This window comes from Sturnira hondurensis, unplaced genomic scaffold (assembly GCF_014824575.4).
Source record: "Sturnira hondurensis isolate 20B ecotype Veracruz unplaced genomic scaffold, ASM1482457v3 Scaffold0004474, whole genome shotgun sequence".
Lineage (NCBI taxonomy): Eukaryota > Metazoa > Chordata > Mammalia > Chiroptera > Phyllostomidae > Sturnira > Sturnira hondurensis.
In genome coordinates, this window is record NW_028077105.1 from 6450183 (window position 1) to 6594361 (window position 144179).

Here is a 144179-nt window from a genome sequence, read left to right on the forward strand (position 1 = left end):
ACAACCTGAATAAATGTGACCATGGCAATTTTCTCCATAACTCTTCACCGCTTCGAACTCCAAGCACTGACTGCATGCTGAAGAGAGAGAGCTAGTTACTTCCTTCCTTCTGGGTTGTTCCTTACAAGATAACTACACTCATTTTATGGTGTGTGAAGTTTATATTTTTCCACATGTCTAGTTCTCCCTGCCCTAACATCTGAAGAAAGAAGTATGCATTAATAATAACTGTGCCCCCAACAAGAACAATGAACTAATTTTAATGTGTGTGCAGGAGAGAGAAAAGGAATGAGAGAGAGGTGACTTACTTCATTCAATTTCACGCAAACTCATTTCCTCTCTTCACATGATATTCCCGCTGTGACCTTAACATGGACTTTGTATAGGTCCCATCGCCACACAACCAATGTCAGCATATAGCCACCTTCTGGGAACTCAGTAACCACATAAAGTTTTAGAAATTTGTATCAAGAAACAGTCCAAAGATCTTTAGCAAACTTGTTTTGTATGTTTTTTTTGTTTATCTGTATTTAATAAAAATACTGTCAACAGAGTTGCTTGATAGGAGATGTAAAACGTTTCCAAAACATGCTTATGGTATTACTAATTTCTTCCTTCGCAGTTGAGAGAATATCCTGTTGTCTTAGCTCTTATATAAATTGAAAAGCAATTTTCTTCTTGTTTCCTCAAAATAAAGAAAAGTTACTGTAAAGGTTAAATGGGAAAATTCATGTAACATGTCTGCAGCACTCGATAAATTATTATTATCATCATTATTTTTATTATGGCTTTGCTCCTAAGGCTAGCAATACGTCTCCTTTCATATTCTCCTTCTAACAATTATTCTTCATTCTTTTTGTGTCTCAAGCTCACTGTTGGAATTGGTCTCGTAAAACATTAACTTGGAAGAAGAAGGAGTCCAGAGGGAGAGGACGTACAGTGAACTCGGTGACATTGTCCCCAAGTTTAGGGCTCCCTACAGACTCCCGTCTGGCCCTGCTTCTGTGCTTTCACTATTATGGATAGTTTTACTCCTAAGGCTAATTGCATAATCGCTTGGGGTTTTGATAGATTCTGTTTGAGCAAACTCTCCTGTAAGAGAGGTGGCAGCAGTTATCTGGTCAATTTTAGCAATGACGGTCCATCTAATTATTTGGTTTACAATTCAGTCCTTTGCTTAATTATTTAAGTAAGGTAAAAGATGCCTTTTAAAAATCAAATTGCATTTATGTAAGGCTAGGTTAATTAATCTTTCATTTCTAGTGTGAATTTTTAAATGTGGAACTTCCCAAAAAAGTTGAGGCTAGAGGAAGATTTAGACATGTGAGGAGATAAAATCTTGCAGCATGAGAAATAAACACACATTTTTCTTCTCTACTCTAGTATTGATTACAGAGTTTCCATGTTCTGTTTGACACTAATTTCCAGACTGTGTTTTATTGTTCTTGCCAGTTTCCATATGGAAAAAATAATTGCTAATTATTCCACTTTTTCATTTAAGGGAAACTGTTTTCATTATGTATTATGCCTAGTAATAATTGTAAAGACTTCCATTAAGATTTTGGATAATTAAAATTATATATATATACTTCTAATTTTTGTTTTTCTTTAAATTATAGTACAGATTTCTTTAAATTTTTCCAAAACCACATGTGGAATATTAGAATCAAGTAGGGTTGACTGTGCCATCTTTCTTTGCATGGAGTAAATTTATATTCAGTTTTGACTCTGGTTGCTCATTTCAACTAAGCACTTAGACTTTTCTTTAAACTGACAACCATAGAAGGAAAAACTGGCAGAAGCACGCGTGGTTAAATGCCAAATCAAATGCCAGAACGGTAAAATCCAGGGAGTCGTACGCGTGGAGGGAGCACCACGGTATTCACAAGGTCTTCTTCCTCTCTACTCTTCCTCCCAAAACGTTCCTGTAAGTTAAAACTTGATGTAACCAAGTACCGGTAGTGAACAGGAGACACCCAAAAGAATAACTGTGAAGAGGAGGAAGAAGAAAGAGCCAGACATTGTTGTTAATTGTGCCAGGCAACCAAACTTGCTTGTATCTATTTAAAAAGTGTAACCTTGAACAGTTCACTCCTCTCCAGGACTCCCTTTCCTCATCCGCAAGCTGGGAGCAGGGACTAAGCCTCCTCTCCAGGCTGACATTCCTGGGACCAACTTGACATATTTTACCGCCCCTCCTTTCTTCTCCCATAAGCAGTGACCACTTCAGTGGCTTCATCCCCTTAGAAGTGAAATTTGTCAAATTGTTGAGGACGTGGTTATTTTTCATAGAGATGTCTTTGATAAAGAGCACAGTGAATGACAGGGCCTACTGCTCTCATCAATACCCCGGCAGCTTGGCCGGGGTGGCTCGGTTAGTTGGAGCACCATCCTGGGCATGAAAAGATCGCAGGTTTGGTGTCCAGGCATGTGTGGGAGGAAGCCTGACCCTGTTTCTCTGTCACATCCATGTCTCTCTCTCTCTCTCTCTGCCCCCTCCCTTTCTTCTCTCTAAAAACCAACAAATGTATATTTTAAAAATACCCAAACAACTTTATACACATGACTTTATCATAATACAGGCTGAGTACTAATACAAATCCATTTTTTCCTACCATATTATTCATACCCATCACGGCTCCTTATAAAGGCAAATTCTAAAAAATTATCATTAGTGATTAAAGGAAGTATTATTGTCCCCAGACTTCATTTACATTGAGTTTTATTTCAAAACATAGCTTACAGATAGTACCAAAATGTAGATTTTCGCACAGAGAAATCAGTTTGCTCGTTGTTTTCGTATGGGAGAACCTACCAGTGGTTTTCAATGCCAACTGGCACTCAGTTTCGAAGTCGCTTCAAGAACCCAGGTAAGCCCATTTCAGTTTCCTGCTGATAAAAATCCATGTGCTATGGCCTCGCCTTTATCCATGCCACCATTGGCATTAGTGTCCTCTGTTACTAAAATTTTACTGTGACATTGGGTTAATAGTGGATCATAGCATCGTGTTCATGTGGCAAAATCAGCCCTACTGAAAAAATATTTCATGATGATGATCTGGTGACTTTAAATTTTTTGAAACTGGTGATGAGGTGAGAGCTAGAGAAAGTATTCAGTTAAAAATTCTTTAAAGGAAAGAACCCGAAGTTCTATTTTTGGCTTTTCTGCCACTGACTCATAGCAAACTAACTTGAACCAGTCACCTATCCACACAAGAGGCACAGTAAATAGAGGAGAAAGTGAGAAAATGCTTCAGCTTTCCTATTTTAATGTAGGAGACCTGCTGAGATCACTTATATAAATATTTCTCTTTGAGCTCCCTGGAAGACAGGGACTTTATAAATATTTAGTATTATTGTTTCGCCTTAGGTACAAGTAGACAGAAAATTATGGTACTATCATATTTATGTAAGAAGTTACTTATTTCAGGCAACTGTTTCATACCAAACAACTTTGCATTGGCTTGTTTCTGTGTGCTGGGCTTTGTCTGCCCCATTCCCCCTCTTGCAGCTGAAGAGTTTGGAAATATAAATAAACCAAGGTGAGGAAGCGCAGCAGGGGCGCAGTCACACTGACTGATCTGAAGCTGTGTATCGGAACGGGTGAAGATTCAAAATAAACATTACATTCAGAATTCCTGATTGAAAAGTGTGAGAAAATTACTCATTTTAAGAATGGATAATTTGCTTGAATGTTCTGAACTTAAGTAGAACCTTACTGAGTATCCAGTTTGGCCAGTTCTGTCTCTGTTTTGGATGCATGTAAAGAGAAGAGATCTAAAAAAACACATTGTAACTGAAATGTTTAGAGTTGCTCTGTTTGTTTCAAGTAAAATCTTATGAAACGAATTCACCTGTTTCATTGCAAATTCTTGTCCAAAAAGCTGTCCCTCCAAGGCTGTAATGGAACTAGGTTCTGGAATGAATTCCTCAGAATACACATAAGGGTTATTATTAGATGGTGGAATTCCAGGTGATTCTTTTTTTAGTTTACTTTCTTATTCATCCTTTTTTTGGCATTACCTGACCTTTTTCTTTAAATAAAAATAATGTTGTTTTAAAAAATAAATTAGAAACCCCTTACCAATGATCTCATTCTTCTGTTTGCCTTATACCCCAAGCTTTTAATGGATCAACACTTTCTTCCTGCTTTCCTTGTATAGTCATTAATCTCCAAATTGGGAGACCGAGACCTCCACTCAATTGAGTAGGGAGTTGGTTTTGATCTAGAGAACTTAGGCAACTTATAAAGCACCCTTAGATAAAATTTTCTCTTTTGTTCCTTTACTGTGGTAATTCAAACCAAAGCACAGCAGGTCCCCTGAGTATAAATTATGTTAATAATATTCTGTTTGTTGACCAATTGCAAAATGATTACATAATTTCAATATTTCTTGAGCACTCAGGGTGTTTTAGATGCAGTGCCAGTCATAGATAAACAAAAGACAATTCCTCCATTCTCAATAACCTGATCTCACTTAAAGAAAGAATAAATGCCATTATGACTTCCTCTTTTGCATATTTATGTATCATCTTCTTTATTATTTTTTCTTCATATGAATGGAGAGAAGAATACTCAATCATATTTTGAATCCATGCTTTCCCCCCCATAATCCAACTTTGTTAAGAGGTCTCTACCAGGAGGATCAGAAAATGCCTTTGCTCTTCCTGCAACTATTTATTAAGCCCCTCCTGCATGCTGGCCCGAATTCTCAGTAGGGTGTTGAAAACAGGGAACCTGAAGCTGCCTCTGACCCAAAGAGGTTCCTGAAGAAAAACAAGTGCACAGACACTGAAGTGTTAGGGGGCCAGCATGAGGTCCACAGGACCATTCCATGGGCACCACGGCTGGGGGTGGGAAGGGAGATGGGAAAATACCACAAAGGGGAGAAAGGGCAGTCTTGGCCGAGTTTGCAGTCTGAAAAGGTGCTGGCGGGCTGTGATGTGAATGACACAGCAGGGCTCTCTTTTGAGAATTCCCGAGGTAGTTGTCATGTGTCCAGAGGGCGATGGGTGGATGGCATAAGAGTGATGGAAGGGGAAACTAGAACAGTAAACGAAGGTAATTCTAGATGTGAATTTGGAGTTTGCAGAATGAACTCCGGAAGCCGGCATAGCCATGTGTTCCAGGTTCCTCTGTGATAAGAATGAAAGTAGGGTCACAACACAGGACGTTTGCCTTTGATCACCCTGGAGTAACTTAACTCTCCGGAGATACTGGCCAGTGTGGGGAGTGTGCCTCACACAGTAGCAAGAACAGTTCTTCTTGGCGTCCACGGCCGCTGTTAGAAACGTGTGAGAGAGGTGGGAGGAGCCAGATGATCTGATCCAAATGCCTTTATTTGCTGCTGGGCTTACAGGCAGGCTGAGTCTGGACCAACTGCAGCCCTGGGGCAAGGCAAGAATGAGATTTTGAGAGAAAAAGTGGGGGGTTTGTGGGGGTAGAGAGGGGTTAGTCTCTTGTTCTTCTGGTTTAGCCTCAGAGTTTCGGGATGTGAGCCAGGACAATGGGTTGGGTAAAGGGCCAGGCTGTTCCCCAGTACAGGGTACAGTAAGGTCAAGTCTGACCACTGGCCATTACGGCTGGAGTGAGATATCTATTGTGCAAGGTGGGAGTTTCAATTAAGTGGCCGGCTGTCAAGAGATTGGGATAACTGAGTCATGGGCAGTCCAGCAGGCTGGGACACTGGCCTGACCCTTTCATTCATTTTGCTTCTCTCTCTGTATATACTCTCTTCTTCCTGGTTGGAGCCAGCCAGCAGTAGCTAAGCTCCTGGTATTTGCAGACAGTTTTAAAGTGGTAGCTCTTGGGTTGCTGCAACTGATCCTGCTGCCTTCATGTCCACTCAATTGGCCCTGCAGTTGCTGATAGTTCATACTCTCAATGTCAAAGTTCTATTAAGGCATCCCAAACTCTTTTTTCTTGCCTTTCCCTGAGGTTTTAACATCACTTCTCTCTGATGTTGGCCTTTTGTCATTGGCTAAAATTGTGGACCCAAACCCCCCTCTCCTTGGGTAAGTCCCTTCCTGGGTCACTCCTTGAGCTCCCTGCCTGGTAAGCAGACCCACTTGATGGCTGCCTTCCAGACTCTGTCAAATATGTCTGAACCTTTGGGAGCTTTGATACATGTTGATAACTTTGGAAAAGTTATGGGCAAAGAAATGGGAAGAGAAAACAGGAACAAGAACAAAGTTAGCTGAAACATGTCTTGAAGAGAGAGAATAAGAAATACAGGTGGCTCGTGCAGAGCCTCTGAATCCAGAGTAAATAGTACATATTTATAGTATTCCTCTTACCTAGAAGAGTACTATACTCATTCCACACTTACCCGTAGTTTTTCATTTATCCTCTCATGTTATTTTTCCATTTTGTATTGTTTGTATAAGGATTACACACCTTACAAGCTTTTTTTTTTTTTGGAAACATGGCAGAGTATAAGTAAGTCAATAAAGAAGGCAATTTGCAGTTGCCACGTTGAGTAATTAGCCTTCTGAAGACAGAGGTGATGTGGTCAAAGGCAGAGGCAAAATACCTTTTGATAAACGTGCTTATGACCAGAACTTGAAATAGCAGGAAAGGAAGACTTCAAATTAAAATCTAACTGCCAAATGGTTCTTGAATTCTCACTTACTCTACTTACTGATGACAAAGTAGTTTGGGGCCCTGGCTGCTGTAACTCAGTGGATTGAGCACGGGTCTGTGAAGCAGGGGGTCAGGGGTTCGAATCCCAGTCAGGGCACATGCCTGGGTTGCAGGCCAGGTCCCCGGTGGGGGACCCACGAGAGGCAACCGCACACTGATGTTTCTCTCCTACTCTTTCTCCTTCCCTTCTTCTCTCTCTAAAACTAAATAAATAAATATTTAAAAAATATTTTTTAAAGTAGTTTGGCAGAACTGTCCCCTCAAAACCAAACCAATCCAAACTCAGCCCATGCAGTAGGCAAGTCTCAGGGTCAAGAACAAGACTTCCCCAGACTCGGGGCCCCAGTGGGGTTAAAGGGTGAGAGAAATGCCCTGGAGGGGAACCGCATCTCTCTGTGAGGTAGGGTCTTTGCTGGCTTCACTGGCTCCAGGAAATAGACAGCAAGGGATAGAAAGATGTTATGGAAGGGGACTTTCTCTCACTTTCCCTCCGCAAAACCCAGGATCATCTCTTTCTCACACTCAACTTCTCCTATCCTGTCCTAGGCTAAACTTGCCGTCTAATGAATTCTCATTCTTTGTGGGCCCCACTCCCCCAGCAAGTGCCCACACCCTACCCGCAGGATCGCCTCGTCCTTTCCCTCTTTTCTCTACAGAACACCCCTCGTGTTCCTTGCCACCAAATCCAGACCTGCCAGACCCAGTCAGGGGGCAGGGCGGCAGGTGGCTGGGCGGGAAGGGCGGGCCAGGGCCAGGGCCAGAGTCATCCGGATAACGGCCCCACAGGCGGGGTTGGGAGCGCGGGTCTTGCCCCTCCCGGCGGGCGGCGGGGCGGTCCCAGGCTCGCTCTCCCCACGCCGCCCCTCGTTCCTCCTCCTCCCTCCACCAGTCAGCAGGGGCCCAGGTGCCTGCGGGCAGGAGGCCGGGAGGATGCACGGCTGGTTGCTGCTGCTGCTGCTGTGGGCGCTGCTCCCCCGGGCGGCGGCGGGGGGCTCGGGCCACACCTTCCCGCACCGCGCGCTCCTGGACTCGGAGGGCAAGTACTGGCTGAGCTGGAGCCTGCGGGGCAACCGGCTCGCCTTCCGCCTCGAGGTGCGCACCGCCGGCTACGTGGGCTTCGGCTTCTCGCCCACCGGGGCCATGGCTGCGGCCGACATCGTCGTGGGCGGGGTGGCCCAGGGGCGACCCTACCTCCAGGTAAGCGCGTCCCCTGCCGGAGCACACCCTGCCGGTCCCGTTCCTACCCCGGGGTAGGCGCGAGTGGAGGGCCCCCCGGGCCCCCCTGCTGTCTCTTTGGCCGAGGCTGGACGCCTTCCCCCGGCGCAGCCCCGCTCCCGCTCCCGCTTGCGGTCAGCTCCGCAACCCCGGGCTTCTAGAAGCCAGCCGTCCGGCTCCCCGCCCGCGTCGCCCGGCTCAGAGTTTTCGCCCCGGAACCTGAGCGCGGCGACTCCAGGCAGAGTTGCGTCTGTGCGTACTTTTCCGTCTCCAGCGCCCCACTTAACTGACCCCCCTCGTACACACCTGCCGCTCATTCCCTTCATCCCTGGTGGGAAAGGAGAGGGACCCAGGCTTCGGGTCCCTAACTGACCGCTCTCAGGGTTGGATGGGCCAGAGAGTTTTAGGCATTTTGCTGACTTGCTGCCTCGTGTCAGGGACTCTGAGATAGTCAGGGCTCTTTGGGAACCCCTATGCGCTGGGCTGGTTTAAGCTACTTCTTCAGATGAAGGTAACTCTCCAAGAATCCTTTAGGACCTTTGCTATTCTCAGAGCCGCTAGGAAACTGCATTCAAGGATCTGCAAAACCTAGACTCAGGCAACACCCCTTATGAAGTTGCAAAACTTGTCTCATACTTTAGTAGCTAACGAAGCTAATTTGACAGCTGGCAGTTGTTTTGAAAGAGCTAGCGACGTTGCCCGTTCTTAGATGTCTTTACGACTAGGAGAAAAGACTCGTGAGGCAACGAGAATGATTAAGTAGTTAAGTGTTCTGAACATCTCGGTTTTTGATCTTGACCAACAGTTAGACGCTTTTCCACGATGACATAGCAGCGTATTTACTTACCAAAGTTTATCCAACTGCCCTTTGCTAAAAGTCTCTTGATTCAGATGAAGACTCCTAGTTGTTTTGGTATTGTGTCAGGCTTTGGTGATATTAAAATCAATGTACCCCATAGATTTCAAAGTGCATTTCTCTGTAATTTTATTCCTGGCTTCTGGGTTTGATTTCTACAACGTTCTGACTGAGATGCCATCAAATCTGAACCCTAATTCTGGCACCAACCTACGCACGTTGGCCGGAAATAAAGAAAATGACAGCAATCAAAACTTCAGAACCACTCTGTTCTCTACTTTTCCCCATAAATTAATCCTTCCCTCCCAAACGAAGTACTCTACAGCTCCAGTAAAATAAAGTTTTATGAGGATAACAGTCTGTTGAAGTCACTGACATATAAATTTTCTCCTGGTGCAGCATCTCAGACATTACATTTGTAAACCACAAATTCAACCCCAAACACAGCCCTCATTAGCTCTCTTAACTTTCCTGTGATACCAAGTAGACAATACCTTATATGAATAACTATTTGAACCAAATCTTTTTGTCTGGCTTTTGTTTGTTTAGGGTGGGGAAAGTAGTATGCCCTGTGACTATCCCTGCATGTTCTATTGAAGGGAACATGAGAATCTTACTAGGTTAATATCACAAAACAGTTAATAACACAACTTACTAGGTTAAGTTGCCATCAAAGATAACTTGACATTGTTTCCCCCCCAAAGAGTAGCATTTCTAGAAAACCCACTCAATTTGATATCAAATGAAAGGCCAAGAGTAGAATCCAGTTTCAACATGCCATAATGGGCCCAACACAAGCATAGACTTTGTTAAATAAAGAAGGTTTTCACACTGCTGGTGGTTCTTTATAAAGATTGCATAAGAATTAATTAAGTGCTATTTAGGTTGATTTTGAACCATAGAACTTTTCTTAAAATAATTAGTAGATACATATCACTATGAGATAAACCTTATAATGGACACTTTTCTAGAATAATTAATGAGCAAGAAATAGGATTATTTTCTTCCACTTTTATTCCTAAAGAAAAATCCTTATTTTCACATATGAAGATAGCCATTTTCTTAGTTGGCTGACTGCCTTTACTACGTAATTTCCTTAAACATTCTAATCATTTTAGGTCATATAAGATACAATAAAATTATGGTAATTAGCTTCAAAGATGATTTATTAAAAGCCTCTAATAAAATTCAAGACACCAAAGGCTGAAAATACAAAGAAATGTGTCAGATCCAGCTCATTCATCCAAGCTGGGTGATTTCATTTGCCAAGAGTTAATGCTAAATCTTCTCTCTAGAAATTATTTGAGAGTCTTCATGCAGTGGTGTGATAAGGGTATTCTCAGCAAGTGTACCCAAAGATAAATAGAGTCCCTAACCATAGTACATGCAGTGTCAATTGTAGACTTTGGATTCTGTGTAATTTTACTTCCAGGGAGAACAGACTTTACATGAACCAAGAGAACAAAGGCATCAGCGTCTGGGGCTTCTTTGAATGTGCAGCAGCCCTTGATACCAGAGAAAGTCCTGGGCTGCATGATAACAACCTACGCTGACTTCCCAGGCACTGCCCCCTGTGACTTTTTCCCATTATTTGATTTCCTCCTCTCTTAATTAAGTTTTACAGACTTGACTTTTAGGGGTTTTTTTCTTCTTGTATTACTCTGAATTATATTTGTCTGATCAAACCCTTCTCTTCAGTGGGATGTTACCTGCTGAATAACTGTGTACAAATAAGTCTCAACCAACCACGTGGAAAACCGTTGGCTAAATAGACGTTGCAAACCCAAATACCTATATAGGACAAGCAGCCTGTGCAAAAGAGGGTTGGGGCTGGGGTGGGCAAGCAGGATGTCATGGAACAGAAAGTAGAGGGGACTGAGGAAACCAGAGTTTTTGCAAGTGATTTACTGTTATGTGGGGATACACATCAAGTATTACCAGATTTTTCTATCTTGTTTTGTTTTGTTCTGTTTTTGAGACAAGATGGAAATTTAATTGTGTGTGTGCAGTAAAATCCTCTGATTGCCAAGTACTGGCCACAATTCAAGTTTGTTCAAAGCACCACGTATACACACATGATTTCACTTCAGATAGACCCTAGGGACAGCTTCATCTGGGACCAAGAGGGGAAAAAAGCTAATGTTAATAAAGTGTCACCCCCAATTATGAGAATCCGTGAAAGTCAGAGAGGTGGGTTCCATGTCTTCTCAGGTCAGATTTATTCTGTGCCGTGAACATTCCGTCAGTGTCAGAAGGGACCTAGCCCATTGTTTTCGTTATCTACTGTGTAACGAACCACTCCTCAATATAGTGGCTTAATCCAAGGACAGCACATATTTTGCTCACAAATCTGCATTTTGATCAGGGCTTAGTGAAGACACCTCTTCTCCGTTCCACCTGGCGTCAGCCCCAAGGGGAGTGGTTGGAATCGTCTGGCAGCTCGACTGGCAGTCAGTGCTGGCTGTTGGTGGGGAGTTCCGCTGGTCCTGCGGTGGGGGTGTGGCCTCTGCGTGTAGCTTCTGGGCTTCCTCACAGCAAAGTGACTGGGTCCCAAGAGTGAACATCCAGAGATGTCTCTGTGGAACTGTAGAACCTTTTTAAAACCTAGCCTTTGAGTCATGTAATGTGTCTTCTGCTGTAGTCACAGTCCCCCTGGATTTAAGACGGAACATCACATTGTAAGAAGGTCACATGGGAATGAACTATATCAGGCTGGTCATCTTTGGAAGAAACATTCTACCATAGCCATATTTACAGTCTTGCCACCGTCTCCTTTTGAACTTGGTACCTGTCTAGATGCATCCACTCTCTCCTGACACTGCTGAGATTTGGAGGCAGTGTTTGCTTATTCACCTTCTTTCCTTCCTCTCTCTCTCTGGTACATGTACACACACACACACACTAATTGTAAGAAGTTAATGAAAAGTTGATTTCTCCATTGTCCTCCTATTCCATACTCCTTCCCCTCCTCCCCCATCTCAAAAGGAGTTCGGACTTTCTACAACCCACAGTGTTCAGTGGTTGCCAACTGTCCAATGAGTCAACCTCCAGAGGGCAATGTGGCGTTAACTTGTCAGTTGGTGGAATGGAAAACGCTTACAGGGCAAAAGACTTACTATTCCCAGAGAAGAGGTATTATGGGAATTTTCTCTGCCCATTTTGTAGCCCTCTGACGCTGTTTAGAGATATTTTCTGAAATGGTATGTAATCAGGTACCACCAACATGGAGAAGGAAAGAGAGAAATGTGGTTTTGAAGCCAAGCCTGTCTCGGTATACTGTATGAGGAACGTTGCTCTGCAGAGACTTACTTACCCTTGGGGAAGCGGTGCCCTGCGCTCTGCGGGAGGGTGCTGCTGAGTCACTTTCTACACTGTCTTTCACAGAATTGCCAGGGATGGGGAAGGAAAGCAGTCCTGCCTCTGGCGTCAGCTTTTGAGAACTTCACCATTTTTTTTCTCAATGAATTAACTCAAGCTCTTTTCCTGGAGGGATCGTGTCCTTTCCTTGTACTTTGCCCCTTTTTGACACAGAGCAGTCCCGCCCCCACCAGAGCCGCTTAGCAACTGGGAGTTCCCATTTGAAGCAAGTGGTCTGGGGTGATGAATGCGCAGTTTGTGCAAGTTAGAGAAGAGGGAAGTATTGTCGGATGTGCTGTTGAATGTGCACAAAAATTGATTCACTCTTCCTTTGGGGGTGTAAATCATTAGTGAATGGGGGCCATAATATGTGTCATCATTTGTTACAGCCTTGCTTGTTGGCTGTCTCTAAACCTGAAGCGTTTCTGTGATGAGAAGTGAGTCTTCAGCAGCAGGGTGATTGCTGCCCGGCTGCTTGCTGAGGAGCTGGGGAAGTGCTTGGAACTGATTTGAAATCACAGAAAACAGTGAGCATTCTTTGTGGTTAATGATGTGCTTCTTTCAAGTGCATCCCAGCCAACGGCAACAAAGAAATGTTTGGAAAGCAAATTGAAAAGCTGTAAGAGGAAGATGAAGAGAGTGTGCAACCCTGACACAGCTCAGCTGGGGCTTTGTTAAGATATATTTATAAGTCTTTGGACAATGCCCCTCCCCATAACCAGATGACAAAGGGACTTCTCCAAGCTTCATGCTTGGGTGTTAGTAGTAGGGACACATGGCCAGTGTGATGCTCAATACACAGTGATAGTCTTCCGTGTGTGGTTCTCCCTGGCAGGGCAGGTGATTTCATAATGACAGTCTGAGGAAACCGCAGACCTAGGAGCCATGGGAACAATGTACCTGAACTGACCAACAGAGTTCAAGGCTTCAGGCAACCAATGGCAATTTCTGAATTCTTGAAAGGAAAGGCAAGATTCTACTTCAAAGAAAGTGAATGGTATTTTATTGAATTGTCATTTGTGATAGAGCCATTGTAAAATAAAGTCGCTGGTGAAAGAAATAAATTTATTATATATAATCTTGTTTCTGGAAATGTTTGATCCATATGTTTACAAAAACTATGCATACGGATGCTCACAGTGCTGCTTATTGTAACTTCAAAAAGTAAGTAATGCAAAACTCTAAAAAAATATTTCTTGAGGAATCTTCTTCCAAATCTATGTCTTTTTAACTTGTAAAATTCTAGAGCAGATAAAAAAACTCAACTCCTAAGGACAGCACACAGTACATCAGTAGAGAACTTTGCAAAATAATTACAAATAGATCATTTTTGTTAACTATAAGACTGGGATTATATATCTGAGTACTACACAAATAATGAATGGACCAAACTTAATTTACAACTGAGGTCTTCTTATTAATCTTATGTGCACACATGCTTATGAGAAAGTCTTTAAACACTTCTTGTTTTTACAGGTTCATTGTCGATATTTTATGTCTTTGCTTGCTGCTTCTCACTCCTTTCCCATTTTAAAGATGAGGGAACTAAGTTTTGAGTAGCTGCTACATAAATGGCTTGTTGCCTTTCTGAGTCCCAGTTTGATGTTCTTTCGTCCGCAAGCAAGCTGTAGTTTACAAAAATCATACGCATTTTCTTCCTTAGTCGTGAAAGAACATGTATAATAAAATACAGTTTAAGAGACTGATAAAATGAAATCATTGTATTTTGACTACTTTTGTTTCACTATTAATGTCATCGGTGTATATTTCTAGGATATAATTTTTCATTCTCTGGGTCCTTAATATAACCAACCATACATTATGGTAACTCCTTAAAGTGTGTAATTCTCACAATAGCCCAGTAATGTCAATCTTACTTCTCCCATTTTGTAGATGTATTATCCTGAGACTTTAGATCACACAGCCTCGGAATCTTTTCTGACTTTGACTATTTTTGTAAAGTGCTCCCCTATAGACAGAGCATGTTGGCATGTTCATGCATTCATTCCGTCAGTATTTATTGAAGGTTTATCAAACAGTTCTAGATGCTGGGAACATAGTACTGAGTGAGATGAGGTATGGATATTATGGAGCTCATATTTTGGTGGGGGTAAACAAAGAAATAAATGAACAAGAAAAATATCAGAAAATGATCAGCGCTATGCCAAGAAATAAAAGGGGATGATGTGCTGAGGGGCTGTGTGGCTTTTTCAGATTAGGATGCTTATAATCAAACTATGAAGGAAGATAATTTATCTCAAGTTTTGAAGGTTGTTTTCAAGATTAGCCATAGTGTTTACAATGAAAAATATTATATACTATGATGAATATTATCTGGTATGGGCATCAAAGAACTCTCTAGACCTTGAATATAGGGAGGTGCCTACCTGGAGGAAGTGTAATTAGTGCTTTTTCAAATGTGTCTGAACCTCATGAGCACTCTCCTCCATTTCTGTGGCATTGTTGCACAGATGTTCAGTGGGTTCAACTACAGTCTTCCAAGCTTTAATCTAGAGACTTGGTGATTTTATAGAAGTTTCTTAATACTAGGTGGGAATGTTTTTCTCTTATATTCTCTGTTCTTTCTCATTTTCAATAATCTTATAGAGCTCAAGGATTCTGAGAAGCTAGATCAACAAAACCACATATGTCTGGGGAAGATTTCCATCTTTTGGATAATTTTTAAACTAAAACCTTTGAATCTTGGTTTCGTAGATAAAATTTAATTGCTACCTTCCTCCTCTCCCACCCCTGGCAAAGTCTGTGCACTGAAATGTACTCCTACAATGAAACTCACGGTAGATAAAACCATGTGGAAACTCGGCCTCCCGGTACTTTGGATGCCTTTGGTCAAGACCAAGGATTCATGCTGTGGCAGGGTGCAGGCCAGTGATGGGCAGGTGGGGCTGATGGAGAGCTGAGAACTGGGAAAGATGGTTCCCTGTCACATGCTCCGAAATTTTTCTGCACATTAGAGTCACTTGGGTGTCTTTCAAAATCTTTAATGTCCAGAAAATCCTTTGTCTCCCTCCCCCACACCAATTAAATCACAGCCTCTGCAGGGGGATGGTGGACAAAAACATTAATATAGTTTTTAGTTTTCCTGGTGATTTTTATGTGCAGGCAAGTTCAGGAAACACTGACCCTGTGTGGTAAGACCCTTTGATAGGAATATGGTGATTCTTTTGTGATCCACATAGAGAAGCTTGGAAGATTCCAGGCACAGGGCATAGGGATGCAAAGCAGGTCTCTGTACAAAGAAATTTACACAAACCATTTGATGTTTGAAGCAAGAGGTAGCATTTGGTATTTAGGATTATTTTGCAAAAACAAAAATAAAGTGGTTTCCCTAGAATGGAAACAATCATGAGGTGAGTTTAATGAGTTAGTTGATAAGTCTATGTATTTTCTTAAATTTACATATTGAAACAAGACCAGCAATGGAAGAACTGGGTAGTGATATATTTCGAAATACGCGAAGCCAGACATCTCTGTCCTCCTCCAAGCCCTCTGCCAAACCGACACACCTTTATTCGGTCTGTACTGGCTGAGGTATTTCTAAGCAACAGGAATATTTGCCCACACAGAGCCTAAAATATGTTACATGTGATAGCAGAGCATCAGTGGACCATTAATAAAGAAATGTCCCAGATAATTCTCAGCCTGTATTTAAGCCAAGAAAAGTGTTCTCTAAAATCTTTTAACAGTTACTGTTAAAAGACAGTTAATTAACAGTTGCTTTAATTAGAATTAACAGTAAGAGAGTGGGCTCCTTTTGTATTTGATTAAACCCTCCTCAAGCGTTATATAAATGCACAGCCTTTCCTTTCCCTCTGCTCTTTTCCAAGGTTACTTATAAGCCCCACAGTGTGAAATACCCCACAGCTATTACTGCAGATGGGAGAAGGAGCAAAAGTAGCAGAAGAGGTGAATAGTCTTTTTTTTTTACAAGTTCATGGCTGTGCTGGGGCTGCCACATCTTCCTGAGGTACCAGGAGCAAGTCCATATGTTACCTGCTGGACACCTGCTGAGCAGTCGGGAGCAGGAAGTCATGGTGGAAATCCCAGCCATGCTTGCTGTTTATTCATGGAGTCACCCTGGGCAAACTCCTTAACCTCTCTAAGTGGCAGTTTCCTTTATGAAAAAGGAATCATATCTAATGCCTGGGTGGTGTTGTTGTTGTTTTTATCCTGCCTCTCTGGCGCACGTTAGTTAGTTATTTATTAAGTATAGTTGACATTCAATGTTATGTTAGTTTCCGGTATACAACATAGTGACTGAACATATATGCCTTATGATGTGATCAACATTGATGTCGTAGCCATCGATCACCAAAGTTATTACAATAAAATGTTGCCTGTGCTGTTCCAGCTACACAATAAATAAGTCATGGGCAGGTAACGCAATGCAATGCATGGGGCTTTTGTGAGGAATAAATAAAACAGGCATGTAAAACTCTTAGCGCAATATGTGACACATTCAAAGTACTCCATAAATACAAGATGTCATGAATCAATTTCTTAATGAAATATCGTGAAAAGATTACATGGAGATGTATGTTCCAGCTTCTGAATGCAGGAAAAGGTTTCTGTTAAATGTCTAGAGGGAGGTGATTGACAGACATTTTTTTAAAATATTTTATTTATTTATTTTCAGAGAGAGGAGAAGGGAAGGAGAAAGGGAGAGAAATATCTATGTGTGGTTGCCTCTTATGGGTCCCCCACTGGGACTGGCCTGCAACCCAGGCATGTGCCCTGACTGGGAAACGAACCGCGATCCTTTGCTTCACAGGCCTGCAGTCAATCCACTTAGCTACACCAGCCAGGGCTGACAGACATTTTTGACAAAATTTGAGGACAAACTTTAAGCAGGTGGTTTGTGAACACTTTGCAGTCCTTAATGATTAGAGGCCAGCACAGTTTTAATAATCATAGATTTTACTGACAAGACTTTATTTTCTTTTGAATTGAATTCATTGGGCCAGTAAGTTGGGAATCAAGTAAATGGTGCATCTGAATGATAGTAAGTAATTATCAGGGTTTTGCATAATGTCTTTGCATAAAAGATGGACTAGTAAAGTTGAATTAGTTATAATCATAGATTTTTAAACATGCAAACTCAAAATATGTTGATAACAAACTGGCTATGTTAGACTGCAGAATGACTGAGAACTCAAAAGACAGTAAAAGACAGTGATATATTAAAATAATGAAAGGAAACTGGAAGTTAAAAATTTAATGAGAACATAAATTAAGTTAAACATTTGTTTAAAAAATTAGATGTGTGCACAAGAAGTCCAATTAAATTGGACTTAATTGGAGTTCATATGAACAAGATGTAAGTATTGATTCGTTTTATGCTCAGTGGATGTGCTTGCTAAACAGACAAATACAGTATTAACCTATACACTCTACTGTTTCTATGAAGGATATTGATATAGTGCTCTGTACTAGGCTAATCACACCAGAAGATACCTTCTAGAACAATGTTTTCAAAGAATGTGTGGGTGAACTGGAGCTGTCAATGGGGGGTTACAAAGACGGTTGAACTCTCTGGAAATTGGGTACCTGAGTTATGGGAACAACTGGCAACATTGCACCTGGAGAAAGAACAAGTGGAAAAGTCACGATGATTGTCTTTGAACAAGTGGGCTGTCTTCCTTGAGAAACATGTATTAGATGTTACCTATCAGGCTCCAAAAGGACAAAAAGGACCCAATTAATATACATTAAAGGGTATTTCTGACAAGCAGAAGTATTAAACTTAACTGATTTGTTTTTGTGAGGCTGTAAATGTATGAGCTTTGTCACTGGAGGCATTAAATACTGTGATCATCTCTTAAGAAATCCTCCTCTGGTGGGAGCTAGGATTTAGGTATCTTCGGGTTGTGTTCCAACTTGAGTATGATGCTAAAAATAATCTTACCCCACAGTCATGCTTTTCGGTTATTCAAGAAATTAACAGAAGGGAAAACATTAGCAACTATGAAGCTGTCTTGGTTTTTTAACCTGCCCCACTCTAGCTGGAGCCACTGGGACCACTGTCCGTCTCCCAGGCCACCCCTCTTCTTCTTTCTCAGTGTTCTCCGCACTGTAGCCACAGAAGTACACACTCATGTTTATATAATTTTTGCATGTCAGTTGGAATACACCACTTGCTGCTTAAAGCTTGAATGACTTTTATTTAAGCCTAGTATTCAAATTCCCTGTACTGACATGCAAGGTGTTTTAACACCTGGGCCTCATCTGGTCCCCGTTCGCTGCATTTGCCCATCCTGAGTACTGTAGTTCAGGCACACCGGCTTTTGTTTGCTCATCAGATTGGATGTGCATCCCCAATTCAGGGGATTGAACACTTCAATCCCCACTTCAGGCTCTTTCCAATAGCTGCTCTGTCTTCCCGGCATCTATTTTTTGTTTGTTTATTTGTTTTTGTTTGTTTGTGGCTGGCTTCTACTTGTAGCTGGTTCCACAGAATGAGTAAGTGTCACTGCCTCAGCGGTGCCTTTCTGACCCTTCAGCCCGAAGGCCCTCCGCTGCCTCTCTGTTGTCTCCATTTTGTTTTCCTATAAGCACTTAACATCTGAACAGTTTGGGTTATATTATTATTTCAATTTAAAAATTGTCTGCACCCTCTCCCAACTAAACTATCCGTTTTATTATAGTGGGGACTATGTCTACTATCCTGGGCAATCACGTGTCTTCGGCTTTACAAAAGGGGCTGAGAAATAGTAGTGACTCCACACAATGTGTTGGAAGAAGGAAGAGGAAGGAGGGAGGGGAGATGGAGGGAGGGACGGAGTGAGGAAGAAAGGCACTTTCTTCCCCAAATGTATTCTTTGCATAAACTGATCGCAGAGAATTAAGAGAAGTCGTTGAAAATTTAGGACAAAGGTAAAATGACATCTTATTTCAATGGCAAGATCTGAAGTTGCTTTTTTCACTAAAGTTCATGGTTAAAGAATCAAAATTTTAATTTTACCCCGTGTCTCTGATAATTCTATAATTTTAGCAAGATATTAAATTATAATAAAATTAAGATGAGAATCTTAATATTATTATTATTAAATATGTGTATTTTCGGAAGGTGGAACTTACGGAACAGATTGCTCAGGGGGGCCTCTCAATGGAATGCAAGCTAGCAGGGTTCATATTTCGGTATCTGGTAGCTATTTAACAGATCCCTTATTAGACCTACAATTCCGGTTTTATCTGAAGTGGTTTCCAGAAGGCAGGCCCCTTCTGTTTTGACATTTTGTTCAAATTTCTAAGATTTGTGAAGAAATAACTTATTAAAATCAGCTTGTCTTGGAATTCTGAAAACTATGTTTATCTAGTTCACTTATACAATTTTATGATTTTTTAGGATCAAAGATTCCCTTTAACACCAAAATATTTATTATGTCACTGTCAATATTATTTAACCACCATAACAGTTATTATAGAAATTGATATTACAAACAAATGTTTGAAGGAACCAGGCTTTTGAGTTGTGCAAAAAGAAGAAAAACTACAAGCACCTGTTGGAGAAAGTGATGACAGATGGCAACATTTTTCTCAAGTTTTTTTCCTGCAGCTGTGCTTACATTCAGGTCTCCCGGCTGAGCCAGAGTTTATTCATATCTTTTATTACACTCAGAGTTTTCACTTTATCCTGTTTAACACAGCAGCGTCGAAGCTCTCTTCTGTTACAGAGATTTTATTCAAGAGAGAAACAAAACTGACAATGAGTGAGAACCAATTTAACATCTGTGCAATCACGTTTTTTAGCAAGAGGTCACAGCGATCTTGTAGAATCTAGACGCCGGCTTTGGGGGTGTGTTATCTTCGCTGGACCCCGGCAGCCAGTTCCAGCGCTTTCATGGGAAATACCAACCGTTGCTCGTGCTGACTTCACTGTTGCCACACAGCATTTTGAAACCTTAATGATGTATTTCATAATTTTTTCAAAGCATAAAATGTTCAAAAGAAAAAATATCCTGTGAGAACATGTTTCAGGAGTACTACTATGTTTCATGACACAACTGCAGAATACTGGCAACTTTATTGCTGGAGTCTAATTACTAACTCAGACTTTCAAGGCTAATAGGTAATATTTTACCCTTGAAAAACATAAACAAATCAAAAACATAATTATGATGATAATCCACGGTAAAAAAATGATCTCAATGACAATTCATATTGAAGCTGATCTTAATGCAGATGTTTGTGTTAGAATGATTGACATTCACATAAAGCCGTTGATCTAGGGTAACTTCACACTCCACTTTACAGAACCTTAAAACTGAGTAGTGCGGAGAAGAATGCTTCTGGGTATCAGCTTTTATATTTACATAATTAGGACATCTGCATATTTTTAAACTCTTACAAAATCTCTACAGCTCTCCGAGTTCTCCTCAGTGCTCTTGCCTTTACAGAGTCCATTTTTAATGAGACTTAATTGGAGCCCACTTTTATTTATCAGTATATTGTTATATTTATAAAATACACAGTACATTTGATACACATATCATTTAATTAGATTTGTGTAATGGCTGACTGCACCATGACAAGAGTGCACTGTGATCAAATTCCTATCTTTAACTTTAAAAGTCCTAGAGTATCAAGCACTGTAGGTAGTTAGCTGAGGAAAGGCCCTTGGATTTAACGTAGAGCAGCATTGGGGCCCATTTGCTCACTGGGGCTGGCAGTGAGGATGAGATAAGGGATGCCATCTGGTTCTAATTCTAAAGGTGAAAATCAGTAAAAATGATCTGGGGAATTTTCTTAAATATCTCATCACTGCTACAGTACAGTTTTGTGAATATAAATTTCTAGGTGATGTTACTGGTATTCCACCTCTTTGTTGGTCGATGCTTTACTGTCAGTTTCATTCTCCGGTCCCCTGCTTCCTGCTCCCCCAGTATGATAGTTACAAAATAACTATTCCATTGAATTACCCACTTTAGTTACATTTATCCCTTTGTCACACTGTCAGGAAACTCTTAAACCCACAGAACATACTTTTTTTAGGTTTAGCTAATCTGCATGAAGGATTTTTAAGACTGACAGGCGCTTGAGTGACTCTTCTCTTTCTCCCTCTTTTTCCTCCTTCCCTGCCCTCCCTCCCTTCTTTCTAGTGGGGACGAAAAGAACCCTTCCTTCTCCTCTTTCTCCAAGCAAGAATAGTTGAATGCTAGTTTTTTGTTTTTTGTTTTTTGCATGGAAGGGTTCTTTTTCTCTCCTCTTGCCTCATTTAATTGTTCTCTTAGGGTTTGCCAATAATCCATTTTTATTGTATAACATTGATAGCATGAAGACTATATTTGATTATAGACCATGTAGTTTTATTAATGCAGGCTGAAGGTAGGAAACACATAAGGAACTACTAGGAAAAGTTTTGCTCCCACCAAGTTAAATCATGATTATACCACAAAGATGTGAATATTGGGTTCCTATTTTTTTTCATTTAGATTTAGCAAAATGAAAGCAGGATGCTCCTTTTAAAATTACATATATTTAATGAGCCTCTGCTCTGTGCAGGTCATTCTGTTAGGCACTGAGGATATAAATTACATTAGAAAACATTCACAAGCATGGTTTTGACATGAGAAAACATTCTAAACATGTTTTTTCTCTCTTAGAACTGTTTTTTTCTTTCCTTTAAAGTAAGTTAGGGAATGCCCTCCTGGTATGAAAGGCTTTCAAAGAGCATTTGCATGCATAAACTTTTTTTTTCTAAATGTGATGTCAGTTTCACAAGATTCATGTCCATTTAGGGGCTAAAAGGTTGTAACAACATCCCCAGAGTTCAGTGCCAGATGTGTTTGCATGGCAGATCATGCAGACCCACATTCATCCTAGCATCTGGTTAAACACATTCCATGTCAGATCTTTACCATATGTAAATGTAGTTGAGAGCAAGTGAGAAAATAATCGGTCTCCCTCTTTTTGTTCTATTTATAATGTAAACAGCTATTCCGAGGTTACAAATTTATAACTGGATTAACAGTGTCAGGTTACGGCGCGGTGGAGAAGATAATGCTGTGTCTAGAATATATTGCCTGCTACATGGAATGCAGGTACAGGAATAAGGATCCAGAGAGGGAATGGTCACTTCCAGTGGGAATGACCGAAGAAGACTACATAGAGGAGGGAGGGTCTGGAAGAGAAGAAAGTGTTTCAATGGATGGCGTTAGTTGAGAGTCCATCTCAGTGGGGTGAGGAGAACGGGAGATAGATAGAGAGGAACAAAATGAACAGAAGCAATATGAACAAGAGTTGGGGAAAGGCAGAGTATTTAGGGGGGATAATAGAGATCCTGTGGTAAGATTCATTGATAGACATCCTGGAAAACCAGGCTAGGCTAAATTTTAGGTAAATGTGAATCTAAATTATAAGACTTTGTACTATAAACCATTGAATTTGATGTATTCGCACACCGAGAATGATTTTGAAGAGAGAACTTGACAGAAATAAGTAGGAGGTAGTCTGAACTGATATAGGAGAAGTTGTAATAGAGAAGAAACAAAAGGTGGGTTATTTTTCAAAGGAAGATATGATAGGAGCAGACACTGTCTGTGGAGTTGAGAGTTTTGAATTTGGATGGCTGGGAGAATGGCAGTGTAAGCCAAGAACATCAAGGAAACTAGTCTCACAGATTAAAGGTAAAGATAATTTTTTGATATATTGCATTTGATTTGGCAATAAGACTTGCAAATGAAAGTATCCAATAGGCTTTTGAATATGTGATGCTGAATAAAGGTGCTGGTTAGAAACTCTTGGAGTAGATGAGATTCCAGAATGAAGAAATACGAAGACAGAGGAGGACGTGTCAAGAGATAACTCTGATGTTCCCGCTAGAGGATGGGAGTGACAGAGAGCAGCTATCTGAGGCAGCAGCCAACAGTAGAACCTCCTGGAAGTGAGGAATATAGGCGTCCTTGCCTTGTACCCAGGACCGACTTCAGAGGGGAAGAATTCAGTCTTTTGTTGTTAAGTATGATGTTAGCTGTAAGGTTTTTCTAGATACCCTTTGTAGGTTTAAGACAGTACTTTTGTATTGCTAGTGTACTGAGAGATTTTACCATGAATGTGTGTTTCCAATGGTTTTTCTGATTTATCAAGATGATTGTATGGTTTTTTAGGCTTTGATACAATGAAGTACATTGATTAATTTTCTATTGTTCAACTAACTCTGCATGGTCTTGATATATTATCTTTTTTATGTTGCTGGGTTTTATTTGCTAATGTATATTATTAAGATTTGCATGGAGGCCCATGAGGGAGAGTAATCTGTAAATTTTCTTGCAATGTCTTTGATTTGGTATCAGGGTAATATTAGCATCAAAACACGAAAAGATGGGCGGTGCCCTTTCCTTTCTTCCTTCCTTCCTGGAAGGGTTTGTGAAGGGTTGGCATTGTCTCTTCCTTCGAGATTTGGTACAATCCCCAGTGAAAGCACCTAGGCTTAGAATATTCTATGTAGGAAGGCTTTTAGCTGTGAATAGATTAGAGGGCTATTCAGAGTATCTGGTTTTCTGAATAAGTTGGTGGTTTGTGTCTTTCCAAAAGATCGAGAGCTTCTCATCTAAATTATCCAAGTTTTATGTATCAAGGCATACATAATATTAACCTTTAGACGTCTGTAGGATCTATTTTAAATTCATCTTCCATTTCATTTACATCTATTTGTTTTCTGCTCGTCCCATTTTCTTTGTGTTGACTTTCTCTTTTTAGGCTTTCTTTTAGGTTGAGTTATATTCTATGGTTTCATAAATTAGATATTATTTAGGATAGAAAGAAAGCAAGATGTGAGCTCTCACAATTACAGCTGAAATTCCTTCAATTAAGTTGCAATCTATGATCATAAACTGAGGGCTGGGAAGTGTTGCTATTTGTCCAGAGAAGGTTTAGGACATTTGTCTTGGGGTGTCTCCTGAGAAAACAGCAAGAGAGTAACATGGATTTCCATGCACTAATAAGGGCCTGGCTGAAGTAGACATGTAACCAACTAATAATACTACTTGGATAGCTAATCTGAAGGTATGTTTCCAAATAGGCCTTAACACTTGAAAAAATGTGAAAAAAATTGCAATGGAATTACAGTAGTGATTAGGATGTTTTGCATTTCAACTTTAGTTTTAATCAGATGCATTCATGTTTCCCCTCGTGAACATTGAAGATATCAGCTCTTTTATACAATCCCGTCTTGCTAGGAGACTAGACTGTGGCATGACTGGCTGCTGTCTTTCTGAATAGTGAGCCCTCGGTGTTTGACACACAGCAGATGAACTCAAGGGTTTTTAGTTAAGACCGGAGTGAAGCTTCTCCCATTTTCTTTTTCAGAACTAAGTTATCTGAAAAGTCAGAAAAAGTAGAATAGCTGGAAGGAATTGGTATTGGTGAATGGAAATAGAACAAATGGAAAATTGGCAAACCAGCTGGATATGTTGTGAGACTAATGGCTTTAGAAACATGTTTACAAGATGAGGATAATTATTGTACTCTTTGAACTGATTACATTTTGTATTGTGTTCTTTTTGTTTGCAAAAACTGATTGCTTGATTCATGTGCTCACGTTTCATTGCATGAAGCTAAACCCCTCACTGCCCATAGGCACTGTTATTTTGTTTACATATTGAAAATCTATGTAATTAAAAGTGGGAAAATCACTGTTTCATAGGAATAGTCACAATCATAGTCGTCACTGTTTCACATAGTCGTCATCTGAACGACTTTCACAATCACAACTGGTTCTCAAACCTTTTTTTGACAAACCCCAACTTTAGCAGTAGCAACAGTAACATTTTATGTGAACTTGACAAAAATATTCTCCAGAGGCCGAAAAGTGAACTCACTCATGGTTTTCCAGAAGTGAGCACCATGGTGTAGGACAGACAGCCTCGGGTCAAATACTGGCTTTCCTACTGCTTACCAGCTGTGCGGCCTGGGCAAGATGCTTAGTGTTGCAGTGTCTTCGTCTGTGAAATAGTTTATCTTGTAGACTTGATATGAATGCGAAATGAATCGGTACCTGTGAAATGCTTACAGTGGGCCTGGTGCATAGCATGTTTCCAATTAAGTTGCAGTTACTGGAATGAAAAAGTTACTTTGGCTTGGAGCATTGCCAGTAACTCGGGGTTTGAACAATGTCTAGATCTGGGACCCTGAATGCAAATCCACACACACTTGGTAAGTACCTTAAAAAGGTACTAGGAATAAAAAGTCCAAATACCACCCATTGGAGTGTGACATTTATTGATGACTTAAGGAATTTTTTCTTGTATTTTTTTCTCTTCCAAGCATAGCAATATTTTCTTCAAATGTAATTTTTTACTATTAGTGTCAGTGTGTATGGTCTAAATCAACTGTTTGTGATTACTGAAAAACCAGTATAAGTAAGGCAAAATTTATGTCCATGAGTGATAATAATTAACAATGTGATTTTTGTAACTGACAACATAGTGAGCTAATGGTAAAAGCATAAAGAAATCTTTTGGAAAAAAGCTATGTTTTAGAATGGAAAGAAATAGCATTGAATGGACACTAACCGTGATAGGCATTTGCCCCTTATATGCTATCTCATTTATTTAGGGGAGAGCTGGGGGTCAGCTCCTAGTCATGTGATTCCAAAGCTCAGGCCTTCTCTATTGCATCTGTCTGCCTCCCAGAAGTGATCTGTACCCCACTGATTAAGTTTAGTACAAAAGTTATAGCTGATCCACAAAAATGAAACTTCTCTAATCTTTTAATGCTTTTTAATTCAGGTAGTTTCATTTATTTTTTATTGCATTTCATTTTAATAAGGGTATGCCTTTAAAGCTTGCACTAAAACAACCCATCATCTTAAGGGTGGGTTTCCTTTTTAAGTGCAGAAGAGACAGTATCTGTGGAAATTGTGGGAAAAGTGCTGACCTTGGGGCTGGTTCTTGTTTGGCCACAAATTAGTTACTTCATTTTGGGGCAAGCAATTTCACATGTAGAATTTCTTATTTTTATTTGCATAATAAATAAAAAGTACTCAGTGATCTGAAACACTCCATCTCTTTCGATGCTCTACAGTATTATACATCCACACCACCTTTTCTTGAAGAGCCAGAATTTCAAAGACAGGCCAGTTTCCCAGGCAATTGATTCCCTAGCTAGGATCCTCCAGCCCCTTAGAAATTTTCAGGACTTAAAAAATGACTACAGATATAGAATTTTGTGATAAGCAAACCCAGAATCAGTTTTTAAAGGTCCTGTATATACTCTCTGTTTTTTTATTTTCTGTTATTTTGTTGTCATTCACTTAATCTAAATTCTTTTCCTTCTGAATTTAGAATATTCTGACTTGTCTTTCCATATTTCCCACAGGATTATTTTACAAATGCGAATAGAGATTTGAAAAAAGATGCCCAGCAAGATTACCACCTGGAGTATGCCATGGAAAATAGCACACACACAGTGATTGAATTCACCCGGGAACTACATACATGTGACATGAATGACAAGACTATAACGGTAAAGAGAAGAAGTTGTACATTTACAGTTGTGAAATCCCTTACAGAATAAAAGGAACAAATATTTGATAACAAAGTCACAGAATCTTTTGGGGAATATTCTTGAATTCTCTTTACAAGCCACACACACAAAATCTAAGACTATAAGTACCAATAAAGGCAGTTTTTGTGTGAATCTGAAATTTTCAGGGGCTGTTTAAAGTGTGTGTGATTTGATTTACAAAAGCTTTTAAGCTGCTTCTCTATGATGTTTGAAAATAGATAATAGATAATGATAGGAAGACATGTATTACAGGAGAGAGAAGTATGATAGTAAATATAAATTCATCAGATTTGTAACTGATGCATCTTAGTAAACTCCTAAGATCAAGATGAATAGTAAACTCATTAAAATTGCCTATCAACATATTATAAAAGATTTCTCATTGTCAAAACTCGTATAAAAAGTTATTCTTCATGCAGATGCAGACTTAATATTTAGAGACTTTATAATTCATGTGGTACTTTGGAAGTTTCCACAAATTTCTTAGATCAGTTTCATTTTGTGTAGACCAGTAAAATTATCTCTTTTATTTAGTGTATCAAAGCTTTAAAAATAGGAATATAAAAATCTAAAGCTGTTTTGATTGACATTCATCTTAAAGAGTAAAAGAGGAAGAAAAAAACACATGCAAAGACATGGATCATTTTTATGTAACCTACAGTGCAATTATATTTTAATTAGAGTAATAATTATAGTCATTTGACTTATTAAGAAAGAATATAGCTTTTAAAATAAGTAGCTTTTGCTTTATTGTCTATTCCCAAAGTTCTTATTACAGAGGTGGGGCAGAGACACCTTTATCTGTAGGAGGAGTGGGCCGTTTATTTACCCCCCAGCAAACCCTCCCCCATGCCCCCCACTTTGGGGTAATCTCTGTTAATTGCTGAGTGGGAGCCAGTCTCACCTGACAATGCTTCTCCTAGTTGGGATACAGCAGTTCATCTGATTTGTAGCTCATTCACATTAGTAAGCTTCCAAAATCAACATGAAGAGCAGACCCATTCCTTAGAAAGTCCCAGGATTCATAAATGACTATCAGATAAATTCAAGGTTAATATACATACTCATAGCATTAGAAGTTCCTCCTGTGTTTGCATTTTATGTAAATTCATACAAGTGACTTTTCGTTGACCTGGAAACTAATTTTAATTGCCATCTCATTTATTCATTTTCCTAAATGAATGGACATTTAGGAAATGGACATTTCCCTAAAATGTCCATGCTGTTAAAACAGGTTTTAATTTTCCAAAATCCCTGCTGCTTAACAAGAATATTTGCTTGGTAACTACCAGTTGCTGGTTTGCAGGGTTAGCATGACGATGATTTGCACTTTTAGCATGCACGAACTTTTAGCTGGTGTCCTTCACACTGTTTTGGAACACATGGTCTTGCCTGCTGACAGATAACTCTTTCCTCACCTGCCTTCCCACCCCCCAAATACTTGTCTATTTGGGTACTTAATGATTCAGTGAGATTTGCACAATAAATGTCAGCAAGCCTATTAAGAATCCCAAATGTTATTATTCTCTTTCCTTCACGTCAATATCTTGCTTTAAATAGAGTTCTTTAAACTCAACTTTGTAGTAAGGGAAGCGCCCTCCTGGGACATAACTGTGCCCATGTCTGACCCCAGGAGAGCACTGTGCGAGTGATCTGGGCCTATCACAGTGAGGATGTTGGAGAAGATGGTCCCAAGTATCACGATTCCAACCGTGGCACCAAGAGTCTGCGGTTATTGAATCCTGAGAAAACCGATGGGTTGTCTACATCCACACCATACTTTGACCTGGTAAATCAAGACGTAAGTTTTTTCAGGTTTTATTACGATAGGGGTGAGCTTATTGAAAGTATATAAGAGTTTTTACTTGTTGTATTTAATTGCCTGTCAAAAGGATGTGACTTTGTGTTCATGTCCCCTTTTTATTAAGACAGGTCCTCATCCCAAAGAAAGGTACAGTATATTGGTGCCAGATGTTTAAGATTCCTGTGTTCCAGGAAAAGCATCATGTAATACAGGTATGTGACTCACTCATGGGCTAACCTGAATTAGTATGAATGGAGGAGAAATTGGTGTTCTTAAAATGAAGATGATAAAAAATATAGAGAGATGATTTTCCATTCTTTGAAACTTATTTAGAGAACAAAGAACTGACCGATCTGACACACATTGTCTTAAGCATCATTGACTTTAGGGAGAAAGCCGGGATTGCACCCAGGGTTTTGCATTTTCTCTCCTGATTTCACACATTAAATGTAAAAGTTTGAACCTCTAGTTATTTCTTGGACAACACTTCTACAGTTGGAATTTTGGAATTGCAATTTAAATGTTTATGTACTGATAAATTATATCCAAGAAGGTTAAGTTCCCCACCAAAATTGTTTGAGAACATATGCTTCATTGAAAATACTGAGTATTCTCATAAAAATAATAGTTACAGTATTATGAAAACTAAGAAAAAATTAGTGAATTTCTGAAGAATTTACAAAATACGGACTTATGTAGCAAACAAGCCCAGTTTGCCTGTGGCATGTACTTCCCTCCCACTCTCTCAGGGATAGGTCTCCCCAAACTTTTGCCTCTAGTTAGTGAATGAACAAGTATTTTTAAACACTTACAGATCCTTGGCTTTGTGCCAGAAATTGCTTGGTAGTTTCAGTGGCTGAAGGTATCCATTGTCTTAACCTGTAGTGGGATTATGGGAGTCAGAACTAAGACACAGAGAAGAATAAGACAGAATGAAATAGTGCTCATCAAATACTGGAAACCAGGCATCGCCAACTCTTTGTCAGCCCTCAGACTGTGCAATGAAACAGTGTGGATGTGAGAAAACAGCATACTTATAGGTTCTGGAATTTAGAGGAAAATATGTGGGTTTGATTCGCAGGTCAGCTCTTTAATTAACTGTGCATCTCAGGTAAGCTGCTCTGTGGTTCACGCTCACTGCAGGCCCTGAGTGCCCCGTCTGTAAAAGGCGGTCAGTCGTAGCACCCTGGCTACCAACCTCAACGCGTTCTGGCAGAGATGGAAACACTGAGCACATTCTGTGAAGTGACTTAAATTTGTTAATTTCTAATAGATTTGTCCACTGGCACAGATCTGCTTTTCATTTACAGAATGATTCATAACTTATTAGAGAGTTAAGGGCAGCAGGTTAAGAAAATGTTTGTTGAGTTAGTAAGTTGTCCTAAATATTTGTGGAACATTTTGGTGATCAGAAGACACCAGCAATAGGACTACACATGCGTCCTTTACCTCCGTGCAATGGAACTTTCTACTTCCCGCACGTGAAAAGGGAATGCAAGGCCTACCTTTCCGTATTGATACAGTGCTTATGTCCTTATACGCAGGAAAAGCTTTTCTCAGGAAGAGCATGTTAGAATTATATACGCTGTGAGTCATATATTATTGTGTGCCATTTGCAGTAAATTTCACTGGAACCTGTTTTAAGGGACATATATAAAACCAGGTTCAGAAATAAAAATGAATGTTTCCCAAAATAGGTCCTTGATTCATATTTTGGCAAATGTTAATTGATGGGACGCAAAGTCCTCAATCACTTACCCTAATGCATTTATAGTCTTGTCATTATTAATGCTAACAATAAAATGGAATGAAATAAAAGTAATTTCCTACACTTAAGGGAGGGCAGTGCATATCCTGACCCTCCACGTAGGCCTTTTGCTTGGTACCTCACCCAAGAATTCTTTGCTAGATTTCCCATCACAAGAACATCCTGGTATTTAGAATTAAGAACTTTGGGGTCTACGTTACTGTCTTCACTGTGTACCGAGAGGGATCTCAGTGACCGGAAAGGCTTTGGAACGTTTTTGCCGTGTCTGATGGTCTATAAAAGGATGAAAGTTCTTTACTCCAGAGAAGGGGACATGAGGGAAGGGCAGCAGGTTGGAAATGAGCTTTTGTTTTTGGTGGGGCAGAGGGTCGGTGGCTAGACTTTATAATTCTATTATTATTTAAGAATACCACTTATAAAAAATTTCTGAGCTTGTTGTTAAATCCTAAAATATTTTCAAGTTCATTAAATATTATGAAACATTTAACTTGAAAATGAATTCCAATAGGATAATATATAATAAGAACAAGAAAGTTTTGGGAGAAAAAGAAATCAAAACAGGTTATGTAACGTCTGAGTTTTAATTCGCAGCTTACGGGAGTTTACAGTAATTTAAATAAATTTTTACAGTAGAATTCATAGATCTAGAACATTTTTTTAGATTTTACTCATTTATTTTAGAGAAACTTAATAGAGATGATTTTTTAAAATGTAAGAAAAGTACCTGTGTTTTTTTTTTCATAGAATCAAAGAGACTCCTACGCTGTGAGAAGCCATTAGCTAAATGCTTCTCCTATTCCTTAGTTTATGTCCCACAGATCGCTGCATCAGAGAGCCACAGGCCTTCTCTGCACCAAATGGTGCTTTCTCAGAATAAGGAATTTGGCCTCTACGTTGTATGTCATTTGCAGCGAATTTTAAGAGCCTATTGATTATAGTAGTTTTGTGACAAATCAACTGCATTGTCTCCACTCTATTTCAAACAAAGAAAAAGTGTGTAAAAATTTAAATGTTAACAGTACTAGCTAACATACACTTTGTTCTTGTAATAGCTCCAAAGGTAGATAAAAAAATTGTTGGCTTGATCATGAATATATTTAATGGAATGCCTAAAATTCAAAATATTAATTACGTTTTTAACTTAAATTTTAATCATGTAATCATAAAAATATTTACTACTCAAAGTACTACATATGGTAAATAATTTCTAAAATTATAAAATAACAGGTAAATACTTTCATCTGCTGTATAGATGGGCTTATGATAAAATTATTGGTGGTTCCAATTCACTTGTGATTCTAGTGCATTGATTTGTGTTGTGATCTTTGCAAAAATATTTAAAAGTGTGACTTGAAAATGTTTGTATCATCAGATGATAGTGCATTACATGTGCAGACAGACATGGAGACTGTGAAAAAGAAGATTCTTGGTAATTTATATTCAAAGCACGCTTCTCGTATGAGGTCATCTCTCTGTCTTGAGACCCTCTGTCTAGCCCACCTCTTCACTTTTAAACATGACCCTAGTTATGCTTTGCCAAATATGTGCCTTTACTCTAAATTTAAAATTTGGGGGTGGGGAAGGCATTCTTTCAACTATCTTAGTCATTGGTAATATCATTATCACCTACCAGTAATGATGGGATACACTCTGCCAGAAGCTGGGGTTATCAATTGGTTTAACACACTCCTTTGAGGATAATTGTCAGGAAATTCTCAAAGATAATATACCTCACTTATCTGTTTAACCTTGATGTGTCATTCTATTTAATAAATAGTTGTTGATGGCCCATTATGTTAAAAAGAGGAAAAAAGAAAATAGCCAGACCGAATCATCATTTCTTAGTCATCTCTTCCTAAGGGACTGGCTTCCTGACAGGGACACTGAGCTTCATGGTATCGAGTTCTGTGCTCCGAAGGGCCAGGTTTGAATCTTTTCTTTCCATTACTAGTTGTTTATCTGTGGGAAAGTTTAATGTCATCCACAGCTTAACTTTGCTATTCAAATGGAGATGGTACCTTCTTTGTCTGACTGTTTGTGCTGAAGATTAAATGTCAGTTTTTTACAAAAATTGTTAACACTTTGCACAGTATCTGACACAGAAAACTCTTAATAAGCCCAACTGCTATTGTTAGGCCATTTGTTTTCCATGTTGAATTCTGATGACTTTTCATTGAAAACTGCCTTTTAGACAGGAGGCCCCCCAAAGAATAGAGCATTATGCTAAAAGGTTGACCATTGCCGAGTTTTGAGAGAGGCTTATTTTTATTGTGACCTCAGGGAAATGAGTTACTTTCCTGTACCTCAGTTTTTCTCATCTGGAAAATGGGCATAATAGTTCTTACCTAACAGGGTTCTTATAACTATTAAGTGAGTAACAGGAGTTTAATATTTGTAAGTATTTAAAACAGGGCCTGGCACACAGTATTTGTTAAATAGAATAATCAAATAAAATTATGTAAGTCAATGGCAATCCACAGTTGTTGATCTGTTGATCATCTTGTTAGGTCTCTTGGTCGCTGAGGAATTCCAAACCAGCCCACACTTTGGAGACAGAGTTTCAGATAAAACTATGCATGTCACTCATTTCATTTAGGGAGACCTTCCTGAAATAGTCATTCAAAAGTTGATTTTTCTGCCCTAGACACATAGCGGGAACGTGTGAGTTTATATACGCTGTTAAGTGGACATTGCAGCCCAGCTGCGTTTCTTTGTGATGTTCATGCCACCCTCCCTCCCCTCTATTCTTTTTGCTGAAAGGACACCATTCAATGCAGAATTTTAGCACTGACACATTCTGAAATGTCAAGTATGACAGGGAGCTTCTATTTCTGAAAATGTGTGAGATTTCAGGGTTAAACTTAGTTGTGGGAATTCTTACTTTTAACTACATGGTTTAGAATTATTTCTTTTTTGTTAATATAGTCTTCCTTTTTCTTCCCCTGAGATATTTCAAAGTATATTTTAATTAAAGTGATTTTCCCCCCAATGGAACTAGCTTTTTGGTTTGTCATCAGAATGCATCTCCACAGTCTCTTCTCTTTAGGTCTCATTCTCTTTTCATATGTTCACCTTCTGTTTCACCTTATTAAGTGGCAGGCTAGTAGGTATTTGCTCTCAACGGTGGACTGAATGATTGGTTTGAATTTTTACCCATTTCCATTCTAATGGTGTAGACTTTTTCTGTCTTACTGAGATTTTCTATTTATCTTTTACTGATTTAGTATTTCCTAAAGGCAAAATCTATGGAGCTTTAGGCAGATTTATTTGGTATTTGAAAGAAGTCAATTTTCAAGGAAGGCCTCATGTGAAAATACTTTTCATTCCTTTTAGATATTTTGTAACATTTTTGGTTCTTTTTTTCTGGCTTTAAAACTTTTTCTTTGTATATTTAAAAAGTGTGCATTCCAATAATTAAAATCATTTTAACAAAAAAATGGGACTCTGATTAGACTGTGTTTTGCAGCCTGCGGGACACCTTGGACCAGCTTGGTGCTACTCTAGATTTCACTGTTGTCCCACCCGGCTTCTTCCTTCACCGACGTGCAAGTTCTTCTCCTTCCCATCCAGCTAGAGAGGCAGGTGGGAAAGGCAGGTGCGGCCTTCATTGTCAATAGTTCTGATGTGAAAAGGGACAGCACAGTCATTTAAACTGATCCAGCCTCTTTGCAGCTGACAAAGTTAAACAGCTAAAAGAAGTAAAATAAGAAGGTGATGCTTGTGGAATGTACAGTGAGTATTGGCAGTGCGGGACTCATTATAATTCTCCCGCTTGCTTCTCCTGTTCAATCATTTCTTTGGAAGGTAGTGGATTTTTCTCTTGTGTTTCTGTCTTCTTCAGTTTCGACTAACCGAATTTCTTAATCTTGGCCATATCGGTTTTATCAGACATGGTTGCTGAGGAAGCCGAGGGAGGTGCATGAATGAGAAAAGAGTCCAGTCTGCTCTGCGACCACTGCCTAATCTTTTGGTTAAGTTCTTTTTTTAAAAAAATATTTTATTTATTTATCTTTAGAGGGGAAGGGAAGGAGAGGAGAGAAATATCAATGTATGGTTGTTTCTCGTGAGTCCCCTGATGGGAACTGGCCAGCAACTCAGGCATGTGCCCTGACTGGGAATCGAACCGCGATCGAGTGGTTCGCAGGCACGCATTCAATCCACTAAGCTACACCAGGCAGGGCATGGAGATAATTTACATCTTTATAATAGTGAGACCTTTTATCCAAGAGCATAGTATCTTCATTTATTCAGGTCCTTTTTTTGTGTAATTCATTAATGTAATGTAACTCTATTTTAAAATAAATGCTTACCCCATTTATTATTTATTATTTAAGCTCAACCCACTGAGCTACACCAGCCAGGGCTGGTTAAGTTCTTAATACCAGTGTATTACCACTGGCCCCTGCGATTTCCTATTCATTGGCAAAATGAATGAGCCTTGTCTTCTAGGGAAAGTTGTGCTATAAATTCAAAACAATCCTCTTCTTTGGGAATTTGCCATCCATAATCCATAACACCAAAATAAATATATCCTTATATCCAAGCATGTATTAAATTTGTATATGTTTTATCTACTAGAGAAGAGATGAAAATACTTGACATTTACATGGCTGATACTGTAACTTTGGTCAGACATGTTGGTAGGAACACTGCCCCTAACAGTAAGTTGGCTCAAATTAGCACATTTGAGTAAAGACTGTTGTTGACTTGGATGGCTCATTGTTGCAAAGCTCTTTTTCCATCCTCTTGGGTTACATCTCTTTCACAGAAACACTGGAGATTGTCTAGCTACTTGGGTGTTCTCAATAGCAACTACAAGGTAATTGAACTCATTTTGAAAGCATGTCTTTTCATAGAAGTGATTTATTGTTAACTGTCACTAATTAGCTTTCTGACCCTAGAGAAAGCACTTAACCTCTTGCTGGTTCTCATATTCCTTGCCAGTAAAATAAAGGAATTGCGCCAGATGATTTCAGCTGGCTCTTTTTACTTCTAAATTTCTATGACTTGCTGAAAAGTAGAAGTGAAATATGTGTGGGGATTTGAGTGTCCTGTAGTCTTGAGTTTTGACGTGCTTGCTTCTCAGTGTCCCTGGGTGTGGCAGGGTGGGACGCTTAGGACCCCACAGCATCCCTTGAGGTTAAAAGGCCCCCTTCTTTAGTGTCTTGGGCATGGACTTTCTTACCATATGTTCTGTGGCTACATTTCCTCTGTAAATGGGAATACTACTACTAATAATAATATGTGTCTCAAATGGTAGCTGTCATTATTAAGTGAGATAGTATCTGTAGAGTTCTATGTGGCATGGATTATTAGATAGCTCAATAAGTGCTAGCTATATTCCCAACTTACATTGGTTTCATGTATCTCTAAATCTTGAAAATAGTCTAAATTATATAAATAACACAACATAAATTATTAATAAATAACATAAATTTATCTCTAATTAACATAAGTTTAAGTAAATAGATAAATAACCTAAATCTTGGAAATACCCTCATTTTTATAAAGAATAGAGTGCCAGAGTGAGCAAGGCTTGTAGGTTGGTGCAGGGTCCTGGGTGGGCTGTGGAGGGCGGTCAGAGTTGTATGTAACTCTGCTCTTCATTAGTTCGGTGACCTCAGGCCAACTACATTCTCAGAGTTTGTGTCTTCACTTGTGAAGTAGGAAAAATAATTTCTAGTGAAGATGAAGTGAATAGAAGTGAAAACACCTGTTGCATAATAGGCTTGTAATTGCTTGTTTTCTTCTCTTGGTGGGGATTATAGAGATGGACGACTTAAACTTCTTCTAGCATTTTCTCATACTTTGAGAAGGACTGCACTGAAACCATGGTAGGCCGTAAGTCTCTATTTTATTTTGAAGAAAAGATTCCCTGGGAATTAGGTTTCATAGCTTGCTTCCATTGTTCTAAACCAAATGAAATTCAAGCTAATTTCCTCCTGTTCTTGTCTAAGTAAGGATAAAACCCAGCTGGTGACTATCGTCTGGAAAATATTCTTTTGCATTCCAATGTCAACCATTAGCCTTCCATTCTATGGCCTTAAATAATGCCATTTTCAATAGACATGGAAATATGTTTACTTATTTTGTTCTTTTACACTGAACTCTCTCCCCACTTTAGCATATATTTTAAAGTAGTCCAAAAGGTTGCATGGAAAAATTGAAAAGCACTAGTACATTTACTAATAATTATTAGCTGTAAAAATTGGTAAATAGTTTAATTAACATCACTTTTAATAAAAGAGTGCTAAGACATTTATCTTGAATTCTAGATATTAATGGCATAGTAGCATTAAGAAGTGTGGTAATATTAAGATATGAACGACTTTTCCTTTCATACAGGGAAATAGATAGGTATAATAAAATACTTAACTATTTTTTGCTACTTTAATATATTATCTTGTTAGATTTTCACAGCCTCCCACTAGGTAAGTTGAATTACCACTACTTTCTGGACGAACACACTGAGGTATGGCATGAATAAGTGACTTGCTTAATGTTACAAATATTATGTGAAGCAGAGCTGAGAGTGAATACTGCTTAGCAGAACTGGTGGACCTTTCTCTATACAATTTCTGCTACCTCAGGTTGTGTGATTTTTCTAGATGTACATGCTACAAGGAAAAGTCTTTTGGGTGAGAAATGTCTGGCAGCTCACATGCAGCCCCCGGCCCTTTGGTGATGCCCCCAGAACCCACAATACTTGTGTGTCCTGCAGAATCAGTGCGGAGACCAAGGACTACATGAGCAGATCCTTCTAGAACCGTCCCGAGACAAAGTCCTGAGGTGCTGGGAATTAACTTCAACCCTGCCAGAGGGCATTTGAGCACCCAGAGGCCTGCTATTTTTGCTCTGGGAGTTTGGAAATGCTTAATAACAGGGGGTGGCACAAGCAGAGTTCCATTCGTAATTTAGGAAAGCATTTAAATAGGATAAGAATTAGGATGATTGAGTAAAACATGCATATGGCTACAAAATGTTAAATCTCAGAAATGATGTGGAGAAGGAAGGAGCTGGAAATAATTTCAGTGGCAAGAAGGTAGCCTGCTAATCCTATTGAACATGTCTGGTAGCATAAGGACCATTGGAAACAATCCCTTTAGCCTCTGTTTAAACTGAGTTACAGCCCTCTTTAGAGTTAAGTGAAAATAATGATAATGACCTGTTTTGCTCCCCTTCATTATAACAGTGTATAAAAAGGACTTGTGAGAAGAAATACTAACATTTGTATTTGGAAGTTAACTTTTGGCAAAATTCCTATAGAAAAGTGCCCTAAAAACAAGGACCATGTTGTTGGAAAGGATGCTGGAAGTGTTGGCATCTCAGAGTGGCCTAAGGACCAGACTGGGAGTGTGGGTTCTGGTCCTGCCCTAACCCCTGGTCCACCAGGAATGCGTGTGGTTGCTCAGTCCATCTCAGGAGACCGAATTCAGTTCTTGCTGATAACACAGTTCAAGACGACAAATCTGTGAACCTGAGAGTTGTTCTAAGTGAGCTTCAACCCTTAAAATTCCAAGATTTTAGTTAAATATTAGAACTGACAAAACTGGAAATTTATATAGTAAATGTGTAAATTTGATAACATTTAAAAAATAAACTACAATAAAAGGCTTTCCTAAAAATTGTAAAAGAAATGAAGATAATCTTTGTGTGTGCTCCCATAGGATATAATGTGCCAATTTTATTTTTATATCTGTTTTCAATATTTAAATTATACCTTTATTAAAACAAGATGACATTTATTGTTTCCTTTTTGATGCAACAATGAAATATTTAATAGTTTTTATGAATGGATATTTTAGTAACTGGTAGAAAAAATATATATAGTGGAAACTCACTTTTAATAAATAAGATATTTACCGCTCTAATTTGTAAAACTCATAAATCAAAGGATAGTTTTATACAACACTAGTCAAGTTATAAAAGGCTGCACAGTTGTAATTGTTACAATAGCAAGCTTCTCTTGATGCATTTAAAATGAATGTACTTCTATATAAAAATTCAAATTATATATGAATTTAACCATATATCTATTTTATAAAGAAAAGTATTACACTCACAAGTCAATAGCATTATAGTTAAGTCTTGCTTCTTTGAGTCACTGTTACTTTCCTTAACTCCTAGCCTAGGGCACACACTGGAATCATCTGAAAAAAACCTCGAGGTTTGGTGTCAAAGCCCCTTTGCTGGTGTTGGTTGTTGCTGTCTTTTGGAAAAGTTCTCTGAGTGATTTTAATACAGGCTCCCTGATTCAGAATCACTGTTTTATACTTACTAAAATTTCCAGGAGACTGTTTGTAAGTTATATTTCATAGCACCTCATAAAACATCCTTTATAGTAAGTATCATAAATACACATTTTTGAGTAATACACTGTTTGACTAATGTAAAAATTGAACACACACTGAACATCGACTACAAGATACACTGTTAGGTGTCTGAACTTGAAGAAGATTTGAGCAGTTTACGGTCCTGAGATGGTTTATTCCATGATGCATTGCATATTTCTTTGTGGAAGTGGAGAAGCGAAAAACACCAGCTGTTTTCCTGGAGCTGCAGCTGACTTTCGTTATAAAATTTCAACATGAACTAATGCAGATATAAGGGACATTTTCTTTTATGAAGGGAAAAAGATTTATGTCCTGGTGAAATACATACATCAAAGTTAACTCTATACATCACTGTTTATAATGTAATGGACCCATTTTAGAAATTGTATACTAAAGGCCACCTTGATCACTTTAAATGCATTCCTTTCCCAATAAAGAGGGATCTTGTCACTACTGAAATCTCACTGAATTGCTCTGTGTGGAATTTTAAATATTAAGTGGAGGCAAGACCATGTAAATAACTGTTAATAAGTACTGTATGCAGATGTTGCTTATAGCCTCTCAGCCTTTAGCTTAATGTAAGGAAGTCCTGAGAATACAGGCAAGGCACTTGGTTTGTGATTTTTCAGAAAGCATATGTGTACTTGGTACACTGTGTACTCGTAGCTTAAGTAGCTGGAAATACCCCTTCCCACTGCCTCGGAATCACAACGAAGAATGAATTAGTGAGTGTCCAGTGAGTGCCTGCTCTGGACAGCACTCAGTGCTATGTCTTTTGTCAGATATAAGGCAATGTAAGTTGTAGCTTCTTTCCTCCGAGGAACCCCCATAGATGGGGAGAAGGGGTGCACATGTGAATGAGGCAAACACTGGTGTCAACGCATATCGTACGGGCAAAAAAGAAAGGAGACAGCAGCGAATGGCAGTCCTGTGCCACGTGGGAAGAATAACTTGGGGGAAATACAACGAGGTGGTATTTCCATGGTAGACCCACATGGTGAGGACGGCTAGGAGGCAAACTCTCTCTTTATATGCTTAAATGCCAAAGTAAAATCACAGGGTAAGACTACATTTACTGAGAGCCCTGTGCAGTTTGTGCACCATCAGCCAATTGAATTAAATTTACAGGAAAACCCAGGAAGTAGGTAGTATTACTCTCATTTTACGCATGAGGATGCTGAAGCCTGAGGAGGTTAAGTAACTTGCCCAATACTGATCTTTTTGTTTGTTTGTTTGTTTCTCTGTATTTCCCTGAGGAAGATAGTGTATTCTAAAAATAAGCGTGAATGACCACCTTTGCTGGTTTAACCTCAAACTAAGACTTTTATGTCTATGGAAAAACACAGAAAAATAAGAATTGAGATTCATCGTTAAAGTCCTGAATTATTACATATTGGTTTGTGCGGAAGCTCCATCTGGTTCCACATGTGGCAAACAATACTTGATGTCACGACCAGCATCTGCTCGTGCTAGAGCCCACCAGCAGCTGCTGGCTGAACTTTAAATCCATAGTCTAGTTATGTCACATTAGACTGCGGAATCCCTGCAGTGACTTGTTGTCAGGGTAACTGCGTTTTTTGATCAGAGAATGCCTTATCCATCCCAAAGCCCCTAGTGTGAAATCCTGAAAGGGACTGCAGACTGCAGCCTCTGGTACCTAAACGGGGTCACTGATTTTATCCTGAATGATACCATTGTGTCGCTTTACCCCCGGACATGAATTTACCAGTTTTGCTTAATGGTGACACTCTGACAAGTTGCGTCATACTCTCCGGAATAGAAATCAAGGCTACCTCTTAATTGCACACATGTGCAGAAAACCATTTAGTTCTTTAAAGAAAAGCTGCAGGCAGCTCCGCCAAGGAGGAGGACTGCTGGCCTTGCAGTTCTTGAGGAAGTGACTAGAGCTCTAGTCACTTCGAGTGACTTAACTGTAGTTTGTTGGATGTCCAGTCCCATTATCAGTGTCAGTCACATTTTCTTAATAGTTTAAATGTATTTGATGCGTGTGGGGTTCTTTGTAGAAGAGGTTTGTATCATTTCGGTTTTTTGTTTTTTTGAAACTTGGGTCTAATAAGATCTATCTCAAAAGATTATTTATTTACCACCATTATGGCCCAAGATTTGAAAAAGAATACTGTTTAAAACCACCCTCTAAAGATGTATGCTTCTTGTAAATACAAAAAAAAATTCCTTAGGTTTTCTAAAGTCATCTTCAGTAATGAAATTGCTTTCTGCATAATAGCTGACTTTTAACTCCATGGTTTCAGGGCAAAATCAGTTCTTTTGGACAGAAGCGGAATGCAGGTTTCTCATCACAACAATGGGCACATTCAATGACAGGTCATAATATTGATTGCTGTGATCTTGGCATCAGTACATACCTGCATAAAGTGGAAAGAACAGTTCCTTTCTTAAGATTACTCTGAAAATGCTTTAAAAATATTAAATTGTAAAAAGCAATATTTGTCGATTGCTCACTCTGTACGTGCTTTACCCACTACTGGTGCCGTTTTGCAGGTGGGGAAATGGAAGCTCAGAACAACTCTTCTTTCCTAGTGCCACAGAGTGTTAAGTATTACAAAACCCCGAAACCTGTATGGTTTTGTTGACCGGTGGCACTCCAATAAACCCCGTAAAGAATATCACTTACCTAGTCCAGCAGTGGGGACCGGCACCGTTTAACTTCCACGAGACTAAGTTGGGAGAGCCCTGTCTTCCTGGTTTCTCAGAGCAGGTTTCAACCCCAGTGTCCTCATCTACAGCCTGTATGACCTTGGGGGTCATATATAGAACCTGGAATCTCCATTTTCTTATTGGTAAAATGGAGATGCTATCTATTCTACTCATAGGTTACTGTGAAAATTATTTGAAAATGGTTATAAAGTACCTGAGGCATGGTAGATGTGAAATATTATGATTCTGCAGTAAGTTTTATTCTTTACTCTGACATTCTCAACCTTCTGTTTGCTTTGGTCAATGGTCTCTTTCACGGTTACAGAAAATTAAGGTTACTACACATAACTGCCTTTCTTATCCAGTTCGTTAATTGAAACTAGGATTCAAATCTAGGTCATAAATCCCAAATTGATATTAATTGAATCTCTCTTTCAACATATAAAATATAAAACAATATCAAGGCAAAAGTTTACCCAAGATTTATATCCCTTTCTATTCTGTCATCTTTAAATAAGCTATAATAAAAGAATTTTTAGAGTTTTTGAAAAAGCTCTTAATTATGTACATGTAATTATCTAGTAATTTAGAGCAGTTATGAAACTCACTTTGATTTCATTCACTTTTTTGAGACATTCAAAAGAGTAAAACACTGAGATATATTTGTTTATATCCAACTGGATTTTATATGATGTATTGTCATTTTACAACTTAAATTTACTATTTTTACTGCCTTAGCCTTTTTATTTTTGTACTCACTATTAAGATAAAACTTAGTTTTTGTTGAGAGCTGGCCTGCCAAATCCATCTTACTTGTCATGTAAGACAAGCTCTCACTGCAAAAAGTCACAATTGAATTAAATTTACAAGGTTAGAGAACTAAGTTTTTTTTAATGATAAACAGAAAATGTCAGTACTCTTGAGTAATATTGTTTATTCATGTAGCAAATAAACTTTTCCAATACATTGGTCTCCCTGAGCTCTCAGCTCTCTCTCCTTTCCTGAGGGGAAATCCCAAGTTCCACCTGGGTTGCCCCTTCCCGTGCAACAACCTGGAAACTTTCTCCAGGTGGTAAACTGAGGAAATCATAGGGTTGATCTCATCCGTTTCTCATTTCTCAGAGAAATCTCTAAGATATGTTTACTTTCCTTTTTTTGCTCCATGTCCACTGTCTTTGGACACTGCTTAACATCATTACGCATTAAAGAAGCACAAATTAAAACCACATTAAATTGGGATACCACTTATATGAAGAGCTATATGAAAATTAAAAGGTTTGCAAGATGTGGAGTAACTGAAACTTTAATACACTGTGGATGGAAATATAAAGTGATGCCACCACTTTGAAAAACCATTGGGAAGTTTTTAAAAAAATTAAACATACACTACCATGTATTTCAGCAATTTTTATCATTTTTTATGTATCCAAGAGTATTGAAAGTATATGTCCATACAGAGACTTGTAAATAAGAGTATTCATAACCACTTTATTGGTAATAGCCAAAAAAAATAGAAAGAACACAAATGTCTATTAATAGGTGAATGGACAGACACACAATGGGACACAGCATAGCAATGAAAAATAATAAAATAGTGATACATAAAATTAATATGGATTAATCAGAAAATAATTATGTTAAATGAAACTAGCCAGACAAAGAAAATTGTATGTAATAACGATTTCATTTTTTAAATAAAATTCTAGAAAATGTAAGTAATCTATAGTGGAAAGAAGCTATTGAGTGGTTTCCTGGGAATGATAATGGCTCAAGGAGAGAAGACAATGAGAGATTTCCAAGGGGCACAGTGAAACGTTTGTGGGTAATGGAGATATATATATATATATATATATATAAAGAGAGAGAGAGAGAGGGAGAGAGAGGTTCATTATCTTGATTTTTGTTATGGTTTTATGAGTATGTATATATGTCAAAACACCAAATTTTATATTTTAAAAATATGCAGTTTTTTAGTGTATGTCAATTATACCTTAATAAAAGTGAAAAAAAGTTGTCTTGGAGAAGTTTGAGGTCAGAATGATATTTTCACATTCATTAATTCTCCCATAAGTTGCATTTAATATTATGTCCACCTCGTAGAGTGTTAAATTTCAATTATTTTTATTTGTAGAAATTATATTCTGTTTTGCTGAGTTAATCTTCCTATTTCTTGCTCATCTTTCCAACTCCATCTTTTAAACATTTATAATATATACATAGTTATTTTCTATTTTATTTTGATAATTCCAATCACTTGAGTCCTTGGGAATCTGAATATGTTGTGTGTAGTCTCTTGTTTCCCCAAGAGTTTGTTAAATTTTACCGAGCTAGCCTATTTTATGGGAATCACAGCATGCTGGACTGAGGATGCCTCTCCTAGGAAGTGTTAAATTTTATGTGCTTTTTCCAGAAGCCAGGGGAGCTAACCTATGAGGGATTCCTTACTTTCTTTATTTGGGATTTCCCCAAACATTCAGGGCTATACATTCAAATGCTACTTTCACATGAGGGTGGACCTATGTTCTCACATTTCCAGGAAGAGTGGTATTATTTTTCTTCTACCCGTGTCTTCGTCAGCTGGGCTACCATAACAAAATGCCGTAGACTGGTAAACAACAGAACTCTATTTTGTCCAGTTCTGGAGGCCCGGAAGGCGAGATCACGGTGCTGGTCAGACAGGTTTCATTCTGAGGCCTTGTCTCTTGGCTTGTAGGGGGCTGCCATTTCATTGTGTGCCTGTATCACCTCTTCTCTGGGTGAAAATGTGGGCAGGGAGAACAAGCTGTCTGGTTTCTTGTTAGGGCGCTAATCCCATCATGAGGGCCCCGTTCTCATGACCCCATCTAACTTTAGTTACCTCTCAAAGGCCGTATCTCCAATGCTGACACATCAGAAATCCAGGCTTCAGTATATGAGTTGGGGGGTCATGAACACTCAGTCCACAGCAACCTGGAACTCTGGCAGAGACAAATAGGTTTTTTTCATTCACTGCCTCTGCTAGCAGTTATATTTTTTCAGTCCCCCTCTTCACTGGAGTTGTATTGACTTGGAGGGTCCAGGTTCCATATCTGAATGAAGGGTGCAGGGGAAGTGGTGTGTGTCAGACTCCGTCTACCCCATCGCTGAGTTACCCTGCCCTTGTGACTCTTCCTGCGGACTCCGGGATTGTAGTGGATACACATTCTCACAGGAGCCGTGGTGTCTGGTTTTTGCTTATCACTTTGATTTCAATTTTATATTCTTGTAATTTTAATTCTGAAGAGTTCTTCTTAATTTCTTACTGAACTTATCAATACGCTTCAAGGCATATTTATTTTAAGTTTTGAGAATCTAGTTGCTTTCCAAGTAAGGGATGTTCAGAACATCGAGCTATCCTTGTAGTGATAGTTCAGGTTCTGATAGATCAGTTCAGTTTTGCCACATTCCGAAATGAGAAGTCTGGAATGCTGTGATAAAGGCTCAGAAAATGTATAGTCTTGGTAATTTGGTGGTAATGGGGGGGGAGGTGGATTCTGTGACAGACTTGCTGAAAGCACGGCAAGCAGGCCAGGAAGTGAGTTTCTCTTGAGGCAAAAGAACTATTGGGTTTTGATGGAAGGAATGGCATGATTCAGGATAGAGTTCCAGATTCAGAAGATTAGAACCAAGGTGTTAGCCTGGACACACTAGGACACTGTATGTGAGAGGGAAAGGCAGCCCCAACTGGAAGAGTGGCCTTGGGAGTAAGGAGAGAATGCACACAGGTTGGTTGCAGAGGTAGAAATTCGAGCAGTTGGCAAAACATTTGATATTGGGGGTTAGGACTTTAATAAAAATCCAAAAGAAGAGATGGTTCACGGGGTAGACAAGATGATGAAGCCTCTTTTGGAACTATTATTATAACTTAATTTATCAGGTCTTTTTATGTTTCTTCTTTCACCTGCCAAGAAAGGAGATTGGCTGTATTTTGAAAACTGCAGATTTCTCTTTGGATGTCTATGCTGGCTGAAAATTAGGCAGTTGAGATTGGGTATAGCTTTTATCTGATGGAGAAAAATCTAGCACAACTCACTCAGGCTTTATATGTTTCCTTTATATGTAGATCCCTTTTTATCGTGATTTCTATGACTGCAGACCTGAGAACATTTAAATTCTGACAAAAAGTATTAATTACAAAAGTTATTTTAGGTTTAATTTAAAGGAGATGGCCTGGTTGGTGTAGCTCAGTGGATTGAGCGCGGGCCTGCGAACCACACGATCGCGATTCGATTCCCAGTCAGGGCACATGCCTGGGTTGCAGGCCTGTCCCCGGTTCCTGGCAGGGGACGCACGAGAGGCAACCATACATTGGTATTTCTCTCCCTCTCTCCGTCCCTTCCCCTCTAAAGATAAATAAAAATAAATAAAATATTTTTTAAAAATAAAGGAGGTGGCTGACATATTTAGAAAAAAACAAAACATTAAACTTGTTGAGACTAATGACCCTTGAGATTGTCCTTGAGACCCCCATCCATGTATGAGTTTGGCAGCTGAGGTCACCACTGAGTCCCTAGTGGGGACAGAGAAAGGTGCTGGATTACTGAGGGCAAAGAGGAATACCAAAGTAAGAATGACAAGGTGTTAATTAGCTTTGTGTGGTTGATATCTGGCGTGTGCTCTTTTCTCTGGATGTGAACTTTTCAGATGGAATCAAAAGCAAACAACCCCAAACTTTAATAACATGTTTGCTTTGCTCCCCAGAAACCTCCATCTAGAGAAGAGTTACTTGTTCAAATGGCTGGAAGGCAGCAGGAGACATAAGGGCTTAGAAAGGTGAATTAGGTGTGAACCTACTTATTAACCTAAGCAAAGGCTTCCTTGAAGGGAGTTATCTACCTAGAGTGAGACCCACTCACAGGAGACCAGTGTTTAACTCAGCCATAGCCCGAAACAGAGTCCAGTTTGTTTTCCCCTTTTCATGCAATTGCCTTATAAATGAGCTCTTCTTTTTGTGGAGGCCTCATGCTGAAATACACAGATAATGAGAGAAATGGAGAGGAGCCAGAATTAGAAAAGCCACCCACTGGTATTCATGTATTTGTTTAACTTTCCCGAAGTATAAAATACAGTATTTCTTTCTTATACTTTGAGTTTGTTGGGGTTACGTTGGTTAATAAATCATCTGTGCATCGTATTGGGTGTCCACCAGCCCAAGTCACGTCTCTTTCCATCACCATTTCCCCCTGTTTACTCTCTCCTTCCTCCCCCTTCTCCCTGTCCCTCCAGTAATGACCTTACTGCTGTTTTACCGCTGTCTGTCTAGGAGGGGTTTTTTTTTGGAGGGGGGATGCATAATCCCTTCACCTTTTTCACCCAGCCCTGCAGCCCTCCTCCCCTCTGACAGCTGTCAGTCTGTTCTCTGAATCTATGAGTCTGTTTCTATTTTGTTTGTTGATTTTGTTCACTAGATTCTACATATAAGTGAAATCATAGGGTATTTATCTTTCTCTGACTGACTTATTTCACTTAGCATAATAAAAATATAGTATTTCTTAATTGCAATAACTGTTAGTTGTAAGTTCTGTGCCATCAGGCACAGAATTTTTCATGTCTTTATCATTTCTTTTCCAAGAAGAGGGCAAAACTCCGTAAAAAACACCAGTGACTCTTTGAAACAGCACTATGATATTAAAGTACCAAGCTATTTGGGCCCTTATTCCAATTCTTTTTCTAACCATGCTGTTCCCCTTCGCACTTCATTGCAGCCTGTATAGATAAGAGAGGAAGACAAGCGCAGTGGCCCAGATAATGGGACTGAAGCAGGTGAGCCTTAGGTGCAAATTCAAGCCTGCTACTCGGCAGCTCTGTTTGTTAAATGTACTGAACTCTGCCTCCGTTTCCTTGTCTGTAAGAAGAAGGCAATGATGCCTTTCTCAGGAGTGTGTGAAGGTGACATGAAACTAAATGTGATAATATGTGTAATGGCCTCAGTACATGTAAACGCAAATGGTAGCTATCATCGATATACCATAACACCTATACATTTTCCAAGGGACTCGTCTTTCTTGATACTTAAGTCCCCCGACAGTTTTGCCCTTTTGGCCTTGGGTCTTCAGCCTTGGGGACAGTCCCCAGCAGTGGTGCTTAAAGAATGTTTGTTGAATGAATAACTCAAATCTAGATTTAAATCAACAATGGTGAGTTGTAAACAATGTTCAGAAATTCTATCTTAACCCCAGGACAAATGAACTTGGAACTTGTGGCACTGTGGATTGTGTATCTAATTTAAGGGATGAACTGAAGAGTTCTGTGTGCTACTTGGAGACACTTATTAAACAACTAGAAAATTCAATGAAGTACATTATGATTTGAAGACCTGGCTTTATTACCAGCTCCAAAGTATAGCTATGTTGCATCTTAGAGAACAACATTCAACATCAGCTTATCCTATTTTCATTAAAGGATAAAACAGAATATACTTTAAATTTAAAGAGCAATGAATTCTAGACCCCTGGATAAAGCCAATAGAATTCTGCATGAGGCAATGTTATAAATTTGTATTGCTTACAATTAGTAGATCTAATCTTTAAACTATGTCTGAAGGAATAAAAATGCCATGCCATGATTATTTCCGTTCTCTTAGAAGAAAAAAAAGATAGCCCATTTATTAAATTTCTTCAGGAAACATAATTCTTAAATTATGGTGAATAAATGCTAAAATGATATGCTTTTTTAAAAACTGCCAAAATTATTGTGATAAATTATATATAAACACAGGCACTAGAAGTTTCAGAATGTGAAACACAAGTTTTAAAAAGTTAGTTTTAAAATACGCAGAAATAAATTGGCCATTTGTGTATGTAAATGGTATTGGACTAAATGAAAAACTTTTGTTTCTTTCCCCTAATTTGGGGCTGTGGGGTTTTATCGTGAAGATCATCTGTTAGTCATTGAGATCTATCCTTTCATGGATGGGAGTACTGGGCCTTTAAACCATAAAAAAGAAGAAGAAGAAGAAGCCCATACACAACACAACAACAATAAAAGCAGACTAGCAACTCCAACTTCAAAGGAGACCAAAAAGAAAAAAAAAACAACCCAGAGAGCTAGAAATGTTTGATGCAGGACCAAGTGAAGGCCTCGGTGTCACGGCATCACTGAGTCACTGCCGGGACACTCCAGGCGGGAGCTGCCCCTGCTCTGGGGAGAAGGCACACGTGGTGACATCTGCCACTGCGCTGTGAGGTCTTCAGAGCCAGTTTGGGGAAGAAAATGTTTAAAATAATTCTAAGGGCTTAAAAAATTCAAAGGGTATCATTGAGTTTTCAGAATGACAGTGTGTTGTTCTCGAAACCTAGTCCCAAATCCATCTTGGTCAAGTATTGCTCTAAGTAACAAGTTTTAATTCCGAATACTATGAGAGAAATTAGATTATGTTGCACTGTAGAGGGAACTACAAATTTTCAAAGGCATTTGGAGACTCTATTCTGAAATTAACTAGAATAGCATGACATAAATACAATACACATGCAACATCCTCGTGGGTGGGCAGCATGAGAACTAATATTTGGTGAATGTTTTGTATATAACTGTGCACTGTGTGGGGTTTTCCAATATCTTGTGGGATTTTCACAATCACATTGTGAAGTAGGAAATAGAGACTCATATATTTAGTTATCTTGTCAAGGCCAGTAAGCTAATAAGTGACAAAGCCAGAATTTTAAATAATGTATTTTAGAATTAGTATTTGTTCACTATAAAAAAATTCAAATACAGCCCTGGCTGGTGTAGCTCAGTGAATTGAATGCAGGCCTGCGAACCAAACATCCACGGTTTGGGCCCTGGCTGGTGTAGCTCAGTGGATTGAGCGTGGGCCTGCGAACCAGATGATCGCAGGTTCGATCATGTTCGATCATGTTCCAGTCAGGGCACATGCTTGGGTTGCAGGCCAGTTTCCAGCAGGGGTCAGTTCCCTGCAGGGGATGCACCAGAAGCAACCATACATTGATGTTTCCTTCCTCTCTCCTTCCCTTCCCCTCTAAAGATAAATAAATAAAATATTAAAAAAAAAAAAAAACATCCACGGTTTGATTCCCAGTCAGGGCACATGCCTGGGTTGTGGGCCAGTTCCCCGCAGGAGATGCATGAGAGGCAACCATACGTTGATATTTCTCTCCCTCTCTCCTTCCTTTCCCCTCTAAAGATAAATCAGTAAAATCTTTAAAAAAATTCAAATACAGACAGCCACTAAGTGAAAAGCAGTGAATCACTAACTTCTACCACTCACATTTCACTTCCCATAAACACCATTAGTAGTTTTTTATTTTTTTCTAAAATTTTTCTATATACATTTATATGCAGTCACATACCTATATGTCTATTGCTGTTCATTCCTTGTTTTGATCTTGAGAAACTAATGGGGTTACACTATTTTGACACTTTCTTTTATGTTTAGCGGGATCTCTTAGAAAATGTTCCACTTCAGTATGTATAGATCTATCTTATTATTTTAAGATTATGTAATTATATATGATTGAAATTTAGATGTCATTTAATCAGCAGCATTTCATTATTTCTAATACCAGTACATACTTTCTTTCTGTATTAGTTTGCTTAGGCTTCCATAACAAGACTGGGTGTCTTTCAACAACAGAAATTCCTTTCTCACCGTTCGGGAGTCTGGGAAGTCCAAGGTCAAGGTGCCAGCAAGACAGGTTTCATTCTGAGGTCTCTCCTTTTGGCTTGTAGATGACTGGGGCTTCAGTATATGAACTTGGGGTGGGCAGGGAGACACAGCATTCAGTCCATAACACTCTCCAGCATCGCCTGTTAAACCTTTACAACGTTGTCAACCTGATAAGTGAAAAAAATATGTCATTTCATTTCCATTTATTTAATTATTCGTATCTCTTAACATCTTTTTTCTCTGTAGTCTCTTTGCTATGAAATTTTTGTTCATGTGCTTTGCCCATTTTGACTATTGGGTTTTTTGGTTTGTGTTATCAGAATTTTTTTGTATTAAGGGTATTAGCTCTTTGTTTGACATAAAGGTTGCAAAGATTTTCTCCGTTGTTTCAATAATTTAGTGTTTATTTTTCTTAGCTCAGCTGAGTGTTGCTTCTAACTCTCTGTTAACTTGCAGTCCACTTCTCTAGGGCAGGAGGACGGTCACGTACAACGAGGTTGGAGTGTCCGTGCCTTTTTCTGTGCAGCTCTGTCTTGCCTGTCATTCTGAGGAATGGAACTATAGGAGTCCTCCTTTAAGGTGGTTCCCATTTTGGCAGTTTGTATTCTCCATGAAACGTGTTGGTTCCTGCTGCCTCTCTACCTTGCATAGGACTGGCAGCGATCCAGATATACTCACACCTTTGATGTATGTATTGTTGCATTAAAGAGCCCGTGTTGACCAATAAAACTGTTGGAGAACTTTTCTGAGCCATTTTTCTGCAGTCATATCTGTGGTATATGATCTTGAACTGTACGTACTTTTAATTCCACAAATTACTGGGTTTTGACATATAGGCTAATCTTAAAAAGAATACAGTTTTTCATTTAAAAACAGCTTACACCTGTAAAGATGTAAGCGATAGCATGTGGAAGACTAACCAGCAAGATCTAGCCTTGATATTATATTTTCCTAATTACAACACACACAAATAATAAAGGCTTTGAAGAAGTTTGCTTCATATAATGAATTGTCAGTAAGTGGTGAAACAATGAGTCGCTGCTCCAATTAAGGAGAAGAAAAGTCACGTATGAAATAATTACATCCAATAAAAATGATATGTGTGCTAAGTTATATATAACAGAGTATAGTTTTCAACTGTTTACTGTAAATTATGATGTGCTAGACACATTTTCTCCCTTATTTTTTTATAATGGCTTGAAAGTCGATTTGTACTTCTACCTTATAAATAAAAAAACTGAGTTTCAGTAAGGTTAGGCAATTTTGTCTCAGGTGCTAGCTAGCAAGCACCAGAAGTTGGATTCCAAACTGAGTCTTTGGCTTCAGGCTACCCCATAGTATTGACTCCTGAAAGAAGTTCTGAGAAATAGGCAATTGTGAGCCAAAATAATCAGAGAGGGTGTCCAGTGAAAACAAAGCCTGGGCTTTCAAGAATGAGTAGGATTGAAATAAGTGCAGTTGAATAAGGGGATGTGTGATGGAGAAAATGGTGCAGAAGAAATCATGGAGGTCACACTGAACGTGGTGTGTAAAGGGGAAGGGAACCCCATGACAGGAAATTGTGCATGTGCGGCTGTGCAGTTTACACTCAGCCAAGGACAGAGGGCCCTGCATCTCAGAAAGAGAAGTGTGGGCTTGATCAACTACAGAATGGGTGGTGTGGAGCCACTGAATGTGATCGGCCAGATTAACAAAGTGAAAAGTGCTCATTTGGGAAAATTGGCTGGAATATGGAGTGTTGTCCAGAAAGAAAGCACCTGAACATCCAAAAAGGTAGAGGACGGGAAAGTCCAAGGTTAAGGCCCCCGGTGTCAGGTGAAAGCTGCTTCCTCAGTGATGGCTGTCTTCTCACCACTCCTCACGTGGTAGAAGGGGTGAGGGAGCTCTCTGGGGTCTCTTCTATAAGGACACTAACCCCCTTTATGAGGGATCTACCTTCATGGGCTCCCAAAGGCCTCATCTTCTACTACCACCCCCTTGGGAGGTAGGATTCCAAGGGAAATTTTATTGGTGGAGAACACAAATGTTCAGTCCACAGCACCTGTGGAGAGCAGCACGTTGGGAGTTTGCCTCCTCTGACACAAGGACGTTGACACTCCATTTCCTCTCCTCTTCCCCAGGGGAATATACACCTTCTGGTACTTCTCTCTTCAAAGTGAGCCCAAGGTCAGGCCTCGGAGGAAAGTCACGGGTGTGAGTGCTTAGAAATGAGGCACCCCATACTTGGGTGACGGACACACAGAACAGGTTAAAGGGGCCTGCAGTGATCTTGGTGGAGTGCTGGTCCTGTCCCACTGTGACCCTGTCAGTAAGGATACAAGTGTGCCAGTGTGGTGGTTGGGGGCGCTGACTCCTGATCTGGGGCTACCAGAGGTCAGATTCGGGGCTCTGACACTCGGGTAATTTTCTTGACTGATGCAGGTTTTATTTTCTACATCTACAGAATGTATGAGGAACCTGTTATAGGTTCATAAGGTCATTTTGAGGACTGAAGTCTATAGAGAGACTAGAGTGTTGGAGACTGATGGAAAGGAAGAGCTGGTGGGATGTGACTTGCTGGATGGGGGTCATGTGGCTCAGCTGGTTAGTGGCACAGCTCGAAAGTGGTCTCCTGGCCTCCAGGTCTTTCTACCACTCCTTTCTGGCCATAGAGGGGTTAACTGAAAATTTCTTAGAGTAGCTAAGTGACCTCTAGTTTACTGAGTATCTCAGTTAGCTGAAAATTGCTATATGTATTAATATAGCCTCAGAAGCTACCTCAGAGTTTATTAATAACCTATCTAAAATTCAAAGAACAATAGATACACTAAACAGACTGTTAAAAACTTTCTTAAGTGTAATTTTCTGTTTTGTTTGTTTTTATATTCTTGAGGTATTTGGAAAAAGAACCTAATTAACTCCTATTTTGAAATAAATGAGTGTAAATCATAATGTTTTCTCATTCTCAGGGGTCCTTGTATATTCATGCAGAAAACGGCCTTCATACTACCTACCTATGTGGAATTTCTGGAATCAGTGAGCAAGGGAGAAAGGCGTTGTGTGTTTTATGGGGGGGGGGTGGTGATTTTCCCCTCCTATTGCTTTCCAAAGGCATTTAGTGAAGTAACTTGGTTATTAACTCACCCAGATCCAATTAAAATGGAAGAGTAAAACAAAAGCAAAGTAATTTTATAGGGCAAGTTCCCTAAGAAAAAATAAAGGATAATTTCAGGAAGCACATACATAAATGCACAAGCGTCTTGATGAATTGAGGCATAGTTGCTCATGTTTGGTTAATAATGAGAACTCTCGGTTGCACATAGCAGAAACCCAACCTGAATTAGCTTAGGAAATAGAAAGGAATGTACTGACTCACAAAATAAGAGGAGAAGTCGACTAACTAAGCCACAAAATGGTAGAGATGCAGCTGGTTTCAGGCATGACTTGCTGGGTTTTCAAACCCTGCCAGGTCTGTCTATTGTCTTTGGAATTTTTCTGTGTGCTGACTTGTATCTTACTATGCACTGGCTTCTACAATCTCCGGCTTCTAGGGGGTGATGTTCTGTTCTGTTCTGTTCTGTTCTGTTCTGTTCTGTTCTGTTTTCCACAGTTTGAAAATTCCAAGGAAAGATTGCTGTGTTGGGTACCGATCCCAGACCTGGTCTGTGGAGGCTGGCAGGGCATGCTCGTGGCTTGAGAAATGCTTCCCATAAAAATTCGGGGTTGCAGTAGGAGGTTATTTTTCCCCAGAATAAGTAACTCTCTCTCAGTTCTCCCTTTTTCTTCATTCCTTTTCTCCAACTCTCTCCCACTTGACCGTCACTTGCTGAGCTCCAGCCGCCTAGTCCATGCAGGCGGTGGCCCTTTGGCACCGCATCAGCAAGTCAGGTTTTGCTTGGAACCTGCCCTTTTTCAGAGTGGACTGCCTGTGGGACAGCCATTCTCTTACTCAGTTTGGTTACCTCTTATTAATTGGATACCCCTGTCCCACTATAATCACGTGAGCATATTGGCATGATCTTGCAGCCGGCTATATACACTGCTAGCTCTGGCTGAAATGCCCGCATAGGCAGCATCTCTTGACGAGCCAGCTGCTCTCTGGATAACCTCGGTCAGAGATGGTTTACTGGCTCGTACATGGGTAGCAACCTGTGCCTTGAACAAATGGATAAAAGCAAGGTGCCAGGAACAAGAACAGGCAGGAAGAACAGTGATGGGAATTTACAAAATTTCCAGCTCATTACAGAGCCCACCCATTACCTCTTTCATTTTGTTTTAATTTTAATGTATTGAACTGCAGGCTGTTTGCAGAGAGCTCTGTTCCACTCATGTTTTAACAAGCAATATCTTAAGTGGGTAAACGTGGAAAAATAAGTATAGGGAAACTGTTCATAGGACCTCTAATAGCCTCTTGTTTTTCTCACACTGAGCTATACTTAGACAAGTCAGGAAGGGCACTTCCCCATTTTTTACCCCACAAAAGAAAATCTAAAGCAAGATACACATATGTTCAGCTATAGATAATGAAACCTAGTCAACCTCAATCATGTAAGGGGGAGCATATATATTTGTGATAAGTTCATGTCACAGATAAATGGAGGGACATTTATGACCTAGGTATAAAATGTACAAGTCTGCAAATGGTTAATTTATGACCCCCAAATCAAGAGTGGTAGATGCATTAGCTTTCTATGGTACTATAATAAATAACCACAAGCTGGGTAGCTTGAAAGAGCAGAAATTTAATCTCTCACAGCTCTGGAGGCCTGAAGTCCAAAAATCAAGGGACCAGCAGGGCCATGCTCTCTCTGCAGGCTCAGGAAAGAATCCTTCTTTGTTTTTTCCAGCTTCTGGTGGTTTCTGGCATTCCTTGGCTTTTGGTAGCTTGATTCCAATATCTGCTTCTGTCTTCACATGGCCACATTCTCTTTCTATGTGACTAGATCTGAATGTCCCTCTACGTTTTTATGAAGATGCTAGTCATTGGATTTAGGACCCTCCCCGGGGCAGGATGACTTCATCTTTACTGATTCTCTCTGAAGAAGACCCTATTTCCAAATAAGGTCATATTCTGAGGTTCTGGGCATCATACATTTTGAAGAAGTACTGTTCAACCCAGCACAGGGGAATTAAGCAAAAAAAAAAAAAAATTTCTCTCAGTAACTTTTTTTGTTTAGGTAATTGGTGTTTGAAATGTCAGAGGATTGTGGATTCTTAAGTTTCCTGATGTGAAGGGCTCTCAGGAGAAGTCCTACTGGAACTGAGTCTGTTTCACAGTAGGTGCTGGTGAAGGGAGGGCGGGAGGTCAGCACGGCTTTGTCAAGGACCCCCGCCCCCAGCTCCAATCACAGAAAGATAACCTACATTTCTCTTAAGATTTTCTTACCTCCTGTTCTTAGTGCCTTGGCCTTTTGTTCTCAGTGCCGTGGCTCTAAGTTTGAAAGAATTCTGACACTTAGAAGTCTTGTTTTTGTTTTTGTTTTTGTTTTTAAATCTTATCCCTGTCTAATTCTGTCCCGACTGAAATAAGATGAAACTATGAAACCATATGAGATTCTTTGGACCATTGTGTTACTTTATAAAATTTTATGTGCTTAAAAAACTGAATATATAGAATAGGTTGCTAATGTTTAAGATTTTTCAACCATTTTCTCCTTTCCATGAAGTTCTACCCACAATGGCCCTTATGCAGCTAGAATAGATAGGTATTCATTCATCTCTCATTGAGATAGTTGAGTCATCTACTGAGAACTGATTCGGAGTATGCAAAGATTCTTACAGGTTTGCAATGAGAGCAAAGTGCTCCATTCCCTGGAAGTTGCGTCCTGCACCAAACAGGTTATGGCCATTCATAGCCAAGGAAAAGATGCAGAGCAAAGTAAAGAAAGACCAATGCATGGAGGCAAAAGGGTGAATCATGAATGTTGAGGTCTTGTACAAATGGTCATAAGAGCATCCCAAGTGGAGGATCAGAAGGGCAGATTATAGGGCCAATTCACAGCTGTGAGCATCTGGGTAAATTGTGAGGGTTTGGGGACTAAGTAAGTAGTTTAATGGGCCTCCTGGGAAAAGTGATGGGTGGAGTGACTGGAAAGGTGTGAAAGAACTAAAAGAGCAGGGAAGGGGGTGGAAAGAGAGTTTCAGAGGGCATGCAGCCCTGGGTGGTTATAAGTACAGGGTGGGACAGTGGGGTTGCTGAAGTGCAATGCAGGGTAGGTCAATGGAGTTGACACTATCAAGAGATTAGAGGTCAATGCATTTGAATTTGATGACTCAGACTTCTTGATGATGGCTTCAGAGAAAGGGGAACATTTATTCATTTTCATTCAATAACCATTTATTAAGCAGTCTGTATGTTGCAGAGACTACACTAGATACACCTGACCTGAAAAAAGAGGATAAGAGAAGATGACGGGTCACAGGGTACAGTATAAATATTTGGGGCTCTTCGCTTTCCAGGTGCAGTTTTATGGTCGATGGTAATTTCCACCTTGGTCTTGGCTATACTTAGCAACTCTTTTTTTCTTGTCTTTCATCTGTGTTTTGGTTCCTGGGCTGTTCCTTTACTATGCACCCACCTTCACAGATCACCTCCAACTGCCAAGCCATCCTTGCCTGGCATCTGTTCCGTATGAAGGCGAGTCTGTAAATCCCACTTTTGTGATGAAGAACACAATGATCAATAACATGCTTTAACATGTCATCGGGTGAGTGCATCATTGCCACCCACTTCCATATGCTCTGCTTTTTATTCCTTTGTATTTATGTCTTCTGCAATCATAGAGCCAGCCTAAAACAAAACTTAAATGTTCATTTCAATCTCAGAAACACCAACTCATCTATTTCTATACTTTATGTTGCCATGCCTTCTTTGACAATTTCTGTAAGTTTAATATTTTTTTGAGTAGAGGCAACCGCCTGGCACTGCCATTTGGTTGTGACAATAATGTGACATCTGCGAAGTGATTAAAAATAGGGTAGCCTCTTTAAGTGCTGCTTCTTGTGGCACTAATTCATTACAGCCTTATTTATCTCAGAAATGTTTTAATACACGAAAGTATAGCTATATTTTTGTTTCAAACACCCTAATGATGCAGAAAGAGAAGTCTTTTTCCCATGAACAGTTACTGGATACACAAGAAACAGTAGTGTTTGATGCTTGTGTTCAGCCAACAAGTAGCACGTGTCTGGAGCACTGGTGTGCCTCCTGTCCTGCCTCAGACACTGCTCTCCAGTCTCTGCCTCAGCATCACTTGGGCTAAAGAAGATCACAACACAGTATAGAACACAGGTGCCATGGCTGCCTCAGGTGTTTTGCGGGGCTGACGAGGAAGCAGAAGATAGCAACAGCCATCATTTGGGGATTGGTAGCAATGCGCTGCTATCCCTAGGCTGTAAGCGTGGCCGGAAGTTGGGTGGGATCTTCTGTCTTACTGGGGGGGGGGGGGGGGGGGGCGCAGGGNGGGGGGGGGGGGGGCGGCATGCTGTGAGCCAATGGCCCTGACCTACTCTGATCAAAGTGCCTCCATTCTCAGGAACTTGTACCCTACACTAAACAGGTTGTGTTTATCCACAGGAATAGTCTTGGTTTCTCACTTAATTATTCCACATGATTATCTTCAAAGTGCTTCTTGAGAAATTCACCCATTTGGGGGGAGTTTGATAACCCATATGTTTTCTCCTATATTAGTAGCCCCTTAATTCAGTTGCTAGCTTTACATATACTTCCCTGGCACTTCTCTCTGTTCGTTTGTCGCTTTCATCTCTTACATCCATTGTATTTTGCTAAGAAATTGCTTATTCCAAGTCTCCTTATCTTTTCCTGCAATCAGTGCCCAGGTGGACATGCATAAAGTTTTCTTATTGTGTCATGAATGTGTTTTTTTCTTAGGAAATCCTCGTTTTCTAGCACATGCCCTCATTTGCAATCTGTAGGTCAGATTACATTTTAATTTTCCCTGAAGCCCTCACCAGGTTTCAAGGAGAAAATTTGTTACTTGCTCTCTATTAAAAAGAGAGCTTTTTATGCTCTCTCTTTTTTAAAAAAAGCTTATTTTAAGACATTTGTTTGAAGCATCTTTTTTCTTTTTTATTGAGTTTATTGGGGTGACACTGGTTAACAAAATTACACAGGTTTCAAGTGCTCAGTTCTACAGTCATCTGTACACGGTATTGTACGTTCAACAATGCAAGTCAAGTCTCTTTCTGTGACCATTTATCCCCCATACACCTTCCTCCACCTCTCCCAACCCTTCTCCCCCAAGCAGTCACCACACTGTTGTCCATGTCCATGAGCTTTTTTCCTTTTTTTGTTCTATCCCTCCTTTTCCCTGCTGCACCCTCACCAAGAGCTATTAGCCTGCTCTCTATCTATGAACTTATCAGTATTCTGTTTGTTAGTTCATTTTGTTCATTAGATTCCACATGTGAGTGAAATCATATGGTATTTGTCTTTTTCTGACTGGCTTATTTCACTTAACATAGGGGATGTGCTCTCCACGTCCATCAATGCTGTCAAAAAGGGTAAAACTTTCTTCTTTTTTATAGCTGAGTCATTCCATTGTATAAATGTACCACAGCTCTTTCATTCACTCATCTGCTGATGGACACTTGGGCTGCTTCCAAATCTTGGTTATTGTAAATAATGCTGCAAAGAACATAGGGGTGCACGTATTTTTTTGAATCAGTGTTTTGGATTTCTTTGGATAAATTCCCAGAAGTGGAAGGAAGCGCCGGGTCATAAGGCAGTTTCATATTTAATTTTTGGAGGTATACTGCTTTCCATAGTGTCTGTACCAGTCTACATTCCCACCAACAGTGCATGAGGGTTCCCTTTTCTCTACATCCTTGCCAGCACTTGTTGTTTGTTGATTTATTGATGATAACCATTCTGACAGGTATGAGGTGATGTCTCATTGTGGTTTTAACTTGCATTCCTCTGATGATTAGCAATGTTGAGCATCTTTTCATGTATCTATCAGCCATATGTATGTTGTCTTTGGAGAAGTGTCTATTTGGGTCCTATGCGTCTTTTTAAGCGTCTTAATGGCAGGCACCACCTAGCCTCACATCTCTGCAAACACACTCTTAGCTCACTCTTGCTATGCCTAAATGAAGATCACTAGTTTCTGTAGCTGCCTTGGCAACACTCAGCTGTTTCAATCTAACAATTCCTTTCTAGGATCTACCTTGTAAAGCTCAGTATAACCTACAAGTTCCTTTTGAATTTATAACGCACTTAGCAAAAATCTCACATGTTCCTAAATACTTTACCTTGGATGTATTTGCAGTGCCCAGTGCCCCTTGGAGCACTGAGATACCCAAATTAATAAAATCTCACAAGAAAGCTCAAGCTACATGTGGAAAGTGAAATCTAATAGAAATCTTGGGTTTCATTTTTGTGTAACCATTGTATATTATGCAACCATCTTTGAATAATAACTGTAGTGATTTCCAAGCAAAATAGAATATAGTTTCTGCCTTCGGGGTGCACATTGTTTTAGAGACAAGACAAGTGCAGACAAAGCCAAGTGCAATGTCATTTCTGTGTATGTAATGTTAAAAATGTACAAGTGGTAAGTAAGGAATGCCTCACTGTGCAACTCAAAATAAAGCTGGATTTAGAAACTTGAATCCCTGGCTGCCTATTCATATCTCTACTCACTACATACCATTTCCATCTTCTGCTACTTAGATTTTACTATATTTTAAAGTGAAACTGTGTAGAAAATTTAAATGGAAAGCCATAGGAGAAAATAGCTGAAAACACTTCATCTTTCTATGCATGTCTGTGGCAGAGAACAAGCAAAGATTTCAAAATGCATTGCCTGTGTTTGAGTAAATAAGGCTAAAAGAAGAAGTGTGGGAGAGCCCTAAGACAGCTTAACTTTTGGAAATTTAGAGACACACTAGGGCTTCTTCATCTGATAAATAGAAGGTTCAAAGAACCATGCAACTGGTGGCAGCATCAATAACTCAACTAGGCTGAGTGCAAGGTTCATGCATTCGCTCTGGCTAGAAAGCTTTTTGGGATGTGAGGGTATGCTTAGCTCTCTCTGAGCTCCCTGGCTGATGTGGGAGAGTGTTCTGAAGGGAGCTCATGGAAGGGGCAGTGGAAGTAGTCCTGCTCCCATGGACCATGCTTTCACTTGAAGGACTAACTTCCCTGCTGATTCTATTTTCACTGCTTCCCCTTCCTAATTTTAGGGGTGTCAACAAGAGCACATCACTACAGTGTTTTCTCTCCCAAATTCTAATAGTCAAATTCTTAATAAAATTTCTTTTTAAATCCTAAGATAAAAATACTCATTGTTGATCCCTATTTTTTTGCTCAGCTCTGTGCTCAGCATTAAGAAGACAAACAGGTAAATAGACAGATGCTAGATGCTTGAGGCATCATCTCTCACCTTCAGTAGAGGTGCCTTGATTTTTTTTCTGTTTGGAAGTAAAAAACAAGGGAAGAGGAGCAAGGGAAAAGTAAAGCAGGCAAGCAAGTTTTGAAACATCTGTTATGCAGATTGGGAAGGGAAACAAGAGTAAATTTAAAAAAAAAAACGGATTGATAAAATCCTGTGATTCTTGGAGTCATTATCTCCTTTTTGCTGTTTCCATGGTCGTTGTCGTCATCGTTACAACAAATTATACTCGAGCCACACAACCTTTACATGACTGAGAAAACCATTTCTTTGAAAAACTGATCATCAGCTATGCTAGTCTCATGCTTGTGCCATGTGGTAGGCTGATTTAACTTATTGCCTCCTCTCTCTGCTCTGTGGGTGTTTAGGTGGAGCCGGTGATAGAGAGAGGCCACGAGAGTCTGGTCCATCACATCCTGCTCTATCAGTGCAGCAGCAACTTGAATGACAGCGTTCTGGACTATGGCCACGAGTGCTACCACCCCAACATGCCCGATGCATTCCACACCTGCGAGACCGTTGTGTTTGCCTGGGCCATCGGTGGAGAGGTGGGGCCAGTATCTACTGAGATGCAACAATGAACTGATCATGCTTTTCTCTGCGATTCCAATACTTATAAGTAAAACTACACATTATTTTTGATATGAGGGTGGCTTATTTTTCTTTCCAAGGAAAGAAAGTCTTTCCTTAATCCATTTTACCTTATTAGCTGTTGGTTAGTGGAGTTCCAGTATGTTGAAACCTCTTTCAGAATGGTTGGTTTTTGAGTGGAGTAGAGCTTTCAGGCACTTTCATAGGACACTGTCTCATAAAATTTTTCTGATTTAGGGTTTTTCCTATCCACCTCACGTTGGATTATCCCTCGGCACTCCATTAGATCCTCGTTATGTGCTTCTGGAAGTTCATTATGACAACCCAGCATATAAGGAAGGTGAGTTTGTTCTTCATATATTCTACCTATGAATTTAAAAAGTTTTGTAACTTCTGTCTTAGAGTCGAAATAAAATAGCACCGATTGTTAGAATAAAAATTTATGTTTATGATCCAAATTAGAATACTTTTTAGAGTAAAAGAGAGAACTGTTAATAATTACATTGGAACAAGAGTCATTACCAGCAGTGAACACAGCAAATGGGCCTTGTGGTCATTAATCTTAAACAAAGTTTGAGTACTACTTACCAGAAAGTAGAAGAATAGAGTCTTCCCTTTGTTATGTAAATTCATCCCAAATACAGTGTGCTTATAAACAGTTTCTAACTACACATCTGAAAAACTACCATTTATCACATTAGGAAATATTAAGCATTTTGTTGTGTGAAAGGAAAACCATAAATACACTCAACAAGCACTTAGAGACACTGCACCATATGAGGCTGAAATGAAAAGGGTACATACACTTGATTGCTGAGTTATGTAATATTCCAAACCCAATATGTTGAAAGATTTAATATGAAATCATCAACAGAAGCAACATAAAGCTATTGTTTTACATCAATTCATGCAATTGTTCAGCAAATATTGAACACCAACTATGTGCTGGGCCTGTGCTTAATGATATAATGCTTGTGCAAAACACCCTTGTTTACCCATGTGGAAATTATAGTTTTCCTACGGGAAAGAAAAACAATGGAATAATCACACCAATTAATATAAAATTGTGTATAATGTATGCTAACTGACCCAAAGGGCTAATTTGGTATTCACAGGTAGGTACGTCACCACTGCAGAAAGGAGTCTACTGATTTCGAAACTAATGGAGCAGATGTATGGAGTTTGGGATTCACATGCTCCCTCCTTATAAATGTGTCAAAACACAGAATGTGTCTTATTCATCTTTCATTCCACAATGCTTATTGTAGTGCTTTTCACATAATAAAGTCTCAATTAGTATTGACTGAATAACTGTCGAATGATTGGAAACATGGTGACAAACTATATAGAAAGTTAATTATTGATATTTTTCTCCATGGTTTCTCAACCAAGTGGTTGGTTTTCACCTCTGGGTAAATGTTATTGAACTTCACCAGTAAACCATATAAGACTTTTTGTTGAGTTCTTCTATACTCTAATGAATGACTTTAAGGTTTTCCTTCCTTTTAGATCATTGGAATAGATCAGCTAGACAATACAAACATTTCTCCTGTGAATGCAGACAATATGGCGACTCATCTTTTAATTCCCATTTGTGAAGCTGAGTGTTGTCTTCCATTAATCTTTGTTTGTATTCCTTTTCCTTGTGACAGCTTAGGGAAAATTAGTGAAACACTTCAACTGCACATAGGGATTGTTTTTTTTTAAGAATGTAAATTCACTTTTAATTATATATATACTCTTGTTCCAGGCTTAATAGATAACTCTGGACTGAGGTTATTCCACACAGCAGATATAAGGAAATACGATGCCGGGGTGATCGAGGCTGGCCTCTGGGTGAGCCTCTTCCACACCATCCCTCCAGGCATGCCGGAGTTTCAGTCCGAGGGTCACTGCACTCTGGAGTGTCTGGGAGAGGTATGCTGTGTCTCAGTCTGCGTGCTGCTCTGTACAGATCGGTTATTGTTCTTAGAAAACTCTGTTGGGGAAATTTCCTGCTTGCTCATTATCAATGTTTTTCTTATTGTCACACTACAAAACCATTATTTCAATTTTAGCAAGACCTTTGATTGCTTTTTCAAATCTTGAAGGCTACAGGAGTAGAATTCTGAAGATAAGAGTGACCCAGCATGTTTTTGGTCTTAGTCCCACCTCCTATGCTTATTTCATATTGGACACTTCAGTTTATCTTTTAAATTGTCTTCTTCTGTTCATGTAGTTTCTTTTCTCAACTTTACCTTTTATCTCAATTTTTCCATTATTTATTTTTATTTTTTTCTCTTTTTCTTTGCTTCATAGTTTCCTTCCCTTCTTTAAACAAAGAGCAAGAATAACTAATTTAAAACATAAACAGTAAAATGACAACAAACTCACAACTATCAACAATCAAATCTAAAAAGAATGAAAACAAAAAACAAATCAAGCAAACAACAGAACAGGAAGAGAATCACAGAAATGGAGATCACATGGAGGGTTATCAGCAGGGAGGAAAGGAGTGGGGGAAAAGGTACAGGGAATAAGTAGCATAAAGAGTAGGTAGAAAATAGACTACAGGAGGTTAAGAATAGTATAGGAAATGGAGAAGCCAAAGAACTTATAGGTACGACCCATGGACATGAACTAAGGCAGGGAGGATGTGGGTCAAAGAGGGTGTGCAGGGTGAAGGGGAAAAGGGGGGGAATGGGCAAACCATAATAGCATAATCCATAAACTATATTTAAAAAATACAGACTGGATAAGATACAACCATGTATAAGTACTTAACAATGGCTGCTTTCATTTATATTCATTTCTATTGAACGAAAGTATTTTAACATGGATCAGATTCTTTATGAATTAAAAGATGGTGTGATTATAGGCAGTGCGGGAGGCTGGTAAAGTGGAAAAAATGTTCTTGTGAGTTATTTAGATTGAAATTTAAATTGCCATTACATCACTTACAAGCTGTAGGACCATGGACAAGCCCATTTAATGCATCTCTCGCACTTGGTTTTCTTATCTGTAAATAATTTTGTCCTTTTAAGAGTTTTAATTTGCAGGTTTCTAACATACCAGAATATTTTTGCCAGGAGCTTTGACTTCCTGTTTACCTCTCAAAAGAAGGAAAAAGAAAGATAACACTTGGGAGTGGTCCAACAAATGTAGCTTCACAATGGTAATACTGGCGGGAATGTCACGGAAATCCCAAATTCTGAGTGTTTGGTGGCTCAAGCACTCATTCAAATTGCCTTAGCTTTTCTTTTCAGGTGTCCTTCCAAGTCACTTTTAACAAGAACTGTCTGAATACTCCCTTGTTGGGGCTAATCGAGTCTTCCTCTCTCCCCACCCCCAACCTGTAGGCTCTGGAAGCCGAAAAGCCCAGCGGAGTCCGAGTGTTTGCTGTTCTTCTTCACGCTCACCTGGCCGGCAGAGGCATCAGGCTGCGTCATTTTCGCAAAGGGGAGGAAATGAGATTACTTGCTTATGATGACAATTTTGACTTCAATTTCCAGGAGTTTCAGTATCTAAAAGAAGAACAAACTATTTTACCAGTATGAATGTTTTGTTCTTTCTCAGTGAATGTTATAAAAGTCATGAGACATGTGTCTGTTGAGAATTAGCAAGGTTTCTACTGGTGAAATGAATTCTTCACAGTATCCTGATTCTTAAACCACCCACAATAGATGATGCACAGTGTGGATGGAATGTGTTTGATCTGTTTTCCAAAACCAAGACTTATTTTTCTTGCTATTCCCAAGGGCACTTCACGTTATTGATTTAAAAAATAAATAAATATTGGGTTCCAAGCACTGACATTACTCTTCTTTTACTGGACTCCTCAGTTGAAATTTTTGGCTGCAATTCTGATAACGGTGAATCAGAGTTTCCTTATTCCATAGGGTATATTTTTTTAGAAGTTTCATTTCAGGAGACATGATTGCAAAGGTAACTCTCTTATTTGACAGTGGTGTTCAGACATGGCTAATTATATTGTGCTCTGGAACCTACTTGCACCAATACATGGGGCCATGGCCGAAGGACACGAAGAGAGTCGTATACCATAAGATAATGAAGGCTTTAAAAAGGTGTTTTTTTAAATTTTTTGGTGATGCTTCATTTTTTCAAAAATTTTTAGCCTATTTTACTTTTAAAAGTTCAATTTTACATACTGCTTTGGAAATGAGAGTAATAGCTATATCTTTTCTTACATGCAGAAATTCTCTGATACACCCTGAGAATAGAAAGATGAAGTGTGAGAAACACGGATGTAGTTAAGATTCTTCACTCTCTGTTTTGTGCCTGATCTTGTCTCGGGGCTTTCCAATCAGTTTTGCTGTGTTATCTCAGAGCTTCCCAACTGGTGGGCTGTGAGCAGCATATAAGTGTGTTGAGATATTAATTCCTGGTCCCTCCGACTGGCAGGGCAAGGAGGATGAATCTGAGGGCTAGCACCCCAAATTACCCATGTCTGACCCAGAAATAGCTGGTCCACTTACCTGAGTGGGCAGCCTAAAATAGTATTATTTTCTATGTGTGCTGAATTATCCAAATGATTGGAAAACAGTGGAAAAATAAATTACTATTAATTTGCCTCACAATTCTGTTGTCAGGAAATAAAGACCTGACTAAAGACCCCTAAAGAAAATAATGTAAATGAAGAGATAGCCATAGATAGTATCTATGGCTACCATTTATGAAGTGCTTAATCTCTACTAAGGATTAAATGTTTGTTTTGTCATTTAATCCCCTCAGGACAGCTGTACAAAATAAGTGCTATTTTTACCCTTTTTTTTTTATGTGAACACACTGGTCCCGATGAGTCATTTCCTTACTGAAGGTCATGCAGCTCGCACATGGTGGGGTCTGGCCCGAGCCCAGGGAGCCTTGCTTGTTTGCTTGCTTGCCTGTTGGTTGGGAATTTAATAAATGAAGGGTTTTCTCCCAAATCGAATTACTTAATGCATCCCTTCATATAGCAAATTCAACTGTCGGCCTACAGATGTATTTGAGGAATGGGACAGCATAAAACTCCAATCTGAAAACTCATACTTTTCTGTTTTAGGGAGATAATCTAATTACTGAGTGTCGCTACAACACAGAAGATAGAGACCTGATGACTTGGGTAAGAACATTTTTATTAGTAAAATTTATTTGAAGGAAGGGAGGAATGAACTTTGATTTTAAAGAGAAAGAGTAAAAAACATTCCTATGGGGAAGCAAAATTCCTAAAAGTAAACATGAAACATTATAAAACTGAAATTAAACTTGTTTTAACATTCTACCAGATTGACTAATGATACTATGGTAACATTTGCACTGGAATTTATTGACACTTTCATGAAAAACTATCCTTAGTCTTTTAGTTTTTTTTCTCACACACTATTATTAATAAAAGACCTGTGGTTACTAATGACCATGTACATGAGTCTGGATTTAGATGAATCAAGACTTCAAAAGAAAGAATGAGTTGCATGATCTTAAGGTTTCGGCCCCAAAGGGAAATTTTATCCCAACAGAGTTACTGGGGAGTTCTGCCTGATATTCAAGAATTAGATCGTTCAGGATTTGCTTATCTCTTTCAGAGAACACATTTCCCACCAACTCATTTCATGAAGTTAGCACAATCTTAAACTGAAACTGGAGAAAGGCAGTATGAGAGCAGTCAACAGTATGGACCCAATGGAAATATCTTTGACAAAAGTGTTATCAAATCCTGCATTATATAAAAATGTAATGTTAGGACCAACTTGGGTTTCACTAAGAAATATCAAATTGGCTTAAATTAGAAAATACATTAATGTCATCCTTGAAGTGTCCTTTAAGAGACTAAAGAAAAAAAGATGTATGATAACCTCAACTGGGGAAGAAAAGAATTATTCATGAAAATTTAGGTCAGTCGTGGGGGAAAAAAGAGCAAACCAGAAATAAGAGAGAATTTTCTTCACAAAATAAAAATTGGCCGTGAAAAATCTATAGCAAATATGGAACTAAATGAAGCACTAGAAGTATTTCTTGAAAATCAGGAAGACAGGGATATTTAGTATCACTATTTCTAGTCAACATTGTACTGGAAAAAAATGAGAGGTAAGGTCAGAAAGGAAGAGGCAAAGAGACAAAACACATTATTCCAGATATATAATTTTCTACACGAGAAGTCTTCTCAAAATTGGTCATATCTAAAATTAATTGTATTTTAGTACTTAAGAAATTATCTCAAGAAGATACAATTAAAAACTCTAAGTTCTACAGAAATAAAATCTGACATTAGCTGTGTTTGATCTTTGTGGAAAAAAATTGTAAATATGCATAGCAGGACATAGAAGAAATGTGTTAAAGAAATTAAGAGATACTATGTTGATGGGTAGAAAAGCTCAGTAAAATAAAATTAATTCTTCTATTTACATTGACCTATAACTTTTATATAATTTCAGTGAAAATTCAGAGAGGTTTTAGGATTGGGGACTATGGTATTAAGAAATCCTCACCTAGACACAGATATTCTCCCATGTAGTAAGTAATCTTATAAAACTTTGACAGTTTTAGCCTTTACATGAAGAGAGTTAATTCTAAAATCTACATAGAAGAGCAAAGTGTTAATAATAGTGAGGACACTACTAAAAAGAGCAAGATAAGAAACAAACTACAGGAGATGAAGTCTTATTTTAAAATTACGGTGATTAATAGTGTGTTTGAGTCCAGAGTTAGAATATTGAAACAGAGTAGGGGCTGTGGAAACAGACCTACAAATCCTTCATATGGAAACTTGATTTAGGAGAGACATGGCATTCAGACAAGTAAAAAAGGGTGGACTTTTCATTAAAAAATACTGACACAATTGGGTATCCAAAAGACAAAAGTAAAATTATGTTTTTATCTTGCAAGATATACAGAAAGTCAACTCCAGATAAGTTAAATATTTAAATATGAAGAGGAAAAATTTAAAACCTTTAGAAAAAATATATGAATGTGTCTTTATGACTTTGGGGTGGGTAAGAATTCTTTAATAAAGTATAAAAGCACAAAATATGAATTAAAAGATTGATGAATTTGACTACATTAAAGCTTTTGGTTACAAAAAATGGTTAAGTAATGAAAAGAAGTTTTAAACTGGAAAAAAACATTTGTACTACATAGATTAAAACAGCATTACTATTCAGCATTTAAAAGAAATTTTATTATTCAGTAACATAAGACAAACATACACTAGAAACAAAAGATAAAAACATTTCATAGAAATAAAAGTCCAAACAGATAATAAACATATGAAAGGATCCCTGATTTTACTTGAAACCAGAGTCAGGCAAATGTAAACCAGGGTGAGATATTGTATACCTAGCAGTTTGGCAACATTTAAAACTGTAATTCCAGTGTATTGCAACTAGACCCCTCATATGCTGTTGAATATAAATTTATAAAACCACTTTGGGGGAAAACATGGCATTCTTGAGTAGGGTTGGAGATGGAGATATACTCTACCCAGTTCCATTCCTCTGTGGATTTAACCTTGAGGTTGCTTGTGCAGGAAGTGTTCCAGGAGAGGAATGTATGAAATAGTCATAGTAACACGTAGCAGCCCAGGAACAGAATTCTGGAAACAACTCCATTATTTATCTAAAGGAAAACAATAACAACAAAAAACATAATACAATATGTCCATATAGTATATAAGTAATATATAGTTATCAAAATTAATGAACTAAAGTAATTCATATATTAACAAATCTATTTGAATAACATAAGGTTGATTGAAAAGAGCAGATTTGCAACTGACTCTATGTGGTTGTGATATCATGTATCTAGAGTTCAAGAACACACAAAATTAAACATGTATTAAGGATACCTACATCAGTGAACTAAGTGTACAGTGTAATGAAAAGCAATAGAAAGATTAACAAAATATTGAGATCAGCATCATCTTTGGTCTGGTTAGGGAAGAGGAGAGTTGAGAAAAGCACACAGAAGGTAGTCTGGACGCTGATGTTGGCATTATTTTTCTCACACCTCATATAATTTTGTTTGCATGAAGTATTTTATTAAATATATAGTAAATTATTGTTTTAGTGTCTGTTTTGGTGCTCTGCCTTGATACTTTCCCTTTTCAGATCCAAGGCAGCTAAACCTCAGCCATGACTGTATCCCTCACATTGACTTTGGTGCCAGAGAATGGCTCACTTAAAGTTACACTTTCTCTAGTGTGGTGGCCAGCAGCTAAAGACTGGTGGTTGTGAGATTTCAAAGGCCCAGTTCCTTCCTACAGTTTGATAAAACTCTAAGTAGCTACCTCAGCTCGAGGATAGATTCAATATGGTATTTACAGGAGCCTCAGATGCACCCCTATTCATAGAATGGCTTCTCCCTTTGCTCAGTCCTGCCTTGCTCATCTAGGGTAAGGCATTATGTTTTCGCAATGTGTAGTCATTGTATATTAGCCACTATATAAGTTTATAATCATGAACAATGTTATTAAGTTATTCACCTTAATTTTTGAAGGATAAATAATATGCTGAATACATAATTGTTGATTAATTTATTTTCCCCTACAGCAGTTGAATGTGTAATTTCAATATCTTCTTGTTACTTTCATCATTCAGGATGAAATGTCAGCTGTCAATTGTATTATTGTTCACCTAAACATGCTATGTCATTTTTCCTTTGCTCTTTCAAGGTTTTCTTTTTTTCTTTGACTCTCAGCAATAGGAACTATGATGTGTCGAGGTATGGCTCTCATGGTATTTGTCTTTGGCATTTGTTGAGCTTCTGGGGGTTATGAGCTAATATTTTTTTACTAAATTTGGGAAGATTTGAGCCATTATCTTTTAGTTTTTTGTAACCCTTTCTTTTTTCTCATTCTGGAACCCCAATTTCATGGGTGTTGGAACACTTAAACTTGTCCTACTGATCTCTGGGAAATTTTCAGGTGCTCTGTCTTGTTTTCACTCTTTCTGTTCTTTAAATTGGATCATTTCTGTTGATCTACCTTCAAATTCACTGATTCTTTCCTCTTCTATCTCAGATTTGCTGTTGAGCTCATCCTGTAAATTTTTAATTGAATCATGGTATCTTTCAACTCTAGAATTTTATTTGGTTCTTTTTGTTTTTTTTTCTGATGTCACCCCTATTTGTTCACTCATTTTTAATATATTTGCCTTTCATTACTTGAATGTCTTTTTTAACTCCTTAAATATATTTGTACCTGCTTTTAAGTTTTTGCTAAATCCAGTGACTCTATTCTCTCACAATTAGCTTCTACTGATTAACCTTTTTTCCCCTCTGTATACAAGTCAGTTTTTCTTTTCATGTTTAATAACTTTTAGTTGAAAATTGGACAGTGTAGATAATATGCTGTATCAATTCTAAATTCTCTTCTTCTGAGGATCTTTGGTGTTTTTTTTTCTTTTACTTTAATAGATAACTTACTACCTAGATTCAAAATGTGAAATCTGTCCCCCTGTGCTACACAGCTGCTGATATTGACACAGATGTCAATGAGACTATTGAGACTAATGAGAAAATTCGTTGCTGCCAGGCAAATACTCTTACAACTGCCTGATGGGTACCATGTTAACCAAATGCCCCCATAATCCTCTGAAATCTTCACCATGGTGAGAAGTTAATGTCATTTCAACAGAAATTTAAGAAGATTATGAGGTCATTTAAGGAAGGCAACTTTTAAAGTGATGGAAGTAATTCTATGGACTTTAAATGTGTTACTACCTTTTAACACACTAAATTGTCCTTGATATTATGTTTGAGCTTTAAGGTTTATTACATTTTAATACTGGAAGGAACTGTATGACCCTGGTGGCTTATGTGCTATAAACGCCCCAGTTAGTGGCACATGCTTTTCTAAACAAAACATCTCCATTTTCAGGGAGGCCTGAGCACCAGGAGTGAAATGTGTCTCTCCTACCTTCTTTATTACCCAAGAATTAATCTTACTCGATGCGCAAGTATTCCAGACATTATGGAACAGCTGAAGTTCATTGGTGTCAAGGAGATCTACAGGCCAGTCACGTAAGTGGTAAATGAATTTCATGGTAGGGGTAATATACTCCTCAAAAGGATGAGCATTAAGTTCATATTGAATTTACCACCATATTTCTTTCTGGGCTGTTCCATTTAGTTATTTTCAGCTGGGGAAACCAGGTGAGCTTCTTAGTTGCTTTGTCCAGGTCTGCAAGGCTACTTCCAGGTTCAGGGATTTTTCTAGGAGGACCTAAAGGGCCCAGCATATAGTTGTACTCATGGCTCATATTAATTATAGTGAGAAAATACAAAGAAAAATGAACAAAAGGAAAAACACATATGGGGCAAAGTCAACAGGAAAACAGGTGCAAACTTCCAAGAAATCCTCCCCAGTAGAGTGACACAGAATGTGTGGCATTCCACCAGCATCAAATTGTGAACATGTATGAAGTGTGGTGAACTGAAGAAGCTCATTAGAGACTCGGTGCCCAGAGATGTTATTGGGGGCTGGTCATACAGGTGCCCTCTGCTTAGAAAATACTTAAATTCCAGACTCTCAGGAGAAAAGCAGGTGTCCAGGAGAAACTACCCTGTTGCACAAACAGTCTAGGCACAAGGAGTCACTCTTATCACTTACAGAACATTGTGTAGTAATACAGAAAATTGGTTGCTATTCAAGGTCCCTGATGCCAGCCAAATGTCAAGCATCCAAGCAGACATTTCTAGAAACAGCAGTCTCAGGCAGGCTATGTTAACTCTTTCTGCACAATTGCAAGTCATAAGAATTAGTTAAGACAAAACAATCAACAGGGTAATTATTCCTGCCAAGTTAAAATTATATTCTCAAGTGGAGAAGAGAAAATAAACAAATAAACAATACAAATCTAAAAGTTCAGATATTAGGTGTTATGAAAATAATAGAGACAATGAAAGACGAGTGTAGCTGCTGTCAATCAGCAGTGAAAGCCTTTTGGGGGAGTTGTCTTAGCCTGGCCACTTTACCCCGAAGACTGTAAATGGGGTGGCTCAGGAACTCTCGAACCTGATTTCTCACAGTTCGGGCATCTGCAAAGTCCAAGATCAAAGCACGGGCAGATTCAGTGTCTGGGGAAGCCCCCCTTCCTCCTGGACGCTCATCTTCTCACAGTAACCTCACATGGCGGATGGAGCCAGGAGCTTTGTCAAGCTGCTCGTGTAAGGACACGAATCCCATAAATGAGGGCAGAGACTTACTCTTAAAGGCCCCATTTCCTAATAATGTCACCTGGGGTGACAGGATTTCAGCCTAGGAAATTTGGGACATTCAATCCATGGCAGGAGGTGATATTTGAGTAGAGATCTAAGTGGTGGGAAGCCAGCTGTGCAAAGATAGTCAAGAATACCCTATGCAGAGAGGAGAGTCAGTGTAATGACCTGGTGGTGGGTGGAAGCTATCATGTTCAAAGGACAACACGAAGGTAATTTGGCAGGAGCAGGGGAATGTGGTTGGGGGTGAGTGAGAGGTCTGACAGAGAGTGGGGCCGATCACGTAGGACTTAGGCTACCTGAGGACACAGGGTTTTAAGTGCAAAGGGAAGACACTGTGCTAAAAGAAGTCAGTTTGGCGGTTGTGTTGAGAAGAGACTCTAGGAGGGGAAGATTGGAGAGAATAGTATCAACCAGGAGACCATTGTGATTGTTCAGGGCAGAGGTGAGGTGCCCGGGACCACACGGTGGCAGCAGAGTCACTGAGAAATGGTTACATCAGGTTACCTTTCCAAGGGAGCACTCACTGGACTTGTAGATTGCTTCCATCTTAGGGAGCCGGTCAAAGACGGGGAAAACTGAAGGAAAAATGACACCATGTGAGTGGTGTGATGGTGTGTGGAAAACTGTCTGAAGGAGAAATTAAAAATTTCTGTTTTGGATGTATTAAAGTTGTCTGTAGAAAAAAAAAAAGAAGAAGTAGGGTGCCTAGTGGAAATTTTGAAGGGTAGATTTTGCTTTAATATAGGGAAGAATTTTCTAATGATTAGGAGTTTTCAAAATGAAAGAAACTGATGTAATTAGGCAAAAGTTACACATAGATTTTTGAGGGGGCTATATTTAAGGAGAGGGTAAAAAACAATGAGGATGTGGTAAAATTCAAATGCTGAAGGAGAATATAATTATGGTCTACTTTTTGTTTCTAAATATTATAGGGATTATAACTGATGAGCTAAAACACTTTTTAAAAATTAAACTTATGGTTCATAAATGTGTTGTACTGAGTTCGTATCAGGAGAACCCAGTGACCACCAGAACGGAAGGCTGGATCCACCAAGACACAAGTAACAGAATGCTTATACAAGTTAGTTTGTGAAGTATTTTCAAATGCATGGTTGCATGTAAGCTATTTACAGACGATCCTAGTAGGTGAAGTAGGACGTGCCGTCCTAATTTTACAGAGGAGGAAAAGGAAGCTGAGAGGTTATAAAAGTGTTCAGTGTTCTGTGGTTTATAGGAAGTGGCAGAGCTATTGTGGCTTCTATACTGTGGTCTCTGATTTTATTTGTATGTAACTATATACGTCTTTTATTAAAAATTAATAATTATATTTTGAATAAAATACTGCTTAAAAATCAAAACAGCACATAAAATGCCATTCTAAAAACACTAGAATATAGTCTTGTTTTTAAAATATTGCTACCATATTGTCCCCTACAAACATTTAAGTAGCTTTTTTTTTTCCTTTAGAATATTTCTCACATATTGACTGGAACTTTTTCCTGATCAACAGTTAATTTGAAAGAATGTTGAAACAAATGGACTTTCAAGGCTGTGTGTTTAGAAGATGGTGATTCAAAACACATTCTCTTTTTGAACATTCTATAGTAGAATTATTTTCTTTGGGTTCCTATTGTGTAAAGCCTCAGGAAGCTCTGTTCCCGTGTCCCCGTGTCCCCATGAGTTCTCTGTCCCCATGTCCCCATGAGTTCTGCCAGTGTCCTTGCCTCTGGTCTCCCCAGGAAATCCTGCAGTTGGATTTTCCTCACTGAGAAGGACAGAACTGCCTCCCGGAACAAGGCCAGTTTGAGATGTAACTGCCTACGTAAAATCATCTAACTACAGGTTAGATGTATTTGTTCTTATGAGTGAAAAGAGCCTCTGTTATGAAATACGTGTTTGGACTTTAAATCAGACTTTCAGTCCAGTTCATCATCACAGCAACACAAATATTTTTGAAGGGCAAACTCACAAGGTGCTGGTTAAAAGATCAGAAAAAGGGAAATGGTTTGGGGGCTTTTTCTGGTTTTGCTCAAAATAAAATTCCTAATTTGGCTTCAGGATTCAACACGAAAAAGGAATACCATCTACCTATAACCCCAAATCTCCTCTTTCATACTTTTAATAATTCAGTAGGTGCTCCATCTCATTTTAAACATCTCATAGCAACCCTGAGATCAGAGGATGGCTTTGTTGAGAAATTGAGACAACCACATGCTGTTTCTGCATTTGTTTGTTCTGGGGGGGGGGGGGGGGCCTCCCATAGAGCTGGCCAGGCTTGAGGAAGAACAAAAACTCACAAAACTAGATGACAGAATAGATGAGTTTTTATCAGTTCTCTGGTCTCTGAAACATCACTCATCGATGCAGCTCCGGGAAGGTTTAGGTGATGGAAAACTTCTTCTTTTTTTTTGTTCTATCCCAAAAGAGAATCAAGAGAGGTTTTGTCTTTTTTTAATTTATATGAAAAATCACTTTATGTTTTTAATATGTGAAAATCACAAATGCTTATTATAGTTTAGGTAATGCAGAAAAATGTTTGACAAAGGATAAACGCTGTCACCTCAAATTCTATTAGAAAAAAAAATACTAATAACATTAACTAAAAGCTATTACAGACACCTTCCTGTGTAGGTATCGATGATATAAAGATGAATAGATTATGTTATAAAGATTATAACTTGTTCACTTTTTAAAACAAAAACGTTAAAATTTAATTTTTCTTTAATTTATTAGAAGAAAATCAACTGAACTAAAAGTGAAGAGTTATTGAACTTCAAATAAATGATGCTGCTGTTTTTAACAACAACAGACAGTAATTAATAAAAGGGCTCACAAATGTTAAGAAAATATATTATAAAAAACATTAGGTATTTGTCTTTCACCACCTGGTTTATTTTGCTTAGCATAATGCTCTCCAGTTCCATCCATGCTATCACAAAAGGAAGAAAATACCACATGATCTCACCTTTAACAGGAACCTAAACAACAAAACAATCAAACAAGCAAAATATAACCAAAGACACTGAAATAGAGAACAGGCTGACAGTGACCAGAGGGGAGAAGGGAGGGAATTTCAGGAAAAAGGGGGAAGGGTTTGCAGGAGCTAGTATAAAGGACACATGGACAAAAACAAGGTGAGTAGAAATGGGAGGGAGGTGGTGAGCACTTGGGGGGGTAGGCTGGGTTGGAGTAAAAGACAGAAAACTGTACTTGAACAACAATTAAAATAAAAAAAGATAACGGTGCCCTGGCTGGTGTAGCTCAGTGGATTGAGCGCAGACCTGCGACTCAGACAATCGCGGTTCAATTCTCAGTCAGGGCACATGCCTGGGTTGCAGGCCAGTTCCCTGCAGGCCAACTCCCAGCAGGGGACGCACAAAAAGCAACCATACATTGATGTTTCTCTCCCTCTCTCCTTCCCTTCCCCTCTAAAGATAGATAAATAAAATCTTAAAAAAAAAAAAGATAACGGTTGCAATTCAAACCTAAAAAAGCCATTAACATGTTACACTCACTTTTTAGAAACTACATGGTAGGGTCTTGTCTTGGTCTTTTTGTTTTTATTTTTTTCTTTTTAAAATTTGGGATTTGGGGTGATTATTTTCTTGTTTTTTGTTTTGTTATTGTTTTTCTTTTCCTTCTTTCCCCGCTAAACTACATGTTTCGATTTTAGATCGTTGAAAGATGAGGAGGATATCCATACATCACATTGTATCCACCCCTCCCTTTGCTGTACCTCCAAATATTTATTATTTATATTACAATTTTTGTATTATCGAGATTTTAATTGTTTACATTTAATTTTGAAACTTAATTCGAACAATATTTAATGCAAATTTAATTTTTAAATAGATTTAGTGGTAATTCTGAATCTTCATATGATTTCTGCCGTCTTGAGTTTTTTAATTTGATTCATTGGGATTTGAGTCTCAACTTATTTAATCAAGAAGGACTTCCAGGTGTTTTGTGCCCAGAGTTCTCTGACATTTGAGAATTTCTGCATTTATATTTGGACAGAACTTGGCTGGGTATAACACGGTGGGGTCGTACCTCCACACCCCCTCCGGAGGTCTCTTCGGATGAATGGGCACTTGTCCTTGACTTCTGAACACACGAGTTACACTGAACACGTTGGATTGCTGGGCATCTGGGTTAGTACCCAGTGGGGAAATCACTGCATTGTATCTAAGTTTACATTTCTTTCATCGGACTCTCAACATTTTATCCAAGATGGTGGATCTTTGTGGGTTCTCTTTGTACAAAGGAATGTAGAAATGCTCCTATGGCTTACCATTCTTCTCAATGTTTTGTGTTTTCAGTATTTTAAATTTTTTCTATTCTGGTATGTATATAGCGTGATACCATATTGTGGTTTTATTTTCCATTTCCTTTGTGACTCAATCTTAAGCCTCTTTTCACATGCTTATTGGTCATTTATATATGTTCCTACTTAATTGTTCAAATTTTTGTCCACTGTTTAGTTGGGTTATTTGTCAAATTATTGACTTGTAGGAGTTCTTTCTATTTTTAAAGAGTTCTTTATGCTTGGATATAAGTCCTTTGTCAGATATATTTTTGCAAGTAATTTCTCCCAATCTGTGGTTTGATTTTCATTTTTAGCTGTAGTTTTTGAAATTCACTTTATTATTTATGGTTTGTTTTATACTTTTAATATTCTATGTAAGGAGTATTTGCCTGCCTAAGGTCATAAAGATTTTCTCTTCTTTTTTTTAAGCTAAGAAGTTTATTGTTGTAGGTTCTACATCTTGGTTGATGACACATTTTGAATAAATATTTGTGTGGACTGAGATAAATGTGAGGTTTGTAGTTATTCACATGGACATCGAATTGCTCAAGAACCAATACGATGGAGAAAACCTACCTTTTCCCTATTGAATCCCACTGGAATCGTTGTTGAAAACCATTTATCCATCTGTTGACTGTTTCTGGACTCTGAATTCTGTACCATTGTTGTACATGTTTAGCCTTAATACAATACCACACTCAAGTATTACAGTTTTATAGTTTGTCCCCAAATTAGAGGGTGTAAGTCCCCAAATGTTGTTGTTTTTTTCTTTTTCCCAAATCACTTTGGAGAGTCTATTTCATTGTTGGATATATTTTAAATCAACCTGTGAATTAGATTAAAATTTCAAAGAAAAGTCATTAATATAAATTATTAATGTGATTTACTTTGTCAACTACAGTAATGTACAAATAATACCCTTTTTAAAGTATTCATTTGGGGTAGATGTTTGCATACTGCCCAGATGTGCAGAAATGTAACTTTTAATTTCTAGAACATTCCAGATATTCTTAACTCTCAGTCTCAGAATAGCAGAAGAATGTGCTACTTCAAAATTATGTATTTCTGGCTAAAAGCTTAGTCTTAGAAGAGAAGATACTCAAGATAAAAACATTCATTTTTTCAGGATTTTTGTTCTTTCTGTTTTGTCCTCTTTTCTCCAGGGGTCAAAGTGCGGTGCAGTTTGACCCCTGGAAGACAGGCTGGAGGAGACGGTGTGAGATTATTATAGAGTAGGGGCGTGAACGAAGTTAGTAGGAGTGGAAAGGAAACACTGAACATGAGACAACGACGCCATCTCAGAGAGTCTGGTGACTGTGCTCCCAGTTATCAGTCATGCTATGCTGTCCCCAACATACGAACTTGTGGGTTTTTCCTTTTTACATCTTTTCCACATATGTATAGTAAGTTGACAAATGTCTTCATACCTCATGTCAAAATATCCTACTTTGCTAATATATTCTAGCGGCAAAGCTTATCAATGTACGATAATAACAGTATTCGTTTTTATCAGTAAGTCTGCAGAAAATTTAGAGGATTTAAGCCGCCTCGGATCATTGGTAGAGATTCTAGTGCCTCCTTGTGGTGAGTGAGATGGTTGCAGGTTGATGATTCCTCCCCTCCTGTCCTTCCCATGCTCTGCCCCTCATTATTTCCCTATTTATGAAGTTGAGTTTCTTTTTTTCCCCAGATACCTTGCCCTTTTGAAAGTAAATTTTATTTTAATATTTTATTTAAAAACTATTTTATATTTAATGAAATCTAGATGTAGCTTTTATTATATTTAAAAGGACATTGTATATAAATATAATAGTCCCCTTTCAAGTGTTTATTTTGTACTAATTCTGGTATTTATCTCTACAAGTCTTCACAGCAGGTTTCATTTTAAAGTGCAATAAATTCTAGGTCATTGGTAGATATGCTTAATGTAATGTGATACCGACGCTCTTTATGTCATTCAATTTTAAAGTCTTTGTACAAAGTGCAGTTAAAACTCAACAAAAATATATTGACTTTACTGAAAGGAAAAATGGAAGTTAGGACTAAAAAATAGAAAAGTCACCATGTATTCTGCGTTGCTTTTTCACTGTATTACTAGAGTATGGAGGACATAATTTTAATTTGGTCATTACAAATTTATCTTTAAACTCTAAAGATAACTCTAAAAATAATAAGGGATTTTTAATGTACTTACAAAGATAATATCAATACGTCTGACTAGGTTATGTATGTAAGAGAAGAAGCTGTGAGGATCAAATACTAAAATGTAGATTCCTCGGCTGGAGGTGAGTTACTTGGTTATTTGGAACGTCCTCTAGGGAGGTCATGGAGCTAGACACCTGCTGGTCACCCATGGCAGCCTCCTGGGAGGTCCGTGGTTAGTTCGTGTAACTTTGTGTTGTGTGTCAACATTTATACTTTTCCTTTTTCACAAATCAATAATATAAAGTTATATTTAATGAAGAGTATGTTTTCAAGCAAGTCTTGATATTTTGTGGTTTGTTCTTTCTTTCTTGGACATTTAACATGGCTTTTACTTGTTTTTAGAGCAGCAAAGTAGAAGCAAAGCCTATCACTGAAGAATATGTTTTTTTCTGCAGTAAAAATTTAAAAACACTGGTTCGTTTTCTAATCTTTTGAATTTATCTCCATGTAGGCAAAGCCAGCACAGGGCAGCCACTAGAGGTCAGGCCTCTCTAGTGTAAAAATGTATGTGGAATTGAAATTTTGGTTTTGTTAGTGTCCCTGTAAAGACCCTACACATTTTTAAATTACACTATTACAGTATTTAGAATTGTTTGTTTATCAGTTATATTGTTACCTAAAGACAAAACAAATAAATAAGGAATTGTGAGAGTCTGGGGAAGCCTTCTGACTCTGGGGAAGCCAAAATTACTTGTCTAAAAGTAATATTCATCTCCTAGTAAAACAAGGAATTTCACTGTTTAAAAAGACTCCTCCTTATTTAGCGTGTATTTCCCCTGGTAACTGCTGATGGGTTCATCAACGTGTTGCGTTAGGTCATCTACGTTCGTAAAAATGAACAAGAACGAAGTCTATTTTAGAATGTTGGAAAGGAATGGAGACATGGAATGCTTTTATTCTGAATACAACTAATTGTATATATTTTTATTTTTAATTCAGGACCTGGCCTTTCATTATCAAAAGCCCCAAGCAATATAGAAACCTTTCCTTCATGGAGGCCATGGATAAGTTTAAATGGACTACAACGGGAGGTCTGTCCTTCAACAAGCTCGTCCTCAGCCTGCCGGTGAATGTGAGATGCTCCAAGACAGACAATGCAGAGTGGTCGGTGAGCCCTGCATTTTGATCTTTGGGGAAACCAGATCTCACTTTTTACCTTGAATCTGCAACAGGTAGAATCTAAGGAACAGACAAATATCCATAAATACAACAAATCCGGCTGATAATGATTACTTGGGTTGACCAAAATCTGATTTCACTCCCTTTAAACAGGGAAACTTACTCTAAAACAAAAGCTGTAGCGAAACAGCAATAGCACAAGATGAGAGTTTCAGGGAGGGAACCTGTTTTGTGTCTCTTCTGCGCCAGGGCTGTGTCTGACCCTCCCTCAAATCCCTTAAGGTGGTGACTCTCCTGGTGTTCCAAACCTTCAGCAGCCCCTCAGTCCCTCAGTCCCCCACCACTCTGATCCCTGCAGAGGTGAAAGAAAGGGCTGGCTGTGCGTGGGAGGTTGGCCAGGGCTCTGCTCTTACATCAAGCACTCGTTGGCGTTGTCTGTCTGCTCTTCCGTTCTCAGATCCAAGGGATGACAGCATCACCTCCAGACATAGAAAGGCCCTATAGAGCAGAACCTTTGGTGTGCGTCTCTCCTTCCTCATCTCCGAACAGAAACCCCTGCCTCAGGCTGCTGGTGTGCTTCGTAGTCCTGGGCAGCATGCTGAACCGCTTACACTTGTGGTCCTAATTCAGCAGTCCTTGGAGACCATGTTTTCTGTGATCTGAAACTGTCATTTAACATGAGACTCAAACCACTTTGGGCCTGAGGAGCGAGTGTGAAGATCGTGGAGACTCACCTTTCGTGTACTCCCTCCCCCCACTCTCCCAGTGCACCTGAGAGATGTCACGGGTTCTCTTCCTTCCTTCAGAAGTGTCTGATAAAATGTATCAATCACCAATAAAGCAAAACTGGCCTGGTAATGTTACCTTTATAAAACTTTGGACAAAGTCAAGTGGAAGTAAAAGAAATCTTTATTTACCTCTGTATTACGTTTTATTTAAACACTCATACTTGCTATTTTACTTTTTAATTTCTCTTTGGCTTCTATACTCCTTTTAAAAAATACTTTCATCTTGGAAATATAAAAGGACGTTCTCTCCCCCCATTGTGGGTGTCCCCCTCTTTATCATTCTTTGCGTGTGACTTCCCACGTGGAACAAAGGTCCCTCCTGTCTCTCGACGTTACCTAGTTCTGTTCTTTCCTGTGGGTTACCCGTGGGTCCCAGCCACCGTCCTTGTTGGTGATGCCCATTCCAATCTCTTCCTTTACCGGAGCCTAGTGCTGCTCTCAAACTACCCAAACCCATCTCAGACAACGTTTGCATCCTTCCATGCTCCGCACTGGCCAGGTGAGTGTTTCCTTGAGATGTGTCACTATCCGAAAAGAAAGAGGCTACAGGAAATATGGAAGTGGTACCCCACTGACTGTAGGCTAGGGGAAAATGGAGCTGGCTGCAAACCCTGTGCTGGGAGAGGTCTATTGTGAGGTTCCAGGTCAAAGGTCAGACAGGGTGGATGAGGCGGGTGTGAGGTCCATGTGGCACCTCAGTGACTGCCATTGGGCATACTGGCTCAATCTGAGTCACAGTTGATGTCATAGATTTATTTCTATATTAGTTAATAGACCAACTTTCCATAATAAAATTGTTACCAATTGAGAATCTTATGACTTTTTTGGTTTTCTTTGTGTAATTTAGCCAAATCTTGCTTTGTGTCCTTTCCTTATTTCTTATGTTTGGATCAATATTAATAAACTAATAAAATTAAATTTTTGTGTGGTATCTTAAACATTCCTTGAGAAATAGAGATTCCGTACTGATGTTTCCAGTCAAATCAATTAGATAGGCTGCAGTTTTCCATTCCACGTTTAAGCCCTTTCTGCCAGACGAACAATGTCTTCAACACAAACTATACTGTCTTTTATTTTATTTTCCAATTTTTTTATTTAATTATTTTTCAAGTACAGTTTTCTGTCTATTACTCCCATCCCATCCCACCCCCGTGCTCCCCCCTCCCTCCCATTTCCACCCTTCTCAGTTGTTGTCCATGTATCCTTTATATATGTTCCTCTAAATCCCTCCCCTATTTCCCCTGAAATTTCCTCCCCTCTCCCCCCTGGTCACTGTCAGCCTGTTCTCTATTTCAGTGTCTTTGGTTATATTTTGCTTGCTTGTTTGTTTTGTTGTTTAGCTTCCCGTTAAAGGTGAGATCATATGGTATTTGTCCTACAACACCTGGCTTATTTCACTCAGCATAATGCTGTCCAGTTCCATCCATGTTGTTGCAAAAGGTAGGAGCTCCTTCTTTCTTTCTGCAGCATAAAATTCCATTGTGTATATGTACCATAGTTTTTTGATCCAGTCATTTCCTGACGGGCACCTAGGTTGCTTCCAACTCTTGGCTATTGTAAATTGTGCTGCTATGAACATTGGGGTGCATATGTTCTTTGGGATTGGTGTTTTAGGGTTCTTAGGATACAATCCTAGCAGTGGAATTGCTGGGTCAAAAGGCAAGTCCAATTTTAGTTTTCTGAGAAAATTCCATACTGTTTTCCATAATGGTTGTACCAGTCTGCAATCCCACCAACAGTGGACCAGAGTCCCCTTTTCCCCACACCCTCTCCAACATTTGTTGTTTATTGCTTTGTTTATGATAGCCATTCTCACCGGTGTAAAGTGGTATCTCATTGTAGTTTTAATTTGCATCTCTCTGATAGCTAGTGATATTGAGCATCTTTTCATGTGTCTCTGGATCCTCTGTATGTCCTCCTTGCAGAAGTGTCTGTTCAAGTCCTTTCCCCATTTTTTAATTGGGTTAGTTGTCTTCTTAGAGTGAAGTCGTGTGAGTTCTTTGTATATTTTGGAGATTAAACCTTTGTCTGAGGTATCATTGGCAAATATGTTTTCCCAAACAGTTGCTTCTCTTTGTATCTTGACACTGTTTTCCTTAGCCATGCAGAAGCTTTTAAGATTGATGAGATCCCATTTGTTTATTCTTTCCTTTATATTCCTTGCTCTAGGGGATATATCAGTAAAAATGTTGCTGCGTGAAATATCTGATATTTTCCTGCCGATGTTCTCCTCTAGGACTTAAATGGTGTCATGGCTTATATTTAAGTCTTTTATCCACCTTGAATTTAACACCCCACTGTCAGAAATGGACAGATCTTCCAAACAAAATATCAACAAAGATATAGCTGCACTAAACAACACCCTAGATGAAATGGACTTGACTGATATATATAGAGCCCTTCATCCCAAAGAAGCTAAATGCACATTCTTTTCAAATGCACATGGAACATTTTCAAAGATAGACCACATGATAGGACACAAAACGAGCCTCAACAAATTCAAGAAAATTGAAATCATACCAAGCATTTTCTCTGACCACAAGGGACTGAAATTACAAACCAACCCCAAAGAAAAAACCCCAAACACCCAAAATCATGGAGATGGAATGGTATGCTATTAAACAACGAATGGGTCAAGATTGAAAGTAGGGAAGAAATATACTGTCTTTTAAATAAGTATTATGTTTTGGGGTGCTTCCTTCCTGATTCCGAGAATTTTACCCATATAATGAAATGTCTGTAATATTTATGAGCCATATTTTATAGCCAAATTTTTTTATTTCTTAACTGCTATATCAGATTCTATGATTTTTCATCCAAATATCTAAATAAGAAATATGATAATCCCAAACATTCTCTATCTGAAATTTTATGTTTATTTTTTTCTTCAGAATGTCTGAATCTGAGATGTCAAAGCAAAATGATTTCCTTTGGAAATTATGGAATATTACATTTGTGTTCATTGTTCTTGGTAAGGAAGGCAAACACACTGGCTAGAAAACGATGCACAGCTTCTGGAGGCTTGCGTTTTTGGAGCCACGGGAATCTGCTTTTCCAGCTGATGTGACTAAGAATAAGGCTGACATTCTTCTCCTAGGAATTCTCATGCATATATGTAATTTTGAGGAATTGACTGTCTATCAAGTGAAAATCCCGTAGGATTCTGATTGTATTCCAAGTTCATTTGCTCTTACATTGAAAGGCCTTCCTGAGAGAGCCCATTGCTGTGCTGGATCCAGTCACATCATCTGTCTGAGGAGATCAGGAAGGAGTGCCTGAGACCCATTTACACCCATTTGTTGTAGATGGGTGAGGCGAACCACCCATTTACAATGGTCCCTGACTTCATCCTTAATGCAGGGAGGGTTGGAGAGACTTACCTGATGAAAACAATATTCATCAAGGCATGTGAGGTTGAGGGTATCTTGCATGATCATTTTCTCTGAAGAGGCATCAAACAGGAGCAAAAGAGTCCTAGTAGTGAGAAGAGTGATACATTCAACAGTGGCAGACATATTAGGAGCTTTGAACTTTCTCCTAAGGGCCACGGAGGACAATGGCACTTACAAGCAGTACACAGTTGCATTGTACAATTTGCTCAACCAAATGCTTATTGGTGAATACACTGGCCATTTCTAGTCAATATGATAAACATTGCTGTGAATAACATTCCTATAACTAAAACTTTCATATCTATAAAAAGTCCTTGTAATAAGTTACTGTAAGTAAAATTACAGACTTAATTGTATATGTTTGAGAATTTTAATTTAATTATTATAAATAGTTGTGAATTTGGATGAGTATTACTAGATGTCTTCAACTTGTTCAAATTATTCTCAAATGGTTTAGAGAATTCAATCTGTATCTATTATCTACAAGGAGAGTATGGTAATTCAAATATGATAAAATGATAATAATTGAGGACTCTGGATGATGGATTCAGGAGGGTTTTTAAATGCTACTGTAACATTGTAACTTTATGAAAAAGCCCATTCATTGTCATGAGCATCACTTCTCTGTAGACTGTTTGGACCATGAACCTAGTTTACATGTTAGTTTGCTCATCTTAGCCCTGCAAGACCTCGACTGACAGTCGTATCCAAATCCAGCAGAGTCAATGGCATTTTATGGGCAGAAATTGGTCAGTTGAATAGACTCACAGCAGCATCCCTTACTCCCTCAGCCAGAGTTGTGGTCCATGGGAAATACAGAGTCATGGAAAATTGTTACAAAGTTAAACAGACTTACTGCCGAACTTCTCAGAGTCCCCACTATATAAAAATATGCATTTGAAAGTCAATAGAGGTTATGTAGTATGAAATATTACTCGAACTCACCGACCAGTGTCCCTATGCTGCGGTGGAGGAACTTTCCCCCAGGGAACACTTTGGGGTGCACAACTTTCCCAGCAAAGCACTGTCCGGTTTCTGTAACAGCTGTGATTCCCAGCTGTGCTTGGGCACCTGCACAACAGCTGGATAGACATGGACATCCACTTGTGTTCACTGTCTTTTCCTCATGTGCTTTTTATTTTGCCAACAAACAAACACTGTTTTTTCAAATTAAAGTTAGTATAATTTACATAGAGCAAAGAGGGTAATTTACCCCTTTTAAAAAAGAATGTGATAAAATGAATTACATGGTATGAATAAGGTATTTGAGAAATGTTGACAAATAAGGCTATATATCTTTGAAAAGTTTCAAACTATAGACACAGACTAATAGTGTGGAAGTGATGTAATACAAAAAAATGGAAAGTGGGGGAAGAGTCTATAAATGTAGGTAAGATGCAAGCCTGAATTGGGCCATTTCTCCTTAATATTTTAAAATAATCCCATTAAATATTGACAACCAACGATAATGGCATCTATTTGCATAATGCTTCGAAATGTGCAAAGTGCTTTCACAATATTTTTCATTTAACGTTGAAAACTGCCTTCACAGGTGCATACTTATGTTCAGAAAAGCTGAGTAGGTAGCATGTTGTTCTGCAGCACCCATGGGAGAGCTCAGCTTGGATCACTTTACAAACTACATGTGGATGAACCAGGTCCAAATTGCTTGGACTTTACTAAGCTTCTGTTCCCCACCAGTAAAGGAGGGATGGTAATTTCTGACCTTATAAACTTGCCTGTGGGTTCGATGTGGTGACGAAGAGACAGTACCCAGCACACTGAGCTATCAAGATTAGTTTTCTTCACCCTGGCTGGTGTAGCTCAGTGGATTGAGCGCGGGCCTGCGAACCAGATGATTGCGGTTCGATTCCCAGTCAGGGCACATGCTTGGGTTGCAGGCCAGTTTCCGGCAGGGGATGCACAAGAAGCAACCATACATTGATGTTTCTTTCCTCTCTCCTTCCCTTCCCCTCTAAAAAGATAAATAAATAAATTATTTTAAAAAAAGATTCGTTTTCTTCCTCCCTTTGCGAGATCTCACTTCAAGGGGCTCAACATCTGGCAAAAAGCGCAGGTTTTCTCTCCTGCCTCTTAGATGTAAGCAACTGAATTTGACATTAAACAAACCACTTTTGCTGAGGGAATGATCGTTAAGCAAATAAATATAAGGTCTGAATGAATTTGATGATCACTCACTCCAGAAAAAAACCGTAATGACTGGCTAGTTGTTATGTGCTATGTGTCTGAAGTATTTTGCTATATTTTTTTCCGTGTTGGAAATAATCTGTTCTTATCGAAGCTACAGCTCCTTCAGAGTTGAAATGAACCACTTCCCCTTTCTTCTATAGGATTAGTGTTTTATATGAATAGCTTTAAAATTCTGCTCCTTTTTTATTGATTTATGAGGCTTTTTCTTTCACATTTAATTATAGTATCTTCACCTCATTTTGAGAAATTGTCCCATAAGCTGTCTTCTTTGATTGCTATTATGGCTGGGAAAACAGGCTCTTACAAATAATCCTACTACATAAAATGACATTCTGTTAACAAAAAATTAAGGAGAGATGTGTGTGTGTGTGGGGGGGGGGGGGGGGGGGCGGGAACAGCTGGGTCAGAGAGATTATCCAGAGTAAATAAGGAAAGTATCGTGCTCGCTCTCTCTCACCATTAGGGGGCGTCTGTGTGCCTGGTTGTCAATCCAGCCCAGGCCAGAACGAGCAGGGGTGCTTGGAGCGTTGGTCTCCTCTAACCACGTGCCCCGACCCCTCTCAGCTCCAACTCTACCTACTTCCTTCACTAGTACATTTATTGGTGTAAATTCTCAATTCGGTTACCTCAAGTTAAAATTTTCTTTCTAAATTCAATGTCAAGTTAAAACTTTCTTTTTGAGGATTTAGTTCTAAGATGAATTTTTTTTTTGTCTTTTTAACCCTTTTACTGTGAGGATTCGAAGCGTCTTTCTTTACATTTCCAAATTATTTTACTGTCGCTTCTGTGTTATATTTCACCTTCTATTTTAAAATAGCTTAGATCTTTAACTTATCTTTTTAACTCCATCGATCTCTTTTCTGTTTTTGTTTTGAATTTAATTTCCACTTTTAATTCTGATCTAACCATCTTAATCATTACTTTTCAATATATTATTTAGTCCACTAAGTCTCTATATTTTTTAAAAATGATATACTTCTTTAATAAAAGTTTGAAGCACTTAAGCGAAATCACGAGCAGTGATGAGGCCGTACTTCGTAAACAAGAAAAGGAGGAGCACTTTTCCCCTGGAACTCTCAGCCCGACCTGCATCCCGGCTTCCCATAAAGGATTTCCCCGGACCGATGAGGGTGATTTCCCAGGGTGTGAAGTCACTTGTGAATCTTGCTGGAGTTGTGAGCCCCATCACGGAGACAGCACCCTGAGTTACAAAAGTGTGCTGCCCCCCACAGACCACCTGGTCCTCATATGAAGTACTCTGTTCACTGAAACTCCATAGTCTCCAAATTATAAAACCTCAGGATTTGGAGTATGTTATGGCAACACCATCCCCCCACCTGAAGCCAGATGTGGCCCGTACACCTGGAGAGCTGGCAAACGTGGCGTACACTACGCGCACTTCTGAGGTTGCCAGTTTTCTTCTGCTGCTTTTTTGAGAGCTGATCAGGGAATTTTTCTCTACCCTTCTGTTTAAACAATCTCCAACCTTTATGGTCAGCAGAGATCTCTGGCGGTTTGCCCTTTGCGTAATGGGGATGTGGCCGTGCATGTGGTCTCTGCAGGAAGTCTGTACACAGCTTTTAAACAAATCTAACTTTTCATCGCCCATTCACCCTTGAGTCAGACACTGCTACAGACTTGNGGCGTACACTACGCGCACTTTTGAGGTTGCCAGTTTTCTTCTGCTGCTTTTTTGAGAGCTGATCAGGGAATTTTTCTCTACCCTTCTGTTTAAACAATCTCCAACCTTTATGGTCAGCAGAGATCTCTGGCGGTTTGCCCTTTGCGTAATGGGGATGTGGCCGTGCATGTGGTCTCTGCAGGAAGTCTGTACACAGCTTTTAAACAAATCTAACTTTTCATCGCCCATTCACCCTTGAGTCAGACACTGCTACAGACTTGAAATACAGTGGTGCTCAGGAATGCCGAAGCTCCAATTTAGGGAAAAAAAATGGATCGCAGTTATGATCTTCAAAAATGTCTTAATTTTTTTAGTTCTCTTGGCATAGCTAACAATTCTTATGTCCACGGGACATAGTTTCTTTTCGACCACAGTGCACATTTTTACTGGTCATAGTATTTGACATGAATATTCCACACAATTCCTCTCCTCCAACCCTCTCCCCTCTACCATGTCCCATTAAATTCCTTCTTTGTGAGAAATAATAAGATTTAAAGTATTATCTTCCCATTACCAAATACTAATGTTCTGTTTTGTGGAATTTTACACAGTAGCCAGCAGGCCAAGTTTGTCCATCCATCCTCCAAGCTCTGAGTTCATGCGGCCAGGTCGCAGGGATGGCTGTCCATTTCGCTGTTTACAAAGTGCATCGTGAACGTAAGACTGACCTTGAGCGGGTCTTAGAGTTCCGTCTTTTCTGACAGTGAGAACCCATGAGAGAACTTTATATGAAAACGCTCATTCATTTAGTCTGATGTTGCATTCTTTACATTGCACTTGGGACAAAACACTAAATTCAGGATTTTCAGAGTTCTACATACTAAATATATTTAACCTATTGGGATCTAGCAACCTACTTCCAAATTTTTAAAGGCAGAATTAGAGATATTCTAAAACTACATACTTCCGAATTATTCAACTAATGTTTGTAATGAAATTACTATAGGCCATTCACTGGGCTAAACTCTATGGCAGTTACAAAGCGAGATGGTGAAAACTTTTCAGTTAAATCACAGTAGGCAGACTAAATATATAACTATTTTAAGAGGATTTTTAAAAAAGTTTAATGTTTTATTCTAGCTTCTTCATTGTACCTAACTCAACTTTCAATCAATCTTTCGCTCACTGTAATGATATAAAGCAAAATTTAATGTTCGCTCTACTCATCAGAACAAATACTAAAAGCTGCTCTGACCCAGAGACTGAGTAAGCACTGTGTCACACGTCATTTTATGGAGTGAAAAGGCATTTTTGAAAGGTTACATAATGTATGGTTCCCTTTATACAACATCATCAAAATGACACAATTATGGGGGTGGAAGACAGAGCAGTGTGCTTGCTAGGAATTAGGGTTGGCTGTAGAGTATGACCGTAAAGGGGTCATAATAAGACACGAAAGAGTGTCTACATGAAAGAGTGTCTTTGTGGCAATGGGATAGTTCTGTGTCCTGCTTGTGATAGTTACACAAATGTACACATGTGATAAGATTTTGTAGGACTGCATAGCTTTCTGTTCCTCACAAATATGGAGAAGTCATACCTGAAAATACTGGTGAAATACAACCCTTGTCTGTAGTTCAGTGAATTGTACCACACTGTACAATGTCCTTTTGGCAATGTTCTAGGATTATGTAAGAGGTTATCTCTGTGGACAGCTGGGTGCATGGTACAAAGACTATCTGCACTAATGCTCCACCTTCTTGTAAAATATTTTTAAAAGTACAAACGAAAAAGTGAAGGCTCACAGAAAAGTCTACAGGGATGCACCTTATATCTGTATCTGTATCTATCTCTCAACTGATCAGTGGTTTGGAGCAACTTAATATAATTTTCTTCATGTTTCTTATGTTTGGGTTTTGTTCATGTTCTTGGATCTGTGTTTTCAGTTTCTACCATATTTGGAGAAATTGTGGCTATTTCTTCAAAAAGTTTTTCTGCCCCCATCTTCCTCCTCCAGGGACTCCCAAATTATTTGTGTATTTGGCCTCTTAAAGTTGTCCCAGAGTTGAGTGCTTATTGGTGCTTTACTTACTATTTCCATGCTGTCTTTTCTTCCTCACTGTGTTTTATTCTAAGTTTCTATTGTTAGGTCTTTTTTGGCAATGTCTTCTACACTGTTATGACCATGAAATGTATTTTTTTATTAAAGGTATTATAATTTTCATCTCTAAAAATTCGAACCAAATCTTCTCTGTTTCTACATAACATGCTCAAGATGTACTCTGACTTCTGGAACATGTGGAATGCTGGGCTAGTAACTATAGTGGTGTCATGTACTAACCTCCCCACCTTCACATCCCTGGCTCAGTTTCAACGGATTGACTTGATTTCTCCATCACAAACTGTATCTTCCTGCATCTTTGCAGGACCTTTTTTTGCATAAATTTTTGATGGAATGCCAGACATTTTGAAATTTACCTTGTTGGTTGTTTGATATTTTTGTACTATTATAAATATTCTTGAAAATTTTATAGAACATTCTTAAATTACTTGGAAGCAGTATAATCCCCAGATCTTGCTTTTTTCCCCCTCTCTTTAAATCTCCAGATTTAAGCTCTGTGCTTGCAAACAGAGCAGAATTTAGTATAAGGTTATTTTTCCCCATGACCGAATCAAGCTCTTTCTCAGCATTTTAACTGATCGCCCATGAATCATGGGTTTTCCACTCTGGCTGTTGGTGAGTGACCTCCAGGCACTATTCCCTGGAACCCTTTCAGGTGTTTTTTTCTTGCTTAAGCTTGAGCTGATTAATAGTCAACTTAATACTTAATGGGGCCCCTACAGGTTCTTAGGGATTTCTCTCTATGCCTTTGTCTCTCTTTTCATTCTCTTCTTGCATCCGTGATGAACTCTGAGTTCATTCCGAGGATGAAGTCTAGCATCCTTGGATTTCCCATAATCCTAATTCTGTCTCCTTGACTGGGGGACACTGCTGGGTTCCGGTCATACCCACAGACAGCAGCCTAAATGAACACTCATGGAATTGATAAGCATATGTGTCAACAAATCTCTTTGTGACTGGATATCTGAAATGACTTGGTGTCTGCCTGAATCCTTACTTTTCCCACGAAGGGGGGTGAAAGCTTTTCTACCCAGTCAATGGGCCTCCTTGGGAGTGCGGCAGGAGTGGGAGGTTTCCGTCTACTTCATGAGAGTGCAGAGCCGAAGAAGAGCAGAACCCAGTCAGATTGGTCCCAGCCAAGGACACCGGCTATCCAGACAGCAGTGACCAGCTGTAGGTGTCTTTTCCTCCCGGACACTTTCCTGGCCCTCCCCACCCTCCTCTGGGTCGGCCAGTCTTTGTCTATTATCAAACAGCATCATATGCTGACTTTTTTCAGAGGATTTATTATTGTACATCCCTTATATATTTTTTCTCTGCCCTCTGGCCTATACACTCCATGAAGACAAAATGATAACTATCACGTTTACTATTGTCTCACTTGTTCCTGATGTGCTCACCAGGTACAGAGAAAGTATCAATAAACCCTTGCTGACTAACTGCAGTCTTTCATGAGTTATCAGGTGAAAAACCAGGTTGTTTCTGAGACCAACCTCATTTCCCTTCTCTGTTGAGTTTAAAACGGTGATCACTGTCTTCTTCTTTCTTCTTCATGCTTTTTCCCTTTGCTGATACATTACAACTCTCTCCCGACTCTTTCCCAATGTTTCCTTTCTCAAACCCTTTCCACTCCTAGAGTACAAGGAGGCAAGTTCAATAACTATGGTGGCCGCATAGGTAATACAAATAAGCCTTCTTATCGATTCTCAGAAAATTTGGAATAAAGAGGCCTCTGCACAAAATGAAGAACACAAGCCTCAACTAAAAAGCTTTTTAAATTAAAAAAAAAGTGCTGAGCGGACCCTGCAAAATGTGCTTCAGCAAGCTCCAGACTCTCATGCTGGGGCTCATCAGGGTTCTGTCTTCTCCACGGGACTCACCATTGTTTGCCCTGAGAACATTCTTGGTCTCCAAAAACACTGGGCTAGACATAGCAACTTAGTTATATGTATACAAGAATTACATTATATATTAATGTACATTATATTATTATACAATATATTAATATATGCCAAATACATATATACAGTTAAATGTATATTCATTTCAAAAGTCACTATATTTCAAATGGATATCATCTTGCTCCAAAAAGTCTATATTCTTATCTATTTCCCTCTTGTAAACTGGCACCACAGTCATCTCATTCACCTAGACTGACATTTTTTAAAGATTTATTTATTTACTTACTTACTTACTTACTTATTTATTCAGAGGGAGGGGAAGGCAGGGAGAAAGAGACGGAGAGAAATATCCATGTCAGAGAGAAACATCAATCAGCTGCCTCTCCCTTGCACCCCTTCTGGGCACTGAACCCGCAACCCAAGTCACTGCTCTGACCAGGCCCAAACCACCGACCTTTCGTCTGTGGGCTGACACCCAACCAACTGAGTCACATGGCTCAGGCCTCACCTAGATGGAAATTTGAACTCAACAGAGATGTCACTCAGTTCTTTAGTCCTCACAGTCTGTCTGTCCATCCCTATGTCTTGTAGACCCTGGAATACTTTCTGCTGTCTTCCCCTTTACCGGTTTAACTCAGGCTACTTATCTCCCAACAGGCCGATTTTAAAACCTGGATGTCAGTCATAATCACCTTGTGCATTTCCTAAAAATAAAGCTACCCACCCCCAGTCCCCACATCACAGCTACTAAAACATCGTGTCAAGAAAGGGACTAGAACACTCACATGGTTAATGAAAGCCATGTGGTGGCTTCTTAAAAATGTTTGTCAGTGTTTTCATTGTTACATCATATCACAGCACATTTCTTATAGAAACCCATTCTCACTTGTCTGCTCTCTTCTTTCCTCTTCCTGAACCAGAGAGCGCATCATCCTACTGCAACAGAAAGAACCCCCAGTCCACAGTGCTGCAATTCAGCCCCCAAACGCCTTGGATCTGAGACCTTTACTAGTAAAGGACTGTGCAAGCCAAAGGCAAAATGAGAACATTACCAGTTAGAAAATGATCCAGCTGAACTTAGCATAATTGAGAACCTAATTGCAACACTAAGTAATGAAATCATATTCCTCAAAATATAATGTATCTTTTTCATGGACTTCATGGGTAACTTGTTACTGATTATTTAAAATAAGAATTTCTGTCAGTGTCGCTGAGAGAGGTTGAGCCTAGCACTGGAAACGAGAGGCACATTGAGGCTCAGAATTACCTGCATTAAACGAGCCTCTGCACAGGCACTGGCGGAACTCCCTTAGACGTAGCGAAAATGGCTCTCTAGTTCATTGTACTCCCCACTTCGTCGTCTCTGCAGAACCACGTTCTCTAAAAACAGAAAATTTTTAAAGGTAGGTGAAAAAACTTTGAAAGTTTTTAATAAAGCTTCTACTTATCAGAATTTTTTTCCACAATGACCTTTAAGATAAATTTTTAAAAAAAGAAATTTATAGCTGCCCCCTTGGGCAGCTCATGTGTCATTGAGGAAGAGGTGCCACCGTGTGGATGAATGAAAAATGACTCGCTGTGCTGATAAACCACTAGTCATTACATTTGTTTTCTTGCCTTTGGAAGAATTGAGCTCATAAGGGCTTTCATGTTTCATTTTCATTTGAGTACAATAGACACGTACAAATGTTCTTTTTGCAACATCTGGAATCTCCGGTAAGCCAGGACAGAGTACTGTTTCTAATTTTAGCTTCTTTTGGAGCGAGTTGGGGCTACAGTGCCCTCTTCTGGTAGATCTGCCACCTTCCAGAGATAATGCTAATTTTCTCTGGAAAGATTCCAAAGTAAGAATTTAAGAATGATTTGAATATTGTTAGATGGTTGGGTGGGCATCTGAGGATCTACATAAAAATCTTAATGCAGTCCTGATAGAATTTCATATTTTCCATTTGTAGTATGTAGAAAGAACAAGGAAGCTTATCTTAATATAGTCTTTTAAAAGACATTTGTTTTGACCCCCAATATTGTTATTTCAGTCTCTTGCCTCATGTCACTAGTGGAATCTGTTGAACATAATGATGTGACCAAATGTTTCTAGCCGCTTCAAATTGAAACAAGCAAATAATAAAACATCTCCAAATTTATTGTTAATGTCCACTTATGAGAAATACTGCTACAGCCGTATTTTATGTCTCAAGAATCTTTAGCAGGTGTCTTGCATAATAATATTGGTTTCATTGAATTTTGTTGAATGAACAGGAAGTTTCACATTATATTACCCGCCTGCAAGAGTTCATAATCCTCCTCGGGAAACAGATGAGTTAGGTAAAGAAAGCTGCGTAAATTAATGTTTGCATTTTAAATGTACTTGAAGAGATATTACTATGTTAAAACAGTATTTCATGCTAAATACATTAGCTTCAGGTACATTAATGCATACAAACTGTCTAAAGAGAAGAGATAAAGTCCTTACTTTAGAAGTACATTCACTAATGAGCCTTCCAACCAAGATGGAGGTGTAGATAGACACACTGTGCCTCCCTACACAACCAACAGAAGGATAGCACAAAATTTAAAAACAAAAAATAACCAGAATTGCCAGAAGATTGAACTGTATGGAAGTCCGACAACCAAGGAGTTAAAGAAGAAACATTTGTGCAGACCTGGCCACAACAGAGAGATGTGGGTTGCCCTGCCCTGGTAAATAAATAAGGCTCCTCCCCTTAGTATATAACAGGTGTGCCCAGACCAAAAAAAAAAATATATGGCCCAAATGAAAGAACAGATCAAAGCTCCAGAAAAGATACAACTAAATGATGAACGGATGGCCAACCTATCAGACATACAGTTCAAAACACTGGTAATCAGGATGCTCACAGAAATGGCTGAGGATGGTCACAAAATAGAGGAAGAAGTGAAGGCTATGAAAAGTGAAACAAAGGAAAATGTACAGGGAACCAACAGTGAAGGGAAGGAAACAAGGACTCAAATCAACAGTTTGGAGAAGAAGGAAGAAATAAACATTCAACTAGAACAGAATGAAGAAACAAGAATTCAAAAAATGAAGAGAGGCTCAGGAGCCTGCAGGACAACTCCAAAATTAATGCCAACATCCAAATCATAGGGGTACCAGAAGGAGAAGAGGAAGAGCAACAAGTGGAAAACTTACTTGAAACCATAATGAAGGAGAACTTCCCCAATCTGGCAGAAGAAATAGACTTCCAGGAAGTCCAGGAAGTTCAGAGAGACCCAAAAAATTGGAGCCAAGGAATCCCACACCAAGACGCATCATAATTACATTACCCAAGATTAAAGATAGGGAGAGAATCTTAAAAGCAGCAAGAGTAAAGGAGACAGTTACCTACAAAGAAGTGCCCATGAGACAAGCAGCTAATTTCTCAAAAGAAACCTTGCAGGCAAGAAGGCACTGGAAAGAAGTATTTGAAGTCATGAAAGGCAAGGACCTACATCCAAGATTGCTCTATCCAGCAAAGCTTTCATTTAGAATGGAAGGCCAGATAAAGTGCTTCCCAGACAAGGTCAAGTTAAAGGAGTTCATCATCACCAAGCCCTTATTATATGAAATGTTAAAGGAACTTATGTAAGAAAAAGAAGATGATCAAAACTATGAACAGTGAAAGGACAACAAACTCACAACCAGCAACAATTGAACCTAAAAGAACAAAAGCAAAAGCAAAAACAAACTAAGCCAACAACTAGAACAGGAACAGATTCACAGAAATGGAGATCACATGGAGCAGGGGTGTCCAACTCATGTTCACCGAGGGCCACATCAGCCTTGCAGTTGCCTTCAAAGGGCCGAAATAATTTTAGGACTGTGTAAATGTAACGACTCCTTAACGGTTAGGGAGTTGAAATTACATTTGGAAACACTTCAGTCAGCAACAGTAGAAGTTTTGTTTTTCAATTACAGGAGTTCTCCGAGTCACCAGAGTTGTCGTTGTTGTAGGAGTAATAGGAATACTTCCTGTTAATATGTAGTGGGCACATAGGCTGTCAGGGATTTTGCTAAATGTTTAATATCTGGCATCTGATTTCATGCTCACAAAATAATAAATAGGAGGAAGAGACTAATATTGGTCTCACATTATGGGTGAGAAAGTAGAAACAGAGCTGTGTGGAAGAACTCTGAATATTATAAATCTGCATTTTTGAACTTGGAAGCCTTTTTGGTATGACAGATTGTGAGATTACGTGCTGGAATTACAGAAACGAATATTGAGAAGTACCATCTGCTGGGCTAAAGGGTTTTTATTGTTTGTTTGCTTATTGTTTATGCGGCTACCAGACTAAAGGTTTTGAAGAGAGTACTTAATTAGTCCTTGAATATTTGAGCTCTCCCCTTGTTAGGATGAAAATAAAAAACAAGCCTCAGGGCAGGTTTGACCTGCCTAAGGTCAGGGAGCTCAGAGTAAACGGCCCCCCGGGCTGTGCACGCACCCCAGCGTGGCCTGACGCGGCCACATCCCACCACAGGTGGCTCTTATTCCCACTTCCTGCTTTCTGGGAGGCTGAATCTTAATTGGAAGTTTCCAGAAAGACACTAGAGACCTGGAGAAAGGGGACCCAGGGGCACAGGTATGTGTTGTCAGCAGGGAGGCAGGTCTGTGGTCTGTTCGGGGAAACAGGAGCATGCTACTAAGGGCGAGGTAAGTACACCAGGGCTGACCTGACAGCAGGGTGAGGAGTCATCTCAGGCCAAAGCAGAGAGCTAGAGGGGGTGGGGGTGGGGGTGACCTAAGCAGACCCAAAGTCAAATGTTTGTGTTGGGACTTGGAGGCATCCCTGGCTAGGTAGTCTCGCAGGGCCTGGACACCTCTGTGAGCACAGGGACAAAGTGACATTCAATCACTTTGAGGGCTTGGGGAACCAGCAGGGCCATAACCGCTCTCCCATGACATGGGCCCGCTGGGCCTCTGCAGCATGAGGCTGCCTGTGCGTGTGGCACCTCTGCACGGGTCTTAGAGCCTCGGCCCCTGCACCCCTGTCCCTGAGATGGTTGTTTGGAAAGGAGGGCAGCTCGGTGCAGAAAGGGCCGTCTTAAATAGCAGACCCAACAGATAACTGGGTGAGCACCAGGAGGCTTCATTTCATTAGGAGGTTGCCTTGGGCTCACGTTGCAAATGCCAGATGGAGCCTGTGCAAGGAAAATCCTCAAAAAGGACCTTTCTGTTTGTAGCTCATGGCTGGAATTAGTAGAGTAAAAGAGCTCTATTCACTGAAATTTCCACAAGTTGGTCATTACTAGAGAGTTAGAAATTTTAAGACACAGCAATTATAAATGCTCCACGGGTGCCAAGGATAACTCACTCCAGCGATAGCAAAGAAACCAGTGTGCCGAAGGGAAACGTGAGCCGGGCCGACCGAGATATCTCGCAGGCCAGCGCTTGAGGGACTTCTGGTTAATTTTAGCACTTTTCCCAGTAGGAAATGCCATGTGTCGGGGGCACCTCTCCAGCCCGCACCGGAATGCGGCTCCAGAGCTGAGGGGAGCCCTGTTCTTATTTTGTCTGGCTGGCTGGTCGAGAAAAGGAACAGAATGTGCTGCTTCCACAGCTGCAGAAACCTCCTGTCCTGGCGCTAGCTCTTCCAGGAGCAGGTCTGGCCCAGCCCTATTAATATTCTGAAAGTTCTCTGACTCGTACAACCAGAGAGGTCAAGCACTTTTTTCTTTCTATTACAGAACTATGAAAAAGCAGTGGCTACCACGTTTCTCAGGTTGGCTACGATGAACACTCCCAGAACGATGATGGTGGGTAGGGGACCACAATGCCGCGACACTGAGAGGGACTTTAAAGGACTACATTGACTTCCTCCAGCTCTGTAACCAGTTCAAGAGAGAGGTTTCCCTAGCTCTCTGGAGCTTCATATTTGGCAGGGTTGAATCTAATCTATTCTCCACAGGAGAAAGCAACTGGCTTCGTGAGTGCTGTCTGTTAAGGGTGCTGGGCCAGCGGAGTGAGCTCACACGTGCTCTAGAGCCAACCAAGTCTTATACCAGCCCGTTGTAGTGAGGCTTCCCACTGCTTAGGTAGACTGAGACGAGAGGAATGGGCTCCTACATGACACTATGGCTCTGAGCACATGTTCGCAGCGAGTGTCTCAGAAGAAGTACAAATAGGAGAGAACAGAGATGAGACTTCGAAATGTATTCCCATAGATTTTTGAAAAAACACAATGATCATAAGCTTTTTAGAAGGTGGTATAAGTATAAATTTTATTCAAAAGCATTTCCATCCGCACATTTTTTCACAGTTAGATATACGATGACGATTACATGGGTTACAGTCTACAGATGTGTCCAAATGGAAAAACATTTCTAACAGTGGTGTTTCACCTACAAAATTAGACTCACTTCTGAACAGTGTGCAAACTTCAGCAAAGCCATTGCTTATCATCCGCTGGCAACAAAATGGTATAACAACGCTGGATTCTTCTAATACTACGTTGCTTTACACAGCAGCTGACCTTCCTTCCGGTTGGCCTCCTTTACCTGTACTAGAAATGTCATCTTTTAGAAAAATGACATATATCCAAAGTACTGATACAGTAGGATTTTTGAAAGCTGATACACCTGTTTTTTACATATATATGTAAAATATATAATATGCATATATATATGTCATATATATATGTATATATATACTGGAACACAAACCAACTTTCTTTGCTCAACTCCTCCTTCCACTCCAAAAGCAAATAAGTAAACAAATAATACATATGTTCCCCATACTTGTATGTGTCTGCATGTCTGCATAAGAAGAATAGCAGGAACTGTTAATCTCTACTAACCACTCAAGCAAAAATGTATAAGCCAGTGAGTGAGAACTTGGAAAATGTCAAAAAAGTAATATGACCCTAGATACCATATTTAATGCACATTTATTATTATTATTTTAAATCCTCACCTGAAGACATGTTTTCATTGCTTTTTAGAGAAAGAGGAAGGGGGAGAGAGAGAAACATCTATGTGAGAGAGAAACATCCATCGGTTGCCCGCCACAAAATCAGGTGCCCCCACTGGGGACTGAATCCATATCTAGGCATGTGCCCTGACTGGGAATTAAACCTGCAACCCCTCAGTTTACAGAACAATGCTCCAACCGAGCCACATAAGCCAGGGCTTATGTCATTTTTAAAATGTCTGGTCAGGTATTACACTTGCAGCCTAACACCCTACTCTACATAGTATTCTGAAAAGAGCCACAGGTAGGCAGCTTCAGGTAGGCAGCTTCAGGTAGGCAGCTTCAGGTAGGCAGTGAGACCCTATACTTGGAAAGGGAAAGAAAAGGGCTGAGTGAGGAAGAAGGACTGGTGACTGCTGACCAGCTGTGTTTATCCACACTGAACTAATAAGTACAACGTAGGCAATGTCTCCCGACTTTGGGCATTTGGCAGGAGCATGTGGATAAAGGAAAAAATCAGGGACTCAGGAATAAGAAAGGCCAATATTTGCTCTTGGTACCTGGCTGCTAAAACAATTTACGCAAATCACACTGGGTGAATAGCAGAGGCCAATGGGCGAAGCGGCAGCTTAGGCGGGGGGATTGTCTCAAGACGTGGAAGGAGTTTTCACATCCTGTTAAACCTGAGGCTAGTGTTATTTTTTGCAGTCAAGCTATGGAAAATACTGGAAGATTTGGACAGGCGGTTTAAAAACAAAAAATTCTGCTCTGTGTAATCGTATGTGCCCCTCTTTGCCAGCAGAAGAGAAACAGCCCCGCTGAAGATCATTTCCTCTTGCTGTGGTGCCCATTTGCAATGATTGATTCTTAAAGGTCACCAATGGCTTGCCAGCGCATTTTTGTACAAGGAGTCCAGCTTTCTGTTTGGATGTTATTCAGATACACATGTGGCACCTGAGCAGCAAGGAGGAGACTGGGAAGAAAAAATTTGCTTTTGGCTCAATCACTGTCATCCTGGAAACCTCTATTCGGAGTGCTTTATTGGGCCTAACATCTCCAACCCCATAAAAAACTTTCGTAATATATTCTTCAAAGATTTTATTTCTTTATTTTTAGAGAGGGGGAAGGGAAGAAGAGAGGGAGAGAAACATGAATGTGTGGTTGCCCCTCAACTGCCCCCTACTGGAGATGTGGCCCAAAATCCAGGCATGTGCCCTGACTGGGAATTGAACTGACAACCTTTTGATTCACAGTCCAGCATGCAGTTCATGGAACCACACCAGCCGGGGCTCTTTTGTAATATTTTTATATCATGCTCTTAAATTTTTATCCTTTTCCTTCCCCCAAACTCTTTCATACTTTTCCCTTTCCTTTATTTCACGTCCTTCTTTCTTCCTCAAACTTTTTCTTGATGCTTACTCTGTGTGTCAGTTACTGTACAGCTACTGGGGATTTATTCAGGAATACAAAACAGTCTTGGCATCAGGGTGTTTACAAGTTAGTGGGAAACCTGAAAACAATTAGTAGCAATACAACCTTCTGAGTGCCATACAGGAATATGAATGCCAAAAGGGACTATAAATGGCATAAGGGAATATGAATGACATAAAGGAACACACGTACAAGGTGTATCCTGAGCCACGCCCTACAACACTTTAGACGTCCACACTAACTCCTACTTGCACACAATTTATTTTGGTATCTATCTTTCTAACTGATCAGTAAGTGGTTGTTGCTGCTTTTTGCTTTTAACTAATGTTTCTTTTTAAGAAGTTTACTTGATTCTAAAAGAACTAAAAATAGATTTGCCTTTTGACCCAGCAATTCCACTGCTGGGATTATACCCTAAGAATCCTGAAACACCAATCCAAAAGAACCTATGTACCCCGATGTTCATAGCAGCACAATTTACAGTAGCTGAGAGTTGGGAGCAACCTAGCTGCCCATCAGGAAATGAATGGATCCAAAACTATGGTACATTTACACAATGGAATTCTGTGCAGCAGAAAGAAAAAAGGAGCTTCTACCCTTTGCAACAGCATAGATGGAACTGGAAAGCATTATGCTGAGTGAAATAAGCCAGATGGTGAAAGACAAATATCATCTGATCTCACCTTTAACAGGAAGCTAAACAACAAAACAAACAAGCAAAATATAACCAAAGACACTGAAATAGAGAACAGGTTGACAGGGACCAGAGGGGAGAGGGGAGGGAATTTCAGGGGAAAAGGTATAGGGTTTATAGGAACAAATATAAAGGACACGTGGACAAAAACTAGGTGGGGTGGAAATGGGAAGGAGGTGGGGAGCACTGGGGGTGGGGCTGGGATGGGAGTAAAAGACAGAAAACTGTACTTGGACAAAAATTAAATAAATAAAATTTTTAAAAGTTCACTTGAGGAGCTCAGCGGTGCAATTGGCTAGCACGCGGTACTGATAAGAAGTTTACTTGTTCTTAGAAAGCTACCCTAACTGATTCATTTCAACCAAGATTTATTGAAGGTTTATTAGGTGCCAGGCAGGCATAGTGCCAGGATTTTAGAGTTACAAGAATAAATAAAAAAGGCCCTTGACTTAAAATAGCGTATGGTCTTATGGATGAAATAAATGTTCAAAACAGAACTGGACATTCTAGAAGTTATGTATGAAGTACAAGAACACAGAGCAAGAACAGATTACTTTTCTCTGACGGACTTTCTGGGAAACAGGAGGATTATTAGAGTCACAGTCATGAAGAAGGGGTGACATTTGAGCTAATGCTCAAGAATGATTCACCAGACCTCCAGGTGGTATTGTGTGCGTTTCAGAGTTTTGCCTAAGAGTAGGTACAATGCAGTGAGTTTTTAACAGCTATGGAATACAAATATTTCAAAATTAATCATATCCCATCATGTTAAGTGTTTCGGTTGCCTTTATTACTCTATGTTACTCCAACCCCACCTCTTTCTCACGGTCTCTCCTGCTTCATTCTACTCTTCCATTTCTCAGGCTTATCATCTTAGGGTGTCCTGCAAGTTAACTCTCTATCACCCACTCACCTCTGAGCCTACTTCTCATCACCAAAAGACTCATTAACATAAACCACTCAGCAAAGAACGGCCTACTCTAGGCCTCATCACATAGCACGGGCTTAAAAATTTCAGCTCCCTCCTTCGACTTCTGTAAGGAGAAGGGAACAGAATAGAGATTTATTTTTCCACTACTAATTAGTCAACCCGAAAGCACGAGATTTCTTCTACCTTAAGAGAATATATACTAAAAAACATAGTAACTTCCTTTCCTCACATTCTCCTTCTATTCTCAAAACAAAACAAAAGAGAAAGATATAAAGATAAAAAAGATATAAACAAATAAAACATAGTCCCCTATAAAGTAGACGTTACCACAATCAGTGTGTACTTTTAGCAGTTTTTATCCTTGTGAGTTATACTTGACTCCTGAACTTGCATATTTCTAGGTATTTATACAGTGTCACTTGCTCTTATTTATTTGGAGCTCATTATGTCACCTATTACATCATATCACATCTCCAAATATACCATTATATCATATCCCCATAATAAAACATCAGTGCAATTACCACACTGCCTACCTAATCACTGCATGCTGGTCAGATATAATTCTCCTGCCAAGCTCTCAATGATATTAAACAGAACTAAAGGAAGCAATGAAGTCAGTGGAAGCTAAGAAAAAAAATGCTTTTCCTTCCACCTTCTAAGTTCTTCTAGCTAGGCTCATAATCAAATTAACAAAAACAGATTAACGGGAGAAAACAGAATTTTAATACTTACAAACATGCAATTCACATAAGCATGAAAATCCCCCAAAACAGAGACAGAAAATTAGGTATAGATGTCATTTTGGAAAACCAGGGAATGGGTATTGGATTTTAGAAGTAAAAGTGGGCAATTCGCAGGTGACCAGGAAGAGCAGAACATATGTGGAGGGCACATTCTTGCTTTGGAGGGACACCCAGGGCAGTCTAGTTTCCAGGCCCTCACCTGGAGCCTTCCCATCCGCCATATTTAATTCAAATCAGGCTGAGGCGAACATCCTAAGATTTCCTTCCAGGAGCAGGTCTTTCTTTCCATCAAGAAAGGGGAAGACTCGACATTCTCTCTGAGTCTTGTTTCTCAATGACCAGCTTCAAATCCATATCCCCAAAGGCAGTTTGATGGCGGCAAAAGTTTGGCTCCCTTTCAAATGTGGGCTAACCTTTTTTAGATATTCGCAACCAGCCTTGACTGTGAGCATTGGTGAAACTGAGGGACCAACTGTGAAATAAAGCAAGTGAATTAACCTCAGGGACAGACTTGGTTTGAAGGGACGGCAGCTAAGTTTGCTAGCTTGTCATCAGTTAAGTGACGTGGCTACAGCAGCAGGATGTCACTGTCCCTTTGTGTTTTGGAGTTGCTGCCCCAGAGAACACACGTGTTCTTCAGTTCTGAGGAGAAGCAGGCCAAGGACATTTTTAGAGAGTCTGCATTTTCTAAACTTTTCCTGAATTTTCCCTCGGAAGGTGGAGAAAATATTACTTTCTGAGAAAAGGTATGTTCTTGGAACAACTGCATAAAGCTAAAAATAGGAGGAATTGAGCAAAGAATGCCTGGAGAGAAGAGAGCCAAACTGTAGATTGTGGTTACTATATTTGACTTAAAATGTCTCCAGAAGAGGGGAAAAAACCAAAATTCTAACAGGTTATATTAAAAATCCAGTTAATGTTATTTGAAAAGCAGCTGTGTTTTATGGTGGAAGAATTACTTCCCTTAAAGTAACTCATTTCATTTCATTTCATTTATTTTTCTGAGTCCTTAGTATCAATTCAATTGGCTTAGGATACTGGATATTATTGGTTGGATAACTAGTTTTGTAATCATAGAATAAAAATCTGGACATTTTACCACAAAGTGTAGATTAACCTTCTGCACAATTTGTAAGGATACCAGGTTTCCTTTCAGTTCAAAAATGCCATTCTCCTTATAAAGCACTTAAAGTAGCAAATGAGGACATGAGAACCGCCAACCGAAAATAGCTGAATGATGCACCTAAAAACCAGTGTCGTGCGCCTTCAGAACTGCTGTTTAAATGCTAAAGAAAATCACAGCATTTTTATACATCTGCTGGGAAAAACATCGATGCAGCCATGTATTCTAGTGATGTAACCAGGTATACATTTTTAAATACTTTAGCTAACCCTATATTCTTTAAATTTGGTAGTAGGCAACACTGGGACAACACCAACTCCAAATGGCCAGCTTTATCTTCAGGCTAATCCAGGGGATGCCATTTACCTGGCAATTATTTATAAGTAAAATACTGGATAGAAGAGATGGAATCAGATTGAGAAAGAAATGTGAATTCAGTTTCTGCTGACTGAAGTTCCTGAGTGGGTCACAAAATTTTATTTAGTCTTTTATTCATTCAGAAGCACTTACGGTATATATACTGCATGCTTGGCATTGGACTTCTTTCGGAGAACTGGTAAAATTGACCTAGATCCAATGTCTGGCACATAATAAACACTTACTGTATGTTGAGTTGAGTTGACTTGTGTTAAATGTCTTTGAGAATTCAGTCTGATGCCTTGAAATTCTCAAGCTATGAGTCAATAAATGTCTATATCTTCACATCTCCCCCACGATGCTTCATTTTCATCACTTCCTTATTATCCTTTGTTACATATGTTGTACATGCGTGTATTTACCTTCCTTGCTCCTGAACACAGAAGTATCACAGTTTTAAGTCCTTTCCCTGGATTTTTTAAAAAAGGTATTATATTGTGTTTGTGTTTGGAAACTGCAAAGCCATTCTTACTGTGCACCACTGAATCAATGGACTGGACAGACTGAATCCCCTGTCTCCAGGTCTCTCCTCTGCTTGAAAGCCAGAGCAGGCATCAGGCCGTGGATTCTCTCTCCTGCTGTGGTGATGCACCAGCAGGGAACAGCAATGCTCAGGGGAGGATCCTGATGTCTGAAGTTTGTGTTGCTTTGTACAATTTTGTTGCGACAATCTTCCATAACTATAAAGTTAGAGTGTTCTTTGTAAGGCTTTCCTTGGGCTTCTAGGTGAGATTTGCTCTACATCCAGTCTCGTTATGCTGGAAGATTCCCTGTCTCTTCAGCTGTGCTTACCCTGAACCATGAATTTCCTCTAAGCACTTTGTGTGTGTGTGTGTGTGTATGTGTGTGTGTAAAAACCAATAAGCAGTACCAAATTAAAATACTGGAAGGAGTATGTTCATCTGCTTCCACCCTTAGGATCCTTGTGTTTCACTCCAGCTTGTCTTAGATGATTTGGTACCAATATTTTTATCAGACTGTTTTGATACAAATGGAATTTCTGAAAAAGGATAAAAGAAAAATTTTAGTTTCTAAATTTGATTTGATCCAATTAGAGCAATGATAGAAATAAAAGACATTTTAAAATATCAACATAAACAATCTCACTGTAAAATATAACTAGCTTTAAAAGAACTAAAAATTAGCAACTAGTTTTAAAAATTAATATTTAGTGTTTATAAGTAAGAGTAATAAAAATGGATAATGATTTTATAAAAACCATTAAATATAAATGTAAATATAAATATAAATTTTATATTTATAAACATAAATATAAAAACCATTTTTATAAAAACCATTATCCATAAGACTGCTTATAGTGAATAATATTAAAGTATACAGATTAATAGAGACATAAATATAGATATCTTAAAGTCATTTACAAAGAGTTATTGAAAGAAAAAATATGTCTCAACATATTTGCAATGGCCTTCTCTCCATTAACCTCTTCAGAAAAGTCTCCTCCATTATCCCTGCAAAATGTTATTCTTCTCACCATGTCCTATATTCTAGCCTCTATCATACTGTCCTATTTTATCTTATCCACAAATTACCGATAACTGAAGGAACTACATCCACTCTCCTGTTGTGGCATTTCTTGTGTGTGCTCTCTGAACCTCAAGCAGAATATAACTTCCTGAGGAAGTTCATTCTTTCTCACATGTGTATCACTAATGCCTTAAACCTAGCAGCTGCCAATAATTATTTGTGTACAGATTAACTTGCTATTAAAATGAATATGTTCATATAAATAGGGTCAGAAAAATAAAGTATATTCATTGACTTGTATTCAGCTCTTTCTCCATTTCTCATAAGTGCTTAGGCAAATGCGGGCTAAAGATAAATACCTATGATGTTTTTGAAAGAAAAAATATGTATTATGTGATGGGTAACAATACACTTGTTCATTCTTTTTTTTTATTCATTTATTTTACAAAAAATATATTGTACAAAAGTACATGCAAAACATTATGCTAAACACCCCCTGTGAAATGAAATGTTTAGAAAGAGGCAATTCCAGGATAAGTCTGTATTATGGTAAATTTTTAAAAATTCAATTGATAAAATGATTTCAAATATGTTAATGTTTCTAACCATTTAACCGCAGTCTGAATTATTGTCTTGCCCCAAATTTCAGTCCATGGAATTGGCATCATTTAATGCTGATTTTAGGTGACATACATAGAACAGTCTGTGCCAGTAACGAGCACCACTCTGCTTGCATTATACAATGTAATACTTGCAACAAACCTAAATAAATATTCTTATTTTATATAAATAAGAAAAACTAGGGTGATGTGACTCTGAGGCTATACTCCTAGCTTTGTTGTGTGAATGCCTAGACACCCCACACTGTAATGATTAGTAGCTCAGTAGTGTAATATATTAGTGGTAATTGCCCTCCGCATACAGCCCAGCTCCTAACATATATGTGTAGATCACAGAAACACACAGGAACTAGAAGCCCGTAGAAACAGGCAACTTTCCATGTTGTCTTTCCCATATAACATATTTTGGCAGCATAAAAATGGATACATTATACTTGGGAAATACAGTAATACCTCCCAAATTCTGGGAAATGATTCAAAGCCTGCAGCAAACCCTCCTTTGACACCACATAACTAACGACGTCCCAACACGTCTGTCTCTGATGTGCGCAGCAAGGGTGATGCGGATCAGGGCACGCCACATCCCGGGGGAGCTGGCGGATCCCAGTGGCACTGGTTTTTGTCATCGCTTGCCCCTCAGGTGTGGGTGCAACAGTTGTGTAAGACTCAGTCGGTGTCCTAGTTCTGAGAAGAGCACCGTTACAAGAGGTGACTTTCCCTTAGCTCGGCATGATCCTATTCCTCAATGTCACCACAATCATTTTAATTTAAAAAAAAGTCAGATGTGATGCTTTCCTATATACATAAACAGAGTTGCCATTGAAATCCACCCTTGGGGAGATTAGAACAGGTAACAGTTACACTGCATTTTGGCTGCACCGGAACTGAGATATGTCAAGGTGGATATTATCCATCAAGTGCCCCATTCTCAGCCTCTTCAGAGGATCCTTGTGCAAACTGGAGGACCATGTCTGCAGTTGCTACAAGTCCAAGAGTAATGTGAGTTCAGAACTCACCTAACTAATGTTTAGCCTAACAATGGGCTGATATCTGGTCATGTGATTGGCAAGAAATCCCAAAACAGCGCTTGTTTCCTTACCCATGGCATCATTTAGAAATGCCAGAAAGGTGGTTTGGTGTACTTACTCTTCTGGTTAGATCCCCCTTTCTCCTACACAGAACTCTGTGTACCACATGCCACCTAGAGAGACACAGCCAACCAGGTCTATGTTCAGCAGGTGGCATAACTATCACTTTCCTATTTAGCTTCATTGACTTTGTTTCATCACGGCCTGAATTTCTTCCTCCGCTATTGGGAGGGCCAATGAGCTGGGGATCCGATATTCTCGTTTCTCATTCCACACTATTACCAAGCAACGTGTCAACCTAGTTATGTCTCTTCATTTCTGCAGCTAATGAATGGGAGTTTGGAAGTTTCTTTTAAATCTAGACATCTACTTTTGTTACTTTCTTTGACATTAACATTTCTTTTCATGTCCGAGCACCTCTATGTCTTCAGTTGTTTGTTCACGTGTCTTTTACCTCGAACTCAATACAAACATGGAATGGAATGAGTGTTAAACTCAACCATTCTCTTCCATGGGGAGTTTATTTTTCATCAAGAACACACCACGTGGTTTCCTGAATGTTTGGGAACAAGGAAGGATCTTGGAGTTATCAATTATCTGTAGAGCTTTTACTGGAAGGGATGGAAAAATACCAGGCCCACCACTGTCATAGGCCAATCTGAGGAAGCCTTCGCTTAGGAAAGCAGAAGTACAGCCAGTTTTCTCCTGCTTCTGGGGACTCGTGAGAGCAGAATTCCAAAGCCCTGAGCGGACCTAGCAAGCCCAGTACATGATTCTTTCTCCATAGCCTTCTTACATTAAAATTTTGTTATTTTTATTGCATATAATTTATAGTTATTTCCTTGATTCCATGGCAGCTCTGCCTTCAGTGTTTTCAACAGCAAAAAGTTCATGTTATAAAAGTTTATTGCTAATCAGTAGCCTCAAACTTATAATACACAAATACTAATGGTGATGAGTCATTCCTAACAACCTGTGCCACCAAAGGACAAAATAGTATACATTACATGAGTTACTAGCATGAAAGAAAATTTTAGTTACCTTAAGTGGTGTTTCAAAAAAAACTCATTTAATCAGAAAAGGAAGAGCTACATGCAGGTTTGGGGAATATTTCTGAATAAAGGAAACAAAACAACACTGTTTTAAAAAAAGTGTTTAGATGTTGCCACAAGGTGGAGCAAAGAGACCAGTCTAGCTTGGTTGTCTTACAGCAAGGGGAAGCTAAGGAAGGTTAGGAGGGGAAAGGGCACGTTTGCAAATCCAGAAACTTGGCCGTGCTGGTTGTACTGTCTTCGGAGGCCACGGTCCTTCTCTTCTCAGGATAGCAATGTTTCTCTTCCCACCTCCTCCTCCCCACCTAACATGAATCTCTCTTTCTTTCTAACTTCCCTGAAAGGCAGTATTTTGTCTTTAGAAGTGACGAAGCAATACACCCCTACAGAGTGTAATTTCTTTTCTTCAGTCGTAAGACATTTTTCAGTTGAGTCCATGGATATTTTGTATACCATGAACTACCTATGTATCACAGCCTATAAGCAATGATTCCAATAGACCATTTATCACTGGTAAAGTGTTATGCATTGAATCCACATCCTTCCCTACTGAACTTGAGAGACTTGAAAGAGCAAGAAAAATGGTAGGTATATCAAAGCTATTCCACAGGCTTCAGCTTGCTGTAGTTGGAAGTGCACCCTTATAAATGTTTCAACATTTTCCGTCTGGGCTGTTGGCACACCCGGCCAGAGCAGGGCAACACTGGAGGAAATCAACCTGGAAAATTCCCTGCAGGGTGTTGATTTTCCTTTTTTCAGAGAAAGGTCTGGGCACGAGAGGAAAAGTCCTGCTGTTATTACTGAAAGTCACATTCTTTGGAGAGGTTGCTTTCCTACTGACTTGAAGTGCTGAGATTTAGCAGCCCAAAAGAGCACTTAGAAAAATTAATTTTTCTGGTAAGCATTACTCACTCCCAGGACAAGTTTTTCTCTGTAAGATGGTCATTAATCAGGTATGTTCCTTAAGGTGTCATTTATACATACAACTTTTAGGTGAAAGAGCTGCTTCATATACGCAAACAAGTGTACTCTCCACTCACACTAGTCTTTGATTGGCTTTCGTGCTGGTGCTCTAGGTCGTGGTGGTCAGCACGACAGGTGTTGCCCTCTGCAGAGCTTTTGTTTTCAATGACTGTGATTGTAGCTGCTGCAAGATACACACCAAAAGAAAAGCAGATCGATGTTCCTCTGATTAAAGAGAGGGTCTATTGCATTTGGGGAAGGTCTTGGCAGGAAGCAGAATGCAGGTGGACCATGGACATTGAGCACCTCAGTGATTTAACACACAGGGGCCACAATTCTAGGTTTGCAATGACAATTTAATAAAGGCTGTTGTGCATGGAGTGCTATGTTGTGCTAGGCAAGTGCTATGGACTCTACATATTTAATCTTCACACTAGCCCCATAAGTTGGGCACTATTATTATCTCTATTTTATGGACAACTGTGGCACAGATAGGTTAAACAACTTGCCTAAAGTCACAGAGGTGCTCAGTGGTTAAGAAAGCCACCAGGCCGGGTTACAGAGCTCATCCTCTTAACCACCACACAATCCAAGCTCTGTCTGAAGTGCGCAGATGAACATAATTGTACAGGTATAAGACAAGTGCACTCGTTATTTCAGCACCTGGTCTATTAAGGAACTCATCTACTTGGCAGCCTTATGCATTTGGAACAGTTCAAACCAGGAATAATAACCAAAAAAAACCAAAACAAAATAAAACAACCAGCTTTGAGCTGCTAAAATATACATACCAAACCAAGGCACCTAGGCACAGTATCCTTGGGAGACCACATCTGGTCCTCACTTTAGTATTTAATGTTATTGCACATATACTACCATAGGTAGTTAACTAGTTATTAATAAAGGAATAGGAAGCAAAAGGAATTGAAAATTAATCTTAATAAACTGGGGAGCAGGAGCCTGATTGCTCCACCAGGAAGCCACAGCTTCACCCCCCAAAATTACAGCATTACCTCACCAAAGGGATTAACACTCCTCCCCCAACTCTGGTTCCAGATTGTTGGGGCACACAGAGGCCTTGATTGGTTGGGGCTTGACTGAAGAGGGCTGTCAGTCTAACTAGGGGGTGGGTGTATCAAAAACCTGAAAAGTTCGTTGGTTCTTTTGAAAAAGCACCTGGTCCATCCCAACCCCAAGCTAATATAACCCCAGAGGAACAAAGACACTCTCTCACTTTCTTGCTTGTGACCCGCACTTGCTCTGTGCATTCGCACGTTCTCTCCCACTGGGAGCATGCAACCATGTGGGTCTAGCAGGTACCAGGACCCACAGCAGACTGTGTGGGCTCCCAAAACACTAAGCTATAATATGAAGCAGAAACTTTGGGTACTGATTTTTGTTTGGCTTTGCTAAAGAAACAATTGGTTTTTTTCCATGGCAAGATAGACAGAAAGGGGGACACAAAGGTAACCTTCCACACTAGTAAACCATAGTGCCACAGCACAACCTCCTGTGCATGGGTCCTTGGAATGCTTTCCTGGCGATCCCATGGATGAGCCTAATATCCACCAACAACACATACATCACAGCTGTTATTGCATTACACAGCATACCTGTTGTTACCATAGATGTAAATTGCTTTATAATCCAAGATCTGGATTTACTCCAGACCTGCAGTCATTGACATCAGAATTCATAAAAAAGAAGCAAGTATGTAAGAAAAGATGAAAAATGCTACAAGCCTCCCACAAAACCCCACACTTTATAAGTATATACAGAGTTACTCACTGAAGAGGCCCAAATCCTTTTCAATTTTGATAAACCCAAGAACCATCATGGCCTTGCAATAGAGCTCATTGGAAATGTTAATGCTGGTGATACTAAGTGATAAAGAAAATCTCCAATGACATTTGATTATTGGTACCAGGAAAAGGAAACATAAAATGATGTTCAGTAAGATTTGTGTTCAATTAATTATGTTTGAAGCCAAGAAATAATACCTTAAGGCGTAAGTATCCTACTAGAACCCCAAACTCATCCATTCATAACAACATTCCCTGCAGGGTCAAAATGGTTGTGGTTGATTGCAACCTTTGTAAGATGGGACCTCCTGGAACAAAAGTCCTGAGCACCATGGACTTGCCCGGGTAGAACCGATGCCTGCTGGGCACACAGTGCCAGCTCCAAGGCTGGGGCTGCCCACAGGAAGGGACCTTTCAGGGCGAGTCCAGTTTCCCAGACCTGATTGGGAGGTAGGGCTGATGGAAGTTGGTGTTTCTGTCTACAGGATTTTCATCTATTTTACTATAATAGATGTAAAAACTATTTAATATGATTTACATATTTGCAATAAAAGTCCATACATTATTTTTTTGGTGAAGAGCTCAAGGTCCAGATGTGTCTTGCCAGCATCTGATGTTGTTTTAAAATTTGGACTATTTTAATCAAGAACTGGAGGTCTTTGCTTGAAAAGCAAAAACATGTAAGCATCTTTCCGTTTATTACTTTAAAACATCCCTTCTAGTTTAGAATGGGTGATTTTAGTAGTGTGACTATGGTTGCATAGGAAGCAAAAATGCTTCCTCTTAGCATTCTGCTAAGCATTCTTAGCATCCTCTTAGCATTCTGCTTTGCTTCACCTACTTACCCTGAACTCTCAGATTCTGGAAATTGAGCTCTTCTTTACAAATAGCATCAGAATATCAGTCAAAATCTGTTTTCTCCCACTTCTCCCCACCTGTCATAATTCTCTAGCTTAAAAAATGTTAAAAGATGTCACCCTGGGAGTTTAGATGGTAAAACTAGAATTAGAAGGAGAATTCTTATCAATATATTTGTTTGTATATGACAACCAGGAAACACTGTTTCTATGCCTAATAACAAGCCCAGAATACATAGAAGACCTNTTTGCAATAGAAGTCTATACATTATTTTGTTGGTGAAGAGCTCAAGGTCCAGATGCGTCTTGCCAGCATCTGATGTTGTTTTAAAATTTGGACTATTTTAATCAAGAACTGGAGGTCTTTGCTTGAAAAGCAAAAACATGCAAGCATCTTTCCCTTTATTACTTTAAAACATCCCTTCTAGTTTAGAATGGGTGATTTTAGTAGTGTAACTATGGTTGCATAGGAAGCAAAAATGCTTCCTCTTAGCATTCTGCTAAGCATTCTTAGCATCCTCTTAGCATTCTGCTTTGCTTCACCTACTTACCCTGAACTCTCAGATTCTGGAAATTGAGCTCTTCTTTACAAATAGCATCAGAATATCAGTCAAAATCTGTTTTCTCCCACTTCTCCCCACCTGTCATAATTCTCTAGCTTAAAAAATGTTAAAAGATGTCACCCTGGGAGTTTAGATGGTAAAACTAGAATTAGAAGGAGAATTCTTATCAATATATTTGTTTGTATATGACAACCAGGAAACACTGTTTCTATGCCTAATAACAAGCCCAGAATACATAGAAGACCTTTATTCTCTGGAGAAAAACATGTGTCAACAAACTCTAGGGACCTGCTTGCTGCTATCTATCCACCCCTACAACATTCACAGAAGATACGCTATGGAGGAAAAGGGAAAACAGTGTAGGTTCTCAAGGCATTAGAGTCTGTGGGGAGACAGACAGACATAAAATGGCATAACAAACAACAAAGGAAGCCCTCTACGAGTATTTTAGTGCACCCTGGAGAAGCAAGATGCTCTCTAAGCAGAGAGTGGGAGAGAGGGGAGACGTGGGCAATGGGAGAGGACAATGGTATCAAAGTTAAGATCTCTAGTTATGGAATCAATTATTTATATTCCCTGTGCCTTTTCTAAAGGAGGAACAATAACAACAAGACCTTCCTCTTTGGGATGAGGATTAAATGAGATCATGCATGAAAAAATATTAGCTCAGTGCCAGTATATGGTTGCCCTTTATAAATGGTCGTCAAAAAAAATTTTAAAGGGGTTATATTTCTGTACAGGTAGAGACACTTGAGTGTGGTTGAAAGATGGCTAGGTAAAAAGGGTGAAGGCATTTCACTAGAAGGAATATGAAATACAAAAGTACACGGAGTGGAATCTTTTGGAGAAAAACGAAGTGCTCATAGCAAGTGCAGTATAGAGAGGAGTGGGAATGAGTTTACACTACAGTGACAGTGGAACTTTCATGCATTGCCACACCCTCTGACAATTAAGAGCAGGAAATATCAAGTAGAAGAGAAAATGTATGTGCCTGAATGCCTGACATCGTCTGACCATAAAACAGATACTTATACTAAATATGAATTGACTTTATTGAAACATAGTAGCTATAAATCTCAGGCAAGTTCTCAGGCTGCATCTTATCTCACCCATCACCAGCATTTTTCATACATGATCATTACTTTCACATTTTCTTCACTAGAGTTCCAGAATACCATACTTTCTCATTTTCTTCCTACCATATTGTTTGTTAGCTGTGTCTGATTTCTTTACACTAAACAAGCTAGTGACAAAGCAGCTATCCCTTTAAGAAGAATATACCGTATAAATCACTACGGAATGTTGACATTCCTCTCTGCAGGGCCTCTCCAATGAACTGCCTACACACAGCTCTCTCCTGTCCTATTGGCTACTCTACCCACTGCCATCCACTAACTGCTGACTTTCTTGTTTTTTGCCCCCTATATTCTGCAACCTCAACTCTCTTCCTTTGACTGTACCTGAGGTTGTCTGTCCTGCCAAACCAAGACACAGGAAATGTGATTTAACAAAATCAAAAGGATTAACTGATGAAGTCGTCCCATGGAGTGAAGCTGCACAATGATTTCTCACATTGTGGGCTTGTCACACCAGATCAATGCCCCTGGGAAACTAGCAGTCGGCTGTAGCTGGAGCCTAATCGCCATAACCTGCTACAAGTCTGGCTGGTCTGTCTCTCCCATATGAAGCCGCACCCTGGGATTTTAGAAAATGTGTATCTGTCGTTTAAGCCACCTGCTCTTCAAAACACCTCAGTTCAACCTCTGTGTCTGCCTCTTTCATCTTTTTCTGACTTTGACCCTCTTGCTCCCTCTTCTAAGGATTCTTGTGATTATGTTGGGTTCACTAAGATAATCTCCCCATCTCAAGATTCTTAACTTAATAATATTCACAAGTTTTGAGGATTTGGACATGGACATCTTGGGGGGGGGCATTATTCTGTCTACCAAAGTGTTTTATAATGAAATAGTCAAGTTTAATGTTCTATAGATCCATACTGTCTGGGAGAAACCACGAGAAAGCTCTAGCATTTCACAGTTAACCTTTCATTAAGCAGCACCCATATGCCAAGCTATATATGACTTATTGAGGATGTGAAAATAATAACAACAAAACAATAATAATCATAAATACCACAGTTACCCATATGTGAAGTATTTTAGCTTGCCAAGCAATTGAGATAAATTATCTCGAAAACTTTCATGGAATCCAGAAATGTTATGTATCTCTGTTTAATAGTCACAGAAACCAAAACTGAACATGGGTCAAACAGCAAAGACTAGAATTTGAACTTGGGTCTTCTCACTCCAAAATGTAAGCCTTTGAACTAATTCACTGCCTATCCCCCCATGTTTTCCCTCAGGATGCCTGAGGGTTTTTCCTATATCAGGAAAGAACTGCTTTCCTTTATTCATTTAACAACTCACTGTGTGTAGATGGAGTGGGAGTTAACAGCCCTGACCTTGTTCTCTGGTCTATATTGGATGTAAATTTTATTATATCATCATAATTCTTTTGTCTTGCTTCCTTTCTTTAATTTACTAGAAGACAAAAATACAAGTATTTGTTTTCACTTTATTGGAAGATTTGAATATTAAAACCTTATTGTCCTGAGGAAAGAAGAACACGACTTCTATTGCTAATGAGCCAGGTTCCGTGTATGCTGTGCTATAAAACCTATTCAAGTAAGATTTGAGTTCAGCGAGAGTGGTTTGGAAAAGAAGGAGATAAGGAGGAATTTCTTTTCAAGCTAGAAAGAGCCATCCCTGGACAGATGAGGTGAAGATGATTTAATAAGATGTTTCTGTGCTAAAATATTAGAATCCCAGTAAAGATGAGACGTCCTTCCGCCCCAATGAATGAACACTCTGTAATGGAATTGGTTTGATTTAGAGACAATAGAGAAATACATTATTCTTGAACCTAAGATTTATCATCACTATATTTAAAGAAAATTAACTGATGTTTATTGAGAATTTTATATATGCTCAGAACAACTCCAGGCATTCTGATGTAATGATTCAGTATCTTTTTTTTGATGTTTGAAATTCTAGATGGAAGCTGGGAGTGATAACGCAGGAAACTATAATTTCACTGCAACTGGAATTTTACTTCTTGCTTACATTGAAAAAAATTTGCCTGAAGATCTGAAACATAAAAATTGAGAAAAAAAAATTTTCAATTAACCAAGGTCATTGGAGTTTTATTTGTTCCCTGTGTGGGCTAGTGTGCATTATTGAGAGAGATTGTAGGCTCTGAAGAAAAGAGCTAAATGCATGAAAAGAGGATTAACAAAGTGGGGATTTGAGTATCAGTGTCTGTTATGGGCTGAATTATGTCTCTTCGGAATTCATATGTTAAAGTCTTAACCCTCAGTACCTCAGAATGGACCTGATTTGAAAACAGGTTCCTTTAGACACACTCAAGCTAAAATGAGATCATTAGGGTGGGCCCTCATCCAATGTGAGTGGTGTTCTTATGAGAAGAGAAAGTTTGCACACACACACACACACACACACACACACAGAGCTCCATGTGAATATCGAGGCAGAGGTCAGGGTGATGTGTCTGCAGGCCAAGGAATGCCAAAGATTCTCAAGAAAGCACCAGAGGAGGAGGTAGGGAGAGCACAGATTCTTTCCACAGCTCTCAGAAGGGATCAGCCCAGCTGACACCTTGATCTTGGACTTCCAGCCTCCAGAGCTGCAAGGCAGTAAACTTCTGCTCTTCGAGCCATTCAGTTTGTGGTACTTTTTTATAGCAGCCTTTGGAAACTAACACAATAGCTGAACCCTTTAGAGAAGAAGTGTTGGGCTTAAGGAAATCTTTATAACTTAAGGCAATTTCTATAACCCTGCTCCAAATCATCCTATTCAAATGTCTAAAACCTCTCTCCTCCTTTTTCCTATCATTTTTTTTTTGTTTCACCATTCCACCTGTGAAAACATCTTAGGCCTTAGACCTTAAATTTTGAGATGTGAGTCAATGGTGGTATACAAAACCACCGATTGTTCTCTGTGTAATACCAGAATAACTTTATAATGCTGTAATAGTTTCAGGGACATAAGTTTTGGAACTTAGGCAAGCTACAGAAACTGCAAAACATGAACTCATGTAAACAGATAGTATCTTTAAAAAAGCTAACAGCAAGAACAATGCTAATTGGGCTGTTAAAATTCAGAGCAACTAATGTTTTATATAATTAATCTGTAGATTAACATAGTGATGTCACTGTTTTCTTTACAAAGCCATGAATTACTTTAAGATAGAAAACATAGATTACAGTAATTTATTGTTTTGTATGAGGGGATTATATTCATTCATGAATTAAATTAATAGCACGTAAGATTTTCTAAATCTTGCTTATAGAAACTGCTCAAGCAATTCTACTTAATTTCTGAAGATAATTTGGCTTACTGGATGATTTCCAAGCTAAATGGTATGGAGGGAATAAAGTTTCTAAAATGCAAATGTTAAATTTAAAATAAATTGACTTCTCATTCCTGAATTATATAACATAGTCAGACTGAAGATAGATGTGAGAAACTCTAAAGGTGAATAAAATTTTTCCTGGTTCCAGAAAGTTGTGGTTTATTGGAAGAGATGAACAATGGTAACCAAAGAAAAGACATCGGGGCTGTGGTGGGGCTGGGAGTAGATGCATGAGGGCCTGTCAAACAACACTTCAGTCCACAACAGACTCAGTGGTCTTTCTTTTAGTTTGGAGGATACCCTGTGAATGACACTCATCTAGATATATATCCCCTTGGTCTGGAGAAACTTGGAGAGGATCTACAGTTCCTCAAGTATGTCTCAGATTGAATTATGCATTAGCTACTAATTCTGCTCTTGCGATGGTTTTCCCTCATCTCACTGAATCTTCTTGGAGGCTAAAAAGTCAGGTACCTTCCATATTCAAGTTGGACATGGGTTCAAAACTTGGCAAAAATTCTGAATTTCTTCCAGAAAGGATTTCTTAACCAACGTTAGTGATTAAGAAGACTCATCCCTACAGTATTAAGAAGACTCATCACTACAGTATTACAACTCTAAACTATGTATGAACTTAGAGGTTAACCATTGCCATATATAATTTGGTGTTTCTGCCCTGTGATACAGAGGACTCATTTGTGTCATGTTCTTTACCATTTGGGCTCTGATACTCACATGAGACCAAACTTTCTTCTCCTGGTCCTCCTGCAGTCCTTTTCCCTAGTTGCTCAGGCCACAGAATTGAGGGTCATTCTAGTTACTTCTTTTCCTTGAGTGTTTTCTGTGGTAAGACAGTTTTCCATGACTGTCTTACATTTTTGCAATCAAGGCACCAACCAAGTGATCATTGTTTTTGCGTTGGCATTACAAGGATGTGTGCAGAGTGTAGAGACTTGAAAGATAGAAGTAGAGTGTGTCTTTGGAGCATAGTACAAGTTTGCTTACAGTTGTGGAAAGCAGATATAGTGTCTCTCTCCAGAGAAAAGGACAGGCAGGTTTAATGCTCATAATTTGCTTTGGGTTCCCTACACTCGGGTTATTTTTCCCCATCATACAACCTACTGGGCTTGCAGGTATGAGCTGACCTTTCTTTGTGCCACTCTGTGGACACAGAGGCTCAGGCAACTGGCACAAAAATGCAGGTACTCTGACTATTGCCACTGCTACGAGTAACAAATAGTCTTCTGTCTCTGACTCAAGAGACTTGTGTCTTCTATCAGCATCATGAAACCATGGTAGGCTAAATTGTTAGAAGGTGAAATCGCCCACCTGTCACAGTTTTTGACATTTTTCTCACTCATGTATTTGCCCTTCCCCCAAACTGGGCACTGAACTTTATAGAGTATTTCCCATTCAGAGCTCTATAATTCTTTTCTTTTTTCCCTTTGAAACCCAGTTGCCGTAGCTGCTTCATATCTTCCTGAGTCTAGCCTTGCCCCTCTCTTCTTCTTAATCAGTCTTCAGTGTTACTGCTATAACAATATTTTCTAAAATAACGACTTTAGACATTCTCTTAATAAAATCTTGCATCGGCTTCTCCAGAAAGGTGAGGATGTTAGATAATTGCTAATTGCTTAGAGTGGCAGCAGAGTTTTAATCAATTACTCCCTTACTCAACTCTTCCATCTTACGTCCTGGTGTCCCCAGAGTACACAGTACACTTTCATCTTAGCACATTATGGATCCTTCAGATTTCTAACACATTTCCATATTGACATCTTTGCACATGCTAGAACAACCCACTCAACTCTACCCCATTCAAACTCAGGAAATATTATCCACCACCAAAAGTCCACTAAAATTCTCTTCTTAGGACATTTTTCCTTATATTCCATCTTCCAGCATGACTTGGAAATAGACCTCTGGCTTCCATAGCACCTTAAGCACATCTAAATTGTATCTTACTGTATCATAGTTGTTGGTTTACTCACCCGTATTGTCTCTTAAGAGACAATAAGAAAGCCATGCCTATCTGATTGGTGGTCCCTGTATTTCCAGAAAATGTGGGTGCTCGTTAGTCCTTTCATAGATATGTGATTGAGTACACAACTGGTGAGGGAAGGTGAGTGTAGATTTCTCCTGATAAGAGACATAAACATGTTATTTATGAGGGGTATTGATAAAGTTGTCTTTGGGATACGCAGTACGTAGATAAACCTTTTCTACCTGTTATTTATGATTATCATTGACATATTTTCTGTACGAGAGTTATAAATGTCATCAAGGAATTGGCCATTCAAATTCCTTAACGTCTGTTGACACAACCGGCCTTGATCTATGTTATTAACTTTATGCCAGTCATTAACTTTGTGTTAGAAAACATTCAGAACAGCCACTGCAACAACGTTATGTGAGTGAATCCAAGTTTAATGGTAAAAACAGGACTCTCCTAAGCCGCATTGCTGGGAAACCTGAGAACTACATCTGGGAAATGTACAGAAAAAAGAGAACACCCCAATCTGCTCCTGTTTCACATTAGAGGAAAAAAGCCATTTGTTGGAAACAGGACTGCTCTGCGACAGCCTCTTAGTATTTAAATGCTTCTTTGCTTCTTCCACAAAGCTGGCCATACCTCTCAATGAGGGCCAATCAAATGAGGCAGAATGGTATCTTATTTGGGCTGGGACTTTCAAATGAGAAAACGTGAGAAGAAACCAAAGAAACTTATGATTTCAGATCCAGAGAAATAAGCAATGCCCTTCCCAGACCTCCTGCTTCTGTGTGTATGTTCATAGCTTCTCAGTTCCAGTTCACTGGGAGCCCCAGGAATGAATGCCAAGTGGGAAGATGTGTGTGGGTGAAGGACTCAGAAAAGTGAACTGCGTTGGGCTGGCTTTTTAACCTAGGAGGCAACTTCACTCACTTCCAAAGGCCAGATCTTCCCAAGTATCGGCCCACAGGCACACATAGCATGATACCCTCCAAGCTGGGGCAGCAGGAGGATCCTGTGATGAGCCAATGCCTCCTCCTCAGAGTGCAAAGAAAAGGGGCTGGCAGTCGTCCCTCAAACAAGGAAGCTCCAACCAAGATTTCTACCTGAAACTAAGAGCCTGCTCTCCAGAGCAGCGGTGGACGCAGGGACAGATACTTCCTCTACGAGACACCTTTGAAGTCACCGCCTTAGCAAACATGCCTCCTTCCCAAGCCGTGTACACACACTGAGTTACCACCCACAGCTCTACCCCTGCCACCCAGGAGAGACCCCCGGGAGAATGACTCCTTCACACGGAGGATGAAAAAGGGAAGAGCAGGGATGCCCATGACCTCCTGGGACTGGGCACCGGGGCCTGCGGTGCTGGTTTCCCACTGCCGCAGAGAGCTGGGGTTGGAAGGCTCTGCACCGGGTTTGAACTGGCGTATTTCTGAAGTCTTTTTTAAAGGAATATTTATAACAGGAAATCAGGTTAGACATTCCTGAAGCTCCCAAGAGCTTGTGAACACTCTGTCCTATCCTCCCCGGACATGTAAATGCAGTTAATTTTTTGAAAAAGGACCCAAATACTTCACACCTTTACATTTAACCTGAGCCATTGGAGGAATGCAAACACTGATTCGGAGCCAGGCCTCTGGTAAAGGATTGCCCTATGCGGGCCACACAAGGGGATTTCTCCTTGCTGCCAGAATTTATACTGCAGAGTGCGCTATGAATAGAAAGTTTGTGCGTGGTTATGAATATGGATAAAATACATCACTCGTGGCCAGGGAACGACAAGTCAAATTGAAAACACATATTTTGGATCACACAATATTTTCAAAAATTTATTTAAAAGAAAATAAACACAGATTGTGTGTGTTCATTTACTGCTTGAAGTACCTTTGGGGAAAAGAGACATCAACAACTTTTCTTTCCAAACCATTTGCTCTTCCTTGTGCTCTTTAGCCCAGAGCTGGACCCTCTGGGAAGGAACAGGGGTCTCGTAGAGTGCATGGTAAGTGGTTTTGCTGGCAGGCAGTGTACCCCCTTCCTGTAAGAGACAAGGAGTCGAGTATTTGAGTGTGTCCAGAAAGAACCATTTGGCCCGGGGAGATGTGTTCAGCTCATTCCTCTTAGTATTTGTTTACTGCCCCTTTAGTCTTGGAAGGCTTCTGCTGGCTTATGAATTTTATGCTTTCATCTTTTCCCACGCTTAGTTATTCATGAATATTGACACTATCTATATTGTTAAGCATCCGGATAGAAACAGAAAATTTGTCATTTCATGTTACACATAGAGGTCTGGCTTCCAGCAAAATTGAGAAAGGGGAGAAAGCGGTTTTTATATGCAACCTACATTGACAACTACTACCCATTATAGCAAGATGCATCTCTTCTACAGGTGATCCAGCCTCCTTATATTGTCTTCATAGGCCCAAAAAGTCCCTCATTTACATACAACCCAAACATACCCCGTGGACTGAGTAGTTTCCTTAACTCCCACTCCTCTTTTATTCTTCTTCCTTCCACTTAATTTTTCCTGCTCTCTTCTCCATCACCTAGAGATCCTGGGACCTGCTGTAGGATAGCTCATTAATCTGATAATTCAGTGGGTAATTGACTCCAGGTGGCATGCTTCCACTTAATACAGATATTCACATTTTTCATTTCCTCTCCTACTCATGATCTCATCTTGAGAAACTCCCTCACTCAGAACACTTAGCTGCAGCAGCATGAACCACAGGACAGTCTTCGATAGCCAACTGTATTGTGCATTGGCATGTGACCCAAGGACAGTGATTCATTGTCTGACCAGCACCCTGTGACATCACCCGATACAAAGGGCTCTGCCCAAGTAGAGGTGTACTGTGTCAATTTTATTACTTCTTGGGAATTTTAATAAGTCCACCAGTTGTTACCATCTAAATTTGCATGATCAGAATATGGAACATAGAAAAATGGCCTTGAGTAGCAAGGTATATGGCTTTCAGTACTCAGGTTCAGTTCACATGAGACCCAGCTGTACTTTTTCTGGTTTTTATTTTTATGATACCCTGTCCCCATACAGGAACTTTCTTGGGAAGCAAAACAACACTGAGGAGAAAGGTAAGGCTCTCCTGGGGTTGGCCTCAATCGAGGAAGGAGCCCACCTGTCCACATCAACTTTGGATCCGTCGCAACAGCAAGCGACAAAGGCTTACCCAAGAGTTCTTGTAGTAGTTGAGTTGGGGGAGACACTGGGGCTACTGCCCGAGTTAAAAATCAGTCTGTTCCTTTTTTTCCCATTTTTCAAAAATTCTCACCCAAGGATATGCTTATTAATTAGAGAGAGAGAAAGAGAAATGTTGATTAAGGGTGAGATATCAATTGGTTATCCCTTCCCTCCCCTATGTGCCCTGACCAACTGGGAATCAAACCCACATCCTAGGTGTGTGGCCTGACTGGGAATGGAACCTGCAACTTTTTGGTGCACGGGACGATGCTCCAACCAACTGAACCACCCGGCCAGGGTGAATCTATTCCTTTTTTCTGGTGAAAACTTGAAGAAGTCAGTTGGTGACTGATGGAAGTAGACGGCCCTCTGCATAACACTCCCTATCCTTTTTATAATTGTATCCTCACACACTATATCAGTCGTTGATTACAAATTAACTTTGCATAAGTATTAGATGTTCCTCTGCTGACTTGTGGCAATTTTGTCCTCATCAAATACCTTCAGAGCGCATAGATAGTATTTTTTAATTTGTCTTCTGTAGCCTTTGGCCTAACGGTATTCCTGTGGGTATTTAAAAGTCATTTTGAGGTGATAAGGCCAATGCTAATTTCAATGTGTGTGACAGTGATGTTCATAAGCTTTAAAGTTAAGATGTGCCACCTACAATTTTAGCGTATCACTAGCCAATCTTCTCCAATGTTTGTTTTCTGCCTCCCCTGCTAGAAAATGAGTGCCCTGAAGACACAGACTTGTTTGTTACTGCTGCATCCCTAATGCCCAGAACAGGCTCTTTTTCCTTTTTGTAAATTTTTTAACAGCATCATTAAGGGATGATTGAAATGCAAAGAATGGCACACATTTAATGTATGATTTGATGAGTTTGAACCTATGCCAAGACCCCTGATACCATCACCATAAGTAAGGTAATAGGCATGACCAACTTCTCCCAGTTCCTTGTGTCCTTGTGTGTGTGTGTGTGTGTGTGTGTGTGTGTGTGTTGTAAGGACACTTACCATGAGAGTTACTCTCCTAATGGGTTTTGAAGGGAACAGTGCAGTGTTGCCAGCCGTAGGCACTATGTTGTTCAGCAGACCTCTGGAACTTGCTCACCCAGCAAAATTGAAACTCGACACCCACTGAACAGCAGCTCCCCATTCTCCCACCACCAACCTCCGTGACTTTAATGTAGTAGACACTTGACAAATATTTATTGAATGAATGAATGCTTCAAGATTAAAAAAACTTAGAAGAGGAAGCAATTTCCTCTTTCATATCCGAACTCCAGCATTTGGTCTCCTGCAGACAGAGCGCCAGGCCTACTTTCTCTCCACATCGGTCTGTGATGGCTGTCACCCAGGTTTTAATGAATGGTTGACCTACTTGGTGCGATATTATTTTTTTGATAATGTGGTATTTTTGGAAGGTACATACCTGATAATATTTCGTATCCCTGACACTGATGTGGTAACTAAAAAATACACTCCAAACATATGCGTTTGTTTACATAGACAGCAAAGGAGGATGTTTTGATAGTTTTTAGGAATAGAGACAGCAAAATGAACTGTCTATTTTCCTCTCTCAGATCTGCCTACTTCTTCAATAAATAAACATTGTACATACACACACACACACATAGAGTATCTATAAATAAATAATTAGAAAACATGCGGTATGCACCTCAGTTGAAGAAACCTAACAATTGCACAAAACTGTTAGGAAAATTAATTAAAGGAGAACTACCTTCCAAACTGCTTCATAGTTAATGGGAAAGTTAACTCTATATGAAAAATGACTTAAATAGTGAATGCAGGTAAATTTTCTATGAATGTTTTTATTATAGGAGAGAAAAACCAGTGCAGTAGTGGTTCGTTTTCTGTCTTACTGCTTTACCTCAAGGAGCATTTCTTGAGAACCACTTAAGTTTCTAAAACTTAATAGACTCCACTTATTTTTTAAACAATCCCAGAAAAGAAATAGAGAGTGTCTACATTTAGGATTGCTACAACAAATCAGTCTCATTGATCATCATTATTTCCTTCATTGAAAGAGCATTTGGAAGTAAAAGAAGTAGCATTACCTAAGGTTGGGAACAAGAAGGTTTGTAAGTAAGAGAGAATCGCTTAAACTATTATCCTTTTTTGTGCAACTGACATAGACATTATGTATCTCCTGAAAGTATTTGGGGCATGGACTTTCATGGACTTTTTTCAGTTAAGTTCTGTTTTGTATATGTAAATGAATTAGATAATCAAACTATCATTAAGAAAATATAAGTGGACTGGGGTGTCCAACTTGTGGCCGATGAGCCACATGTGGTCCAGGATGGTTATGAATGCCACCCAAAACAAAAGCACAATTTTACTTAAAACCTTTTTTTTCGCTCATCAGTTTTTGTTGGTGTTTGTGTATTTGATGTGTGGCCCAAGGCAAGTCTTCTTCTTCCAGCGTGGCCCAGAGACGCCAAAAGGTTGGCCACCCCCCAAAAGAGTTCATTTTATAAATTTTCAGGACAATAATAAAGTAATCTTATTTTGCATTTAAGTAAAAGATTACCAATGGTTCTAGGATAATCACTAGACTGTAACTTCCTAGTAGCCAGAACAAAGGGAATTTTGTTTACCACAAAATATCAGGGACTCAGCACAGTGCCTGGCATACGAGATTGTACAACACACACTTGTTGACAGACTGGAACGTAAGAATTTTGTTCTGATAGAAAAGTCAGTTCAGGGATATACCTTTAGCCAAAGAGAATTTCAGCACAAGTGGTGCTAACTAGAAGTACTAAAACCATACCTAATTCAGAGAAGTAAAACCTCCAAAATTTTTAGTAGAATTTTCTATTTCCAACACCATTTGAACAATTTTACAAATTAGAACTCAGCTGTTTGAATAAATCTGGAACCTGAGAAGCTATTTCCAGCCTTTCAACTGAGAAAAATAAAATTTTCCTTTTTAGCTTCCAGGAGAGACCAAAGAATCAACGTCATTTCAGGAATTGTTTTCATGGCCTTATTCTCAAGGAATAGCCTAGGAGTGCCAAGAAACAAAACAACAACAATGACAACAAAAGCCAGATACATAAATGCAGGGATTGGGTTTAAAAAGCTGAGGTTTTGTGTGAACCAGTCCAAAATGGAATTGTTTTCAGTCATCAACTTCTAATCTTAATTGGTATGAGCTGACTCTTTTTTTCCACAATAAAAATACTGATGTGTAATGAAAATCAAGGGGTAGGATAGAAGCGAAAGATAAGACTAATGAAATAGGGCAGGGCTGGAGGATAGACAGTCTATTATGACATACTCAGAAGGTGAGACTTTAATTTTAGAACAATGGTGATCCCTTGGGGTAGACATGACAAGGTGTGTCTTGAGGGGTTTGTGAAGAGATGCAGAGAAAACACTCACATAACCTCTATCTCCCTGTTCAAAAACAGAACATTACCCATTTCCTAGCAGACCCCTAAGAGTCCTTTCAAGGCATTGGCTCACCTTTCCTCCCTAACCTGAGGAACTACTGACCTGTATTTATGTCTGTTGTTACTGAAGTCTGGCAGGGGCCTATGAAAGTCCCAGTGAAAATGGTATGTGGAAATGATGCGATGTGACTACTGAGGCTGGGTCCTAAAAAAGATGTGGCTTTGCCTTGCAGGCCACTTGCACTGGGAACCAAATCTCTATTTGTGAAAAAGTCAGGTCACACGGAGAGGCCACGGGCAGAGGTTAGGTTGACCACTTCAGCTAAGTTACTGGCTGGCACCAGCAGATGTCACCGGAACTCACCAATGTGAGTGAAAGAGGCTCTAAATAATTTCGCTTCCAGCTTCCGGTCTCCCATCTGAGGCTCCCAACATCGCAAAGTGGAGACATGCTGCTGCTACACCACCTGTGAGAACTCATGACCACAGAAACCGTGAGAGATAATAAACAATTGCTACTGTTTTAAGTCATGTGTTTTGGAGAATTTGTTGCTCAGCGATAGTTAAGCGATGCATCACTTTACTGCATTCCATAGGCTTGGTCTGTAAGACCCTCACGGATACACACTTTTAGGTCCTGTTCAACTCATTTGCAAGACAGAGATTCCTTGTGAACCCTGAAACCCTCATTCACTTAAGACAGCATTGCTTTAGTGGCTAATTCTGTAATGAAAAGAAGGTCTTCCATGCATTTAAGTCAATACCTACATGTGAGGAAAAGGTGTGTGTATGCTAGAAATAGATTAATATACTATCATATATATCTATACACTATAAATAGATATATGTTTGCCCCTGGTTTCAGTAAATTATATATCTTTTCATTTCATGAAAGCTGATGACTATAATCTGCCTTTGAGTAAACTATTAATAGGATATATCTAAAATAATTTTGAAAATTCATTGGGTCTAGTGGTGAGTATGCTAACTTGTGCATATGAATAAACATGTGTGGTATAATTTTACAAATATTTTCATGTCATGGGGTGGTCGATGCTTTCCCTGATACACCATGCTTTGCTACCCAAGAAACTGCAGTTAAGACCTTTTAACCTCTAAATTTGATTTTGTAAATCCTGCTGTGACACCATCAATAAGTTATAAAACACTTTTCATGATAATTGCTGGTGAAATACTTATAAGGAACATCTGAAATTACACTCAAGATATGGGCACTAACTCACTGTGAAATTCTGTACTTGAAAGAAATCATGATTTTTACTTCACTTTTCTGTTTGTGTTTCTACGCCTACATCCCTTTCAGCCAGGTGTTGTATTTAAACTTAGAAAACAAAACTGGTAAGTGAAACACTACGACTTAGGGACCAGAAGATCCAATTAATGGCTAGCAGGCGAGTGGCCTGTAAAACCTTTAACATTGTTCCCTTGCTGGCCATTTCATTCAGTGAAGTGGTCGGCAAGAGCTCTCTTCTGCCAATTCTTGCAGAGGGGGTCCTCTATGCCGAGGACCATTCTAAATGAAGTGGAAACAGAAGATCTCCCTTTGTAACCATAGTCAAACTCAAATGCCGTCTCTTCCATACCGTGTTCCCCGATTATCCTTGATTTCCCTTTGTGTCCCAATCTTCTGTTGATAGGTGCCATGCAGTGGGGCCTTCTGTCATGTGAAATCAGTCTGTCTTCTGAATCACAGCCGAGTCACAATGTCTTCACCTCTGCCAGCTGCTTGTGAGCGAGAGATGCCTCTCACTTTCTTTTCTTCAAGATGCCAAGTTTAGGACTTTGGACGTACAAGGCCATGAAAGAAATACTTGACCTTGGCTTATTAGTTTTAAAACATGACCAAATGAAAATGCTCTTAGAATTAGGTGATTATAATAATGATATTTGTATTGCTGATATTTAATAATGTATTTTTCCCCTGGAGTTGAGAGTATCTTTTCATTGGTCTCATATACATCAGAATGAATTTCTCACTGTATGTAATCACAGGTTACTTAGGCCCATGGCCTTTTAAAAAGAATGTTCTCTAAAGGGTTGAGGAATGGTAGGCAAATTTATAAACATAGTTTTAAAATTTTTACATAGTAAGCATTTTGTTGAGTGGTTAGGAATTAATTGGGCTACAAGCAAGACAGGCTTTAGGTAGGAAAAATGTTTGGATTAATTAATCTCTGGATCTTTTCCAGCTGTTAACATTTTGACACCTCTAATTTAACAGCAAGGACAAATCTCAGGTCCTGCTAATGAGAACCTTTAAACTAAATATGCATGCTTGTATATGCAGGTCTCTGAAACCCGTGCTCCAGAGCAAAGCCACATTGCACTGCCAGCTCTCCTGACTTTTCTGAACCAGCTCACAAGAGCAGAGGCAGAGGAACGCTCCAGTGTGTCTTCATTTTTCACTGATGAAGAACTGTCTGAAAACTGGTGTTTACAAAAACATTCCTTTGCTGATTGTCTGCATCCCCTGTAGGGGTCAAGTGAGGAGGTCTAAGACTCTGTGGAAGGCAAAGGCAGTGGTGGGAGAATGAATCCTTTCTCACCATCCTAGGGGTCATCCTCAATAAGGCCATTCTCATGTGGGAGGTGGAAAGGAATCTGATGGTGCCTATTTGTTTTGGCAGCCCGTACCCCAAAGGTGCACACTTCCAGAGGATGACAGAGATTCATTTTTCCAGGCCAACCCTAACTGGTGTTTCCACAACACTGTGGGAAGCTACAAATCTAAGCCACATAGACCTGTCCCCAATCTGGGAACAAATGGCCCTCTGCTTTCTGAGACGCCATCCTGAAAACGTCTTTCATTCATTAACGATTCATCTTAAACATTAAGGAGAGAAAATACTTGAAAAAAATCTATTTTATCCCAGTTGTCAAAGTTATCAAGAAAGTAACAAATTTCTTCATCACTATCATCAATATCCAGAAGAATAGAGGCAGCAAATGGGTGCTGAACACCTAGAAAACACATGTCTCTTCATTAGACTCTTTGCCGTCCTTGGGACACCCACTTATTGCTGTCCTTGACTGTCATGCACTTGCGGTTCTGAGAGCCTGGATCCAAATGGCCCTCCAAATTAGTGTTCTACTGAGCAACAAGTATAATTGTATTTTGTTGACATAAACCTCATGGTTTAGAATTATTTACATATCACCTGTGCAGATCCTCATAGTCTCAGAATATAAGGTATCACAATAAAAAAAACATGAAGCAAAGTCATTAAAGACCTCTATGTTAAAGTCCATAAGTCTTGTATACAGACTGCATGGCTGCCTGCGAACCAAAAACACTGTGGCCCCTCAGACAACTCTGGTGGGATAACCTGCTCGCAATCCTGTGTCAGTTGCTTCCACTAGGCTTTATTTGTTTTTTCATAGCACACTCTGGTTTTTCTTTTAGATTACTATTACTACTTGACTTTTAATGTACGTTATGTACATGTTCACTATTTTATATGGGTTTACATTGTTTCCACTGTTGAAAACTTCTGGCACTTTGTCAACAAATGTCTCTTTCAAACTCTGGTCACACTTCTAGTCGTTTCGAATTAGTAAGTAGGTGTGTTGTTGAACAGGGCTTCACTCATCAACACGGGGCTACAGTTGTCACACAGCTTTTTTCCGGAATAGGATGTAAATATAAAAATCATGATAACTAGCCTTTTATCAACATGCTGGGTATTATGTCAAGAACTATACCATTTATGGTTATTAGCTCATTTAAACTGCCCAACAGACTTGTGGAATAGGCACAAGTGTTGTCACCCTTCATTACATGAGACCTGATGATGACATAAGTTGCCCTGTCACAAAAAGACTACATATTATAAATGAGTATATTTACTTATAAGAGAGAATAGAGACTAATTATATATTTATGTGATATCACATTTAAAGTTTTTATTTTTAAAAGAACCTATGAAGCACAATGATTAATTATAACAGTATGGTAGACTAAATTTCCCTACCAACTTCCTCTTGAAAACAACAAAAATGCTGAGTAAGACAAATTCATCAGTAACTGGCAATAAAGAAAAGAAAAATTAGAGGGCAAATGCTAGCTGAAATATAAACCAAAGGGTAGCCTGAATTCTGTTTTCATTCTTAAGGTACTCAGTAAAATAGTAAAACCTGCTGGGTTTGAGTTAATGAAGTGAAAAGATAAGTTACTGAAACCAGGACTAATTTTATTTATATATGTTTTATATATATTTATAATATACACATATATAATAGAATATAAATCTATTTATAGTGCACACACATGCATACTTTTTTTCTGAAATGTAAGTATTGACTTAAACACATAAAAGACCTTTTCGTTTTAGAATTTGCCATTAAAGCAAATATGTTTTCATAAGTGAGTGATGGTTTCACGGGTCAGGAGAAACTTTATCTTGCAAAGGAGTTGAGCTAGATCTAAAAGTCTGTATGCGTCTATTAGAATCTATATGATCTAGAGTCCAAGTCTATGCAAAACACAACAGTATTGTATATCAATTGGAAAAAAAGAAGATGAGAAGCTGTTTTCTAGACTTTTGTAAGGGTCTTTCATTATAATTATCTGCGTGGTCAGTGTAAAAAACCTCTTGTTTTTGTTATTTTAGGAATCTGCTCTCCAACTTTATGTGCAAGCAAATGCCATACACTTTGCATTTCTAAGAAGCATTTTGGTGTAGGATGTTGTTTTCCTGGGTAGGTAACAAATATTCCATCTCCACAAGGAGTTTATAGACTTGTTTCTACTTGTTCAGTGACTTGACTAATTAAAAAAACCCTTTGTATAAGAGCAGCATTGTTACCAAGGCCCAATTTAGGAAAAAGGTCTTTTATAGATGAGCAAGTTTCCTTGAGGAAACAGTTTAGTCACCTGGCTCTTACACCTTGTATGTATGTATTTGTCATTAACTATTTTTAAAACTATTCACAATCGCTGCAAGAATTATCGTTCAATAATAACTTTTGCCTACTACCCAACATATACAAATTTATCAAAAGCTGTTTTTCCAAAGAAAGGGATCCCGATTTCTAAAGCTGACAAGAATTTGCAGTATCTTAATCTACAGAGTTTGATGATCTATACTTCCTTAAACGTTTGAAAAAATGTTCTGCAGAATCTATCTGCAGCTCATACTGTACTAGTATGTAAGGTTTTGTTAAGCGAAGAAACAAATATTACCTTAAAAGAATTGTTTTATAATGTATGTTTTAACGGAATATTTGAATAACTTGTAAACATTTCCAATGGTTTAAAATGTTTTTAAAGTAACCATTTAGTGTATAAACAGCTAAAGGATACTCGATAGGAAATTGAGTGTGGTGAATACAGCAATGTGAAAAATCAGACAAAAATATGGCTTGCATGGAATTTTCGTTCTAGGAAGGGGAGGCAAGAGCCTATATTATGTGTGGGCATTTTTATATCATAAAAACCATGGTCTTTAAACTTAACAGTAACTGTATCTCTTTTTCCCCAAGGTGAAGAAACATTGAATAGGCATAATTTTAATTTATTTAGGATATTTTTAGACATTCCAAAGGACTCAGTGAAAAAAATTTAAGGTCAAAATTGTTTTTTCCAGTCAAAAGAAAAAACATCTCATCCTTTGCCTCCATGACTAAATCAAACCTTGCCCTTGTTTTTCTTTTTATCAATATTTATAATCTTCATTTACATTGGCTATGTTAATTGACTTAATCCAGAATTATGTTAAATTTCAAGCAATTTATTAGCTATTTCTGTTAAGTTACCTAATCATTTTGACCTCTCTGTGAATGAATTAATTACTTCTTCACGAGTCTGCCTTGATTAGAACACATTACCTGGTAGTCTATGCGGGTATACCCTGTTTCACTGAACTCTGAGGCATCACAATCTGATTGCTCCTCAAAAATTTGAGTTATAGATTGCTGCAATGTCTGTGAGCAGGAGTGAAAGACTGTGGGTGATGAGTTAGCTAACTAGCAACACTCCCAAGCTTGTTATAGTGGTCAGTGGTCAAACCCTATTGAACCCCTCAATGTGGAATAAGTACTTCTTTGAATTTCTCATCTATAGCTGGAGTTAGTCTGGTGCTATGATTATTGCAAGGAAAGAAAAGTGTCCAAGCTATGATTACTACCCACCCCCTTATCCCCAGCGTGGGTCACCAGCCTACAGTCTGATGTTTCCTACTCCTGGTTCTAGAATAAGTCATCAAAACACTATTTCCCTAGGCCATCGAATAAACTGTTTTTCATGCAAAGGCCAATCCTGGACAAATAATTCTCATTGCCTTTCCACCTGGTATACCAGCCCTAGTTGTTTGCCTATTGAAAAACATATACCATTTGAGGAGTGTTGAGGAGGCTGTAAATAATCTAGAGCTGGGAAGATACTCTCAGAGCCATGTAAGGCTTTCCAGATGCCTTCTATGATTTGAAGAGTCTGGGGTCAACCACATATTTCCAGATCTAGGAGATGAGCCAAGACTCAGCTTTCCGTGCAGGTGCTAATTTAGTGGCTAAGAGTGAGTAGTCCTAGGTCTGTACAAAAGCGCTGCCACTAACTAGCCATGCAAACTTTGGCAAGATATTTGGCATTGTGCTTCCTTCATTTATAGAAGTTTGTGTGGTTGTGAGGGAGATTTATAGTATAATAAATAAAAGAAGTTCTTAGATCAGCATTCAATAAAACTTGGCTATTATTAGTTGTTTGGGGTATAATTTCATTCTGTGCCAGGCTTTCCATTCCAATGCAAATATTGTCAAATCTATGTATTTCAAATTACTATTCATGACAGACAAATCAGTAATGAAAGTAAACAAAAAGTCCATGTTATTAAACTAAAGTAGAACAGAACATGTTAAAGAGCACCATATAAAATTAGCACGAGTACACTGTACAACATGGCACTTACAGTGAGTGATACTTCATTGTACACTTAAAAATGAGTGTAAAGGACAGCTCTCATGTTAAATGTTCTTACTACAAAAAGGGGAAAAATACCAAAAATGTAAATTTTACTTCTGGGGAAAATGAACATGAATACTCTTTCATGAAAACTTGTTCTAGATAATATATGTGAAACTTGATACAAGATGTATCTCTTAATGTGAATCACATTCCAAAAATCTAGAAAAACACTGATCTAAAGTCTACTCTGTTAAATTAATTTGTTTAGCATGATAGAAATAAACCTCTGTTCTTGTTAGAAAGAGGGAAGTCCATCATGCAAAATACCTAATGGTGCAGCAATTCTCCTTTTGGTATCGTTGAATTAAATTTACCAGCAATGTAGTGACTGAAAAAATGGAAAAGGTTGTATGCAGTAATTCTATTATGTGATTTAGCTTTGTATGAGCCAATGGTTTCACAAGATGGGCTCATTGTCTGCGAGTACATTGTGTAAAATTAAATATTTTTTTGCCAAATGTACCCCTTCCAAGAAGAAAGCATTAAGACATGTCACATTACATTTGTCGACTGGTGGTTAGAGGCACCCATTTGATGCCAACAGGAATCCCCAGTTTGGTGTTACAGTGAAAAAGGAAACTTAATTCAGTGAGAAACAGCTCAACTGTGACACGGCGTGGCTGTGCGACAGTCCTGGGGCCAGGGCCCTCTCTGGCAAGACATCTGCTCTGCTCTGCTCCGCTCTGCTCAGTTCTGCTCATTCTGTGCCACTTCGCTCCAGGCTGCACTGGTCTGTTCTATTCCAGCAAGACATCTTTGATGTTTTATCTCCAGCCAGGGAAACATAATCTGTAGTCTTCAGTGAAAAAGGAAAGTGTGCTCAGAGCCAGAGGGGAGCTGACTTATATAGACAGAAGTCCCAGCTTCTGGCCCCTGATTTGTCTGTCCTTGTGCAAATAAAGACAACAAATCCTTGCAGTTTGATTGGTCTGAAAAACACTGTCCTGATTGGTCAGAATAGAACCTCTCTGACTGGTTAGTGAAGAAGTTTATGGGGGGGGGCAGGGGTGGGGGGGGAAATAGAGCTGCACTGCTGTGATTGGATAGTGAAAGCCTCAGTCCTATTGGTCGAACTAGGATTCCAGCAGCTTCTTTATAATGGCTGGCTCAAATGACACGAACAGTTCAGGCAAGGAGTTCAGTACAGAGGCAGATAATTCAATGCAGCCTTTTCCCTCAATTGCAGTTTGCATAAGGTGCTCCTCTGTAGAAATGGTTGCTAGACTCTGTTTTTAAAAAGTTAAGAGCCCAATTAGCCGTCAGGAGGCCTTTTTAGTGGGTATTTTTTTTCCCGGGGTTCACTCATTGTTGATCCAGTGAAATTGTAGAAAGGTTGTAGTGATAAAATAATAGTGCAGATATCCAGTTGGTGACTGAAGAATATTTTTTAAATGAACAACAAATCAGTTCTTTTTTCTCTTCCATATCATTGTCCTCACAAATATGTTGCATATAATAGTAGCTTTTTAAAATTTGCTTTGGCTGATTTGTGTGAACTATATCAAGCAGATGAAGGGGACTCCTAATGAAGTAGCTAAAACAAATTGCATAAACATTCTTGGTAACTAATGAAAACAGTCCAAGAGTATAGGGACCTGATTCTTTCACCTTCCCCAGCTCCAGGGAATTGAAGTCTCACATAACATGGGTTTCGCTTAGTGTTTTCCACAGCAACAGAAGTTTTCTTTGTAAGACTCCTGCAAGTAACATACCAATGAGGGTAAAGGAATGACTTTTCAAAAAATCTTTTCTGTTTTTTCTCAGATTTTTCAAGTATATTAACTTTGGTTTCAGCTCATCTTTCCCACAGAAAAAGTTGGGGGAGTGCTTGTTTTCATCTGGCCTGGGCTGTGATGTTTTCCTTCAGCACAGAGAGTAGTTAAGAGGGCATGTGTCTGAGGCACAAAGACAGATCTCAGCTGTGTTTTTGAATGTCGAGTAGGTGGTCCCAGCCTCCTAGGCGAAAAAACAAAACAAAACAAAACAGTAGTAATATAATAAAATGACTCCAGGGACAAAGTAGCTTTGTCAACCTGCCATAAAGGCAGTAGTTTCTCTTTTGCTAATATGACAAGGTTGTTCTAGTCAATGTTACAAACTCTCAGAAAATCCCAAACCTTGTAGAGTAAGGAATTCCAAATGAGCCCTGGCTGGTGTGGCTCAGTGGATTGAGCGCCAGCCTGCCAACCAAAGAGTCGTTGGTTTGATTCCTGGTCAGGGCACATGCCTGGGTTGTGGGCCGGGTCCCCAGTGGGGGGTTCCTGAGAGGCCACTGATCCATATTTCTCTCCCTCTCTTTCTCCTCTCTCTAAAAGTATATAAATAAAATATTTTTAAAAGGAATTCCAAATGAGTCCCTCCTTGAAAAAATAATATTAAAGATATGTGTAGACCACATCAGTGATACATGAATTACATCTTAGTTGCAGAAATGTCCTGTAAACAACAGAAGAACAGTGTCAGTGGCCCATAGCTGACCCGTGGTATATGGGATGTTGAGAGAATCATATGCCGGCCACAAAATATATACAAAGCACTGAAACTATCCAAGCTACGTTGTAATACGCAACTGGTAGGGAGTAAAATTCTGCCAATTATCCCATGCAGAGAAATTAAGGTACAGCAATCTTGTGACCAATTAAATCAGATATACCCCACTCTTTTGCATAATGTTTTATAGTAGTCCTCTTATCGGCAGGAAGCACATGCCAAGATCCCCCAGTGGATGCCTGATACCATAGATAGTACCAAACCCTAAAAAGCATGTGTTTTCCTCTACATACATACTTATGATAAAGTTTAATCTGGAAATGAGGCACAGTAAGAGATTAATCACAATAACTAATAAAGTAGAACAATTGTAACAAAATATTATAACAAAAGTTATGTAAATGTGGTCTCTCTCTCTCAAAATATGTTGTAGTATTATTCTCAGCCTTCTTACAACGATGTGAGATGACACAATGTTTGTGTGATGCAATGAAGTGAGGTACTCAGAATGGCATGCAATTTAAAACTCATGAATCGTTTATTTCTGGAATTTTTCATTCAATATTTTCAAACTATAATTGATCATGGGCAGCTAAAACCATGAGAAGCAAACCATAGAGAAGAGGGGAATGCTGTATAAGACTTATATAACTAGAGATCTCTGATTATGCAAATTGTGGCATATAAATTGTGGCTTGATGAAGATACCTACTAGCCTTAAGTAGTTGCACATGGAAAATCAATTTATTAGCACATTTCTATGGTAATGTTTCCTTCATCTTGTTTACTTCAGCTCCATTTTTATGCATTATTCTCACATATGATGAAAAGAAGCCTATAAACAAGATTCTGAATTCTCAGCTGCTTAGGCATTGCATGCATGCATGCCCATTAAAAGATGCAATGGAAGTAAGTTAGAGTCTGGAATGCAAATATAAAGAGAAATAGTACATCTCCAAACGCTAGGAGGAGAAATTGATTGAAAGGTGATACACATAACATTTTAAGGTGCTGATATAGGAGCTGTGCCTATCTCAAATATTTTTATGGCTCCTTCTGTAGCTTAGGTAAAAAAAATGAGCAGAATCAGTTTCTGGGTTAAATAACTCCAAGAGCATAAAACGTTATCTGCTATTTTTAAGCATAGTGTCTCAATTTAAGTATAGTATCTTTATTGGACTGTATTACATTTATCCAAATCTTCACAGTCATTCTTTTACTTCCACAATATATTGTGATTATAGTCATTTCTGACTAAACTTTGTCATACAAGTATTCAAAATTAAATAACAGCTTGCACTTGTATCCTTAAATGGCAATTTAGTTCTACACTGCGTGGCAAGCATAAAATGAACTTAATAAAGAATAGGTTATGAATACATATACCTAGGCTGATGGGCCAAAGAACATGGCATTATGTAAATACACCTAAATGTTTAATTTTTAAAATAATAAAAAATCACAGTTTTGTATTATAATTTTTGGATACATTGAAAAGCAAAGAATTATTCAGATCGTCAATTTTAGAAAATATTTAACTGCTATCTGTCAATAATTTTGTAAGAAAGTAGTTTTCTAGGTTATAACTTTATGTAAATTATGTTCATTTACATTCTTTCATTTGCCTGCAAGTTAACGTGGTTCCAAAAGTTAACAAACCTGAGTTCCAAAAAGAATGTGGACATGTTAAAAATGCATATAATTATGCAAAGTTTAACGTTATTTTCTGCTGTTTGGTTTTAAATACTTTATTTATTTATTTTTACTGTTTTTTCTTTTAAATATTTTATTTTTGAATTTTAACATTTTTAATATTTTATTTTTAATATTTAACATTATTTCCTTGTTCAATGTTTTGGTGATGGATCAATTTAAATTCTTTTCAGTAAATAAGAATAGGTGATGAGTTTGATTCCTAGCAACCTAACTGTCTCCTTCAATGCCAGAGAAAGCAGCCTCGTCCCCACCAGCTCCCTCACAAAGGCAGGCCTTCAGCCCCCAGCAGATGGAATAGGGAGTCAGGAAAGAGCTCCATCACCAGTGCTGAGCACAGTGCTGGAATCCTCGAACTTGTAGACAGTGGGCTCTAAATAACAACATTTTCATTTCATTTTATTGGTCATCAGCAATCTCGTGGGTCAGAGATGCTGACCCGAAAACAGAGAGGCGATATTTGAAGAAACAGCTTTTTTTTTAAAAAAATATTTTATTTATTTATCTTTTTAGAGGGGAAGGGAAGGAGAGAGGAAAGAAACATCAATGTATGGTTGCCTCTCGTGCACCCCCTGCAGGGAACTGGCTCCTGCCGGAAAGTGGCCTGCAACCCAAGCATGTGCCCTGACTGGGAATCGAACCGCAATCGTCCGGTTCGCAGGCCCGCGCTCAATCCACTGAGCTACACCAGCCAGGGCCTGAAGAAACAGCTTTTGATAGCAGGCAAAAAAGTCAGTATTACATGGATCTTTGAGAATCCTAGTACTTGGAGATAAGAAGGAGGTTGACTCTGCAATTTTTACGGTTTAGTGCTTTGTCCACTGAAAGTGTTTCAAAGGTTTCCGTGATGACCTTCTTACCAGAGAATCCATGATGTGAGAGACCTTGTCAATAGGAAGTTTATCCTCTTGTGGTTCTTATGTTTTCACCAGACATTTCTGAGGCCTTTATGTAGTCCAACTATTTCTGTGTGGACCACATGAATTTTACGGGAGTCATTCCATTTATTTTTATTTAGGGAGGAACTTGTCAGGAATTTCTTTTACCACAGAGTAGGCACATTTTGTGATTATTATTTGTTCTTTGCAGAATACTGATGGAGTTTTTGATGTGTTAGAAGTCCAGCAGAGCTGAGAATTTAAAGGTCATGAAAGAGAATTTGAAGGTTTATGGAAGAGAAAACAGCTTCTAGCATCATCGTTGCCCAAAATAAAAAATTATAATTATGAATTTGGATCACATAATTTATTGCTAATTACAGAAATGCTTCATTTTAATTCTATTGACTGGTAAATTTGGTTAAAAAAACTAAATCAATTCACTGAAAAATTATTCATACTGGTAGTTTAATCCCTCAAACAGGAAGCAGTCATTTGATGATTCTTTTTTCACTTTTTTATGTTTTTTTTTTTTTTTTGGTGGGGAGAGGACACTTTAGAGATAAGAATTAAGCTAGACTGGAGAATAAAGTCAAGTCTAAGTGGAAAACATTCTAACTGTATTTTAATTAGTTTATTGAACATGGAAGCTAAGATATAAAGATATTTGGGTAAGAAGTAGCATTGATAGCTCTTCATATAGAAGTACTGGAATAGTATAGAGGATAATATATTACTTGTACCATTTAATCAAATAGAAAAATTTATGAGGAAGAAAAGGAGGATTTTATTCTATTTTATTTCCTTTTTTAAATATTCATTTGAGGGTATGTTTATTAATATTAGAAAAAGGGAGAGAAAATGGGAGAAAAGGATAGAAAGAAAATAAAATTTCTCTATTAATAAAAATTCATTTAATCAATCAATTAAATTAATATTAATTAAAAATTTTAATTGATAAAATTAATGTTTGTATTAATATTTCTAATAAGATATTTCTATTAATATTAGGAAAAGGGAGAGAGAGAGAAAGAGGAACATTGATGTAAGAGAAAAGCATTGATTAGTTGCCTCCCATAGGCACCCCGACCAGAAATCAAACCTACAACCTAGGGATGTGCCCTGACCAAGGATTGAACCCATAACCTTTTTTTTTTTGGTATATGGTATGACACTCCAACTAACTGAAGCACACAGCCAGGGCAGAAAGGAGAATTTTTACAAATTTTTCTTTCATCATAACTTTCTCTAACTTTACATAACCTCTGCTGTCATCATATTCATCTACTCACAGACCTGCAAATGTCATATTTGTTTTTTTATCCCTTGTGTTTTCTCTGTTTGCCAAAAATATTTCCCTTTTTCTCCCTGCTAGTCAATATCTAACTCACTCTTCAATCCTCATCCTTCACAATACGTCTCTTGGCTAGTCTTATCAACCCTGATCTCCACCTTTTCTACTATGAGCCAGAATTCTTCAAAATAGAAAAACTAACACCCTTGTTTGTCTTAAAACTTCAACAGATTGCAAATGTTTGTGAACCAGGGCTTTGGTTATCTCACAGTAAACTAGCTCACTACTTTCAAGAGACATTAAAAAAACAGGGATGTGATAAAAATGCAGGGAGAGATGTGCTAAGAAAAGAAAACAATAAGAGCCCTGACTGGTGTGGCTCAGTAGATTGAGTGTGGCTGCTCTGTGAACCAAAGGCTCGCTGCTTCAGTTCCCCACCAGGGCACACGCCAGGGTTGCAGGCCAGGTCCCTAGCAGGGAGCGCTGGAGAGGCAACCACGCATTGATGTTTTTATCCCTCTCTTTCTCCTTCCCTTCTTCTCTATCTAAAAATAAATAAATAAAATCTTTAAAAAAGAAGAAAAGAAAAGACAGAGCAGGCAGGTGCTGGCAGGGATTAAAGAAACTAAGCCTGTGGATCAAGTGAAAGTATAGCTCCAAAGAGATGATAACACAGCACATCAGCAAACAAAAAATTATGAGACAGGCAAAGGAACTGGAAGATCTAACCCCAAATCAAAAAGAATAATGAGTCAATGAAAGAAGACTCACAAATATCACAGACATTAGACAAGGCCTTTAAAGATAACATTGACAAATATGTTAATAACCTCCTGGACGAAATAAACAAAACGCGTGCACAGGTGGGACATTTCATCGGAAAAAAATGGAAATTCTAAGAATGGGATATCAGAAACGAGTTTATTTCACAATATAACAAAACTGGCAAAACTATCAGAGCTGTGTGGATTCATTTTCTGCACATTTTTGCTACAAGAAATGCTAGGAGAAGTTTTTCAGGTAGAAGGGAAAATGATAGTCTGTGGAAACTCTAATTGGTGGAAAAAAATAAGGGGCACCAGAAAGGAAACCACACAAAGTAATAAGAAGAATGATGAAGAGAAGCTCATCTCTATCTCTACTGTAGTGTTTTAGACTTACTGAAACCTCAAAGTGCAGAAAAAAATTAGTGAAGGTCAAATAGGGGTTTAGGAAGAAAGAAGGAAAGAAATGACTAGAGAATTCAGTCAAAGCTGGTGGAGCACACTTTTCCAAAACAAGAAGCCCATATAGTGGGTTCAAATCAAAATGACAGAATGAAAAATATTAAAGTAAGAGAAGGAAACCCTTATTAGCATTATGGGAATGACTGCATGGCCTACCGGAAGGAGTTTCCATGGACCCCAGTTAAGACTGTCTTTCTTTTTCCTCACTCAAGGACATTTCCCCCCATTGCTTTCAAGAAGATTGAAAGGGAGGCAGAAAGGAAGAGGAGAAACACCGGTGTGAGAGTCATCATTCAGCACGTCAGACCTGCAACCTAGGTACCTGCCCTGACCTGAATGGAACCTATAGCTGTCAGTTACAGGTCCTCCAAACCCTGCCCCTTTCATGACCATTAGTCTGTTCTCTGTGTCTATGAGTCTGTTTCTCTTTTGTTTGTTATTTAGATTACACATGTTAAGTGCCATGAGAACTTAGGAAACAGTTTTCCCATTTTACAGTATTTCATTTGAAACAAATATCTCTACCTATAATTTGGATCTCATGTCTTCTTAATTCAAAGACTTTTGATTACATGTCTAAAGTCATGCTGAGTTCTAATTTATTAATTCTGAATTCATAGAGATGGGACAGTTGAGGAAAAGGGGCTTCAGTTTATTACGGGATGCTTTTGCAATGTATTGTATTCTGATTTGGGACATGTAACCTCTCAACTGTATCTCAGTTTTTCCCCTGGGGAAAACCTAGTATCAATAATGTTGACTTCAGAGGGGTTTGCCCCCTGTATGAACTCTTAGGTAATGTTCAAATAATAAAACATGCATTGATAATAAAGACCTTAACGGCAAAGAGAAAAAAATTGTTGTATTAAAAAACATGTTATATTTTGCAGTATATCAGAAGAAGATGTATGGTTGTTTCCATTGCTCCCATGTTCTCATACTGTACTTTTCTTTTATAGGAGGTTCTTGGTAAAGAATATGTTGTTGGGAAAATTGAGCTCTCATGTCCATGTCAGTGAACTGGAATTTCACTTCCTAAATATTGACACTGAGCAGGCAACGCGCGGAGGCGGTGTGTGTGTCAGAAGCTGTAACCCCACTTACCCCAGAGTGCCTTCTCAGACTCAGAGGGACAGAAGAGCACCGAGGTAGGTCTCAGAACAGATTGTGAATAACTGCTGAGAGTTGAGAAGATCGAGAGCCAGAGCCAAGTGCCTGGGAACACCTCTGGCCTTCTAGTTTGTGGTGCTTCAGTCAGAGTCAGATGCTTGTGGAGACATAGTCCACTTTTCACATGACCCCAGAAACCACAAAGTGACCTCACAGTGGGTGTTGTTCCATTGTGTGTGTGTGTGTGTGTGCACCTTGCTTTCCCTGATTTCTGATTCATTTCATAAAAATTCATGCCCATTACATCTTCTGGGTTGTTTGGCTCAAGTCACTGCTTTTCACGACATCTGCATCTTGTAAAATTTTCCTGGTTGTATGTTTTCAGTTTGAACGTTTTCATGACAGTTTTACTGTCACAAATGAACTTGTTTGTGTTAACATTTGCCAACGCGCAGATGTCTTATTTACAGAATACAGGGAGATGCTTTTCTTCAATTAGAATACACAGATTATGAATTTCCACAGTCTAAAAATTTTTATACACAAAAGCTACAAGACAAGCACTGATCCAAGATTAATCAACTTTTCATGAGAAATGGAGTTCAGTGAATATTTAGTAAAGAAACTCTGACTGCACAGGTCTATGACTTCATTCTCTATGCACTTTAATAACTTTAGGTGGCTAAGTAGCTTGCGCAATGCATGTCACTTTTACATTTTGCTAAGATGTATGTTGCATGACTGCCTTTATTGGAAGCTGATTATTAACAGGCAAGGAGCTTATTGCCAGTGGAGTAAGAGATCAGTGTTTACTTTCATCAGAAATGCACCCATTGATTTAATTGGTGTTGTTTGTTTATAACCCATTATATTTACCAGGCACTGTCGATTTTGAAGGAAGAATGGTAATCCATTCTGATATGATCCTTGCTTTCATTGACCTCAGACAAGAATAATTAGACAATTAGAACACAATACGTACATTGCTAGGATTAGGCATTACCCAGAAGGGATGCTTAATCTAGACCATGGAGGCAAAAAAGGCTTCCCAAAAGCTGTGGAATCTGCAGTGAGACTTGGAAGGTGGGAACCAAGTGCTCTGGTTATCCACTGCTGCATAACAAACAACCCCAAGGTTCAGTGGGACAAAGTAACCATTTTCTTACATGTCACAGTTTGGACAGGGCTTGACTGGGAGCTCCAATCACTCATACAGTGATTCATATCCCAAACCCTGTCATCTGACACTCTTCCTCTCGGAGTGGGGCAGGGCTCGGAGAGTGCTCTGAGAGATGAAGGGGGAACCAGGGAGGCTGTCTCTGAACAAGGCCCAGAATCACACAGCACCCCTTCTTCCATGCTCTGTTGTTACTGAGTCATGCCGAAAGTCCAGGTTCAAGAGGGAAACGTCCAAAAGGTTATGAATAAAAGAAGGCAAGCTTCTTTGGGGAGTCACTATGGAGACTAGTACCTCAGCAGGTGATGGGGAAAAGAGGGGGTACTGACCATAGGCGAGGAGAAATGGCAGTTTTGAGGGATTAGAGAGAGCTGTTCTATTTTCTGTGGCAGTGAAACACATGGTATTTACCTCCTTTTCTCTTTATTCAGTATGAATTATCCTTTGGGAGTTACCCTCTATAAGATTTTTCTGAATATACCCAGCCATTTCTTATTTTCTCAAGAAGCTTGCATGGCTTCCAATTTCCCAGAGTGAGGAAATAACCATGAACATCACTGGCCGTGATCTGTTACCATTTGACCCTTATCCTAGTGGCTTAGAAATATTTTAACTATTTAACCCCAGTATAAAAAGCCACATTTAAGCTATAAACATGTTCTCTTTTGGCATGAAAGGACTGAACAGTCTGTATATGACACCTTATTAGCATAATGAACTAATATTGACTGGGGTCTGTCATCGTTCCACAACACATCACCACTTTGTACAATAAGAACTCTTTTTCTTAATTTGAGGCAAACCTCTAATCTTACCTATTCTACTGATTGATCTCCTGTTTATTCCTCCTGGTGATCGGGGCTAAAGAAGAACTGGCCACAGATCTGAGGAGGCTTAGGAGGAGATATTCCAAGCACTACAATTTTTAAAAACAAGTCAAACTGAACCTGGAATAATTTGTATGAGATCACCTATTTTTATTGCTACTAAAAGTGAAGGCAGGCTGTTGCCTTCATTTGTAATGTTTTGAATTTTTAATTTAGGTATAAAATTCCCTTTGCCACAGATTTAGGGCCTTGAGATAAGCAAGTTCCAGGTTACAAAATGAAATTATACCCACTTTTGATGGGGCCATAAACTTCTTATCAAAAACAAATATACTTTTTTCCCCTCTTTGTTCTGGGCAAAACTCTGTCCTGACTTGCTTGCCCATTAAATCCATAGTTTGTATAAGAAATAACTTCATGCCTAGTAGGCTAAGCCTTTCTCTGTTGGATAATTTAATAAATATATAAGCAAAATACAGGGTTTTAAGATCTAGAGGTTGCCTTTTCTCTCATGTTACAAATACTCAGCACACAAAATTTCTGTAAAACTGTGCACATGAACATCAATTTCTTTTTCTTTATGAAAAAGAAGTGCTTGCCATTCCTTTCTAGGAAGACATCTTTTGTCAGAGGACCTTTTGTGTGGGTCTGAGGAACAGGTGGAGAGAAGGACCTTTTATTTTCCGGGTGGAAAAGAGCTGTAAGGACATCTTTGGAACACACCTACCTCAGGTTCAAGTTGAAGTTTGAACTAAAAGGATCTAAACTTCTTTCTCTTCCTTCCTTTCCTTGTAATAATCAGTCTGACTTACTGCACTCACACCTGCCAGGGTTGAACAGGTATTTTTTTTAGAAATTAAAAAAAAATTGTCTTTCACATCTGGGTCTCCATGTCTGGGTTGTTATAATTCCTTCAGCAGCCCGGAGATGGAGATGGGTTTAAGGATGTGAGACCCCTGGGCATGTGCAGAAATCTTGGGGGATGACTTTGGATTTCTAAAAGCATGAATTAATATGTAAGACAATCTTACTGCTGGGAGTGGGAGACTCATCAAACACCTTTCTTAAATGCAAATGG

General features: G+C 39.1%; 1 protein-coding gene and 1 pseudogene across 1 annotated transcript; one reads left to right on the top strand and one right to left on the bottom strand.

Annotated features, from left to right (window-relative positions):
* The first annotated feature begins 7507 nt into the window (after positions 1-7507).
* On the top strand, positions 7508-80546 carry MOXD1 (monooxygenase DBH like 1). Its single transcript, XM_037045725.1, has 12 exons — positions 7508-7840; positions 26409-26555; positions 28231-28398; positions 28530-28613; positions 60585-60764; positions 61045-61147; positions 62558-62724; positions 64146-64337; positions 65849-65908; positions 70658-70800; positions 79451-79619; positions 80088-80546. Exons 1-12 carry the CDS (start codon positions 7574-7576, stop codon positions 80253-80255), a joined length of 1848 nt encoding a protein of 615 aa, XP_036901620.1. The 5' UTR covers positions 7508-7573; the 3' UTR covers positions 80256-80546.
* LOC118986696 (thymosin beta-4-like) lies at positions 33643-34119 on the bottom strand (annotated as a pseudogene).
* Positions 80547-144179: the final 63633 nt, after the last annotated feature.

Coding starts and splice junctions, on each gene's coding strand:
- MOXD1 (XM_037045725.1), top strand. CDS start 7,574: ATGCACGGCTGGTTGCTGCTGCTGCTGCTGTGGGCGCTGCTCCCCCGG. Junction 26,556..28,230: donor TGAATGACAAGACTATAACG/GTAAAGAGAAGA, acceptor GTCTGACCCCAG/GAGAGCACTGTGCGAGTGAT. Junction 28,399..28,529: donor TTGACCTGGTAAATCAAGAC/GTAAGTTTTTTC, acceptor TTATTAAGACAG/GTCCTCATCCCAAAGAAAGG.